Here is a 115,980-nt window from a genome sequence, read left to right as displayed (position 1 = left end):
AGAGAGCTCTAGATGAAATATTCCATACTCCCTCAAAACAATAGTCATATTGGGGGTGGTGGGGGGGGGGGGGGGGGGGGGGGGGGGGGTGAGCACACTTATGTAAAGCGCCTTTCTAAGTACAGTAATTAAAAGTACAGATAAATGTTCTAAAGAAACTTGATTTATCAAACAATCTAAAAGAGTTCAATAAAAATCCTATGGACAAAGGCGCCATGCGTCATCCGCGTCTTTGTACCAGGAGCTGTCACCTTGTCAGATCAAATTCCGACGAACACAAAAGAGCGGCAGCGGCAATATTATCCCGCCATGTCAAAACTCCCCCTAGGCCGGCATTGTGCAGACCTCTGATAAAGATTTACACTCGTTGCAGCCCGCGGTCAGGCCACACTGTACTGAATGGAGCTTTTTATAGCCCGTCTTTATATCAAGTCATGACTGCTATCGGGATCGGTGTCTTCGCCAGCCACCGAAGGACCTTTAGAGAGTCCACAGACAATGGCAGCGAAGGGGAACCTTTACATCCTGAAATAATGCAAAGGTTTCTGCAGCCCCTGGACTCCCCCTCGTCTCTCAGGAATCCTTTTATATATATATTTTTTTAGTTCCGGTACTCCGCAAGAATCGAGCAGCCCTCGTTCCATTTTCTTTAGGTCAACATTAGCCTAGTGAATGAAATTAGTTCACTGGAAATGCATCGGTTTGGGCGTTTTTTTAATCCGCGCTTCGTGCCTCTTGTCCTCTGTGGGCGCCCGTAGAGCGTCGCCCACGTGATTGGCGGTCACATGATCGCTCACGATTAGTCGAGCGAACCGTTTTCGGCGTCGAACTCGTTTTTATAATGATGGAGTCGGTTCTGGAGCAGCACCTGGAAGACACGTACGTCTCCTCTGCGCCATCCGGGTCTTTTTGGCCGCAAGCTAACCTGTGCTAACTTGTCTTTTTTTTTTAAAATTGCAGCATGAAAAGTCCCGGGACGCTCGGCGTCCTCTGCACCGACCAGCAAGGTCTCAGCCTGGGCTGTAAGTCGCGTTTAGTCGGCGGCGGCGGTGTTTTTGTCGGCATCGTTTCGCATCGGTTTGGTTTCTGTTCTCTGCAGGCAGGGGTTCCTTGTCGGACGAGCACGGCGGGGCGGTCTCTGTCCTGTCCAAACAGGCGGCGTCCCTGACCAGGGACCCCACAGACCCCACTCCCACCGTGTGCCTCGAGTCCGATTCGGGGTAAGAAACGTGTCCTCTGCGTTTAATCATCACCATGACAGGGGGCAGGAACCTTCATCAAGGGGACCTCAGTGGCACCCCCGGATTCGTACCTGCAGCCTTCTGAATGGAAAGTGAAGTGATTGTCACAGCACAGCACACGGTGACACAACGAAATGTGTCCTCTGCTTCTTGCTGAGAAGTAGGCAGCCATGACAGGCGCCCGGGGAGCAGTGTGTGGGGACGGTTCCTTCATCAAGGGGACCTCAGTGGTACTTTGGCAGCTCGGGATTCGAACCTGCAACCTTCTGAATGAAAAGTGAAGTGATTGTCACAGCACAGCACACGGTGACACAACAAAATGTGTCCTTTGCTTCATGGTGCGCAGTGGGCAGCCATGACAGGCGCCCGGAGAGCAGTGTGTGGGGACGGTGCTTAGCTCAGTGGCACCTCAGCGGATCGGAAATCGAACTGGCAACATTCTGATTATGGGGGCCGCTTCCTTAACCACTAGGCCACCACTGCCCCACCGCCATTTGTTGTTGTCGAAAAAGTGCCACGAAATAAGGTGCAGTCCCTGAGCAGGAGAGGTATCAATAAATATACAGAAAGTGCTGTGATTGTCATTGTGAAACACTGCAGCACAGCACACGGTGACACGTGTCCTCTGCTTTTAACCATCTAAATCTAATTGTGGGTAACGGCAGAAATTTGTATAATAAAAAAACAACATTATATGAATTGAATATGCAGAACATTCTTTTAATGCCTAATACATTACTTTTCTAGGGTTACCGTATTAAAACAACATTTTGTTAAATGTCTGTGCTTGTGGTTTTAACCCATCACCCAGGGAGCAGTGTGTGGGGACGGTGCTTTTGCACCTTGGCGGATCAGGATTCGAACCGGCAACCTTCTGATTACGGGGCCGCTTCCTTAACAGTATAAAAAGTATAAAAATACAGTATAGAAGCTAGTGTTTATACTGATATAATACAAAATATCAATCTGCACATGGAATAGAAATTGAATTGATTTGGGGCTGGAGATTAAATGTTATTGAAATGCAAGTTATGTAAATTATATTTTTTTAATTTGTTTAATTTGTTCTGTTTCCCCTTTTGCAGAAACATTTTAATACGGACACACGGAACGATCACAGTAGCTGTGCACAAGATGTCATGATCAAGTCCTCTGCTGCTGGTTCTGACATGAATATTTTTACATGAGTGCTGTAAGGTGCAATAAAGCAATCTGAAAAGAAGGGCCCATGCTACTTAGCAAATTATACTTATTTCTTTAGTATCCTGTAAGACATCTTCCAAGCTCGGAATTGTGTGAACGGGTGGAAATCCAACTGAAGAGGAGTTCAGAAACCCTTTTAATTGTTTTTTTTTCACCCTGATTCAGGGTAAAAGAACTGATGGAATCTTGGGGAGTGGAGTAAATGCTCATTTACCAGCCACGGTCAACCCAAATTATTTCAATAAATCACTATTACTATTTTTATTAAAGACATCTAGATGTAGTTGTGGGTATCGGCAGAAAATTATATGAATTGAGAATTATGTATTAAAACAACTATGTTTGATTCTTTTAATGGCTAATATATTACTTTTCTAGGGTAAGCATATTAAAATAACGTTTTGTAGAATGTCTGTGCTTGTGGTTTAATAGTATTCACAGTTATAATATTCTACATGTCCAAATTAATGTATTTGCTGTCTAAATAGCCACGCCCTTTTGGATTTTTTTTTCTTTTTTATTCCTTTGAATTTTATGTCCGAATCTCAACATAAATGAATAAAATGTTCTTTCGAGCGGGTTGTCCTTGTATTATTATTCCCTGCAGTAAGACGTCGCTTCCACTAGAGGGACCGAAACGGCGCAGTCTGTCATCTGTGGGATATGAGGGGCCGTTTAGACAAGATTTCAGACTTTTGTTACACATTCACATACGAAACTGACAAGCATGCATTTATACTACTGAAAACGGCCCGTCGTAGTGGGACGCTTCTCCACCAACGGCCTGATGTGCAGGATGCCCGGGAGAATCTGTTATTTCACGACAGAATGACGGCGGGAGCTTGATAACCTATGAATGTCTGTGCACAAGATGTCACAATCGATGCTTCTGATATGAATATTATTATTTTTATTTTTTGCAACAGAATGATGACGGGATCTTGATAATCCATGAATGTCTGTGCACAAGATGTCATGATCGATGCTTCTGATATGATTATTATTATTTATTTTTTTTTGCAACAGAATAATGACGGCAGATTGATAATCTATAAACGTATATAAAAGTGAAGTACTGCTCCCCCAATGTTTAACCTTGTGAATCGATCATGGCCCGAGTCCACCCGAGTCAGGAATGTCGATAGGTGAACTGTTAGACTATTGATCCTGGCCTGACCCGTGCATGCAGCATCAGATGAACGTTCGGTCCTGGACCCGGAGCGGAACTGTGGAATCTGACTGGGGGGTCCTGGGGGGGGCACCAGCCTGTCCATACCCATCCGTGGAGCGTCATGGCTACGAATATCACCAAAGTCCTGCATATGTTTTTTAAATGATTATCTCCTCCAACACAGTTCTGCATATGGCGTACTGTAGTGAGCCGAACGTTGGATTCGAACGTTCATTTCACTTATTTATAATTCAATCCCCAAAGTGAAAAAATACACCGCAGACACGTTTTGTACGCTGAATGCCTGTTTAAGCTGCTAACAGTGAGCACAACTTGCTCTCTATTGTCTCTTTTATTGCGAAATCGCGGCCCCGGGCCAATCGGAATACGTCGAACGAACCACGTGGTCTAACCCGGAAGCAGCTCGCAAGTAGCGCGTCTGGCCGCCGCAGACGCTCTTGACCGAGCCGTGAAGTTCGGCCGGCGGCGCGCGCGGCGGCGCCCCGTCAATCAAGCGGCGGCGCAGCGCGGCGGACGCTTCAAAACATGGTGCGTTTTTTAATATTCAAATGCATGCAAATTTCAAAGTTGTACGTGATTAACTTTAGCGACAGTGGGACTGTGGGGAGTTTTATATACATGCACGTACTAATGGGCGGTCATAGGCGATTGTGCCTTTTTTTTTTTGTTATGTAATGTTTTAAGTAGGAAAAAGAACGTTGGTCATCAACATTCATATTTGTCTCCATAACAGAATTAGACGAGGTCAGAGGGGTCAATTTAAAAAGTGCAGAAACGAATGAAAGTGTGTGAGAGAGTGACTGTGGCGGATGATGCAGGTGGTGAGTTCTGCGTGGGACAGTGTAGTGAGGAGCGCAGAGCTGGGAGGCACCGGCACGTCCGTCACCACGACCTGCACCGGCCGCTGGTATGTACCGTCTCCACTGGCGCCCCTTAATTCGCCCGTGGCCTCACTTGGGGACTCTTGGGGGGGGGACACGTTTCCGCAGGACTGATTTCCGGGGATTCCTAGGGCCTGCCGTTCCTCAGCAGCTCCTCATGCTGTCGTCAAAATCCCGGTCCGGGGACAGGGGACCGGACGGTAACCTATGACAAGAGCAAATACCAGAGCAGGGCCACCTGCAAAGTCCAAGGGACGCGGCGGACGTCCGCGGTGAAACAGATGTTCCTTTTGCTCAAAGTGCACCGCTGGGGGCGGGATGGGACTTGTGATAAGAGTCAGGAGTCGCACATTCGACTCTTTGTCGCAATTCTATTGATAGTCTGGGAATTCTGTGCAAGACACTTAATCTCAGGGTCCAGATTTAGCTCGGGCCCGGATCAGTTTCATTCACAAAATGGCCCGATTGCATCACCGCCTGACTCACGAGGAAAGAGGCGATTTCTCGCTCTGAGGCGGAAAAAAGACGGATGGCTGCAGCGCGGCACTAACACACACGTGCACAGAAAAGCCAGATCAGGTCCATACCCCCACTCTGTCTCCCTGACCCGGTGACATGATGGGATTCGGGTTGATATTTGACCAGAACCCGGTGAACGTCTCTGGATATGGTTACCTGGCGAGGGGGGCGTGGCCACGGCCTGGGGGGGAGGGGGCTTGGTGAGGCAGGAGGACCGAGGATGGACGTTAAATTCTGTCTGGAGGACCTGGATATTGGGTGATATTGGGACGGCGTGCGTCATCTCCTCTGTTCTGTGAGGTTTGTTTTGTGCTTTTTGCCTGTGTGTTCTTACCCACGATGCCGCTGTGTCCAGATATGAGACCCATAGAGAAATCTGCAGCCCACCGCGCCTGACCTGAGGATGACACCGCGAGAGTAGAGCCGCCGCGTCTTCCCCCCGCCTCTCCAGCGTCACAACCATGCTACCAAAAGAGCACAACAGGTAAAAGACCCCGTGATCATAAGCGAGCATAAACCACGCCGCTTGGCTGCTGATGCATGTCTCTGCTGCGGTCGCACACTCAGACTGTTTCTCCTGTCAGGTTTATAACAGCAATTTGTCTGTTATAATATATCATATATTATATATATATATATAAATGGGGTGGTAGCGGCCTAGCGGGTAACATACTCGCCTATGAACCAGAAGACCCAGGTTCAAATCCCACTTACTACCATCGTGTCCCTGATCAGGACACTTAACCCTGAGTGTCTCCAGGGGGGACTGGATAAGGGCGTCTGGTAAATGCCGTAAATGTAAATGTAATATATTGTCTTCATCTGGACTTTTAAAGAGATGCAAAAAATTTTAACGAAAAATGACAAAAATGCAGCGGGGTTCCCACAGCACACGCGTGCAGTGTACAGTTTAAGGCGCAGGCTCGGGCACGCTGGAAACGAATCTGTAAATTCATAAGCATTCCGCTCTGGAGCGAGCGAGCGGGTGCGCTTGACCGCTGAGTCGCAACTCATTTTTACTGTATTCTAATTTGTCTCAGATATTTTCCCTTTTCTTATTATTTGCAACGTTCTGAAGATCTACATGTAGGGTGGTAGTAGTCTAGCGGGTAACACACTCGCCTATGAACCAGAAGACCCAGGTTCAAATCCCACTTACTACCATCGTGTCCCTGAACAAGACATTTAACCCTGAGTGTCTCCAGGGGGAGACTGTCCCTGTAACTACTGATTGTAAGTCTCTCTGGATAAGGGCGTCTGGTAAATGCTGTAAATGTAAAATGTAAATGATTTATTTGGAGACGGTTGAAGAGTTGGGCGAGAGTAAATTGTTCGTTATTTGTGGAAGGGTCAGGACGGGTCGTTCGTAATCAAAGGTCAAGCAGGGCTACGCAAACCCGAGTTGCGTCTCACTCGGCGTTTCTGCTGAAATCCGGGCGCTGAGCGATGCACTGCGGCGCAGCCTGGAACCTGATCGACCGCAGATATGCGCACGCACGCACACACACACACACACACACACACACACACACACACACACACACACACACACGGGGACAGTCTGTGAAAAGCACACGGAACAGAGCGCTTTCCCTGCAGCACACTGGCTTACTTCATTCCTCTTTAATCCATTAAGCACTTTTTCTGCGCTTTTCTTCACGGTGGCCCTCCATACGTGTCGTCTCAGTGTGAAGGGGGACACTGGGGACACAGGGGGGAAAGGTAGCGTGGAATCGCAGAAGAACGTGGGGAAGAATATCAGAGAAATCACCCTGAGGTGATTTCCTTTTGTCACCACACCCAAACGCTAAAAGTGGAGTTTCTGACCCTCGGGGGCGCCTGGCGTCATTTTTGTCACGATTACTTGAGCCAACGCCCACGTCTGAGACATTTACCCGCCAGGTTCTCGTCGTGGTCGCCTCCCAAAGTCCCAACGCCTTGCAGGTAAACCGGGACCTGGGTATTGCGCCATTAAGCCCCCTTTTCCAGGGAACAGTACGGTACGCCGCGATCCGGGAGCAAATAGGTGGAGATAAAACCACACATGCAGTATGTCTCAATGGGCTAAAAACCCCAGAAACCCACAGTGTCTTCTTGCCATAAAAACCCCCCTTGGCTGGTATTGTTGGAACGCTGGTAGCGTTCTGGCTCTCACGACGTTCCATCGAATCGTCATCCAATACAAGCACGGTTCTAGCAATGGCAAGAACTGAAGTTTTTGCCCGAGATGAGCTCACCCCGTAGGAAAACCAGTCCAGTTTTCTTGTAAGGTTCTCAACCTGCACCCCGTCAGAGAAAAGAGGCTCCGTATCGCAGAGCCAGAGAAACTCCCACTGGCCATATTTGGATATTTTTGCATATCGAAGCATCGTGAATCGCAAAATGCCTGTTCCTTGGCCTGTGTGGGACTTGGCAAGTCGGGAGCTGCTTCCACACCTGAGGAGGGAACTGGTTAGAGCTGGATCCTCCTGATGCCCAAGGACGTGGATTGGATTGGATTTGAATGAACACTTCTCACATTTTTGCATTCCACAGGATCATTACCTGAAAAGTGAAGTTATTGTCACTTGTGATACACAGCAGCACAGCACACGGTGCACACAGTGAAATTTGTCCTCTGCATTTAACCCATCACCCTGAGTGAGCAGTGGGCAGCCATGGCAGGTGCCCGGGGAGCAGTGTGTGGGGACGGTGCTTTGCTCAGTGGCACCTTGGCGGATCGGTATTCGAACCGGCAACCTTCTGATTACGGGGCCGCTTCCTTAACCCACTGAACTCCTGAGATGTTCAGCCTTCGTAAGCAGCACCCTTCCATACCACCGAGCCACTGGCTTTTCGCTTTAAGCCGTAGCGGCGGACATGGTGCTGGCTTACACCAGATTATTGGAGGCATGACCAAGTCAATCTCCTGAATAATTCAGGATTCCTCCCCTGTGCAGGATTATTACCCCGGCGGAGGTTTTCATGTCTGCAGGGCTGAGCTGGTGCTACCGTGGCCCCGCCTACCCCTGAAAAATGTATAAGTGTGGAAATCCTGGAATCCTGGGAGTCACGATGCAGCTATTAACAATTTCTCAAACGGCGGTCACAAGGTGTTTCGGAGCATGGGTACGAATTCAACACATTTTCCAGAGCTGAATGCACATGGTGACACAACGAAACGTGTCCTCTGCATTGAACCATGACCCTTTGGTGGCTCGAGTTTGGAACCCCCAACCCTTCAGCGATGAGTCTGCTGCCTCACTCGGCAGGCCACCACTGATTCACTTGCCAGTCACTCGTTACCCGGTGCAGGTTACTGGCGGGCGTGACTGTACAAAGTAAACAGATCCGGCCGGCATCGGTCGGAAAAACTGGATTCGTTCGGCCCAAGTTGCCCTCCGGATCAAAATTTAACCGCCGTGCGCTTCGGATGGGAGGCAATTAAATTTTTACAAATGATGTCATCAAGCCAAACAAATGCTCCCTGCCAGGGTTGTCACTTTTAATCAATGATTATTGTGCTGAAGTCACCTCTACATTATGACACCAAATGCCTGACAGATGGTCCCCGTCTGACTGTCCGTTTTGAGGTATGGACTCAGCCAGACCTCTGAAGGTGGTGCCTCCATATATCGGACTTGTTATTCTAGCACATTCCACAGATGCTTGATTGGATTGAGATCCGGAGAACTTGGAGGCCAAGACAACGCCTCAAGCCATTCTTGGGTAGTTTTTGCAATGTGGCAGGGCACATTATCCTGCTTAAAGGGGACGCTCAGTGTTTAGGAGGTGTCCAAGTACCCACGGTCTCCCACTGCTTCCATCAGCTTGGCTTCTTCCCGTAGCGCGTCCTCAGAACCAACACTGATCATGAGATGGGTGTAACAGCACTGCTTTATTTTCCAGTGATGGCAAGATGGCCAGAATCACCAAGTTCGAGGAGAAAGAAAACCAAGAAGCCCCCAAGAAAGTGGAAAAGGAAATCCATCAAGTGAAGCCGCCAGATGGGGGCTGGGGTTGGATGGTGGTGCTGCACTGTTTCTTGGTATGTTGCCTTCTAACGTGGTTATAATTAAGTTTACAGTTAGCAAATTAATAGTGCAGTATAAAACATTTTTCTAAATATCTAAATAGGGAGCAGGTCCCGTTCTATGGAGAGCAGCTCACTTTCTAGAGTAGGTTTAGACCGGTCTGTCCAGAAATAATGTTTAGTATACTAAATAAAGTGAAGTTTTAACCCATCACCCTTGGTGAGCAGTGGGCAGCCATGACAGGCACCCGGGGAGCAGTGTGTGGGGACGGTGCTTTGCTCAGTGGCACCTTGGCGTATCGAACCGGCAACCTTCTGATTACGGGGCCGCTTCTGGTCTCTGCTGGTTTCGCTAGTTTCTGGACAGACCTGTTGAATCCAAAAGTGTCTGGAAGTGGTTAGAGGCACCTGATGGCCACCGTGGGCTCTAGTATATTCTCAAGGGAGTTCATTCACATCATCATGAGATCGCAGGTTACCAAAATTATTTTTGCAAAAATTATATTTGTAAAGTCCCCGTAACACATCCAGTAGAACTCTGTATAATTTAAAAAATAAAACATATTTTGATCCAAATTTCATTCAATTCCACAATGAGAATATGAACAAAAACCTACAAAAACCTTTTCATTTAATCAGTTTATTCTTTTAATGCATGTATGTTAAGGAATTGTTGGGGGCATGCTGGCTTGGGGGGCCTTTAAATCTCCCCAATACTTTCTCAGTGCTTTGGGTCTTGTCGTTGGGTATATGTTCTGTCTTTTGTTTGAATGGCAGGTGAACGTGTTGGTGATGGGAACCCTGAAGAGTTTTGGCATCTTCTTTGTGGCCCTGCAGGATGAGTTTGGAGGCTCGTCTGAAAGCATCAGCTGGATTGGCTCCATCATGTCCAGTCTGCGGCTGTCTGGAGGTCAGTCCTCCTCCACTGGTTGATCAATCTCTCTTTCCATCCTTCCATGGACTGTTGGCCATGATGCGTGACCTAAATTCATATTACAATATTACAATTATGTCCTTCTCAGGTCCGTTGGCGTCTGTGGCCTGTGCCAAATTTGGGAACAGGGTAACGTCCATTGTCGGGGCTGTGCTGGTCAGCGCTGGCTTCCTCCTCAGTATCTTTGCCACCAGTGTTGTCTACCTGTATATCAGCATGGGGCTGATTGTTGGTGAGTTGAGGATTTTTTTTTGTTTCATATCAAGTTTGATTTTTGTATATACGCATTATTTTAAATTCTTCAATATTTTTTAGCGGCTGTAAAATGTAATATTCCTCTCTTTGCTCCACACAGGCCTTGGCTTTGCACTCCTGTACCAAGCCACCTCTGTTGTCACGGCAATGTATTTCCAAAAGAGGCTAGCCACGGCGTATTCCATTGGCCGCTCAGGGATGGGTTTGACTTTTGCTCTAGCCCCATTCACTCAACTTCTTCTGGACCAGTACGCTTGGCAAGGTGAACAGCTCACTACCAAAATGGCTATCATCTACATCATAGAAATGTAATGGAAGTGTGCTTTAAAGGAAATCTTCACAGTCATTTATTAAATGAAATGTTAATGGTTGAATTGAAATGGTTAAATCAGGTTGGCAGTGCTCCTATCTCAAGGTAGAACTGTTATATTTTGGCATGTTTTTGAAGTGGAGCCGTAATCCTGGATAATCGATAACTCCTGTTGTTTTTGACCTTGGGCCAATCTCATACCACATAGGAGCTCTGTTGATTTTGGGAGGACTCATGTTGAACCTAGTGGCCTCAGGGATGCTCCTCAGACCAATCAAGGTGAAGCCCTGCACCTCATCACCTGCTTCCTTGTCTGCCACCCAAAACGGCCATCCCGCCACTTTCACAGGACCAGAAAAGGAACCACTAAAGAACTATGTCAATGGGTCCAAACCTGTGGCCAATGGTAATGCCATTACAGACACTCCTCCACCATCCACAAACTGGGACTCCTCAAACCCAGACAGACTTGTTCTGTGGCAGAACCCCTCACAGAACCTTGAGCTGACCAAGCTTGTTCACAGTGGTGTGAACGGACTGGACGTCAACTCCAGCAAGACTGGAGATGGGGCTTCAGAACCGAATGGGAAATCTGCAAAGCTGAATGCCTCCCTGCAGGAGGACACTCCCAGTCACCATCCAACCAAAACCTCCAAAGTTCTGGACCTCTCCCTGCTAAACAACCCCTTCTTCTGCATCTACACCTGGTCGCTGGTGTTCAGCCAGCTGGCCTATTTCATTCCCTACTTCCATCTGTCAGCTCGCGCCAGGAATCTTGGCATCGACGCCATGGATGCCTCATTCATTATCTCTGTGGCTGGTGAGTGTCACAATAAGCATCAATAACATTTTCATTATGCACAGGTTTTGCTACAAATTATGATCTCTAAAAAATATCGCATTTTATATTTCAGCTAATCAGACTATTTATATAGTTTCTTTCATGCTAATTTGCAATACAAATTGCAATAAATTACTTAACAATGCAATAAAATAACTAAATAACAATAGAAACAATTAGATACCATTTTAATAAACATGTAATTAAAAGAAGTGCATGTGTAGTCATTAAATAATTAATGCAACAATAATAATAACTAGAAAGGGAAGTTAAAGGGGATCCGTGAATTGGTTCAGTGTTTTTTCTATATTTGCATGCTGACGCTAATGTAAAAATTGGTGAAAGTGAAGTGATTGTCATTGTGGAACACAGCACAGCACACGGTGACACAACGAAATGTGTCCTCTTGGTGAGCAGTGGGCAGCCATGAAAGGTGCCCGGGGAGCAGTGCTTTGCTCAGTGGTTCGGGAAACCTTCTGATTACGGGTCCATGTCCCCTAGAGCGCAAACGGAGTCCCCCACTACCAGAAATTATACAGTTGAGCCTCAGCCTGGGAGGACCACATCCTTGAGCATGACAGTGGCCACGATGCATCACATGAAATTTGGTGCCATTCGGGACCCATGTTAGCGTCATCAAAAGGGGTGGGGCCTCAATGGATCACATGAAATTTGGTGACATTTGGGATATATTACTTGTCTTGCTTGGAAGACTGAAACTGTGGCCATTGCTGCTCTGAAAAATTGATGTGGTGATATTCTCAAGTGGTGTTGCCTCTTGAGAATGAGAAGAACTCAGATAACAAGATTTTGGCTTTCCAGCCCAAAATAATAAAATAACTTTTACTTGCTTAAAGGTGAAACTTCTTCTATCCTTATAGGATGTATCCTTTAAAAGCATGTTTAATGTGTATAAGGAGAATACAGCAACTTTAAAACCTGTTCTTTGAAATGAATTCAGCCTTAGTTGGCAGGGTTTTAATATTGTAGCGTATCAATACGCTCATGAACAGTAGTTTCCAGGAAGTCTCTTGATTTGTGTGCAGCAGTAAGCCGCGGCCAGGCTGTAAAGGGTGAAAGCTCTCGCAGACCTCAGCTTATTAATTATTTGTGAGCAGCTCAGAATCTGCAGTCTTATGTAATGAACGTTCTTACATAAAAGCTGAACTCTGGCCTACTGGCCAGAACCGCTTGAGTTCAGACGGACCCTATTGATGAGGCCAAGAGATGAGAATCAACCGATCGGCAGGCCCGACGTGAATTTTACACACAAGCCGGACATTCTTATACGACGTCAGCAGTGGGGCAGAAGTGACCTCACCACAAGCCCGTTTGAAGTCATCTCTCTCTCTCTCTCTCTCTCTCTCGTGCCGGTGTGGGCTTGTGCCTCGCGCCCTGAGCCCGAAACGCACCAAGACGCCCAATCAGCTCTGACCCACCACGTCGTCCCACCCCGACTCAAAGGGATCCTTTCAGTTCAGCCCCTGCCTCTAAAACTCCGTCCCCGAGGCAGGCCAGTGTTGCCGTGGGGGGGGAGGCGGTCGCCCGGCAACGGCTTACAGAGTAAAGTTGCTGCCGTGGTGACGGTGGGGAAGGGGGGCTTCCCCGTTTTCGAACGCTTTTTGAAGTGGCTGATATTGTGCGGAGATTCACTGAGGCATCAATGGGAGACAAAAGGGGGGGGGGCCGGGGGCGAGGCAAATGAGCCAAACGAACTCGGCCTCTAATGAGCGGCCAGGGAAACGGGCCGCACAGTTTCTAACCTGCTTTTACCCCCTTTTGATGCCTGGGGCACACGGCATTCTTTCTGTCCCTCGTCCATCAGGATTCTCTCTCCGACGACTTCATACCCACCACCAACATGTAATATAAGCATGGACCAAAAAAACTTGAACTTTAAAAAAAATTGACTTATTTTTTGGCTCGATTGATTTTGAGGACTGAACTTTAAGCCACGCCCACGCTACTGCAAAAAAGGCAGAGCCATTGAAGATAGATTTTAACATTAGCTGGGTTAACTGACGAGAGAAGTGATAATTGTCCAAACTCGGTCCCAACTCAAGCCCAACAGTGACGTCTAGAGAATTCACGCTTTTTGGAAGCTCCAACCTCCCAGGTTCTACTGTTTGTTGAAAGGAGAGATTATTTAAGGACCTTGTCCTTGTTTAACTGCTGCAGGGGGCGTGTGCGCTATGATTGTTTTAAATGCAATGTTGGACTAATTGATTTATTCGTGACTATGGTTCCGCGTCTCGGCCGAAAGCGGGATGTCGCTCTGTAGAGGGGCTGCAGAAGACCCGTTGTGTAGGCCCCCGCAGGAACAGCTGCAGACCTGCTGGGATTAAAAGACACAAACATGCTCAAGGAGGGACAATCCAGGACAAAGCTGCTGTAGAGGACACACAAACAATCCTCAGCTGTTCGTTTTCTGTTGGCCGGCAGGGCCAGATGATCAATTCTTCTTTTGCGTCTTCATCTTGTGTGTCTTGCTATGCATATACATACAGAAGAAGAAACACACAACAATGGGGAAATGCTTCGTCATCAACTTCAGCAGCATCTGATACGGAGTATTGATCAGCCGAAGCCCGGGGGCCACGCATTTCACCACTGGCTTCTCCTGAAATAACTCAAAATCAATGACCCGCCTCCCAGTGCCACTCCAGCAGAGCCTGCGGGGTCGCGGTAACGCCAGGTCGCTCTGCGGTCACCTTCACACGGACTTGGCATGTGCAGCTGATCCTGGGAACCCTGCTCAGAGCTGGAGGGTGACCTTAATATACACACACACACACACACACACACACACACCCTAATGACACATGTAAGTGCGTGCCACTCCATGCCACTTTTCATGCCAGTTCTCAATGGAGCCTCTAGTCTGGTCTTAACCTCTCTGGCATTGTGGTTCCCTGCAGGGAACGTTCAGCTGTTTAGAAAGAGCCTTTATGAAGTTATGCAGACGTGACCGAATATGCAAGTTATCCAGACTTTTATTTAGACAGCTGAATGTAGACAGGTGAATGACACAGTGGTGGCCCAGAAGGCAGACTGGTGACCGGAAGGTCACGGGTTCGAATAGGTGCCACCATAGTATCGTCCCCACATCATTCTCCATTCGTGGCTTCCCAGCACTCACAGTGGCTGATTGGTTCGGTGCTGTGTGCATCGCAGTGACTAAACACAATTTCACAAATTCACTTGCTTACGTGCAGGTCAAAAACTATTTCGGGTTTACCAGAAACATTTCCACCATCAAAATAGCAAAACGGACACAACCATACACGTTACTTGCAGCTTCAGTTTATCACATTGCAGTAGATTGCAAATTAAGGCCACTGAGTTGGATTCTTTCTTATAGCTTTTTCCGACCAGCACATCTTTCTTAATTTCTGAATTTTGACCCATTTGCAATGTGAATAGCTTTAAACTTTGTAAGTTGCTAGGGGATGAATACTAACAACAAGAATTATTTCCCAGTTCTTTCATAATTTGCCCCTTTTCCCCCCTTCGGTTGCGGGTTCAAATCCTGAACAGTCCAAGTTCCACTAGGATTGAAACGATTCAAGAGAGATTTATCGTCAGTACAACATTATACAGTGTATTGAAATACTGTTTAACACAGACACCCCATAGTGCGATTGTAAAAGAAATAAATATATATACACGTAACTATTGTACATTAATTTACTTTTCCCCACCTACCACTTGACATAAAATTTGCCCCTACAACCTCTCCTAAATCCAGACTTAAAAGTCAACTATGCTCTTTAGCTTTCACAGACTTTTAAAGTTTTCCCTCGCTGTGTTTTTATTTTGTCCTCTTCAGCCCTCTCTAACTTTTAAATTTTAAAGGTTTAATCTTATTATTATACTTTTAAGTTTTTTTTTTTTAAGTTAATGACTATTTGTGGCTTCTACAGTCATTGTATATTACTGTATTCTTCTTATGTATTTCTGTGCGTCCTTTTATGCCTGGTGCAGTGGAACTGCTGTTAAAGAGCTTTAGAAATAAAGTTGACATGACTTGACTTAAAAACTAAAACTTAAAACTTAAAGGTCCCCTTGATGAAGGTACCGTCCCCACACACTGCTCCCCAGTGGCTGCCCACTGCTCACCAAGGGTGATGGTTAAATGCAGAGTGTCACCGTGGCCAAAGAAATGACAAAAATAATCACTTTCACATTTCAACAATTTGCAATATAACTCTCCAAAGGAGCATTTCACCAAAGTTCCTGTTAACTAGCTAATAGCGGCTAAGCATAAATGACCTAAAAAACCTGGTTAACGTTAACAGTCCGAAACCACACATCTGTCCCCAGGCATCACCGAGACGGTGGCCCAGCTGGCGTCGGGCTGGCTGACCGACAGGAACCTCCTCAACAAGTACCACTACCACAAGGCCTACCTGATCCTGTGCGGCCTGGTGAACCTGCTCTCCCCGCTGGCTACCTCCTACATCCTGCTCATGGTCTACGCCATCTTCTTCGCCATATTCTGCGGTGGCTACATGGCGCTGCTGCTGCCCGTCCTGGTGGGTGCCTCCCTCACCCTCCGTTACTGCCTAGTCCAGCCCGCCTTTTAAAAAGCTGCAGTTGCCGGGTCGGATTCTAACGGGCTCGAGTCGGGCCTAACTCTTCAGGTCCGTCTCTAGTCCCTATGTGCTGACTGGATGGTGTGAGGACCATGTTAGGGCCGGCCATTTTTTTCGTGCTTTTTGTCCCTCACTCACATTAGCTAATACAGCCTTATTTTCATCTGTAAAAAAATAGATACGGAACTGAAAAGGCCTCTAGAGCCCCTCCCCAAGTGTTTTTCATTTGTGGTTCTAAGCATTAGAGCTGATTTGAAAGGGAACGTGCCGTTTTTTTCTGTCCACGAGGAAGGTGTTTTTGGGCGGCCCTCCGGTGTAACCTTGTCGGTGGTCAGGCCCTGCTTTTCATTACCTTCCAGTGGCCTCATGTCCACGAGAAACAGGCCCATCGCGGCGAAGCCCGCGTTAATAGGAAACAGAACTCACCGTCAGGCCTCTTTCGCAGCCTAGTGTCGGGTACCGTTCCCCGAGCGAGGGTCGCAAAGAGCAAACAGAGCACAGAGCCCTGACCGGGTAGCCTCTGCCCCCCGCCTTACCGCTCCCTCCCTCCCTCCGACAGGTAGATCTGGTGGGCTCGGAGAAGCTGAACAACTCCATGGGCTTCTCCATGTTCTTCGTTGGACTGGGCTGCCTCACAGGCCCTCCCCTGGCAGGTACGTGCGCGGTCTCATTTGCACCTTAGCCGTTTAGTTTCGGGACGTGCGCTATATGAAAGCCGGCTTGCTCGTGCCGCAGGCTGCGGGAAGCTACTTATTAACGTAATTCACCGGTCGCCTTCCTTTACAGCACTCTCCGGAAGCACTGATGGTTTCAGTTGATACTTTACCCTCGGACAAAATTCATCTTTATTTTATTGTAAGCAATTGTGACCTGAATGAATGCATTGAAATAATTAAAGTTAGGGGCACTTTTTAAGGTTATCAAACATCCCCCAACCCCCACAGAAGAGAACTCTTACAAACATCATTATTATTATTGTTGTTGTTATTATAAATATAAGATATATTAAAATACATTGCCGGTCTTCTGACAACCAGTTTGAAAAGAAAATAGTTGCAAAACTATATTACAGTTATGGCATTAAGCAGATGTACACTAACGTACAGTTCCAGATAAGATGACAGTTATTAGTGCAAAAACGAACTGCAATTCCATGTAATCATGACCACTTTGTGCCGAACTTGCACTAGCAAAAGTGCACCCGTCACCCAGTGACAGATTTTTCTTTTGAAATCTGCTTTTAATTTTTTTTTTTGTCCAGGGAATGTACCGCTGCCTGGAGATTACTTTTAAAATGGGGGTGGGGGTTAAGTGGACAAAGGTGCGGGTTTGAGGACAAAACGTACGAACGCGAGTCTCTGTTGTCGAGATTCCTAGAAACGCAACTCCATACGTGTAAAAGCAAGTCGGCGGTGTGGGGGGTGGGGGGGCTGAATTAGCTCTCCGCGGCACACGCAGGCGAACCTGAAGCAGCTTGTCAAGCACGCACTGGGACAGGCTGCTTAACAGGGCTTCATGTATGACGAGTGGTTCCCGGAGGGGCCGTCCGGAAATAGCGTGCGGCCGAGCAACGCCACGGTGACCGGGTACAGAGCATGTGCAGGGCCCACATGCTCGTGACCCCGCGACCTCCGCGTTCTTCACCTTTCGTCATGATGGGAAAACCACAGCACGGCATGAAATCCTTCACCGAGGACATTAAACCCTGCGAATAGATCCACTTTTCCGCAACGTTAGTATCATTTTCCACGTCCATTTCCTATGGATCATAGCATCATGCTGTTTTTCACCCTCCGTTTTAGCCCTATTAACCCTACTCAACACTCAGAAATAAAAAGTCTTCGCTCCAGCGGGTAAATAGCCTCCCTTTAGTGTGTCAAAGGTCGCCTGGCTGGAAAGATGACAGGGCGCCTCTTCTGCAGAAGAGGGGGTATACAGTATCCGGCTTATGGAAGCTGCTCGGAACGTTCTGACGTGGCATTCTGATTGGCTGAGAGGAGCCCTGGGAGGGACCATATCAAATGCATTTCTTTAAATATAATCCGGCCTCATTGTGTTGTATATGGTCACTGTGAGAGCTGGGCAAGAGATGAACTAAATGAAATTTTTTCCAGAAGAGACCTGGCCAAGATTGCTGATAACAAACTGCATCAGATCTTGAAATGCATTCCAGCTCAAAATGAAAACATTTGCAGGTTTGGCCGGACTCGGTTTCTACGGTTTTTACGAAAACACTGATGGAGATTAGACACCGTAATTCGAGAGCAGAAGGTGCAGCAAACACGAAAGCCCCCAGGCTTGAGGCACTTTTAATAAAACTTTAGCCATGAGTGGTCTGTAGAAAAGAACTAATTTATTTACATGTGGCATTATGTGGCATGGGAGCCAGCCTATTATAAATGTGTATTTATTAAATACGTTTATTAGTACATTCAGTCGCTCTGGAACTCACTTCCTCCTGACATAAGGAATGTGCATTCCTGCTTTTTAAATTGTGATTATTTTATTATTCTGTAAAGTGTCCTTAGGTGGATTGCAGGAAGGCCCCCTGAAATAAAATGTATTATTATTATTATTATTATTATATAAAGGTGAGTATATAAATCCAAGCTCCATGATACACAGCATCCAACATCCTGATCGGCTAAATAAGGATTTAACTTACTGTGCATATGAACATACTTCAATTCTTTTTTTAAATGCATTAATTCGACTCTGCGTCTTTGCACCGCAGGGTTCCTGTACGACTACACCCAGACCTACGACTGTTCCTTCTACCTGGCCGGACTCTGCTACCTGCTGTCGTCCATCTCGCTCTTCCTGGAGCCGTTGGCGCGGAGGTGGCAGGCCGGGCGGAGGAGGGTGGAGATGAGGAAGGAGAGCCGCTGCCAGACCAATGGCTGCTTCTGCCCCGACCCTTTAAGAAACGGGGTGGTCTAACGGGGGGGGTCTTACTCCTTCGGACAGTTGGCGCCTCGGAAAGGCCGGTTCTAGCGGGAGGACGAGAACCGCAAGCGGTGACCATGACCCAGGACTGCAAATGGTTCTCCGTATTTTATAACTTTTGATAAATGCCAAATAGACTTTTGTGACACGCTGTACTGTTATTCCCCTTTATTGCCTTGTGAGAGGAGAGTCACCGTAATCACACCTCACACCGCTCCCCAGTCCCGCTCCCGAAGGACTGACCACCATGCGGCCATGTTGATCCACTAGACGGCGCCGCGACGTTCTAGTGGGAGGAATGGGTGGGGCGCTCGGACACAATTGTGTAGTAACGCTCGCTACTCGTGCCGTTTTGCGTGTAACACTACTAACCACTACTGAGCCAAAGATGCCGCAGCCCCTGCCTGCAGGACGCTGCGGATGTTGGGCTGGATTTATCTGGTGCACGCTGCCCCCTAGTGTCACGGCCCGGTGAAAACATGGCCGCCTTCCCTCCTTTACTGGCCACGTGGGAAGGTCGCTGTTGATCAGCCGCTTCCCAAAGTTACAACAGAAGCAATTAATCCGACTTTTTTTTCCCCCTCCTTTTCCGTATCTTACTGTAGCGGTTAAGGAAGCTGCCCCCGTAATCAGAAGGTTGCCGGTTCAAATCCCGATCCGCCAAGGTGCCAATGAGCAAAGCACCGTCCCCACACACTGCTCCCCGGGCGCCTGTCATGGCTGCCCACTGCTCACCAAGGGTGATGGTTAAAAGCAGAGGACACGTTTTGTTGTGTCACCGTGTGCTGCGCTGCAGTGTATCGCAATGACAATCACTTCACTTTCACGATTAGTGTTTTTGTAGGACCCCCCCCCCCCCCCGTACCTGCTTCAGTCTCGTCACCCCCTAACAATTAACACCGCAAGCACAAGTCACTGAAAAAAAATTGCTGGTATTAATTAAGAAGGAGAATTTATTTGCAGTGTGAACATGTAGTAAATTACCGCGTGTAATGTACCAACCACACAACATTACAGGATCATTAGTAGTGTAATTATTACTTGTTGATTTGGAAAACGTTATACTCCCCACCTTCATATTTATATGAATTCATCGTGACTCAGCGTGGACTTACCTTGGAGGAGGGCGGTCCCATACACTTCCCATAAGCATTTATATAAAACACCGGGGTTACCCGATTATCAGCAGTTCCAGCCGCGGCAAAATCTCCCACGTCTCTGTCTCCCGCTTCATAATAAGAAATATCAGGATTCTGATTGCGTCCTGACACCAAATTATAACACCTTGGAGGCGGCACTCGGTCTGGCACGGCGAAGGTGTCTGTAAATACGATATACGAGATCTGATTCATTTCAGCCTGAGCGTGCAAAATCATGAGTATCACGGGCAGTGGCGGCCTAGCAGTTAAGGAAGCGGCCCCGTAATCAGAAGGTTGCCGGTTCGAATCCCGATCCGCCAAGGTGCCACTGAGCAAAAGCACCGTCCCCACACACTGCTCCCCGGGCGCCTGTCATGGCTGCCCACTGCTCACCAAGGGTGATGGGTTAAATACAGAGGACAAATTTCACTGTGTGCACCGTGTACTGTGTAGCACGAGTGACAATCACTTCACTTTCTTCTTATACAGAACGATAAAGCGATTCCCGATGACTGCGCGGTCATAAATCACATCAGCACACCAACATGCAAATGTCCGAATGACCCCTGACCTTCTGCTCGGGACGCGCAACACTGTCACGATAATTTCACTAATACTAATTTTCCTACGTGGGCCAGGACACCGATCACATTCATACATTAAAGTAAGCTCAAGTTGCTCCAGCAACGAAAGGCGCGGTAACTCACCGGCGCTCGAACCCGCACCGGGATCAGATGGGCGAACTACAATGTGAAATTGGGTTTTTTTTTTAGTTTTTGGGTCACTTTGGGCTGTTTTCTTTTTGTTCTTTGGTCACAAATAAAAATAAATAAATAAACAAACAAACAAACACTAGACCCAACGCCACCATGTCTCCTGAGAAGTGCATTTTTAATTCAAATGTCAGGCCAGTGTCAGAGGAGGCAGGTTCCTGTCCTGCAGGAACCCGGCGACGCCCCATCAGTCTCCACTCGACTCGGACGGAAAAAACAAAGAATGAACGTAAACAATGGCATGAAACAAGCGATGCTCCTCTGAGACGCGAATGGCCTCCGACCAACAGCGGCGCGACTGCGACGGGGGCGGGCGTGGCCTGCAGGGAGCGGAGAGGATGGGGGTGTGAATTTAAGGAGCCTCGGGAGGTCCAGAGGAACGCAGGCTGGGGTCTTGAGGTTGTATGTTCAGCTCCTTTTCTCTCTCTCGATAATTTGAGAAAAGAGAAATGTCACTCATAAATACTGGAAATGTCACAGACTCCTTCGAAATGAAAAAGAAAAAGAACCGAAAACCGCGTGAGTCCGGCAGTGTTTTCTCCTCAATTCACCTCCCAAGGAACAAACATACTTCCCTCGAATGAAAGCATTTATTCATATTGAGACAAGAAGTAATTCAACGTCAAAACGGCGCTTCTCGGCTGCGGGGGGGGCGGAGCCGGAACCCCGGCGTCAGTCCTCGAGGGGCGACGGTGGCCGCCGCGCTGCTCCAGACGTCCGCCGAGACGAACAAGGTCATTAAAACGCAGTTTGGTACATTAGTGTTCAAATGGGACAAAAAAAAAAAAAAAGTTACACAACCACAAAACGGGGCATCTGTGCACATGCAGACGTGTCCAACGCGAGTCTCGTGGTCGGGTCCTACGGGAAGTCCTCGTCTCGCCAAGAGCGAAACAACTTGGGGGGGAAAAAAAGAGGTGGGTTAAAGCCGCCAACGCACGACCCCACGTGACTCTGCGATTTAGCCCCGCCCCCCATGCCGCAGGGCTGCGTCGGCGCGCCTGTTTTAAATACGATATACGAAGGTATATCGTTAAAACCGAAACATGGCGTCTAGGCGGAGATTTAACGGTTTTTATAGCAACGGACAACATTGGGAAAATAGAGCTATTTTTGACATTATTATTATTATTATTATTATTATTAAGAAGCTCCCCGCACTATAACCATCACCAGGTAGTCCTCCTCGGTTTTGGCGAGCGTCTTGGCGCCGGCGTCCAGGAACTGCTGGGAGAAGTGGCAGGGCGGGAACGCGTGGAGGACGCCGGCGCCCGCCGGCAGGCTGATGACGCCCGCCGCCTGCTTCTGCTTCAGGTACGACACCAGGTTGCGCAGCGGCCGCTGCGTGGAGGACGGGGGCGGCTCCTCGGCGCCGCCCGGCACGGCCAGCAGGACGACGTAGCCGCCCGGCCCGGCCGCCTTGATGCGGCGCGACACCTCGTCCATCTTGGGCTGGTCCAGGCGCAGGCGCTGGGTGATCCTCAGCTGGGTGACGTGGCGGCCCGTGCTGCCGTCGAGCAGGAGGGACTTGGCCACGCCCATGTCTCCGTCCAGCAGGTGCATGTTGGAGGGGAAGTTGCTGTTCTTCAGCAGCAGGGTGCCCTGCCAGGCCACGCCCAGCTTGGGCGCCGGACCCTCTGCTTTCTCCTTCTTGGCGGCGCCCTTCCCAGCATCCCCCGCTTTGTGCTTGCGCTCTGCCGCCGGCGCCTCCGACTTGAGTCGCTTCTCTGCGGGGCGCGCCGGGGACGAGCGGGCGGGGCGCTCGGGGTCGCTCACACGGCCGCCGGCCGGGCTGCCCTCCACGGAGGCGGGGCGGCGCCGGCGCGAGGCCCACTCGCTGCTGCTGTCCGGGGACACGTCCAGGTGCCGGGCGTCCTCCAGCGCCCGCCTCTTCCGGACGGCGTCCCGCCCCGCCAGCTCCCGCTCCAGGGACCACGCCTCCCGCGGCCGCCTCTCTCGCTGCAGGTGCTCCAGCGGGTCGAACGTGGCCCTCGCCGCCCGCTCCCGCACGGCGGGCGACGCCCACTCGGCCACGGAGTACAGGGCGGCGGCCCGCTCCCTGAAGTGCAGCGGCAGCGGCGGCGGGGTCCTCTCCCGGACCCTGATGGCCTCGGGCGCGGCGTGGTGGAGCAGCGACTCGGCGACGAGGTCGTAGTGCGCCAGGGGGAGGGGCTGCAGGAACGGCTGCTGGTAGCGGTGCTCCGTCTCGGCGAAGTCCACCCGCAGGCGCCGGTCCGGCCCGCCCAGGGGGAAGCCGCGCATGTGGCTGCAGGCGGCCTGGGCGGCGTCCAGACTCTCGTACTGGATGTACGCCCAGGTGTCCCCCTTCCTGTAGTCAATAGTCCTGATGGTCCCGAAGCGGTCAAACTCGCGAGCCAGCGCCGCCAAGGGCACCCAAGGTCCGAGGCCCCCCACCCAGAGGCGCGTGGAGGGCGTGGCTTTGCCGTAGCCTATTTTAATAGGGTTCCGCCCCACCACTTTACCGGCCATGGTGAGCTTGGCCCGGTGGGCCATGTCCAGGTTCTCGAACTTGAGGAACCCGTACGTGCTGCTCTGGCCCCTCGTGGGCCGCTTGATGTCGACCTCCGTGATGGCGCCGAACCTCTCGAAGGCCCTCCGCAGGTCGCTCTCCGTCACCGCGATGTCCAGGTTGCCCAGGAACAGCGTCCGGTTCGCCCGCTGGTCGTCCTCCGGCGAGATCAGGTCCTCCTCGCGTACGAAGGCCGGCCGGAAGAAGGCCAGCTGGGTCTCCCGGTCCAGCGGCAGGGGCAGGGGCAGCGGCAGCGGCGGAGGAGGCGGCGGCGGCGGCGGCGGAGGTGGAGGCGCCGGGAGGCGCCCGAGCGCCAGCTGCTGCAGCCGGTAGTCCCGGTAGCCCGGGCCGCCGGGGGACAGGCGCCGGTGCGCGGCCGGCCCGGGCCCGCCCTCCGCCGGGGAGCGGCTGCGCCGCCGGTGCGCGTACACCGCCTCGATGCGCAGCGGGCGCTCGTGCAGCACCAGGCGGCCGCGCGCGTGCTTGGCGGCGCGCGCGTCCTCGGGCCGGCGGAAGTTGACGAGCGCGACGCGCGCGTCGTTCTCGCGGCTGATCTTGACGCTGACGTCGCCGAAGCGCTTGAACTCGTGGAAGAGGCCGTCCTCCACCTCCTCGTCGCCCAGCTGGGAGCCGAGCTCGCTGATCTTCAGGCTCTTGTACTCGGCCTCCGCCGTGACGTCCCGCTTCTCGCCGGCCAGACTCCGCCTGGCGGCGGACGAGGAGCCGCCGCCGCCCTTGGTCGAACTGTTTCCGTTGTTGGCGCCTCCGGAGGCCGAAAGGGAGGCGATCTTTTTGCCCCGGTCGCGGATCTCGTCGGCGGCCCGAGAGCGCTTCTTCGCGGGCGACCGCTCTTTGCCTTTCATTTTCACCGCCGCGGCGCGTTACGTCGAATTCCCCGCAAATCTCGTATAATCTACTTGCTGGCCGCCATTTTCTCGGAGGAGTGCAGTAGCCACGCCTCTTTTCGCGTCACGGCCGCCCGTGATTGGCTGTTCACGGGTGAGTGGTAGTGGGTGGTAGTAGCCTAGCGGGTAACACACTCGCCTGTGAACCAGAAGACCCAGGTTCAAACCCCACTTACTACCATTGTGTCCCCGAGCAAGACACTTAACCCTGAGTGTATCTAGGGCGGGGACTGTCCCTGTAACTATTGATTGTAAGTCGCTCTTGAAGGGCGTCTGGTAAATACCGTAAATGTAAATGAGACGCGTTGTCGCCATGTTGGCTCTTCTCGCTTCGCCCGAATCGTGGGAGCGGAAAGTCCTTGACTCAAAATGGCGAAGTGAGCTCGTAGTTACTCGCGGTTTAATACTTTAGAACCACAAGTGCAATGCACCGTAGCGTATTTTTAGAAGAAAAAAAGGTAGGAAAGTGCAATGCGAACGTTTCTGTGCCTGTTTCATTTGTTCTTCATGTGTATTTATTTTAACGGCGCAAATTACGCAAATTATCTGCAGTTTAGCAATCAAGACTGCAGATGGCGCCATCGGTCACCAGGCGCCTCGACTGTGCGTATAAACGTCGTACGTTTGAGTGTCGTTTTAACGGGATCGTGAGCGATGCGACATTTTATAGTCCGCGTCCAGTTCGATATCTGAGAACAACGCAACTATTACAAACTTAAATAATTCTATGGCCACTTTAAATTGACCAATAAATAATGAATTCTCTGTTTGTCCTACTCATTTGATGCGTCCAATTCATGCTTAATGCTGACACTTATCAACCTTAGACTAATATGAATTATTGATTAATTTCAATAGCAATAATAGTCGTTCATAGTTTGCCCAAATTTGCAATGCAACGGGTATATATTACTATTAATGGTGTCGTTTTGATTTGTACCACCATAACGTATGATACCGGCATCGAAGGAGTCACATGAATTTTCCAGAAATTCGAGGCGCCCCAATGCTCCACACTGTCAGTGGGTCCGGTGCGTATCTCCTGCCTTCATCGAGACACATTCTCGTTCTCTTCCATTACCACGTTCAATAACTTTATCTCATCCACTTAATCTGGGGGCCGCGTTGCTGGAGCGAGCCCCGCTGTCTCCGAAGGCCCAGCTGGAATTCCGAATTGTGGGTGTGGAAGCCGTTCCTGACGGGCCGGAGCGCTCTCCCCTCGATTGGAACCACATGTTGGCTCGCGGACAGGCGCAGCCGAGGCCCGAGACTGGCAGCTAATGTGTTCCAGCGTTGCTGTCGTGCCGAACACACAAAGAAATACTGGCCTGCGGCGCCCGGCCTGCTCTGAGCCACTTTGAAAAACCAGGCCCGTTGTTGCTGTTGCATCTTCAGCATTATCTAAATCGAGCTGGATCTTTTTGGAAGGCTGGCTGGCAGAACTGGCACTCAGACATCGCTTCCAGATGGCGCCCCGCGCCCCGGCATCGCAACTTCTGGAGCACCAGTAACTGCGGCCTGTAAGAACGTATTAACATCACGGGGAAAGCGCTGCGCGTTTTAGGGCGCTTCGAGCCAGCGAGCCTCAAAGCTACTGCATTACATGGCAACAAGATGTTTACATCGTCCAGGAATCTGTTTAATGGGGGAGAACAGTGCACTTTAATGGGGATTTAGATGCCGAACGACGCCTTCTATAACAAGACGCCACACCGCGTTTACTCCAGGCGCTTTTGCTCCTTGGTGGCTGGGATGGCGTCGTGATACTGTCCCGAGTTCTGCCATTTAGCAGTTAGCTCGTTGTTGGCCCATTCGGACAAGACGGCGGCACGGCATCGTCAGTCCTCATCCGTCTGCGGTCACGGCGTTCTTCACGAATGGCCCTGCCACCGGCCACTGACACACAAGCAACGGTGACCGGGTGACAGCGTTGTGTTGTACCCTTGGTCTGCGTGACACGCGTCCAAGAGTTCTTCAGACAGCGTCCAGGCACTCACTAATGGCAAAAGTATGCAACGCTCTGGGGTTCAAGCAATGGGCTGCAAACATTGTTCAATATTCAATATTCTGTTATCAGCCCAAGCAAATAAGGGTCGAGATTTCCACGAACACATCAATAAAAAGCCATTATATGAGTGATTATATACTGCGCGTTGACCAGTCTGTAATTACAGCCAAGACGAAACAGGGGGCAGCAGAGAGTTGCCAGATTGGGCGGTTTCCCATCCGATTCGGGGGTCTCACGTTCTACTCTGGCGGCGGACCAAAATAGACCTGTTATGAGTTCAGTAAAGCATTTTTAAAAAAATAAAAAAAGTATTATTTCAGCTCATCTGAAACCCAAGAATGCACATGTGCAAAGAAACGTGACCGTACAAAGAACAAATCAACAAATGCAAGTTAAAAGGTGGATTTTGAAACACGCCCACCACTTCCACCGTACTTACCAGCAAGGAGCCACCAGAGAAAAGAGACGGTGGCCAGGATAAGTTGTTAGGATGCTTTCAAGTTAGAAATGACGGTTGACACAAGCTGCCATTGCTCTCCATGTTATTATCACTTGCATGATTATTTGCTTTAGCAAATGCTTTGATGTATTCATATTGAAGTGTTCTGACTTTTATCTCTGCATATTTGTGGCTGTTTATTTGGTGTTTTCAGTCTGGCTGCTGCTGAAGGGTCTTTTGTTTTTTATTAAACAAGATAAGACAAATGTTTTTTTTATTCTGTTCTATTCTAATGCCATTCATAGCTCTACTAAATAAAAAGTAGTATCATATTTTGTGTGGTTTCCGGTGCATTTTGGGGTGGTAGTAGCCTAGCGGGTAACACACTCGCCTATGAACCAGAAGACCCAGGTTCAAACCCCACTTACTACCATCGTGTCCCTGAGCAAGACACTTAACCCTGAGTGTCTCCAGGGGGGGGGACTGTCCCTGTAACTACTGATTGTAAGTCGCCCTGGATAAGGGGCGTCTGATAAATGCTGTAAATGTAATGTAAATTTTGCCATTGTTGAAGCATTTATTTAGTTGGAAACAACCTGCTGTATCTGGCAACACCACAACAGAGACACTCCGGCATTAGGCGCATTAATTAAAAAAACAAAGCATTTATTAAAAAACGGAAAATATTTGTTTATGGCCGGTATGTTAATTAACACGCTTTTTCTCTGATTCGTTGGCACTGTTGATCACGCTTCAAAATGATTCCTGAAAAAGAATCAGCGTCTCCCCGGAAACGAGAGCTCTGCCGGTTCCGCTCGCCGTTTGCTTATTGCCTGCACTCGCACGAGGGGAACAAAAGTGTAAAGCCGGCGAGCCCAGTGAGCCGGCCGGGGTGGTGTGGAACGTGCGATACACACAATAACGTACATTTTACACGAGTATAGATGTGGAAAAGCGTCCGTGGGAGGGGGGGGGGTGCTGCGCGCGTCCAGCCCAGCCAGTTTGAGGGCCGGCCCCGCGGTCATGTCGGCCATGACAGCAGGCCGCCAGGCTCCTTGGCCTTCATCCTCAGCGTCACCAGGCCTGAAGGCTTGTATTCAGACTCGGGCCCCGGCTCGAAGGAGTGGGTCCCCAGGCCCCCGGGAAAGCCGTGCAGCGAGTAGAGGCCGTTGATGCCCGGGTGGTGGTGGTGCGGGTGGCTGGGGGACGCCGGCATGCCCATGAAGCTGGGCAGGTTGGCGTGGGAGTGGGAGTAGGGGGACATGCAGGAGGTCGGCATGTTGTCGGGGCCCAGGACGCAGCCCCCGGCGGCGGCCCCGCCCGCTCCTGAGCCGGCGCCGCCCGTCCACAGGTTGCTCTGCATCTGAGTGGAAGGTGAGGGAACCAGTAACCTGGTTTAATATAACTATCACGAATTATATATGTGTGTGTAAAACTGTCTAAAAAGACCATGCAGACATGTTGCAGTGCTGTAAAGATATTTGTTTGAGTTGTAAAATTATTCTTTTTTTTTGTCTGTGAGAACCATCATAGCCAATCAACTAAGGCTGCTGTGAGAATGATTCAGCCAATAATATTACTTTTCTGCCGATGTTTTATATAGTTGAAACTGGCTGTAATGTAGCTGTGGAAATGATTTGTTGTCTGTGGACGAAACAAATTTTCATTTGCGCTGTGTGTCACGTGTCTGTAACTGTAAATGGTTTGTATTAACACGTATTTAACTGCTCGTACAATGGTGTGACGGCTAGTTGTGGTTTTATTTATGACCAGTGTCTGCCTGATTCTAACCTTTGACCCACAGCGGAATCCCTCGGGCACATTAACCGCGGCAACCGTGGATGCAACATGGATGTAAAGTGAGAGTGCTGCTCCGTGTACCTGGTAGGTATCGGAGCGAGGGAGGAGGGAGATATCGTATGTGGCGGCGAAATGGTTGCGCACCTCCTGTATCTTCCCGTAGCGCTCGCGCTTCCTCCACTTGGCCCGTCGGTTCTGGAACCAGACCTGCGGAGCGGGCAGGAAGAGGAGCGCGGTTCACATCACACAGGAGGCCTGTCTACAGAGCGACCATCACTGTCCATCACGCGCGCAACACCACAGAACCCAAACTTTTCATTTAGCGTAGAAAGTCCACGTAAGAGCACCCTTTAGCCTAAACCATTTATAAACAGGAGCGTTTTTAGCTTGAAGGCTTGAAGATTTTTTTTTAATATCTCGTTTTGAATAGTTCATTATATCACAACAGACAGGACAGAATCCAAGAGAGTGAAATGCTGTCATCGCGGCTAATATATGGAAGTTTACTGCCCACCCTGATGTGTAATATTTCAGAGACGCGAGTCTATTTTTCACGTTTTGTAAAAGAGACATTAATTGACATCACTTGACGTGTAGTGTAGAAACGTCATCATTTTGAGGAATAATTCCGGTGTGGAAGGGCGAGGTCGGCCCACCTGAACCCGAGCTTCGGTCAGCTCCGTCCTGAGGGCCAGCTGCTCCCGGGCGTAGACGTCAGGGTAGTGCGTCTTCTGGAAGACCTTCTCCAGCTCCTCCAGCTGGAACGTGCTGAAGGTGGTCCGGTTGCGCCGCTTCTTGTTTTTGCCCGACAGGTCGATGGAGTCGGCGATGGAGTCTCCCGGCAGGCCGCCGGGCGGCTCCTTCAGCTTGCCGCAGCACTCCGAGTTCAGCACAGCGTAGGCCAGCGGCTTGGAGAGGGACTTCTGCCCCCCTGAGAAGAAAAATCGTCACCAGTCAGCCAGACATCTACGTCTACATCTACATGAAGGTTCCCGTGTGTAACAACAGAGTGCTTTTCAGTTGGTGTCGACACGACGAAGCCGACATGAAGCCGAGAGATGCAGAAGGCCGACTTTCTTACCCTGAAAAATATTTATCTGGTCCAGATGAAGGGACTAACAGTGCAGATCTTACAACGTCACTCAAATCGACTCCGTAACGAACCGAAACGAGATGAAATATTCCATTTCTGACCAGCAGCTGATGTTCGTTACGCGGGACAACATAAATCATCATGAACGGCATGGAAATTGGACCATAACTCCGTCAAAAGACACGTGTCAGCAAAATCGGTTTTAATAATCTGCATGACATCGAAATTGGTATTTTGTTACTGGATCAAAATGAAAGTTTAAATGGGGATAATAATGTAAAATTGTAACAATGCCGCAGAGCCACGTTGTAATTCATGATTGTTTTAAATTTAACAGACAATTGGTGGAAATGTAATAAATGTTAATCTTGAGTCTGAATTATAGATGATTTATGCATTTTTATACTGATAATAACGGAGTTAATAATCTGTCGTTGTAATAATGCTTTTGTTGTAACTGGAGCAGAGATCTTGGGGGGGGGGGGCACCAGGTTAAACGAGGCTGAACTTTCTCATGCCGAGTTCTGGTCCGGGGACGTGGTCCCTCGTCACCACAGACATAACGTCCCCACTGCGACCCGTTCCGCACAAATAACAGCACCAGACGGTTTGCAAGTTGGCCCTGTAATTCATCTGAATGTAATTTACAATTTTTACATCTTTAGTGTAAATTAAATTGTAATTTAACAATAAAATGGCAGTATTTATACATACGTATATATATATATATAAACACACACAATTATATATTAGTGTGTGTGTGTGTGTGTGTGTGTGTGTCACTCAAAACCACAAATAACTACAAGGTTTAAAATGTGAAAAGACTGACATGCCATTTTGGCACCGAGGTTTTTATTCGTTTTAAATAACTGAACGTGAATTTTTTTCCATTGTTACACCTCCATGCTTTTAATAGTAATTCTGTAAAAACCTTTTCAACCCCCCTGAATTTCCCTGTTTCCACACCGTGCCAGCCAGAATTCAATTTTAACTGACCGACAGGCCTTCACATCTGGACGTGACCTTTCGCCTCCATTTTTGGGGGGATATGAGACAAATCCTCAGTATTCCAAACACCTTTGAAATAAGAAATGTTGAGTTCCTGAAAGTCTCCAGTTCCCCAGATTCTGGTCCACGTCCCACCGTCCACCGATAGACAAAACAGGAAGTGGACTGGGCCACATCACCGGGGTCCCACACTCCCCATCAGAGTGGGACAAGGACGGGGACACAGCGGCGAAAGGAATCGTCCCCTTCACTGCTGTCCTCCGGAAATATGAAATAAATGCCAGTTCTGATGCCGGCTCGGATTGTGAGAACATTCTAGAACCCCGATCTACAGAACCATCTCTGCTTCATCTCGACTTTTTTTTTTTTAAAACTTGAGCGCTTAAAATCACGGAGACTCGCAAATTTCCGCACAATTACAGCTATTCGTTAAAATAAGGAGCAGCGGCCAGAATGTAGATTTATTTCTCCCGAAAGTCACTTCTATTTAAAAAAAAAGAAGAAAAAAAAAACGAATTTAATGCGGCTCGGACGGTCCTCCACGTCACCGAATTTACCGCCTTCAAAGAATAAAAATCCCGCCATTTATTCAGTTTTTTTTTTTTATTATTATTATACGAAAATGAAAATATTTTTTTTTCTTATTATGATGTGTGATGTATGGTGGTGGTGATGATGATGGTGGCGGTTTAACGCGTCTCCACTCACCTTCAGCAGGACCGTAAAAGTCGCCTTTCCCGCCCTTCTGCTCCTGATGGACGCCCTCCGCGTATTTGCCGCCTTTCCCGGGCGACAGGCGGGAACCGTGACCGGCGGCGGCGGCGGCGGCGGGAAAGCGCCCGAGCTCCGGCGGCCCGAAGAAGCCGAGCCGCGGCTGCGGGGCCGGCGCGCCTTTGCGCAGCTCGTCGCAGGGGAAGAAGGAGCCGGACGGCGGCCCGGGCTCCAGGCCCGCGGGGCTCCGCGGCGGCGGGCTCCGGCTCGGGGGGCAGAAGGACAGGCAGCCGTCCGCCTCCATCGCGCCGCGGCGGCGGAAACGCTTGTGCGGCGGCGGAGCGCGGACGCGGGCGTTGGGTCTCGGGTGGGCGGGGCTTGCGGGAGCGGACGGGGACCTGTCACGATCAAGCGCGAAAAGTGTCATTTTAATTACGCCACGTCGACCGACCGCGACACTGGTGCCAAAAACTGCAAAACATGTAAAACGTCATATTAATACATTTTTGAAATCTAACAGCATTGCTAATATTTCAAACGTGTGAAAAAAGAGCAAATGCAACAATTTTTCTTCCTGTTAAACTGCAAATCCAAAAGATAAAAGACATAGTTTCGTTTATATAATCTATTTATTTATGAATAAAAAAGTCACGTTATGCCCCACGTGTCTGTGAAAGAGTCGGATATATATATACATATATTTTATATATAAAAATATATATATTTTTTAAGTCCACGTAGACCATAATACAATTAAAGTAATTTTAAAAACGAAAAAGAGTAAATGCCTAAATAGCTTTTTAAAAAATATCTTTAAACCAATATATTATTTCGATATTATTCATGTCGTTAAAATTACTGTTGATGTGTCCTGTACTGAGTCAATTATCAATTTTGTTTTTTGCCTTTTTTTCTTCATTTTAGTTGAAGATGTTGATCCAGATTACTTTGCATTTGAAAATAAAACAATGTCATAAAATCAAAAATCAATAATGTTGCAAATTATTTTCAACCTACAATATAATTGTATGTAATTCTAATACAAATAAAAAAATATGCAAAGAAATGTGGACCTACATTTTATACATTTACTTGTAAGTTACGTCTTTTCTCTTTAAACACAGGGACGTAGAGCAGCACTCGGACTGCGCCCCGTTGTCCCCTCCTGCGCTGGCGGGGTGTGCCTGAAAGCCACGACTTTTACGGTAACTAGAACCTGTTGATATTTACACGCCAGCACCAATCTCTGCGCGCCATCTTTAAACACGAAGGCCTCCGAGACGCTTGGAAGATGTCTCCTGGTCCTCTGCGTGGAGCCAAGCTGACTGACGGGGGGAGTAAACAGCAGCAGGCAGGGCCTGGCTCTCTCTGAGCCCCGCTCACGGCTTCCTGGTGGAGAACCCCTCCTGCCAGGCCTCGTTTTTCTTGTCTTTGCGTTTTCGCGTGGGTTTCGCTCGTATTGATGTGTGGCAGCATTTATTGGAGGATGGATAAAAGACGAGACGACGGTGGCTCGTCCTTCGCTCCCAAGCTCACATGCAGTGGACAGAGTCTTCTCTCCCGTTTCAGGAATGATGGACGCTGTTCATGCGCATGGTCCAATTTTAAAGGTGTTTTTATTACAATCTACAGAGATGAACACAGGAAAGCAGAAAGTGGCTGCATGCTGGAGAGGAACTAACTACCCGCCCAGCCATTTTGTTTCACTGCTCCAGTGGTTCAGAGGATGCTTTTATGAACAGTTTAAAGTGGGAGGAGCCTGTAGGCACGATTGGCAACTCTCGCACACCCTATAATTTAAACCCCTTCCTGTCAGTACGTCACATACACAAATTAGCCAGAAAAACTGCCAAAAATGTCAATAATTGTTTCAGCTAACAGGGTTTTTGTTCCTGACGCGCTCAATCTGGCAACGCGGCTTCCTGCAATCACCTCCGTTTTCCTCGTAATTGTGATGGATCGCGCCGCTGGACTCTGTTATGACCACCAGGCCCTCGTCCGCTACCAATCACACAAATACATTACCAGTCAGAGGTCTGGACGGCCCTGCTCTGTGGCGGCTATGGGCACTACGATGGGGCCATTTTGGCTCCAAATGGCAAGAGACATGTTGAGAAATTGTTGTAGTATGTGAAGTGAAGTATGTTTGATGAATCTGTTCAGCGTTGCCGCGTGGTGAGATGCTCATTAACGTGAGTAACCGTCCCCGTTCTCCAACTTTTTGTTTATTACTTGACCTCACGTGTGTTATTTCGCAGTCCAGTATCTGCAAGGTCCATGAACGAGGGGGTGCATCCAAAATGTGGAATTGTATTGTAGATGATTGGCGTTCGTATGAAACAATTCTGACCGAATCGTACACCGGCGAACCTCCTCAGTGCGTTCGAACTGTGGGGACGATGCACGAACAGCCGCGTTTATTTAGAATGTTGTTTTCGTGCAGCATAAGAACGTTTCGTCAGGTCGCGGGACGGGGTTAACACCCATGACAAGCACTTCCATGTTGGCCCTCAGCTACGGCGCTTCCTTGAAACCAGAACCCCAGCTGAGTAATACATTCCAGAGCCGAACACGGGGGAGCGCAGCCAGATCTTGGGGTGGGGGGGCTGGGGGGGGTGGTTTCAGGTACCGGCCCGTGGACTACGAGAGGAGCCCGAGCGGTTCTCCGTCGAGGGGACCTCGCAGCGCGGGGCAGAGACGGGCTCTAACGCGGCCACCCTGTTTCCTGGACCCGGGGCCCTGAACCTGTCCCTGGCTTGACCCCCGGACAGGAAATCAGTCCAGTCTGCCTCGTGCCACAGCCTGGCTCCGGGGCTCCGGGCACAGACGGCCTGGATGAAGGGACGCCGTGGCCCCAGGCCGTGGGACGGGGGCAGTTTCGCAGCCTCCGAAAGACGAGCGCACGCCCTGAGCTGACCGGCTGTGAGTTGTGTTGTAGCAAAAATAAAGGAACGCGGTTCGAAGCGGAGGCCGCGCCTCTCCGTATCCGCCATCTCTGGCAACTTATTTTGGTCACACGACCACCTGCTGCTGAATGACGGAGTTTTTCGCATCTAGAACTAACAAAGACCAAAAACGTGTTCATAGCGCACACACTGCAATTAAAATGCTTTAAAATGGCATTAAAATGCACAAGCATGCAACAGATTGTTCACACACAATTAAAAGCAATGGGAAAAAAATGTATGAAAAAATGAAAATCGGAATTTAATTTCTGATTTTTTTCCAATTTATTCCGTAACCCGTAATAAATTGCCGAAACAATCACCCCGCAGTTTTTCTGACATTAGTTGTTCCAAGGAACAGAGTGAAGTTGAAGGCGGGTGTGAACCATATAAGGGTAAATAAAGACTTGCAGGTGCGTAATGTGGTATAAAGAGCAAGACGCATTTATAAAAGCTGAGCCGAGACCCTGATCTGGTCCCCGTCCCATGACGTTTCCTTCGTGTAGGCTTCAGATTTGAGTGTTGCGCGGGACAAGCGGAGCGTCCCACATTTGACTACTTGGGTGATCTTGCCGCTGGACGGGGACAGGAGGAGTGCGAGGGAGAGCAGGGCGGACAGGGAGATCTCTGTGGTGTTTTTTTTTTTTTTTTTTTGTCTTCCTTAAGGACCCCTCGACCATGTGTGGGTCCCTTTGTCCCCGCCGCTCGCGAAGGAGCAGCAGCCCAACCTGAGGTTTGGATTAGAATGGGCGGAGGAGAGGGAGGGGCCTTAATTGAATTACGGGGCATGAATGCGGAGAGACGATCCCAGATGAGCTGCGCCGGTCTCCCCTTTAAAGACCTCTCGCTCACAGAGCGCTCCTCTGTCCGGCGGCGCGGTGGACGTCCGGGGAAATGACTGACAGCTGCTGACCCCGGGGTCGTCAGGCGGCACAGAGGCAGTCTGGGAAACGGGGGGGTTTGTTTCGGAAAGCGGTGGGGGGGGCACCTAGAGGAAAGTGGGGCGACTGTCCTCCCGGTGACCCCGAGGGAAGTCGCACGAAGCGTTGGAGCAAAGCCACGAATCCGAAAAAATAAAACAGCACATTTACACGCCAGTTTATGACACGGCAGGGACGAGGACACGAGCGCGTCTCAGTTAAACAACGGAATTCTTGAATTCTTGGAAACCAACGTAGGAGGGAGATTCGCGCCGAAGTCTGGACGCCCTGCTCGGTGGCGGGTACAGAGCCTGAGCTCGAGGCCATTCTGAAGAATCCAGTGCAAGAAGCATATTTAGCCTTTGTTGCATGAGGAGAAGGTGAAGGAGGTTCGATGAACCAGCTTTTGTTCGCTATCGTCATCACCAGAAGCCGCGTGATGAGATGCTCATTGACGTGAGTGGATGATAAGAAAGGACTGTTGGAAACCGTCCCCGTTGTCCAACTTAAGGTGGTGGAGAGAAGACACAAGTGCGAAAAGCTGCCGTCACAGCAAAAGCTCCCTGATTTGGAGACACGCAGATCTTCAATGTTCTGCCGTATTTTTTATTGGTTATTACATAAACTCGTGTGTGTTCTATTATGTGAAAATGCAAGATCCATATTAACGGATCAAATTAACGGTGGCTGATCAAATGAACAATTCGTTAAAAAATTACATTCAATAAAACAAATTTACGAGCAGCAAATCGTACAGACTGGACGTTTGCGACCCGACCCGACTCTAGCGGCAATTTAACTACTGTGAGGTCTGGATTTACAGTCTCTGTACAATATCTGGCTCATGGGGCACGTGATGAAGCCATCCACAATGAGCACGTAGCCTGTGTGACAGCTGTCAATCATCCATTTTTGACCGCTAATGCAAACGCCACAAAAGGTCGCGTTCTGGTGGGAAGAAATGATTGCACTCCAACAAGAAGGTCGGTTCGATGCTCTTATTCAGGACACAGGAAACCTTTACAACCAAACCGTGCATCGGCTTGGAAAACGGTGCCCAGTGAGGAAAGAGGGATGAGAAAGCCCAGGGGTCATCCCCGAGAAGGCCCCAAATCCGGTAACCAGATCAACGTTGTTTACCAGCACCCGAGCCGCTGGACATGGACAGTAGGCCTGCGTCGAGGGAACGTAGCGTGTTGAAGAGTGTCCTTGGAATCAGGGGCAGCCTGGTGGACCCTCGTCTGCAGGAATCCACCAACAGGCACGTCAGTGAAGACATCTGGACGTGAGCTAAAAATAAATGACCCCCCTCAAGGTGTTTACGGTGGACGGGGAAGCGGTGGCGGAGAGTCCCTGTGACCTGTGTCCCCGATGACCAGCTCGCCGAAGGTCTTCGGGATGGATGCACGGCCACGGGACTTTCATTATCCGGGGCCCAAGGACGGGAGCGTCAGAGTCCCACGTCTTCCCCGGTCCAAGCCACTGATCTCGGTGTCAAAGCCGCCGCCTGCGGTAAAGCTGAACGCCGGTTACGACATTTTGCACGCTCGACTGGAACGGATCTGCTCTCCTGATGCACCGCCAGCCAAACGTTTGGACACACCTATTGGTTTCTGGCTCTTTCTGCTCATGCATGGGGAAAGCTGGTAAACAACGTGAAACGTTTCGCACTCGAGGCCCTTCGATGACAGCGCTTCACACTCTTGGCTCCTCTCGACCGGTCCTGAAGGAGTTCCTGTGTCGAGAACTTGTTGCAGCTTTCCCTTCGCTCACACTAATGCTCACATGTCATGAAGCGGCTTGTGATGACAGGGACGTGCAGAGCCGGCATGAAGGTAAAGACAGGCCACTCTGAAGCGCGTCCATGAAACCAGCGTCCATCACTGAAATGAAATGGAGATGGCAGGGCGGGGTTTTCATCAGGCTAGTAATTCATTAAAGGATATGAGACCTGTTCAGAATGTATTAGTACATTTATGAGGGTTCCTGTGTGTGGGATGAGACGCTTTTTCAAATTTCCATTCATGACGTGACAAAGAAATGGACGACGTCGTCCGGACAAAAACGGGGCAGATCAGGTCAACTCGTTTCTTTTAATTAAATATCATAAAACAAAAAATATATATATATAATAATTTCTGGCACGACGACAGCGGACAGAGAGACCAGAGCCTTCCTCTCCGTCCCGGAAAACAGAACCAGAACCTTCCGTCCCATCCCGGAAAAAAAAGATCCAGAATCTTCCATCCCGTCCCGGAAAACAGAACCAGAACCTTCCGTCCCGTCCCGGAAATAAAGAACCAGAACCTTCCCCCCCGTCCCGGAAAAAAGATCCAGAACCTTCCGTACCGTCACGGAAAAAAGAACGAGTCCTGAAAAAGATTTCAAATCCGCGTAAAAAATCATAAAAAAAAAATGAAAAAGTAAAAGTAGTTTTGGTTTTATATTTTCATAAATATGAACGTTATATGGCAATTCATTTGAATATATATTTAATTTAATGGGCAAATACATTTTCATTTAAAACTGAAATAATGTCAAGGTAATAAAAAAAACAAACCAACAGGATAAAATTAGTTTTCTTAAAATCGAATAACAGGACAAAAGACGCTGGATCTATTTTTTTCTAGAACGCCTGAACCAATAAAATAAATCGTAACAATTTCAAATTGGATTATGTTTAAATTACTCGGGTTATGGGATAATTATAATTTTTAAGAAACATTATATTAATTTAATCTAACACAGACCTGCAGCCCATGATATTTTCTAGCAACATTTAGTGTTGAATCTATTAAACAAGAGTCTGATTATCGGCCCTTTTTCGGCCCTTATCGGTCTGGAAAATATTCCCGGTAATTAATGGCAGGGCTGCGCGTACTGGGCATGCGTCGTGGTGGATGGAGCAGGTAGAGCTTCTCTAATGCATAAACCATTTACATCTTAGGAACATGTTTTTAAAAAAATTAAGAAGATGGATCCAGAAAATTCAATTTAAATGAATGCAGCGTCTCATCAAGTTGCGGCAATCATTTGGTCGAAATTTTCGTTTTCGTTCTTCAAATGTTCTGCTTGAAATGGAACGTTTGAACAACTGACTGTTCCTAATACAGTCCTAATTGAGTCAGAGAAAGAGAGAGAAAAAAAAAAGAAAGGACAGACATTGCAAATTGTCCCTAGCAGTTTTCCGCATTGACAAGATCTGGAGTATAAATGGAAAATATGGTGAAATAAGTGGCCTTTTAAAGTCTTTTCCCAGAGGCAGGGAATTGTGTCGTCTAACTGAAAAAGAAAACCAGCGTTGCAGATGGCATCTGGTTAAATGGAGAAAAGTCAGAATAGCACCAGTGGAAATGGACAACGGTGGGATTTTAGACAGCGCGAGAGAGAGAGCGAGACGGCAGAACCCGGGATGCCCGGGTCCGGGGGTCCCGTGGCCCGTGGAAGCAGATGGATGCAAGGCAGCTGTATAAGCTCAGTGTTAACAGGAGCTACGGGGCTCATCCTGCCTCGGATGCCTCTGGGCCCTGGACATTCCGCGAACCTTTCTATCTGCTGCCAATAACCCGGCCTGCCAGCTCTTCATCATAAGCACCCTGCCTCTCTCCCTGCCTGCTTCCATCCCCCCCGGGCGCCTCTTTTCATCTCCCTCCACGTACACCTTCCTCCGGCCCGGGCTCCTCGCGAACAGGAGCGGGCAAGCGGGTCCCTCCGACCACAGGCTCGGGGAAGGCCCACCTCGCGAGCCGATCCCTATCACGGGCTGGAAGGGGGAAGCCTCCTCGCCGACGGTCCCAGCCCCCCCCGCCGCCCCCAGATGAACCGGAGGAATGCGTGTTCCAGCGGCGGGACCCGGGCTTGGCTGGAAAGTGGTCGAGGCTGCGTGACTGAGGTCGGGAACCGGATCAGACACACTGGCTTCTCCTCACCAGAGGAACATTGCTTCCACGTTGTCGCGAGTCAATCCCCAATCCGAAAGGCAGCGGCCCCTCTCTCTCCCTCGCCAAGGACCGAATCAAACGTAAACTGAAGCAAGGCCGAGGAATGGGAAGCAGATGCAAATGGCCGTCGGCGGAGAGCGCGGGCCTCGCCGCGGCCTGGCCGAAAGCTCGGGAGGCTCCAGACCTTCCGAGCTGATAGCGGCCCCCGTTCCTCGCGGACCCTTTGACATTATAGGCATGAAATGAGCAGATGTCGAGGATCCACCGCTCGGTGTTTGTTGGATTTTGAGGGGATTATGGCGAGGTAAGGGGGTGCCTAGCAGCGCACCGGAGGCTAACAGGCGTGGCCGAGGGCAGAAAATCTCGTTTGTGCACTTCCGAGTGCGGGGTTCCGTTACGGAACCGTCCAGGGGTTCCACCTCTGGCCTCCACCTGAACAAGTCCAGGACGTGTCGCCTGGAACGCCGATGATTTGGTGGAGGAACTTGTCCTCCAGCCCACGGTGTCCTGGGGCATTTCAGTCCAATTACTGTGTCCACTCTAAATCCAGCGCGAGAGGAAAGGAAAACAGGACGGGAAACCGGATACGGAGATGAAGGCCAGAGCGCAGAGACCCCCGGCTTTCGGGTCCCAGACTACTGTATCGATTGCCCGGGATCCGGAATGTTCCGGCAAGGCGAGGTGCGGCGGCGAAGCGGCCGGTCCCGGACGGTCCGGCGGCGGCGCTCCGGCTGTGAACCCGCCCCCCGGACGGCCCGGTCTTCCACCGCCTGACCCGGCCCCGGGCGGAGAAGCCCCCCCGCTCCAGGCGTCCCTTCCCCCCGCGCTTTCAAGAGCTCCCTGTGTCACCAGACTGATTAAAACAAACACGGCCCATATTTTGGTATCTAATCCAATTCCACTCTTTGTCTTCAAGGCGGCCCCGGAGCGCGCGGAGTATTGGGTGTCCTGGGATTCCGCCTCCCCCCTCCCTCTGTGACGGCTCTTGGATTTCAAACACTCTGGGACATCCCATATGGCGGGCAGAGAGTAAATAGAGTTATAACAACTTTCGTGCAGTTGCTTCAATGCGGTATACGCCGAGTAGTGCAATAGTGACGGCGGAGCTTTGCACCAGTGCATGTCTTTTTTGGCCATGTTGCAAGTGTGTAAGAGCGTGTGTGTGTGTGTGTGCGTGCGTGTGTGTGTGTGGGGTGGCCCAGGATTGGTATGAGGATCAGAGGATGAAAGTGAAGGCGCTCAGGAGGTGGTGCGGGACACCGGAGGGGGAGGGGGCGCAGGGCAGGGCCGTGTTTGTTGTTTCATTAATAAGGGCATGTCGGCCTCGCCGGGTCAGGCCTTTCTTTCCAGCACCCGGGCGTGTTTACAAGCGCTACCAGGACACAGGCCCGGTCCGGGCTCAGAGTCTGGAATTAGTCCTCGTTGGTACCCGGGGCCACAGTTGGGACAAACCTGGCCTTCTGATTGGCTGAGAGGTATCATGGATGTGACATTGTAAGATGTCAATGAATCTGAAGCTGCTCGGTAAGGAGATTTGTCAGGGCCTTTCACACCAGAGGAACCACATCTCAGATCCTACAGACGCTGGTGGACGTTCACCTTTTTTGGAACTCGGGTGGATTTGTAGATTTAAACCACGTTCTACACCCACCACACACGGCAAACACAAAGCTCCGATCGCCACGTCCTCCATTTTCCAGGTGCTGAAGGAGGACCTAGCGAGCCCCATCTCAGTGACCACAGCAGGGCATTCCTTCTCACGTAATATAGATAATGTGCACAATGCACAGCACTGTGTATTCCGCACATGGGCTATAACCATGAATAATTGAACTAAATGTTGTAATTAATGCTGAATTGTGATATGGTTATATGTTGTGTGTGTGTGATATATATGTATATATACATATATATATATACACACACACACACACACACAAACACACACACACACACACACAGACACACACATATACATATATAGTTTTATCTAAACGTTTCAACTATCATTTTGTGAGCTTACCCCTGATATCATGCAGCCCCACTGGGAATGCGCTGAGAGTTTAGGTGGAGACGGCAGCCCATGCATCAATTATATGCTCATAATGCCTTATAGCAGGGACAGAAATATAGAGGTGGCGTTGCTAGATGCTCTCAGCTTCCCGGCGTTTTTTTTTTTTTCTCGGCTGGTGAGTCTGGTTTGACTTACCGAAGGCACCGAGGGCGACGCACGACTACTGGACAAATCAGTCCTTGTGCAAATCTGATTTTATTGCTGAAAGTAAACGTGTCAGCTTCACTCTGTCTTCCTAATGGCGTTCCGCTCCATCCACGCGGGCCAATCATAACAGGTACAAGGCATCTTCTCAGGGGTGGCTGGGACATCTGTCTGTAGCACCACCTAGTGGCAGAAGAACATCTCTGTGTGCTGCTTCAGCGTGGCTTTCGTGAAGAGACAGCGAGACCCATTCGGACCCTGGTCTCCGTTTTCGGGCTTTCCTTTAATGAAGGTGTTAGGGCTCGTCGGTTGGCCTGCAGCTCGCCACAACTGCAACTGTTCCTGCACCTCATTGGTCAGGTGGGGGATCCCGCTGGTGGAGCTCAGATGCACGTGGGCCAGGTTCAGATAACAAACAAAGAAAACAGCAAGGAGCTCTGCAGGAGACACTGAAATGGCTCCGAAAAAAAAAAACTAAAAAGTCAAATGATGTATAACTTGTCAAACGCTCCCCATCAAGGAAAAAAACTCAAAGCAGCAATGATTCAGAAGCACGCCGCCATAATGGAGCTGGTGATGGATGGCCCATTAGCCCGGCCCGCTTTGAGCAACCATCCATTCCTCCGTACCGAGGAGGGCCGGGCCCGGGAGTTATTATTACACGCGACTTCAATGAACGAGAGGAGAGCGCTGGGTCCCAGATATACGGCCATAATCGCTCCCTCTAATGGCCCTGACTTCTTAAGTAAAGGGGCTGCTGGGGACTTTATGAACCCCAGGACGGTATATCAACGTCCAGGAGCACGGGGGTTCTTTATGGCCCGTCCACGCCGCTCTATGGCCAAACTGGAGTTGTTTACGGTCCTACCTGTGCAATGTGCCCACTGGCGGATCCTAATGTGAAAAAGATGGAGTCTCCCTTACAGTCCAGCACAGACTGTAAACCGGTAGCTGTCTGCTGACCCCTCACCTCTGGGCTGGAAAGGCACATGAGCGCAGTGTGACTGTGTTCAACCCGAGGACCATGCAGCACGATAAGCTGGTGTGGATATTCCTGCGCGATCACAGCAGTTATAACTGAGAAAACCCCACTTTCAAGCGGCACGGCTCGTGAAGGAACAGCAAGGAACAGCACTCAGTATACTCACATACAGTACATTCGTTAATAACCTATGTTTTCATGTCTTTAAGTGATGAAGTTATCTTTAGTAAAGTTTCAAATGCATCTTTAAAATGACTATTTTCACCAGTTGATCCATGTTACACTATAAATCTAAGATGCCTCTGTTTCACCACTGTGTGAGCAGTTGTCCCTACCCTGTTTGGCTCTGACATGGACTAACTGGATTTTGGTCTTAAGTTTTTGACCGAAACAGGTATTTTCCTTGCTGTCTTCGGCTGCTCGTCGTCCACCCTGTCTTTTCCTCCGGCTGCCGGGGACAATAGTTGCCAAAAGACTAATTTTGGGGGAGTGGAAGTCACCTTCTCATCCATCCAGTGACAGATGGCTGACTGAAATAATCACATAATCTTATACAAACGGAAAATATCAGGTTCATGGGGTTCAAATCTATAAAAAAATCTTGCTTAGAAAGTTAAAGTGATTGATTTTGTTACTGTGATGCACAGCACATGGTGACACAATGACACATGTGTCCTCTGTGTCACACGTGACCCATCACCCTTAGCGAGCGGTGGGCAGGCACTTCCAACTTTGTTCCAACATCTGCCAACTGATGGTTCCTCTGGAGACAAAAGCCTAATAACTTCTAAAAAGACAAGATCTCTGACAGTCAGTAGCTGGGCAACTTAAGCCAGAAGGCATGATTGTCCAATAAGGGGTTTAGGAAAGGAGCATTTCTATTGGCCAGTCCCGACCCTCGTCTTAAGCCGTCTAGCAGGCTCAGAAAACGCTGTTTTGTGTACATTCAGATAAGGGACAGATTGAGTTCAGAGGACAGCAGAATTACAGGGTCTTGAGTGAAATGCAGGGCTTGTTTTTCTTCCACTTCCTCAAAAACACTGACCGTGTCATTTAATGCAGATATCAGTAATCGCTACAAGTCCACGGTGCTCAGCCATCATGGCGGCTCTAAGCCGGGACTGAGGAGAGAGTGGACAGGTCCACAGTGCCATATGTTTTTCTGATCTCCTTCTGTTGACTAACCAATGCTACCTGCAGTGTTGCCAGGTTGGGCCTAGTTTTGAAAAAAAATGTTTTGGGCAGGCAAACAAGCCAACATTATCATTAATAAGTATGTGGCAGTTGTCTTGGAAGCCATGGTAATTATGGACTGAAGACATTTTTTATTTTCGTGCATTTTGGTGGTTTTTGAATGTTTGTTGGGTTTATATTTTCAGTTCACGAATAATTTACTCTTCCTGTTCTGAATGACAGCGGGAAATGCATGGAAAGGACGGACAGCTCCTGCTCCTCCTCGGCCTTGTCACGGTTGGAGGGCAGGGGAGTGATGGCGGTGAAACGTCTTTATCTCCGCCGGCAGATCGATGCGGGAGATTTGTTGGGCAGAGAGGCGGGGACGGAGAAGTGATAAGTGTTGCCTGGGCCAGACCCGGCTCGTTTGTCACTGTGAGAGTCTATGTGTGTGTGTGTGTGTGTGTGTGTGTGTGTGTGCTATTTGTATTTATCAGGATGTCCCCAGGTTCCATGGCTGGATGCATCTTTATTACACATGGTTATTTGCGCTCAGAAGCAGGGACGGCCTACTGTCAAAGCTGAAACTCCCAGCATGCCTTTGGACAAGCCTGAGAAATTTTAACTGTGCACTCCAGCAGGCTGCAATAACTAAAACGGCGCCACATCTTTTAAGGGCCTGAACTATTAAGGTTTATTACAGGGTAACAGAACCGTCTTGGGATGCATAGCGATGAACAGCGATTGGTTCGGTGTGCACAAAGCGTCTTGCCACCCTGCTGAGGACGTTTAGGTTCCTCGCTGGATTCTATGAGGACAGAGCAGCAGTTTTTGCTGGCAAGAAAACGGCCCCTCCCACTGCAGCAGCCGAGACGGGGGTGAAATCTCAGAACAGAAAGGATGGCTAGGTTTCACTCTAAAAATGTCACTGCACCACAGGCCAGAGGTTTGGACCCAGCATAATGTGCTGCTCTTTTCAACACACAAGACAAATGTAAGCGTCTGAAGTTGTTGTAGGAGTTGCACTGTAGGTGTAACGTAATGTAAGCTTCATCAGAATCGCTTCTCACAGCAATATAATCCAACTTTATTTAAAAAGCACTTTAAAACAAACCAACACAGGACCAAAGTGCAGTACAGTGAATAAGTTAGGAAAATAAAAAACAAAAACTAAATAAAATGCATGATAAATAATATCATAAAACAGAATAAAATTGGTAAAAGTGACTAAAATAAGAGTAAAAACAAGCTAAATCCAAACATCTCTCTAGAGGCAGATAGTTCCAAACCTTGGGACAGAAAAATCAGGTCCGCATCGCCTCATTGCATCCCTTTTTAAAACTGGTTTAATGCAGCGAACATCAACGTGTTAAACGCACATCTGACATGTCTTTTCCAGCCAACTTTTTACTATCAGACATACACTGCAGCTGTTGTTTGTCTAATGTGTTTTTTTTTTTCTCATTCCAGAATTTACAAAAAATATATTAGTTTGCTCTTTTAAACTAAGCTGTTTAATTTATACCTATGTGTAATTTTTTACTTTACTGAAATGCTACTGCTAACAGGTTGATTTGGTTTATTCACATTATGGCAATACCAAACCAGGTGGGGCAGATTACTTCAATTTAAAAAAACAATGAGTACATTTTTTTATTAAACAATGGTGGGCCGAAACATCTGGCCTGTTGGGTCTATGGGAAACCGTACCTTGACATTATGTTTTTAAATGTGTTGAAGCCGTATGGTTTTAAATCATAAAAAAAAAATCCCACATTAACGCAATTTTGTGTCAGTGTTCGCCAGCGTAGGACCCACACAGGCCCAGGAGAACTGGAACTGTGCAGCAGCGGACGGTGCAACTAGAGGGCAGTACAGTGACACACATGCAACAGAACCTCCATCTCACAAAATGCAGCTGAGAAAGTGGTTTTTCGATGCAATGCTTTTCTTTTTTCTTTAAAACGACAACCAACCAAGGCTAGCCCACGTTACATTTGGTTTAGCTGTGTGTCTTTGGGATCTGTCATTTCTGTAACATGACAGTTTGTGTGACTGTAGTACCAGAATGAAAAGGACCACGACCTCTGCCGTACCCTCCCGACCTTACCTGAGATGGGTGCTGTTGTCTAGAAGCACACAGAAAAGCGAAAAGAGTTCGGCTGTGAAATGACGGGCATTTTCAGACATTTTGAGTATGCCAAATGTATTTATGTTCGATGTATTTATATTGCCAGCATTAAATTATTTTGGGCTGTTTCAGGTCAAATCAGTGCGACCCACATACAAATGTACAAGTTGTACAGTGATAAAAAATCAAGTAGCAAATACACAAATATAATGTAGCACAGTAACAGCAGGGTACAGTAGAGTAATAAGGTATGCAGCATCCTAATGTCTGGGATTATTGATTATCTGGTCGGTTGGGAACTGGCTTTTTTACCCCGAACCCAGGCCGACGAGCCTCCTGACGGCTAGAAAGAGGTTATCTGTGCGAAAAGCGCTGCTGCCAATCCGACCGGTGAAAAGCGCAGATGCGGCACGTCTTCAGCCCGGCGGTTACATAAGCAGCACGCTCCATCCGACATGGCCATCTGCTGAACAATCACACCTCCCACTGCTGGTACTACAGGCTTAACCCTCAGCCCCATCACCACGATCATGTATTAATGTGGATTACGGCAGAGGGACATGCAGTTCTCATGTGGCCTACGTGGGTAGAACATGATGAGTGTCGCAGAACATGCAGTTTCTCACAGGCCTGATCGGTTCGGATGTTGTCTGAATTGTTTTTATAGTGTAATATAGGATTATATAGGAATGTTTAGGATTTTATAGTGTAACACATTTGATGGTGTCTTGAACTGATCACGACATTTTGACAACGTGGCTTGTTCACCACTCAGTTTATTACCACATCTTAAATCTGATCTGTGGAAAAAAACGAATCCCTGTCAATCCAATTAAAAATTCCCACTTAATCTAGCATCTAGGGGGGTTGGTGAAAAAAAATCTTGTTCCAGATTTTCCAGTTACTGTTAGTCTGCAGGAGAGACAGATTCCATTCTATTAAAAAGACTGCTGAAAATATGCATGCTGGTGCTGGTAGTGGGCATGGTCACATTTGTGTACAAGGGGTACTAGGAGTGTAGAGAAAGGAGGGAAATGGAGGAAAAAGGGGGTGTGAGAACTGTCAATCGTGCATACAGGCTCCTCCCCTTTTAAAATTTGTTTATAAAAACATCATATCTTATAGGTGTAATGACACACCCACAAGAGGTCTGGGTGGGTCGTTAGTCCCACTTCTATTTTCTATCTGGTTATTTCTTTAAATCCTAAAACCATAAATGAGCAAACCTTCTCATACTCATGATGGTTGTACACTTATGCATTCAGGGTTACCGTTCAAATTCGTTATGTCATTGGTTAAAACATGCATATATGAAAAATGTATTAAAACACATGAAGTTTCATAAGCATCAACTCTCCAGGATCCATGTACAAATGATTAAACCAGCAAGCATATTTCAGAGCAGCAGTCAGTGTTCTGTCATCTGATGGTCTGAAGTCAGAAGCAGGAATGAGTCAGGGGTCTGAGGCCTTAATCCACACTAACGTGACACAAAAAAAATGATCTTCTCACAGACCATTAACCACTTATTAATCTTTCATACATCAAGTCATATTTTGCTCCGTGTGATGGAAACAGACCCCTCTGAGACCACCAGACAACATCCTCAGGCGCTGCTGTAAAACCAGGAGCATCGTTTCTCTTCCTCCGGCTCTGTGCACAGCCGGACCTTCTGCTGTAAATTTCCTTTGATTGGAAGCCCTCGGAAACCTTGCTCAGTGCTCCATCACTTCCACAGTGCTTCACACATCCATCAAAAACCCAGAGGCACATATCTTCACAAGGCATGGATCAGAATAACAACGACCTGGTTACTGTCACAGGCCGAGGTGATGTGCTGGATGCGGAAAAGAAGGTTCTGTGTGAGGGTAAAAGTCAGGCATTTGAGCCGTTTCTAGTGGTTAGAATGGAGGAGAACTGGTAAGCCAACAATAAGGTCTTTAGGTGACCTTGGCCACCATGTTTCCTGATGGCAATGTCTCATGTCCAATCGAGCGTCTGTGGGATGTCTGGAAGAACATGGCTGATCCATGGTGGCACCATCTGGTTATGTGTAAGCGGACACCACAGGAAGCCTTCAGAGATCTTGTGGATTCCACACTGTGAGCTGTTTTGTGGTATTAGGCGGGTTAGATTTTTTATTTATTGGTTTTACCAAAGGGAATAATGCACGTTGGTTCCACATGATTCATTTGATTTAGGCTGTCCAAATTCTTTAGCATTAGTTCAAACCATGAATATTAAAGTTCAGCTTGACACGAAAATGTCACTTTGTTAGATTATTATTCTGACATGATCAAATAATCTTCTTTTAACTGTGATGTGTTTTGTTGGAGACATAAAACAATTAAGACAAATCCATGTGATTAATTGAAGTTAATTTAATGTGAAAACCTTCCTTTTGCCACAGCCTCTATTTAATAAAACCTGTGTCTACAGCTGACCCACAACGTCCAGTCCCTGCCGGATTTCCCAACAATGCATTCTTGCAAATGCTGCTAATACGATTGGGTTCTCATCAGCAGATCAGCAGGGGTCATGAGCATTCTTCTGCTCGCGACAGAAAATGGCCTTCACCACTGGCAAATCCATACAGGAGAATTCCTGCGCCACCGTGTGCTGATAATCCTCCCGCTGGATCAGTGAGGACTGGAATTTGTTCCGATCGGCAGCAGTGTTTAGACGGGGTGTCTCAGCAAGCCTGTTAACCTCGCTCTGGTTGTCCAAGAGCAGCAGCGGACTGGGATTTTATCAAAACATCAGTTACTTTTGATCATATGAGGAGAAATTGACTTATTTGACTTATATGATCCATGAAAAAAATATGCCTGTAGTTTAGCAAGAATCTCTGTGGTTGTAAATGACAAGTTTCATCATTTGTAATTTATCCACATTTAAAACGTTTATACCCCCTATTAAACAATCGCTTGGGCAATATTTTCACAAACACGTCATCTGCCCATCCACTACATGATAGAATATAAATGCAGAAGCTATTAAAACAATAGCGTGCTAATATGTTTATATTAAAAATATTATATTTAGATCATATTATATTAAATATTTAGCATGTTAAAATAAATGAATGGCATTAACACAGCTCTGTTTTGCTTATTGTACGCTCGTGTCAACTTTTGAGGGTGGGCGTGTCTGCCGTGCAGGGAGCACAGGAGTGGCAACTTTACCACCTAACCTACAATAAACCCATCATATTCACATTTACATGACATTTACATCTACAGCATTTACCAGACGCCCTAATCCAGAGCGCCTTATAATCAGTAGTGTCAAGGACAGTCCCTACTGGAGACACTGTCTTGCCCACTAGGCTCTAATCACCACATTCGGGAAATTGGCATTTGATTGGCACTTGGCATTGGTATTTGATTGGCACTTGAAAAATTCTAAATTGATGAACAAGTCCATGGCCTGTCTCAGTAATGGTTTTAAATATTATTAGCATGCGTTTATGTAAAGAACCATGATTCGTCGTGATTAATTGAGATTTTTTCATTGCAAAATGTGTCCTGTTTATTTTATTGGGTGGTAGTAGCCTAGTGAGTAACACACTCGCCTATGAACCAGAAGACCCAGGTTCAAATCCTGCTTACTACCATTGTGTCCCTGAGCAAGACACTTAACCCTAAGTTGCTCCAGGGGGACTGTCCCTGTAACTACTGATTGTAAGTCGCTCTGGATAAGGGCGTCTGATAAATGCTGTAAATGTAAATGTAAATGTATTGGGACAGTCAAATTGCATATTATTGTCACTCAGACTATACAACAGTGATACTAGCTAAACTTTGCATTTCTACAGGTTCATTGTGCAAACACAATAAAAAGGGAAAAACAAAACATATAATAACACAATATATATATATATATAATATAATAGACAATATATAAGCACAATATACATATATGTACACTGTTGAAATGCTCAGTCATGGGAAACATTGCAATATTGCATGAAATTAGCGGCATTATAGAAAATCAGTATTCATGCTGATGAGATGACAGTTTTATTGGCACATTCACAGCTTTATTGAACCATAAATCAGTTGTGAGTGTCAGTCTGCAAGCTTTCGCATTTTTGCAGCAGGTTTTACCATAATCTGCGCAGTGCTGCACAGTGAAGATCAGTTTTGGTTTATTGAATAAACCTCAATACATCAGTACTGATGCTGTTAATGTATCACTTTAGGAAGTAGAGTGTTTTTCAGTGCTTTATTCCGCCGAGGCCTGATGCTCATTGTTTTTCTTGGTGACGCCGGGTGTCTATTCTGTCCTTGGCCGCATTAAATGGTCTGACAGGATGAATGTGGCTTCATGTCTCATATTTATGTCTGTTTACCCTATGTTGAGGTGGCTTGGGGGAAATAATGCCTCTTTCTTTGCCTCGGGAACATCAAACAATGACAAAGTTGTCACATGTCCCTGTCTCCATTTGCCACGGACTTTGGGGCGGAGCGCGGGGGAAATCTGAGCAGACGGACAACAGTGGACCTGGGCGACAGGGAAGGACCAGCATGTCTTTGAAGCAGCGCCCGGGTGGGATGCGAGAGTAAATAGTGGAGGGCTGGGTGGCGTGTAGCTCCGGGCCCCCTGGGTGGGAAAATCTGCTCCCACACACAGCTGCGCCGGGCGGCGGCTCACCTTGTAGCCCCGCCCCCGGCAGATGTGACCAGAGCGCAGAATAAATACCGCTGAGAGGATTAGAGGGGCTCGTTTGAGAATTAGGAGGAAGTGCTTGGACACGGCACACGTTCTGACGCCACATTTCCCTTTAACACCTTGACCAGTGGGCCCGAGACACGATCAACGCAGCTCCGGATGATGTACCACTAAGAGAGACGTGGATGTTCCGCTCTGAAAATAGTCCTCGGCTGAGTCACCCATCAGCCCCGCCCCTGGGCGGCACAACACGGCCCCCAGCGACGCTGAGCATCCTCGGCCCTGGATCACGAGGCGTTTGGATGAGCTCAGAGCGCTCCCAGCTCGCCTCCTGCCTCTCATGTGACTCACCTTGTAAGGGCCGACTGCTGGGATCTGTTGCTATGGCAACCGCAGATCATATGACCGTTGCTCGCTGCAAGGTTTCCATTTCTGGCTCCTCTGGCTGCGTCCTGGTGCCGCGAATGAATGGAGGGATGATCTGAGCATCGGGCCCACAGGAAATTACACACAGAGATGCTCAAAGGATTCAAACTCACAATGGAGCCACGGTTCAATGGGGCTGGAAATACGGCAATATCATCAGCACCACCATCCCATCCCATAAAGTAGGGGTGCTAGTAGCCTAGCGGGTAACACACTCACCTATGAACCAGAAGACTGAGGTTCAAACTACACTTATTACCATTGTGTCCCTGAGCAAGACACTTAACCCCGAGTGTCTCGGGGGGGGGACTGTAAATGCTGTAAATGTAAATGTAAAATGTAAATAAAGTGACCACTTTATTTCTGCTGCCACGCTGTGGGACACGCACTTGTCTTTTTTATGGATTAAATCTTAGTTATTAAACAAAAACCCAAAGACTGTACACACAGAAGGGAGGATCCATGGACATTATTAATTATGAAAGGGGTGTGTGTGTGTGTGTGTGGGGGGGGGGGGGGGGGGGGGGGGGGGATTGCTTGGAGACACCAACTTATGTGCCCCCACAGACCCACTCGGGGTTATCCACGCAGAATGATTGACAGCCTTCGACTTATGTGATATGTAACCGCGCGTCAGCCCGGGGCGGGGTACGAGCCGGTCATTTCGGAGGGAGGGAGGGACGGAGGGAGGGGAGGGAGGGAGCGACGTTCCTGCGTCACCGTTACGCGGCGCGCAGGTTGGCACGCGTCGCGCGCGGAGGGAAGCGCACCAAATCACGCACGGATATTCCTCACGCGTCCGAGTCCGTCGGGTGAGATATTCACGCGTCTGAGCGCATTTCGTGAGCGCGACATTTTACTAACATTTTAATAAAGCCGCGCATCGCGTGTCGTGCCGCGATTGCAGGGCCATCGTCACTGTCACGCTGTCGGGACGTGGCGCGTGTCAGCAGACGCGACGTTTTTTCTTTCTTTCTTTCTTTCTTTCTTTCTGTTTATATGCATATATTAATAAACGGTGAAACGCAGCACTCTCGCCACGGGTGACTCTCCGCGCCGATCTGTCGCCAGGTGTCCCTTCGCGGCGTGACCTTGAAGACGCGCGCTGTCCACGTCCAATTTTTTTTTTCCTTTGTGGCGGAATAATACGTCATCGGAGCGCGTAACGGGTCGCTTGTGAGACGAGTTCCATTCATGCTCCAGCACCGGCGCGATTTACGGCCGCCGACGGCAGCAGAGACGCCTGGAAATAAATTCTGCGCGACGCAACTGGAATAAAAGGAGGAGGAGGAGGAGGAAGAGGAGGAGAGGTTCAGCAGTGAGTTGTGCAGCTCAGTTTTTTTTTTAAATCTCAAATTTCTTTAATGTGGAGACTGGCACTGTCAGATAAAGCTGGGTGCCTTGATGGCCAGGATAAAACCTCTTCCGAAATGGCACTGTCTGGATCGTAATTTCAGGATCCTCAATGCCACAGTGTCCAGCAATACTCCACTCCTGCATACACACGGCCACGCGTGGCGATGCATTGCACCTTCGAGGGCCTCTTCGCACCTTTTGGCTTGAGTGAATTTGGCATGTGGCCCTGGATTGACAGTGGGTGCCATGCTGGAGTGTACCATGGTGCAGACTCTTGCCGCTCGATTCTTGGTGCACGGGCTTTGCCGTCGTGTAGTATAACGGATATAACGAGTAGCTGTGTGGCAGATGCGAAGCTTGGCAACACGCAAACTGAAGGTCGAGCCCTGTGAAGTCAGTTGCCTGGACCTTAGACCACAATGCTGGTCTAATTTGGCCAGTTCAGAGAAGAACTGACGATTTCCTAAACACCGAACTGGCACTTTTCAACTGGGCTCAATCGTTTCCGCATAATGATCTTGGATTATTGATGAAATGCTGCCGATGGCGATGTGTAGCAGTGCATTTCTCTCACGCATGCCACATACCTGTTCTGCTTTTTAAAGGAATGTGAAACTGCGTGTGAATTGGCCGATGCAGGCGGTTCCATGGCTTGTGAGTGAACGTGGGAGGAATAGCTGAGCATGTGTAGGGACCCAGAACGTTCCCGCTCCGGCCCAACACCCGCTGTGCTTGGATGTAATAAAGCGAACCTGACCACAGGCCCCGTCACCTGACGAGGAGCACGTGCTTTACTGCATATCTGCTGCTGGCTCACTAGCACCCACGTTGCAGACAGAGTCATTCATTTCAGCTGCTAAGTCCGGAATTTGGCGTGAAGTTGTGTTAATTGTGTCGACTTGAAAAACCACAACTCTAAACTCTGGCCTCTGATTGACAGGAGGAAAGCAGCCCAGTCTGAGCTGTTTTTGTGACCGCCATCATGCCGAAGCACCTCAAAGTGACCCAGCCAGAGCACAGTAAGGAGCATGTCACGGAGTCCGTGGCCGACCTGCTGGCCCTGGAGGCCCCCATGGACTATAAAAGCAGTCAGATGAGTATGAACATGGGCGGGGGGGGGCGCGGCGCCCATTGGAAAGCAGCCGGACAACTTCCCCGAACTCGAGGACGGGCGTCCCGCGTGGAACAGCAAGCTGCAGTACATCCTGGCCCAGGTGGGCTTCTCTGTGGGCCTGGGCAATGTGTGGCGCTTCCCCTACCTGTGCCAGAAAAATGGTGGAGGTGAGTCTCATCTGGTGTGTCTGATCGTTTCGTCCATACCTGGCTCGTAATGTGTGCTTAATTTATTTACTGTACGCTCGCCGTACGTACGGTCTTGTGAATGAAATCAGTTGAGAAGAACCTCAGACGCTGGTGGATGATCTTCGTAATCTTTTCAACAGGCATGTTTTTGATTGATAGGTTGCATGAAGGTCTCACCAATGTGGAAATATGAACTCCCAGAAGACCATGTCACTTAAATCACCATGGTAACAGGTCACCTCTTCTCACGTGTTGTTTCTCAGGTCATTTTAAGGCCAAACATGGCAAGACAGAAACACGTACGCATGGGTTCTGCCCAGATAAATCTACCGTCACTTGCTAACGGGCCGAAGGTGTGTTAACCTGCAATTCCGACACGAGGAAGCCATTTTTCACTGGTTAATTTCGGTCCTGTCACCAACCGTGTAGCTTAAGGATTAATGGGAACAAAGGGGCAGCAACAGCCTGCCGAATTTTCACATCCTGACGAGCTACATACAGGATTTATTTCTGGCAGACACCATTAATGCCTGATATTAGCATATTATTCCTGCCACTGGGCGGGCCATAGGTAGCATCAAGTCAACATTTTCATATTGATCATTCATCTGTCAGGATGCCAGTTATGCCGTAAAAGGATCATGCTGATTGTCTTCATCATCTGCTCACAGTCTAAGGACATTACAATAATAATTTATCTCAATAAGAATGGATTTTTAACTCATATTGTGAGCTGGTTAACATTTTTAAAATTGCATATTTACATGCACAAAATGGCACATCTTTTGCAGGTCTTTTCTGGAGTTCCTTTTCATTCACTGAGCTACTGAGTGGGTGGGAATAGAAACCCGTAGCCATACTACGTCCGGGTAAAGCAGGTTTTGGATTCTGATCTGGAATTGTTACGTATGGAAGAAGCATGGGCTTCCCCACCGGACCAGAGCACCGTCAAGACAGCAGGTCTCGTGAGGGAGAACAACTGGCGCACAAGCGATAGGGTCGCTTCATGCCTTGGGGAGTGAAGACTAGGTCATCTGTCAAGAATAATTACACACCAACAAAGAGGGTAGTCCTTGTTCCTGAGTCATGAAGACCTGCCTGATGTGACAATGTGTGGGAAGGGTGTAAAATCTGCATGGAACCAGCATGTCGGTTTTGTAGAAGCCTGTCTATCGTAGCACCAGGCCTCTCCTCTCATTGAACCTCCTCCTCCCAGACAACAAAGGCTCTGCATATAAATCCTGGCCTCCATTATTATTCTGACATCTGTTTTTTTTTTTATACTACAGCAATCGGCTTAATGCACTATTACATTTATAGCCCTCGCCCAACAACCAAATAGTGCGTCGCTGTGTTTTTGATGTACACATCAAACGCTTTGTGGGTGGTGCGATGGCAGGAAGTGTTGTGACGCATGGTGACACAGTCTTGTCTCGATTAGTTCCTAGCCAGTGCACTTCCAGCTCACAGTGTGCATTCGTGTAGCGTTGAAGATCCCAGTAAACGGAATCGTAATCGAATGTCCCTTTCGTCACAGGTGCGTACCTGGTCCCGTACTTCATCCTCCTCCTGCTGATCGGCATCCCGCTCTTCTTCCTGGAGCTAGCGGTGGGCCAGAGAATCCGCCGAGGGAGCATCGGAGTGTGGAACTACGTCTACCCGCAGCTAGGGGGCATCGGCGTGTCGAGTTTAATAGTGAGTTGACGTAGCGCCAGAGCGTCGGGTCTTTGGGGTCCAGGCAGTGTGTGTCTGATGAGTAGATCTACCCTGTGAGCCGAGTCATGACCTTTTCAACCATCTAGTTGCACCATCACTCATACTGAACTACAACAGGGTTGAAGGTTGGGTTCTGAATGTCAAATCAGATTTATTGGCTCATATCCTGGATGTGGCTCCAAACAATGATGTGAATCAACTGAAAGACAGGAACCACTTGGCGCTGGCAAGGCTTTCATCTTGTTCTCCATGTTAGACCTGTCGTGGTCATGGTCTCGTCACCCGTTCTTCACAACTCATCATCTTATGTCCTCGCCCCAGTTCTTGTAAAAGCTGGTAGCTGGCAACCAAATGCAAGTTTTGGGGTTTGTCCTGGAATCTAGCTAAAGATTTTTTATGGTTTTCAAAGGAGCTTTAGCATACTGCATCTAAAAGAGTACAAAAAGCAAATTACCTTTTCCCACCACAGTCCACTTTTTTTGAACCTCAACACCTAGCGTGCAAACTGCAGACAACAATGTGTGTTTGTTAGCAAAGTCAAAGTGAAGTGATTGTCACTTGTGATACACAGCAGCACAGCACATGGTGCACACAGTGAAATTTGTCCTCTGCATTTAACCCATCACCCTTAGTGAGCAGTGGGCGGCCATGACAGACGACGGTGTGAGGGGACGGTGCTTTGCTGAGTGGCACCTCAGTGGCACCTTGGCAGATCAGGGGCAGATCGGGGCAGACGTTTTAGCATTAGCATTGTCCCCTTGCACTGTTCCACAGATTTAGGAGTGAAATTCTCTCAGCAGAGTCGGCAAGGGCTATTTTAATTCAGACCAAAGCAGGAGTTTTTGCGTTAAGCTGCTATAAATACCCTGCAGGGAGGGCTTTTTAATAATTCAGGTTCCTGCACGGCAGCCGCTGTGTGACAGGGCCACATCTCAGAGAGAGCACCGGCAAAGGGGGCGGCCTGCTGCGTTGCTCTGATTCGCCACGCCTAAGTTCATGTCCCGCACTTGTGGGATGGAGGTGGGAGGTACACAGTGAATGAGCCCACACAGAAACCTTTGGTAGGATCTCCTGGGTAATGTTGTGTCATTTTGCGAACGATCAAAAGAACGAATCTTTTAAAGGGACGTTCCGAACCGAATCACTTGAGAAAGTAATACGCTCGTTTCACAGTTCAGGTGAGCTGTCAGTCGCTGGAGGGAGGGAGGGAGGGACTCATTGCCGACGCCTGAATGTAGTTCATGTCCCACACTTGTGGGATGGAGGTGGGAGGTACACAGTGAATTGCACTAGGCAGTAGTGACGGAGGGAGAGAGGGGCTAAAGATTCAAGTTTTTCACTTCTCATGTGCATAGCTATACGCAGTGAAATGTATCCTGAACCCCTCTCTCTCTGTGCATCGTTAAAGTAATAGTAATAAAAGATCAAATAATCCAAACGAGAAGTGACGAGGCAGTGAGACAGGATGGCAGCGGTATGGTGGGTGAGGGAAGGATCGAGGAGCTTGATATTGATATTGAAGAAGATGACCATAGGCAGACCGGGTAAGGTTATTGATATGAGACTGAAAAGAAAAGCGTAATGTCGAGGATGACACCCTGGCTCTTAACCTGCTGAGAGGGGGAGTTATCAATAACAGTTATCAATATCAATTGAAATACCAATACCTATAAGCAGGATTTCAGGAAATTTGAGTAACAAAATGTAGATGAGTAAGGATAAGATGGTTGGATAATGTTCTCAAACAATGAGAATGGTGACTAATTTCAAATTTCACTGTGTGCACCGTGTGCTGTGCTGCTGTGTATCACATGTGACAATCACTTCACTTTAAATAAAACTGAACGCCCAGGGTAATCCAGTGCTGATTAGACGAGGATAGACTGCCCTTGCTGGGCCTAGGTTCCTCTCAAGATTTCTTCCTTTTTTAGGGAATTTTTCCTTGCCACTGTGGGTGCCTTGAGCACCGTTCTCTTGTTAAGTGCTTTTCGACAATGTGCATCGTAAAAAGTGCTGATGGAAATAAGAACACTTTCCCCTGCTATTCCCCTGTGCTATAGAAACTGAAATGGCAGGCGACTTAATTCAAAGTGTGTGTCTGTTGCCGGCAGCAGCATTGTAGCCAGTGTAACTATGAGGGTAAAGATGAATGGTAAAGGTGAATGTGCTGGCCACAGAGAGGGTCATGAATTGGCTTTCACATTGTCTTTCTCCACTCACTGCTCAATACAGGCAACATTTTTCCTGTCATGTCCCAGTCACGTGATCAATAGTGAACTTGACTCCCATCCCATGGGAATCGTGTGACGCCACAGGATGCACTGAAAAACTGTCAGCCTCCAATCGTCAGCAGGGCGCTGATGCTACTCTCGCGTATTTGGACATGTTTGGGCTTGTGTTGTTTTTGTGCTATCTAGGAAACGTAAAAGCATTACGTTCCTATTGCAATTTGACATTTTTTTTAATCATGTAAAGATTCATACCGATGTTCTTATGCATTGAAACATGAATGTCTTAATATGCTCACTTGATATGTTATTAACACAAAAACCGGGGCAAAAATCCCACTTATCACCTCAGTTATATTGGCTGATGTTAACAATGCATGACTTAACTATTCATTTTTAACTTCGCAGGTTTGCGCTTTTGTGGGTCTTTACTACAACGTCATCATTGGTTGGAGCATCTTCTATTTTTTCCAGTCTTTTCAGTACCCCTTGCCCTGGAGTGACTGCCCAATCAGAAGGAACGGCTCCCAAGCCTGTGAGTGGAATGGACTGTGCGCTAACTTCGGCTTGATTCTTTGAAATGCATGCAGACCTCATTTTGCTTTGCCTATGTACACAGAAGGGGGGTTAATTTCCCAGCATGCTTAGTAAAATGCACGTAAAAGCTGAAATTCCAATCGCACAAACGGATTAGTTTTGAGTTGTGAAGTGATAACGTGGCGTGGACCTAGTCGGGTCAGTTCTCAATTTCTATCATTTTTTGTCGAACCTAGGTCAGGTTGGGTCGGATTGGCTCGCGGTCAGCAAACGTCCGGGCTATAGTACCTGTCCTTTCCGAATGATTCGCTGCTTGTAAATTTGTTTCGGTTATCGGTCCAAATTATTTTGCAAGTGGTTTTATTACATGTCATTTTTTTTATTAAATATTCATTTGATTTGCAATTCTCAAACACAGTTGTCAGGTGATGCATTTTAGTTATCGCGAGAGAGATGCAAAAATGGATGCTGAGGAGGTGAAACAGAGGCTAGTCGTATGTATTAAATCCCGCTAATTTTGCTGCACATTTTCTTTCCCTTCTAAGCCTAGTGCTCATAGCGAAAGCCGAGCTTTTCCAAAGCTGTACTTGTCGGGTCGGAATCTGTCGGACTCTGACGCGGCACTTTTGTGCCCCGGTAGTTGTGGAGCCTGAGTGCGAGAAGAGTTCAGCGACGACGTACTTCTGGTACAGGGAAACCCTCAACATCACCAGCACCATCGCAGACAGTGGGGGACTGAACTGGAGGATGACTCTGTCGCTGCTGGCCGCGTGGATCATTGTGGGCTTGGCCGTGCTCAAGGGCATCCAGTCTTCGGGGAAGGTAAGGAAACTTCGATCATGGGGTCATGCATTTTTGGGTTTGCCAGAATGCTGGAATTTCACCCTCTTAAAGGGATGGTCTTACAAAAAAAAAGGAAACGATCCCGTTTGCACTCAATGTGACCATGGTAACGCTTGTCTTCTGTCACATGGCACCAGGTGATGTACTTCAGCTCCCTCTTCCCTTACGTGGTGCTCATCTGCTTCATGGTGCGAGGGCTGATGCTTAAAGGGGCCGTGGACGGAATTGCGCACATGTTTACACCAAAGGTGAGCAAGCGTTGTGGATGTTATGCAATTGCTGATCTGCACTTGCATAAAAAAAATTGCACCCACGCACCCAACATCGAGGCTCACAAAGCCACCCACATATGCATGCAAATGCACGGAACCCGACAAATTCCGCAGCCCTGTACAATATCGAATTGCCACAGGATGAAATGTGCATTGTTGGTGCAGTGACTCATGACTTTTATTCTCGCATTCGGTAGGCCGAGGGCTGCATTGCAGTGTATGCAAACTGTAGTGAGTCAGTGCTGTAGGGATTCAACTCTTTCGAGCGGCCTGACTCGTCTCCCTTCCTCCTGCCAAGGAGGAAATGTGTCTCTTGTCTCCCCCTGGTGGCTGGTTCTGTAAATCGCTGTCTTTACTCAACCAGAGGGACCCATCTGAATTTGTTCATTTCTCTCTGGCTTGCAACTTAGCTGGAGAAGATGCTGGAGCCCCAGGTGTGGAGGGAGGCGGCCACACAGGTGTTCTTCGCCCTGGGTCTGGGCTTCGGTGGGGTGATCGCTTTCTCCAGCTACAACAAGCGCGACAACAACTGCCACTTCGACGCCGTACTGGTTTCCGTCATCAACTTCCTCACCTCTGTGCTGGCCACGCTGGTGGTGTTTGCCGTTTTGGGCTTCAAGGCTAACATCATGAATGAGAAATGCGTGGTCGAGTGAGTGAGCTGAATTTCAGTTGCTCCTCCCGTGTGTCTTTTCACAATGTGCCTTAATACAACATGTACAGAAAACCTATTTTAAAATCAATAAGCCTTATACATTTAAATATAATTATAGCCTTAGTAAGTCACTTAGTAAGGTACCTAAGAAAAGTGAATTTGGGGCAATATTCATTCATCATACACACACACACACACACACACACACACACACACACAAAAGAAAAGAACAAAAAATGTCCTGAAGCTGGTCCAGAGGACACATTTTTTTGTGTATCACAATGAGAGTCACTTCACTTTCCCTGACTTCAGGAACGGAGAGAAGATTCTAGGCCTCCTCAACTCAGGCGTTCTGAGTCACGACCTGATCCCCCCGCATGTCAACTTCTCCTACCTCACCTCGGAGGACTATGCGGAAATGTATGGCGTCATCAAGACAGTCCGCGGTGACAGCTTTGACCAGCTGGACCTGGAACCGTGTGTGTTGGAGGACGAGCTCAACAAAGTAAAGACTTGAGAGCGGACGTCTATGGGACTGGTGTCTCGTCCTGGTTTGACCTGTTTTCGTTTGAATCTGCAGGCAGTACAAGGCACTGGTCTGGCATTCATCGCCTTTACGGAGGCAATGATTTATTTCCCTGCTTCCCCGTTCTGGTCGGTTATGTTCTTCTTCATGCTCATTAACCTGGGACTGGGCAGCATGATTGGCACCATGACTGGCATCACCACGCCGGTGCTGGACACCTTCAAGGTGCGCAAGGAGATTCTGACAGGTGAGCAGCTTTCTTTCCGCAGCAACACAGTGTCACCGTCGGCGCTCGGCATGACCTCCTTTCCCATGACCCCTCAGGCGGCTGCTGCGTTGTGGCCTTTCTCTGTGGCCTTCTTTTTGTCCAGCGATCTGGGAACTACTTTGTCACCATGTTTGACGACTATTCTGCCGGACTGCCTCTCACTATTGTAGTCATACTGGAGAACATCTCGGTGGCCTGGATCTACGGCACCAAGAGGTAAAAGTGCCATTTGTTTGTCCGCGTATGATGAACTCAGGACAACATTGATGTCAACCGTTCAAAACGAGGTGACGAAGTATGTGTGATGAGTGTGTCATATGTTCAGGTTCATGCAGGACCTTGAGGACATGTTAGGATTCCGACCGTGTACCATCTACTTCTACCTGTGGAAGTATGTGTCGCCGATATGTCTTATTGTGCTGATTGTCGCCTCCGTCATTGAGATGGCCGTCAGTCCCCCTGGATACAACGCCTGGGTCCAAGAACTGGTCAGTCGGTTCATTTACAACTGGTAACAGATTTGGGAGATTTTTGACGATTTTTGGCAATTCATGCACAACCAAATTACAATGAATGTTGTGTATAAATTTTTAAAAAAGTAGAGGTCCTCTATTATACAAATGTCACTTTGTGAGATTATTTAACATCAATATAAGTTCCCCCAGTCTGTCTATGGCCCTGCAGTGGCTAGAAATGGTGATAGGTGTAAAGACCAATATAAGCAATTGCCTTTGGCATTAATAAAGTTTTTTGGATAATAGGGGACCTTTAAGGGAAATACCATGTGTCTGTCTGCGAAATGTAATCAGTAAATGCTCTTATTCTTAATTAGTCATTGGTTTAAGATTGATGGCTACCTTCAAAAATAACTTGATTGATTTATAATTACTCTAACCTGTGATTTGCAACATGAGTGCGTACATACCTGTACATGCAACCAAGAAGCTTCAGAAAAAAGAAATCATGACATGATTGCTGAATATTTCCACTCCTCTCTGGAAATTTGTGTCACACTCCTTCTTTTACCTTTTCTCAGGCAACCGAGCGCTTCCAGAGCTACCCTCCGTGGGCGCTGGCCATGTGCTTTGCCCTCATCATCATAGCCATGCTTCCTCTGCCTGTGGTCTTCATCGCCCGGAAGTTCAACCTCCTGCCCGACGGCTCCAACAAGCTTTCCGTTTCCTACAAGAAGAGCATGATGAAGGACATCTCCAACCTGGAGGATGAAACGCGCTTCATTCTGAGTAAGAACCCCAGCGAGGCGCCATCCCCCATGCCCACCCACCGCGCCTACCTTGGGCCCGGGAGCTCGTCCCCTATAGAGCTGACCACCACCTCCATCTCCAGCCTGGGTTACGGCACCAGCAGTCAGACAAGCGCTGGGCCCAAGACTGACTTATGATCGCTGCTCCACCTCCTCTTAAACACACACACACACACACACACATATCAACATGCTCTGTACATACTTAAAGCCTGCGAGGAAAGAGTTAAGGTGTCCTGCACTGCTGCAACTCTTCATGCTGCACAGACAGAGTAGGGCAGGACTCATTATGTCGATCGTAAAGCCATCGCAGTTCCCACTGCAGGACAGAAGAGCTTCTCTTCTGCAGCGGAGCTTTCTTCTGTTGCCTTACCAAATTGGCACACTAGTGTGGGCCTTAGGTACGGAATTATTACCGGGTGACAAAATACGTTCCCAGATCCAAAAAGAAAAAGCACAAAAGACCAAAAACTATCGAAAAATAGAAAATCGGATGACAAACGATGACGGAATTTTAAAGTATTACTTTTTTAAAAATGGTCTGATGGTAGTCAGCAGTATCACCAAACCCTGCAGTGTCCAGTAGTTCTCCAAATCTCAGTAGTCAGGCTTTCAGGCACTTAGACCAAATTTCAGATAAATGCATGAAACATTTGTAGTCGGGGGTGTAAAACTACACCTCCAATAATCATCGTTGTGTTGCCTAGATCTCGATAATTACAACCCGTAGGACAACAATCTGTATATAGGTAGATGTTGTGTGCAGCAGTGCGCTCTGAAGAAAGTCTGAGAAAAGATATGATTCGGCCATTCGCTATTCGATGGCGATGGACGTTCGTTTTAAAACTGCCACATTACGTTCTCATTTCTGTGTGCAATAAGAAATGTTTGTGCTGTGCGATCTGTGACCTTTTGAACAGGGTGTCATCGGTAGGTGTAGATTTCTTTGTGCTGTAGGTGTACTAAATGTCCCGTGCTTCTCTCTTATCGTCATTTTAAGGCCTTAAGTCATGCTTTGTTCGCCACAGAACGGGCGGCCCCAGCGGAGCGTTGCTCTCTTTTTTTTTTGGAATTAAAAATAGGCGCGGCTCGGCGCAGGGGACGGGCTGTCGGGAGCCAGACGGGCTGCCGCGTGCTAATGAATCCCCCAGGACAGGTTCAGGGGCTTTACAAATTGGGACACACACTCCTCTATCACAGAGCATCGAGCGTTGAAACACAATCAGGAACCGACACTGCCGCAGTACCCGACTTTGGCCACAGGGGGTCGTCATTGGCATGCTTGTGTGTTGTGGCCCAACCCCGTGTGGCTGCACGAGGACGACACTGGACAGCCAGCACAGCGGAGATCCGCGCTGGTGACCCCCTCACGCCGTAGCAGTTTTTTTTTTTTTTTATTGTCGCGCTCCATCACTTTATCGCACTTTATTTTGCCAAAGGCGCGGACCCAGGGGAACACACAAGCAGTGGGGTTAGTGGGCGGGCTCTCACATTAACATCCCACATAGTCCAGGCAAACAGTCGCCGTCGGCAAACACTTTGGTGCCCGTGCCATGCGGTAGCCGAGTAAACACGAAGCACAAGGACCTGCCAAGCCAGCATTTTCATTGGCCAGAGCTCGTCTTAGCTCTTTCGCTTGGACAAAAGCACCAAATTGCAAGCACACTGTTTTAGGCACAATGAGCTTTTGATTGACCTTAAAAACCGCAGCAGCAGGTGCAACCCGTAACTGTTCAGCACAAAACCTTTTCAATTAATTGGGTCAAGAGTGGCAAATTGGCCTTTTTTTTTACATGACTGAATTGATTTTGCGAAAACGCTGAACCTTTTAACCCCGCCCTTTTAAAAGCGATTTAGCCACCATAAAGGAAGCTGTAGGATCTGAAACCTGTAGCTCAATGGCTTATTCATGAGCGGACCGTATAGATGCTTTTACTCACACTGATGGGTCATGTAATGGCCCTCAGATGAACACCATCCTTCTCCTGGTTCATTAGGGCCAGGGTTCGAAGCATTGTCCCGCGTGGGATAAAACGCAAGAACAGTCCCGTTCATTCAGCGCTGCAGTGAGAGCAGAGTGATGTTGGTTTTATTTTTATAGTAATGCTACAGGTGACCTGGTGTCTATATAAATATATATATATACACACAACGAGGCTGTATATATCGATGTATATCATGGTAAATTATATTAAAAATGATCCATGGAAGCAGCAGGCCTTCCAGTGTATATCCCTGTACAGTATTGTTTTTTTTTTGTATGTTGTGTGTCAGTGTAGCTGCCGTATGTTAAGTGGGAGGATTTTTCATGTTCATGTATGCAAAGTTTTATTTCGACTGTCTTTGGCTGTGCGTGTGTGTGTGTGTTTGTGTGTCTGTGTAAATCTTCCAGTGTTGTGTGTTCTCTTTCGCAGTTTTTTTTTTTTTCGTTCTCATGATGTATGGACACAGAACCGTTATGCATTAATAATAATGTTGCCCAGGTACGGATCTGCAAAGCAGCAGCTAGGGCTGGGCCATATCTCAGGATACAATGACATGAATCGGATGAACTGACTGGTGTTGAAAGAACACCAACAGCTGGATCGCATACAATTCATAAATAATAATGTCTTAACAGCTATATATAGCAAAAGAGAGTTATTTAAAGCCATTTTACCTTGTTTGCACATTGACAAGCAGCGCCATCTAGTGGTGCTTCCTTAATGATATGTTTTATTTACAGCTATTCTATTCCACAAACCATTACCATTATTATGTTTATAGATGCATGAGAAAAGGCAAAGAAAATCATTTTTTTACCACGAATATATTCAGATTTAGGAGAATATTGCCCGGCCCTTGCAGCATGCAACATTCCTGTATTCTGGGGGCTGCAATGGTGTAGTTGCTTCTGTCAGAAATGTACTGTGTACTGTATGTAGCTGAACTACCCCCGAAGGGGGCCGTGGGAAGATAATAACTGACCGACATCTTGTTTTACAGACGATCACTTCGTTTTGTGCAGTGCGTTGTCTGCAATATTGAGATGATTGTTGTAATTGTTGCGGCCTTTGTGCGTAAAGAGGAAAAGTAAAGAGGATCGCAGCTCGCGGCACTGTTTCTGTGGTGACCTTACGTAATGTGAATGTAAATGCACTTTTCTGTGATCCCCACGGTATCAGAAAAAAAAAAAAAAAGGTTTGTGTATAAACCCTGTAGACCTGACATCGCTTCTCGTGACACTCTGCCATGTTAAAGACTCAACACTTGCACTGTTACTGTCGGTAGAAGCAATATTTTGATATTTCGACATGGGAATCTGCTCACTGTGTGGGGGGGGGCGGAGACTCGCCAGGAGGCTGGGGGAGGGGCGGGGCCTTCAGACTGCCACACCCGCCCTGCAGCAGCGGGAAAAAAAGCACATTTGTACACTCGTCATTACCTTCAATGTCACGCACACGCCGACGTTTTAGAGCTCAGTCATTGGTATATTGTGTGGTGTTTCATATTTGTGTTAAAGGTTAAGAAAACGTCACCAGTAACAAATAAAAAGTTCTTACTCCACTCCGTCTCGCTGCTTGCTGCCATTCAGGTTGACTTGTGTAGGAAGTGTTGATTGCAGACCACCGGGAGGGGGGTGGTTGAAGGGCACCGAAGGCCCGTCTCTCCTCGTCATGCACACAATGTCTCCGGTGTACTGAGTCATCCTCCCACGGCGCGAGTAGTGGCTCCTTTCACCGCCGACAGGTTCTCATGCAGAGGAGCTGAATAGAGACGGCGGCATGAAGGGGAGCGTAAAATAAAATAGCGATAAAAAGAGATGTCTGACAGGCGCGCCTGACACTCGGAAAGGGCAATCAGCATCCTCGCCGACGTTCTTCAGATCAAAGCACCAAAAATGGAGCTGCAGTGCTTACCGTAGTTGAATGAGAGGAGACGTGAGACCTATAGAGCCCCAAGCCAGCCATCGGATGGGAAACCAGGCAGAAGACCAGACACGCAGGGCATACGGTGGCCTTGAGCCAGGACCACCGGTCACCACGGGTGGTTGGAACCAATTAGTCGCTACAGATCAATCCATGAACGAATGGTTCTCCGACAAGAATTGGGAATAAGCTGTCACTCGCCCCCAAACAGACGGGCCATGCATCATGTTCATTCCCGATTATTTCAGGATTTTCATCGGCGATGGTGTAAAAAAGTACAAAAGATGTCATTCCTGTTGCAATTTTTGTAGGCATAATAAAAACAATGGGAACTTGAATGTTTCTGAATAAAACATCACTATTCTGGGTGGTGTACTTTAAACCAGTCAACAGCCATCTGCACAAGTAATCAGACTAGTTAAATTGAACTTGTTGTTACCAATGCTAGTTCACTAGTGAAACTTGCAGGAAGTTGCAAGGAAATTCCTGGGATCTGGTGGACGGTTGAGGTTGCAGCATCTGTTGCCGCTACGCATTACAAATTCAAAATTAAAAATCCGACAATCCAATTTTTGTTCCATGCCCAATGCTGTTATTCATCCAGGAAAATGGTGGCCCTCGCCTGTAGCTTTTAGTCCACTCTGCACACGGCTTTAAAGCCCACCACAAATTGAATAAAATCGCTTTGAGGACGCCCCATCACGGACCATTTCGCTCCAAATGGACGCGGCGCTTCAGCAAGGCCACGTCTGGCATCCATTATTGTCACACGGACCAATTTATGTCCCGACGGCCGCGTGAAACCAATATCTCAGCACCGACACAAATTACTCCCGCAGAGTCAGGCAGCGTCAAAAAGCCGGTGGAAAAAAGGCCGATTATTGCCTGCTGTTGACAAGGATGCGTCTCGGCTGTCCTGCAAACACTGCAAACATCGCACTTATTTAGTATGTATGCTATATGGTCAGTTGCCCTGGCAAAAAAATTATTATTGGCCTCACGGCTGTTTTTTGGATGGAATTTGTGTCTGGCCTACAGTGTGATTCGGTAGGGTGGTAGCGGCCAACGGGTAACACAGTCGCCTACAAACCAGAAGACCCGGGTTCAAACCCCACTTACTACCATCGTGTCCCTGAGCAAGACACTTAACCCTGAGTGTCTCCAGGGGGGGGACTGTCCCTGTAACTACTGATTGTAATAAGGACGTCTGGTAAATGCCGTAAATGTAATATGTAAGATTCAGAAACTATGGGTATGGGGCTGATCCTCTTTCATCCACGCGTGCTTTGTTATTTCCGTTGAGGATGTGTGTGTGTGTGTGTGTGTGTGTGAACCGTGTCTTATTTATCTCGGATCAAGCGAGCAGCTTGGTTCCGACAATGCAGGAAGTGCGAGACACTTTTGACTTGGCTGGCCGTGTGCACCTTGAGCCCGCGTCACACGTCTCCGTTTCCTCTATATATTCTTAGGATGCTCTGTTTTTTACGTCCTGTAAACACCTCAGGACCCGCAGATGGGCTGAAAAGGGGAGGACGTCCCTTCCGGATGTTTATCTGGTCAGCTTCCCCTGTTCCCAGGAGCCCAACACCTGATTTAGCTCTTCTCCCTTCTCTCACCCATCCTCTGCCGCCCCTGGAACCCGCAGGTCACATGCCGTCGGCCGTGCTCGGTCCCTTTCCCCCCCACCCCGCTTGGCAGGTTTCTGAGAAAGCGGGTTTAACGCGGCCGTTTGACATCGAGGGCCTTATCTCGCCTGATGCCAATATCAACATCGGCTTCTTCCCGACGATGGAGGGGAAATGCTCTTAGCGGCAGAAGCCATCGGCGAAGGCTTTCAGCGCCGGCTTCCTGCTCGGCCGCATTAAGGGCTGTTAGCGGCGGGGCTAATGAGCCGGCTGCGCTGTCCATCAAGGGGAGGCCGAACGGACGCCGCATTTGTTTTTTCCTGTGGAGCGGAGGGGCCTGGGTGTGACTTTTCCTCTGTGCGAGTGTGGAAAAGAGCAACTCTGGCTATTGTTTCCCACGAGCCCAGGGGATTCGCGGGGACCGCGTTGATCCAGGGAAACGGGACGCGTCCCAGTACACGTACCGACAGCGGTTTCCTCAGGCCTGCATGTTCCCTCGTTTCTCTGAACCAGACCTCTCCGGCCTTTCAGCATTTACATTCTGTTTGTTCCTCTATCGTTGACTATCAGTCCCGTTAAGATTTGTCCAAGAAAGCGTCCATGCTTTCAATTTTAAAGTTTTTGGATAACAATAAAACCCAATAATATTCAGAAATTTTTTTTCAAGCCTACTGCCTAATGAGGCCACATATACTACCGAATAGGGTGATTCTCTGGAAAATGAAACCTAAATGCTAAAAGAAAATCTTTAATATTTGCACTTTTACTTCTCCTAATATTTAAGGTGAGTACTCAGATAATGTGGAACATCATTTAATTCAAATGTATTTATAAAACTGAAGGTTTTGCAGACATTTTAATCCGGGTTTCCTCTCTCGATGTGAATGTTTTACTAATTTCAATGAAATTCAAGACAAATTGTTATTATCGTAACCCAGACATTCAGAGTTCAGTTTATATTGAAAAGTGCATCAGGCTTAATTTTAACATAATACAATGCACCGCAGTTTAACTCACAGTGTAGTACCTCATATGTTAAACTTATCATATGTTAAACTTAATCTAATCTAAATCTAGATTTTTTTATAGTTGCAAATAATGACATTACATAAACGTTGTTTTATTGTTTTGTCTGAGTGATTACAGAGTTTCATTGTGGAAGTTGGTTTTAACAAATGAGACCAGTTTTCTAACTGCTTGTATGGCTTTTATCATAGCTTTATATTGAAGTACCCACGTAGAGAATCGTCCAATATTGGTTTGCCGTTTATTATTTAACCATGATCAAATATTCAAAATCAAACACGTTGATATTATCTAAAGCATGAATTCGTAAAAGTGAAAGCATGATTCATAAATGGTGAAGAGCCGGACAACGATCTTCTTACCACCATTAACGATTCACATTAGACCTCAAACCACGATAATTAGAGGTACAACATGAGCCGCGCACACACATATAGGCCTCCGACCACAATTAAGGAGACCAATTAAATTCCAAGGCAAAGACTTCCTTCCAACCACTGAGGTATGGAAGCGATGATTGCAGATTCCAGCAACAAAAAAAACCCTGTAAACCCATTTTAGAAAATTGGACTCCACTTTGTTTGACGTCAAAGCACCTTCTGGATTTTATCTTAGGAAGGATGGCTGATTTCAGCCAAGAAAAAGTGGGCCAACCAGGAAATACAATGAACTCGGGTCCAATCGGTGATTGTGACACCCAGCACCCGTCCATTTCAGATCACTGTCACCGGCGTGCTAGTATGGAGACCATTACAACAAACCACGTGATCACCATCCATCAACTCTTCCATCCAGACCACACACTCCTCACCAGCAAACGTCTGGTCTTGCTGTGTGCTGAGTAGAACCAGAGGACCAGAGAACCTTGATTGTGAAGGATGTATGGAGCGTATAATAGTTCACTGTTCGACATAGAATGACGGTCAATGGATTTTAGCCACACTAGAACAGTGTAAGGTGTTGTAGATGCCACCTTCAAGCAAAATCCAGGCACATTTCCTACTCAGCCAAGTGTCACCCAAGGGGGACTGTCCCTGTCACTGTAACTGACTGTAAGTCGCTCTGGATAAATGCATCGGCTAAATAACACTAATGCAAATGCAAGCTCGGTTTCCTGTAGGTCAACTTTCCCATAAAACTCTATTGACACAATATATTCAAAAAACTATTTATAATCTGTGTAATTCAAAAAATTCTTATTTAAAAAAAGTATGACCTGCAATACCCTGTTAAACCCGGCTGGATTCACCGTGCGTGTGTGCACACGTGTGATGCTTCTTTACTGACGACTGCATAGGCGACGACTGGAGGCTCGCCGCCCCGCTCACCATCACAAACGTGTGAGACTTTCTCAGATTCCTCAGCGCGGAGAGCAACGCGACTCTGTACTGATCCATCATTTCGCACAGACGGCGTCAGGAAATGAAATTTCGAATGACATTAAAATGATATCTGACGCAAATAGATGTCATAAATTCTGTATGGAGCCTCTGAAAATAATTGCCCTTTTTTCCCATTATTCTTGTCCCCTGCAAAATGTTAACACTCTCATAGCTTAACAGATTTTAATTTTATATATATTCATAACATGTATATGTTAAGAAAAATATTATATGTAAGAATCCTCTCTGATTAAAGCACAGTGCGATGGGATTTTTTGTATTTTAATGAAACACAGACATTAATTCTGGTGCACTTCGGCCCAAACAGGAAGTAGATTTGGTGCCCTCTGCAGCCTCTGCCAGGCTCCTTTCATCCCCATCAGCTCCATATTAGGACATCTTTTGTCCTCGCCATCGTGGGCTGCATTCTGGGTCTGCGAAGTCAGTGTCGAGGTGAGGCTGTAGTACAAGAGGGATTAACAGCATTTTTTTTTTGTGAAGGACATGAAGGGAGAATTAATAACCAGCAACAGCGGACTGTCTCTCGCTCTCCCTCCCTCTCTCGTTTCCCAGTCCTCCGTGAAGCAGTCATGACCGCTTGATCCGGGCTGCCTGCTAAAAGTCTGTGTAATTGGCAGGCTGTGGCAGATGACGAGAAAGCGGCGAGGTGTCTGAGTGCATTATCTCGGCCCTGATGGGAATGCGATGCCGCGTTTTAAAGGGCAAGTCTCTCTCACTCTCTCTCTCTCCGTTCCCTCTGTTCTACAGCCTTCTGTTTCACTTTCCATCCAGCAGGAAGAAAGAATCTCAAGATGGTGTCACTGTCCCCCACCAAAATCCCAGAGGGCTTTTGCTTCAATAAAACATATTAAACGATTGCTAGAACTGAGCCAGTTGCTTCATCTTTTTTGTTTCTTTGTAAATGTCTTCATGGCCTTGCCCCACAGTACAGTATCTGATCTGCTCCAGTCGTATGCTCCTCCACGTGCTCTCAGGCCAGCAGATCGTTCGTTCTTCGTTGTCCCTGAGACGAGGAGGAAACTCTGGGGTGACCGAGTTTTTTCAGTCGCTGCCCCAAGACTTTGAACGTCAGGCAGGCCAACTCAATTCCTACTTTCAAAACACATTATATTCTGCTTGGCTTTTAAATCCATCTAAGATGTTGGATTTTTGGTTTTATTGTGGTTGTTATTATTTTATTTCTCTGTCTCTGTTTTTGGTCTGTGTACGGCGCTTCGGTTTAAAGTGCTTTATAAATAAATTTGAACTTTTTTGCTCTGTGATGATTGAGAACATCCATCCATTACTCAGAAAGGTAAACCTTCTGCATGAAACTCTCCGTTTCTGGATTGATTAGGCTTTTTTGTGGTAGGAACAGTGCTAATAATATAAAAAAAAAAAACGAATTGAGATCTTCTCTTCTCTGAAGACACCGGGCCAACCGGGCATTTGGGCCTTTTGAAGAACTGCTCTCACGCAGTCAGCTCATATCGTCTGCCTTCTCACCTCGCACTCTCAGCCGATGGCAAAGGGCACCGATTCTTTTCTCTAATGGAGAGAGACAATCGTAATAAGGCCCTGTCAATCTCGACATGCGCCGCACCCAGCCGCCAACCCGGCCCACTCAGACCCCGGCTGCCGGCAATTCGCCGCAATTACAACTGCGAACGTCCATTCTTTCTGGGCCCCGGTGATAAGGATGAGGCCGTGTGTGTTAAACGGCCCGTAATGGCCAATTATTCTCCCCCCCCGTGCTTGAATCAGCAAGCCGTTAAAACAGCAGAATCCGTGTCCTTTTTTTTACGCCCAGTATCAGAGGGACGCTTGCACTGGTCGGCACGCCGTGTCCTGTAGCTGGACATTGTGAGCCCGTGTTGCCATGGCAACCCCTTTTGTAACACGCCTGCATTTTTTCCCCCCCTACTTTGTGACGGAAGTGGAGCAGATTTCGGGCGGGTGCATCTCTGATGCATGAACAACCGTTTACTCTGGATCACAAAAAAAATTCTCTTTTCCTGACGTCTGGTTCGGCATTTTTCAGTGATTTTCAGGAAAGATTTCAGCACGCGGTCATTACCCACCTTCATTGTTAATGAAATGCAAAATTATTTGTTCATTGCAAATAATGATAATTATTCATCTTTTTAGCCATTCAACTTTGTGCTAATCTTTAGACTTCTTCGTGACTCCCCCTTTAAACAGATTTTTTTGCACTTTGGAAGGGTTTGTCATAAACCACATTTTATTTAAGTGTCTTTGACTGTTAAAAATCATTTCAGCCAATCAGAAGAGATTTTGCGGTGCGTACTTGTATTTGGCGTCCTGCGGATCTGCAGGTGTGACCACGTCTCACTGAACTCCGGCCGTAGAGCTCCGTTTATCGAGGGGGTTAGAAAACCAACCCGGTGGAGTACGACCTGGCTGGGCGAACAGATGAGCAGTTCTCCATGGCAACGCTATTCAATATTACCATGACAACCTTTCGTGGGGTAAAAAGGCAACACGCGAAGACAACAAAAATGAAAGAGCCAGAGAATGTATGATAGAATGGTAATTATAACCGGTTGTGGGGTAGAAAAGATTCATGCTGCAAGCATTTAAAGATGAATCAGCCAGTGAGGCATAAATCTGTCACACAACACTCCACCCAGAGTGGATCTCCATCCCTGTGGAACTCCAGGCATTTAAAGAAAATCACCTTTAATTGACCCACAAATTGTTCCATTCAGAATTTCAACATAAACAGTGTTAACACTCGAAATTCTATTGAGTAGCATGCATAGTAACAGATAAATGTAGACAGCACATTTTGTCATTGTGATACACAGCACATCACACAGTGACACAACAGAATGTGTCCTCTGCTTTTAACCATCACCCTTGGTAAGCAGTGGGCAGCCATGACAGGCGCCCGGGGAGCAGTGTGTGGGGACGGTGCTTTGCTCAGTGGCTCCTCAGTGGCACCTTGGCGGATTGGGATTCGAACCGGCAACCTTCTTATTATGGGGCCGCCAGGTTAAGAGAGATCATCTTCCATTTAGGCCACCTTGTTAATTCTACATTGGCTCTCACCACAGGCTTGAAAGTCTTCATGGTTCTTTCATTCGACTCTATTGAAGAAACTCGTGGTCTTATTTGATGTTTTAAAAGCGTAAAATAAATATATAATGTATCAATGTTGTTCAATGAGACTTTTTTTATACCATTAAAGAAATATGTAGATTCTGTCTTTCTTTGATGATGTGTCACATGATTCCATCCGCAAGGTGGAAATGAGGTGACGTGACTCCTATAAATGGCCAAAATGGATGCCTCCCGCTGCTCAGTCATTACTCGGCCAATGACTCAACCTTAACTAGTAAGACTGTTCCTTGTTTTCTTGACTTCTCCTGTTGTCCAGTTTCGTCCCCTCTGCGGAAACACTAGCGATGACCCATGTCCTCCACATCATGGTGCCCAGGGCCCATGTGACTGCCCTTCTCCTGGCCAAGGCCGCCGCTTGGAATTCTGGGCCCCGTGACGGAATATGGCGCCCATGTGTTATTATAACAATTAATAGCCCATTCTGACGTGTCCCTGTCGACAGACTCCGCATCCACCCCGGGACAAAATGAAGCGTCCGCTATACGCGTGCATTTCTTTGACACAAAGACATTGATTTCCTATAAACAAGGGGTCAAAGGTCTTTGTCGGCCCGGTTTGTGCAATGCAGGGGGAAGGGCGCAGAAACTGCAGGAGACGCGAGACCTTTCGGCCGAGAGAGGTTCGTCATGCTAATTAACGAGACGGCCCGGCCTCGGCGTGGTAAATATTACAGCAGCTGTTACAGCCCCAAGCCGACTTAAGAGCCGACTTCCCCCCTTCGTCTTTGTCGCGGCGATATGAAAAATAAATGACCCACCGGTTATATTTAACAGTGTCATATTATCGATCGGCAAATGCTCCCGAGCCTTGAGGGGCTCATCAGCGGACTGGAGACGGAGAAAGTCGAGCAGGGCTGTGTTTTCATTTTATCAGCCGTCTTCACAGGAGGCGCATGTTCTTCATGGGAGATAAATAATAAAAAAAGAAATGCGAGTGTGTGTGTGTGTGTGTGTGTGTGTGTGTGTGTGTGAGTGAGCTCATCCCCTCCCCAATCTCCATGGTGATGCATGTGCAGCTTGCACACGAAATCCCAAAAACGGGCGGCTATCGGCGCCGCAGGAGTTGTAGATGCCAACAAAAGAGACGGGGGCCACCAGGGCGGGTCACCACGGGGGTTCTTTTTATTTGTTACTCCTGCGCTGGAACACATGCCTACATAATACGAGGGTTCAACACAAGACAGCGCACAGGGCACAGGTCAACCCATCATGACACGACCTCCCTGTCCCCATCCATCCCTCCCCGGCCCGGTCAGAGCCCGGTCTCAGAGGGGACGCGGAGAAAATAAGAAAAGGGATCTCCGTCAGGCGCTACATAACGTGCCCGTGCTCGTATTTTACGCACTTCGCAAGCAGAACGGGGCGTGGCGGGCCGGGCCCCTTAAAACAAAAATTTTAAATGCAGGAATCAGCACCACAGGCAGCTCCGGTTATTGACCAGGGACGCTGCCACCGACAGTCCTGGGGAGGGTGAGGGCCTTGAATCCGTAATGAAACATAAGGCAACTATGGCGACTACGCGGGAAAGAGCTTCTCCCAATTTCACAACAGGCACCACTGGAGACACTTGGTGACAATCAAGAAATATAATAATAGCAATAATAATAATAATAATAATAATTTTAACTTTTGGTCCCATTTCCCCCAGTGATTTTGTAGGACACAAAATCCTAGGACACCACTCTTGTGGGGATATAACTTTCATCTTATTTCTTAAACTGTTGACTGTATACACACACACACACACACACACACACACACACAGCAGTTTGTTTACTGTTGGAAAGCAGGTTCGAGTCTCTATACATGTACGCGTACATGTATATATACATGTGTATATTCATCTAAACTAAGCTACAGGGTGTGGAGGCCTGGATCTACGTCACAATCACAATTATTTTTTACAAACGTTCCAGCTGCACGGCACGTCGTGCAGTTTTAACTGGTCTGCACGTGTTTCAAACACTAACACTGCTCACAAATGCATGAAAGCGAAAGTTCCTGCATGTTGAAAATATTGCTGTGCGGACGGGGGGGGGGGTTTGCAAAACGGACAGCGGTGTTAAGGACGACGTCGGAGGAGTCACTCGGGTGGTTAACACATGCAAAACATGCAGGACGCTGAGGGAGACGGACAAGATGTGGACGTGGCTACGGCACTCCTCCGGCCGCAAGCGACGAGGAAGGAGGTGCCCCCGTCCCCCTCCCGTCTGGCACCCGCGATGCCGCCTTCCTGCCCAGACAAGGACGTCTGTCGTCAAGTGAGGGTGGTCATTTCTGCCTTGGTGTAGTTGGGGGCGTCTTTACAGATCTCTGTTAAAAACAAAACACATATAATGGGTTAACATATAATGCCACGAAATAACTATTATCTCGTTCAACAAAGGAAGGTTTCCGGTGGATGGATGTGTTGTTACAATATGTTTGGACGATAGAAGCGGAATTCCTGTATGTGGTCAAATTATGGCACAGAAGAGGCCTTTATTTGCCGATTAATACTGTTCTGCAATGTTGTTCCATTTTGCAGTTCTTTTCCAAATCCCTGGTTAGATGCACTTCAGGCCGAAACAACACTGCCAGGTCCCAGCTCTGACTGAGCAGGTCCCCTGGAGGCCGAATGCTCCCGGGAATCGGGGAGTTAGGGGGTGGGAGTTCCAACTGGGAACCCATTAGTGGCAATTAAGCTGAAATGCCACCGAGGGACTAACATCCTGCGAAGCATCATCACATCAAAAGCATGTCATGGCGTAGGAAAGTGGCTGTCAGAGAGGGACAAAGTCTCTCACCACATGAAGACATAGAATATTGCATACTTTCCTGATCAAATATCAGAATGTCCAGGTCTAACATCGTTTGCTCTTCCTGATACGCTTCTGTACATCATTAACTCACGTCACGTGCTCATGAAAGGAGTGGCCGTTCATCAGTGGTGGCTATGGATTTCGAAATGCATGCACATTATGAAATGCACGCTTTCTGTACAGTTGTACAAGTCTGCAGCTGGGTTGTAAAGGTCCTGAAGACAGACCGTGGGGGGGATGTCAGCACCACAGACAGCTCCTAGATGACGGAGAAACGGTAAATCAGACGCACTGGCACATCGATGCAGCATGACTCAGCTTCACGCCGTATTGTAACCGCTCGTGCCCAATTCTGTCCTCAAAAATGCAGTCAGCTTCAATGGACGGATGCCAGGCTACTTTAATTTAGGGTCCAATCCACACCAGTAGAGGCTAACAGTGATGTAGCTGTGACCAAGGTGGAAATTGATGTTCCTATAACTGCTCTCTCTGAAGTATTTTTCGTTCTACTCTTTCAGCTTTTTTTTCACAATATTAAGGTTGTCCCTATAAAAATATATTTTTTGGATGAAATCAATGAACACAAAGGCTACAGTCATATTACCAAGCTGAATTCAAACAGATTCTTTTTTTTTTTTTCATTTAATCTGATGATTTCATCATTGTGTGGATCTTTTTAATCACATTTGAGACCCTACACCGTCAGATATGTGTCCGGACATGGCCATGCAACATGAGTGATAACAGTCAGATTGGAATTCAAGGGCGCATTGTCGTCGTCCCCCAGCACTACAGAAGCAAAATGCATCAATCTTTCATGCAACAGGTCACTTGCAGTAATCAACGTCCGCAAGCAAAATCCAATTCCAACTGAATAGAACTGAAGGGAACTTGAATTACTGCTAGACAATTACCAAGCCAACCCGAAATGATCAAAACCTGGCCACAGCCCATAAGCCGGGACTCAGCTGCACCGTCTTCTAATTGATTGTCTCCACGGCGGCAGGGGACATTAGCCAAGCCGTCCACACGAACAGGAGTCAGCCGTTGAATGGCGAGCGTGTGAATGGACTCTTTTTAAGTGATGCAATTCAGCCACGTGGACGTTCAATAAGAACAAAGACCACCGTCGAAAACGCTTAGTTGGTTTCCTCTTATCCGCTAACTGACATGGAGTGTTAATTCATTTCAGACTAAAGAATTGGTTTCCAAAAACAGCACTTTACTACACACCTCCTGTCTGGAGTTGAACAGGCACGGAGGCCAATAAACCTGCTAATGGGCCACATCAAGCGAGGTTTAAGTAATAAACTTTCAGGTCCTTCCACCTCTAATTCCAACCACTATGCTAATAATTTCATGGTCTTCTGCTCTTCAGTGCCCCCACAACTAAATACAGATACAACATGCGTCGCTATATCCCTCTCCCAGCCCGGAGGCTGTGTGTGAACGAATACGCCACCATATGTCATTTGGGTGACGGGCAGCTAATTGTTCATGAGGCCACAGCGTAGATCATGACAGATGGCGGTTACACACGGAATACCATTTGCACAACGTCAAATAAATATGTCAGCGGCAATAAAATAAATTAGGGATTTATATAGAAGATAAGTGGATTATATAAATAAACACAACACAAAAGGCATGTGGTAGTAGCCTAGTGGCTACTGATCCAGAAGACCACTAAGTCCCAGGTTCAAATCCCACTTACTACCATTGTGTCCCTGAGCAAGACACTTAACCCTGAGTGTCTCCAGGGGGTGACTGTCCCTGTAACTACTGGTTGTAAGTCACTCTGGATAAGGGCGTCTGATAAATGGTATAAATGATGCTGTAGATGAGGAGAGATTTAACATAACATTTCTGTTGTAAATCTATATTATTATCAAGTTTAACCAATAAGGGTCATGGGGCGGGGCCACATTGGTGAAATCTGGCTTCCTTCTATGCTGGATGTACATTTAGAGGTTCACATTGAAATGAACAGAATCAGAGAGGAAAGAGTGGAGGAGGGATGATAAAGGGATGGTCAATGTGGTTGAATTGGGTTCGCTGTTGTTTAATAGGTATGAATGATGGAAATGAAAGGGAGGATGGAGGGATAAAATAAGTGAAAGTGAAGTGATTGTGATACACAGAAGCACAGCACACGGTGCACACAGGGAAATTTGTCCTCAACATTTAACCATCACCCTCGGTGAGCAGTGGGCAGCCATGACAGGCACCCGGGGAGCAGTGTGTGGGGACGGTGCTTTTGCTCAGTGGCACCTTGGCGGATCAGGATTCGAACCGGCAACCTTCTGATTACGGGGCCACTTCCTTAACCGCTAGAACCACCACTGCCCCCAGAAGTGAAGGACTAAAGGGTTTATAAAGGTTTCTTTCTTATGGATATATCTTACATTCCTTATTAAATTATATTTCACATTTGCAAATTCAGACAGCTTGCTTTTCTTGCTACTTGTACCTGTTCGAATGGGAGAGTCTGCTGAGCAGGAGAAGTCGCCGGAGGTCAGCAGGAAGCAAGCAGACTCCTTCTTGGACTTCTCACGAGCACGGGAATGCCGAAGGGTCCACTTCTCGCTGGGAGATAGCGGCTGGGTCAAGCTGCACCCCTCTTCTTCCGACAGGGTCACGTTTGCGTCACCATTCTGCTTTGAGTCTGGAGACAGTGCCAAAGTCAGTGAATATTTCACTTAGTGGTCACTTAATAGTGCAGCCCATTTGAGTTTTCCTAATAATGCTGATTACACGTGACTTTCTCATTAAATTGTTCTATTTATTATGGAAAATCAAACATATTGGGACAAGGATTCTTCTGTCTTACCTGAGCGGCTCCGTCCCACATTTTCCTCTCCGGCCAGGGGACAGGTGTCGCTCTGCGTGCTCTCCCGTGCTGAATTACTGTCCGATTTCCCATATGAGGCAGAGTCCATCAAGGCATCCGGGTTTGGGTTGTGCTTCTTCTTCTTCTTTGGAAGCTTCTGTTTAGCCATGGCCAGAGAGTAGTACATCCCAAAATTGTTCACAATGACCGGAACAGGCATAGCGATGGTCAGCACCCCGGCCAGAGCACAGAGAGCCCCCACCATCATGCCCAACCATGTCTGGGGGTACATGTCCCCATAGCCGAGCGTGGTCATGGTCACCACCGCCCACCAGAAGCTAATGGGAATGTTCTTGAAGTGGGTGTGGCTACTGCCACTGGGATCGTCCGGGCTGGCCCCGATGCGCTCCGCATAGTAGATCATGGTGGCGAAGATGAGAACTCCGAGGGCAAGGAAGATGATGAGGAGGCAGAACTCGTTGACACTCGCCCGCAGGGTGTGTCCAAGCACCCGGAGGCCCACAAAGTGGCGGGTCAACTTGAAGATACGCAGGATCCGGACAAAGCGCACCACCCGGAGGAAGCCCAACACGTCTGTGGCTGCCTTGGAGGACAGGCCGCTCAGCGCCATCTCCAGGTAGAAAGGCAGGATAGCAACAAAGTCAATGATGTTCAACATGTTCCTGACGAAGAGCAGCTTGTCTGGGCAGCAGATAACTCGCACAAGGAACTCGAAGGTGAACCACAACACGCAGACGCCCTCCACCAGAGTCAACACAGGCTTGGTGACGACTTCCACAGTGACATCAACTCTGGTGATGTTCCCCAGCATCACCATGTTAGTGCGGTTCTGTAGGACGTTGAAGGCCTCGTGTGTCTCCAGGCAGAAGGTAGTGATGGAGACCAGGATGAAGAAGAGCGAAACAAATGCAATGATCTAAAATAACAAAGTAAAAAAAAAGATCATACAATCAATTTCAACTCATCTGCATACAATGATTGAAAGATTAAAACCAAAAAAATAAACGCATTTATAAAACTTTGCATAGACCTAAAAGTGAACGTTCAATATAAAGACAAATATGACATCAGATTACGCAGGGCGTGAACACCTAGCTCAAACTGTACGAATAAACAAAAGAAAAAGCTCACGATTTATGTGCGCACACTGTACAGTCCAACGCAACCCGACTGCTCAAATTACATGTACTGTATGTACTAATGTCAAAGTTTATGTACTACGCAGCTCCTCGTCCAGGCAACGGTCATCTCGAAACTCGACTATTGTAACTCTCTCCTGGCTGGAGCCTCTGCTGTCACCATAAAACCACTCCAGATGGTCCAAAACGTGGCGGCCCGCCTCATCTTCACCCAGCCGAAACACACCCACGTCCCGCCTCTCCTCGCCTCTCACCACCGGCTCCCGGTAGCTGCTCGCATCAAGTTCAAATACTTCATGCGGCCTACAGGGCTGTAAATGGAAGTGCACCCTCTTACACCAACACACTACTAGCTAGTTACACTTCGGCACGCTCTCTCAGATCTGCAAACAAAATGAGACGGAAATCCCCTCTTCACGGGGTCTCCGGTCCCAATTCGACTCTGTTCTCTGTCCTCTCCTCCTCGTCCCTGGCTGGTGGGACAACTTGTCCTGCTCCATTCGACTAGCCGAGACTACCACCACCTTTAAGAAGCAGTTGAAAACCCACTTGTTCAAAAAGTATTTCAGACGAGTCTAACACTTACACACACACACACACACACACACACAATAAAAAATTCGTCCAGCACTTAATTCCCTGCATGTTCTATTCCTGACAAGTTGGGCCTTATCAGGGCTCTTAGTTTTGTAAACTCAAAATCTATAGAAACCGAACGAGAATTGCTGGTGTCATCCTCTTGTAAGTCGCTTTGGATAAAAGCATCTGCCAAGTAACGTAACGTAACATAAAAGTAAAGTAAAGTACAGTAAAGTAACGTTTTTGCTCACCCTCTTCACCCAACGGTCGCAGATTTTTCTCTGTAAAGAGATTGAACGCATGGGTCAGAGTTTGCGTGAATAAGCGCACGTTTTGTCGTAAAGCTTTTTTCTATAGATCGCAACCCCAGCTCTTGACACGGCAAACCATGTTTGTTAATTTTGTTGACGAGTTACCTTAAAGGAATAATTAGAAAAGATTCGATAAAAAACAGTAACACTGGAGAAAACTGAGAACTTTTTCTTATTTCTTTTCAAATTTTTCTTATTTCTTTATAAAAAAAATGAACAGATGAAACCTGTTGCTGACCTTGTGGTTATGTGCGGGTTAGACCCATAATGAGAATCATCTACACCAGCTCTCCGAATGCACGGCTAAATAACGCCAAGCCGTCATCGCGCGTGGAGAGTGCTGCACCACCGCGGCTGAAGACATGATGAAGTCTCTAATTGCGCGCTGGGGAGTTCGGCGCTTGCTGTCGTGGAAACGGATCACGTTGCGCGGGCCGCGCCGAGCCGCTAACCTTGTTTGCATGCAGCTACTTACTTCTGATAACGTGATTATTGTTATTTAAGCGTAAGTGGACTCTGGCACTGGCCATAAGGGCTATAAGGGGCGTCCGCAGGACGGGCTCGGTAGGAAAGCGGCGAGGGAGGGGGGGCAGGACTGGAGAGGAGAGGCAGATGAAATGTGACCATGACAACCATGCTGGCTTTCCTCCATGGAGAAGAAGACAGACAACCTGCAGGCTTAAACAGTGAGGCTCTCCACGGAGCTGATGAGGTTTACAGCGCTTTCGTTTAAATTAAGGACGTCTGTGGTTTAATTAACACAAATCCTCAGCTTCTAATTAAAGACAGTACGCATACGGTAACCCCAAATGATGGTGCAGGTCTGTGGGTAATAGAGCAAAACGTTTCACCAGTTATTAAAGAGCTTATTCCTGATGAGGACGTCTAAAAGTAAGGTTGTTTTTATAGCATGGAGCAAGTGAGCAGTATAATGATTCAATATTCTAACAGTAGACTCATTTATTCATTCAATTCAATTCTAGATGTAATAAAGCTATTTAAGAACCAACGACGGTATTTGGAATCACGTGATCACATATCACAGATAAAAACCCTTATTTATTCGTATGTCTATGAATTATTGCCATTCACTTTCACATGAGAAAGCACAACAAGATTAAAGATTATTTTGAGTTGGTCAGTTGGTCAAGGCAATTTATTGACTGTACGTCTAGATATTTTCATACAAAAATGAATTTACTCAATATGTAAATATTTCATGGTGAGATTTCCTTCTTTAAACACCCAGACTGAATGCAGCGGAGGACAGAAAATCTGTACAAGGCCACTTGGTGTTTGCTTTGCGACACATAATAGAACCATCCATCAATACACTATTTACCATGCCAGAAATATAATATCTCCTCATCGGCTCCACCTCTCTCCGCAGCTGTACAAATATACGTTCCGGCGGCGTCTCAGGAGTCTCTGCAAACACGACCTGATGCTACCGAACTTCTGTATTGTCAAGTCCATCCATTCTGCTCATAATCCCGGTGAAATGTGGCCAATTACCCAGCAGGCAATGCAATAAGCCTGCATGGTACTAATTCGGCATCTTCCAAGCAGGCTTTGCCATGAAAAATGCTTTTCCTTTTTCGGGGCTATTAAGCAGGTCTTGAAGGAAAAACGACATTAGTCTCTGTTCCTGAGAGCACACCGGCTAAATATTCCCATTTACTAAATTTAGCTGCCGAATGTCTGAAATCTGGTCACCCTGGAACTCATCAATTCAGGCTCCCTGGTTCTGCTATGTGGGATCGGAAGACCCTTTATTATTAAAACTGTAACGTGGCACGGTTTCATATGGTCTTAATTCCGTAACAGGGTGTTTCGCAGCCTCTGGTATTTTATTTTATATCTCCTGCCTTTTGGTTGAACATTATTATTAGGATGACGTGCTCCGGTCAGAGCTTTTCGTACTTTACCGGAGGAAAGTTTCTCCTGCCACGCTGGGTTTGGGGAAAAGTGAATAAATTGGGTTTCAACATACAGGATATTGCCCATTTAGGAGCAGATGAGATCGGCAGCGAAGGAGGGGGGTGTTTTTAATTGAGTTAAGACTCAGTTTTACCACTAATCGTGGTAAAACTAATTTTTCAGAATAAAAGTAAAAAGAACTGTTGCAACCCTGTTCCGTATCCGGTCACAACGCAGAGTGCTGGGTAGAGACGGGGTCCAAGGACAACAAGTTGCACCCCAATTACTGCAAAGACGCAGCCGTAAGCAATTTAGGACGTGGGCTAAATTGATTCATGTTAATTACCCGGGTGGGCACGAGAGGTGGGTGGTCGGTAAATATTTCTCTGCATATATATCAGCAGCAATAGGAGGGTTTCTGCCAAATTGAAGGGTAATCTGATTGGAATTTGGCCTGTTTGAAATTCAAATGCACGGTCAATGCGGCAGCGGCTCATTTGCAGGCAGAAACAACACACAAAAACAAGGCTAGTATAAATTCTAATTAAAACAGGGGATTAATTGTGTGGGTTTTTTTTTCATATCCCACAATCCACCACAAACAGACCCGGTGATATTCACTTAAACAAACAGAGCAATGTAAGTTGCCAGTTCAGATTCGTTTTTACAGCCAGCCAGAGCATTCGAGAGTGAAGAATCCTAGACTACATGATGCAATAAGTTAGATATTAGATATAGATTCATTCCTACAGTTTGTGGAAAGAGAATGCAAGTGATGCAATTCAGGAAAATCAACTCATTCAGTGTATAAGCATCGTTGTAAAATCTTGGCCGTGGCGGTCGGCCCTGCAGTTGGCTCCGAATTTATGCGTTATTCCTGAACAAATCCCAGTCTTTGGCATGAAACCACGTACATTGTAACTGTGTTGTACTCAGACTGTGTTGTACTCTGTTCAGAGACAACCATGGGTCTTATAACACCCAACGTCCAGTTGTCAGGGACCCTGTGTCAGAGAGTGGAGGGTGTGTGGGGGGGTGTCAGAAACACTGAACGATAAACCGGCCAAATTCCGTGAGACTTCAGGTTAGACAGCGCTCGGTGATTGGTTGTCTGTCATCATGGGTGAAGCCTGCGTTCCACAAGCGGGGGATCTGTCAGAGGGGAAGGCATGATCCATCAGATCTCCTTCTTCACATTGACATGTCGGTCATCAATCATGAAAGATACTACCATTATCTGATAAACCTTCATACGATTTGCAGTTTACATTTCCAGTGGTAGTATAACTGCATAAAATTAAGGTTTTAGACCAATTCAGTATTTACTTCTCATTGCCACAAAAATGATACTATTAAGATGATTTAATAATTTGAGTGCATAATATTCAGTATGTGACCTGGCATTTAAATAATTGATAGAAATCCCAGACATGACAAGATACTCACCTATTTAAATTAAATTTTATAAGTTGTTCACAGTCAAAATGTCACTTGACATTCGTTGCTTAGGAACATTAGGAACATTAGAATCAGATTTCATCCTATTTCATCCTTGAAGAAACATAAAAATTCAACAGTACTCATGCGTTAACCTATTAATTTATTCATATAGTGGGTGAGATTGTATAGGAAAACGAATATGTACACAGCAACGTGAATTTGGACGCCTGTTTGATGAATGAAACGCTACCCAGTGCCTCCTGTCCACGTGGGTGTAGTGAGCCGCTGCTCTCCGCATTTAAAACCTGTCGCCACGCGCTGACAGCATACAGTCTAGCGCGCCTTTTCACTCAAACGTGATCACTCCATCCACAGGTCCATACCAACAGTGCAGAGAACATCATTTTAAGAGGATAACCAGTCCCTGCGACACTCACCTCAGCACCGGCAAAGGTCAGCAGAGACCTTCCAGAGCCTGCTGGGGTGTCCCCAGCCACTCAGTGACGCCCTGTGATCCACAGATCTGATTAGAACAGTATAATAATATAATGAATGTCAAACGCCCTGAGACGTTGAGGGGTGTTTGAGTCAGACCTCTTCATCCGAAGTTGTACAATGCACAGTTCTACACACCAACCAAAAACAGGAGCATATTTTCATTTTTTTTTTTTTTACTCGAAGGAAGAGCACATGAGGAGATTGAGGTTGAAGTTGCATGATGGATGACCTCCTCCCGTTCCGAAGGGTGGATAGAAAACAGATACATCAACAAAGCCAGCCTGGGGCTAATGCTATTTACAGGAGCGGCCAGGTCCAGCTGCTGTCCTAATGCATGGCCTCAGAGTCAGAGAGCGTTCTTCTCCTTCCATCTGCAAGTTCATTTAATATGCACCATAACGTTGGGAAATGGCATAACTAATTACCAGGAATGCCACAAGTAAAAATCAACCGTTTAGTACCATCATCTTTTTAAATCGTAATATCAATTATCTGAGTCAAAGATTATTCTGCAAGGCAAACAAATGATCAATATGCAATATTGTAAGCATGCTGAGACTGGCACAACTATAACTAATGTCACAAGAAACGTCTGGCCAGCTAAATTACCGACAAGCCTGTTCTTCTTCTCCACTTTCATATCTGGTAAATGGCCAATGCGCACAAGCCAAATAATCGTGGGACAATATCTGTTGTGGTGGCTCCACAATGGTGGTTGCCACTGGCACGGTCATTCAGACATTTGCGATGTGTGAACGTAGAATAGCAGTGCGTTGTGATGCACCAAAATGCCTTTTTTATCCGCACGGTGCATTGATTCAGCGTCATCATTGTCTAATGTTCAGTACATGCAGGTTTCTTAGACCAGTGCCACACAGGGTGACTTGTAGTATATCTATATGACCGAAAGAAGGCCAGTGCGATTACGGTCCGTGGTCAAAACTTTCTCTGCACCATGTAAACACACAGCACGCCAGCACAGTACAATCCAGATTGCAAAATGACTGAATCACAGGGCTGGAAGATCTGTGGATGGCGCTGCTTCACCCTCATTAAGCTCCATGTCTGTGGCCAGGAGGATGTGTGAATGGCACTAATGGGATTTCCTTTTTGTCCTGGTAATGACGTGAGAGTGAATTCCAATTCAATCCATGACAGAGAATCTCTTCCTGAATGGGACGTGGTGTATGAATCGCTGCTGAATTAATCATTACTTGTTTTTCGGATTTTCTCAGTATAAATAGTTCAAAGCCAAATTGAGACCCTAAAGACAAAATGGGCAAATATTTTTTTGGAACATAATAAAGAATTTAATTGACCTGCACGACTCAATGGGCCCTATTTGGATGATCTAACGAGAAAAATATAATGGGTGTGTCCATGTGCATTTTTCTATTTAAACCTCCTCCTGTCGGTACATCGTGTCAATATTCCAGGAGGAGGTGAGGGAGGCACAGACGTTTGACACCATGAAGCAAAACCTGTTTAATAGATTAAAAGTTGAAATAGAAAAGAAAGATGGACTTGAAAAAGGACGCACTCCCACAGGACACGACAGGGAATAACACGGCAGTACAGCAACCCGATGGAGAACAGAAACAAACAGGGAAGCTTTAACATGTACACACAGGAGAAAACAATCAGCAATCATGGGAAGCTCCCCTTCCGAGCTGGATCCTGACGTCCTTCCACAAAAACCTCATCACCGGGGCGCCCAGCAACAGTCTGAGATACAAGTGAGAAACGGAGGCATTTGGATACAGGTTCATTATAATGGTGTCCTCGCCTGAGCCTAATAGGGGGCACCCGTGGGTGATCAGGACTCAGCACGGAATGTGAAAATGGTGCCAGCTGGCGAGCCCAGTGGCACCCAGGTAGAGAGCAGCATCCATCTCCTCCACTTCTCCTCCACATCCCTCCATTTTCTGTGTGGTGTCTTCTTTTAATTGCATTTGTTTCTGACAACATCAGAACTCATAAAATTTTGGTCATTTTCCACGCATGCTCATGTTGCGATGCAATCCAGATTAATAAAACCCTCAAAGGGCATGGACGCACATGGTAATCATCTTACCCTCTGGAGTGGAGAAGAGCTCTCGTTCTTCCTTGGTTGCTTTGTTTTAAAATTACATTAAAATAGATTATAGATTCGCATAATCAAATAAAATGCTTCACCCACACAGAAACTCCTCAACCTGCCTCCTCTCCCCCCGCCGGAAAACTCGATGGAGGCCGCTAATAAAAATCCACAGCTCAGTTATGTCGGTAAGGAGCAGGCACCGTCACTATTTGGTTTATCTAAATGCCAAATGGTTTATCCCAGTCCTAAACAGACAGGTGATCTGCGCAAAATCCTTCACAAGGCACATCAGGAACGGCGCAGCCTCTTTAGAAGGGCAGGACATTTCATAAGAGTTTTCTCTGGCTTGCTTTTACATTTATATTAATTTATCGGATTTACAATCAGGAGTTAGGGGGACAGTCCCCCCTGGAGACACTCAGGGTTAAGTGTCCTGCTCAGGGACACAATGGTAGTAAGCGGGGCTTGAACCTGTGACTTTGTGGTCTTCTGGTTCATAGGCGAGCGGGCTACTACCGGTGCATGAGCTGCTGTGGGTGGGTCCACGACCTTCTGCCAGCCATTTGTTTATTGAGTCAAGGTCTCCGCGTCCAAGATTATTGCCGAGTGTAATTTACTTTAAACACTGTCACACAAACCCGGAGCCGTCGCCAGCGGGCCTCCGACTCTTTCCACTGTGTACAGCTACACGGGCCACAGCACGCACCATCAATTACGGCGCAGCGCATGTGCAGCTTGCTTTTATTTCCATGCCGCGGGAACCCGGCGGAAAGCAGATCTACCGCGCACACGCGTGCTGTTTGTGCGTTCGCGCGCGCCAGGCTTTGTGCCGAATGACGTCGGCCGGACCACGGGGGCTGAAGCGGATAGAAACCGGGCACCTGGGCCAGAAACAGTAAAAGCCGATCGGTGTGGTCCTGTCACGCAGGAAATAAAAAGTGTCCAGCGGCACCCCGGCAGCCGACCACATCCACCCCCGGCTCAGCACAGCCTGCTCCCTGACCTGAGCAGTCGTCTGCAACCAACATGGTCGACCTTTCTGACCCCAAAAACATCATCGGCGGGCGGGGGGAGTAGTTAATAATGAGCCATTCACAACTTCTGCTTAAATTGTTTTTGATTGATCAGTGTCAACCTTCTGATTACGGGGCCACTGCCTTACATTTACATTTACCACATTTACCAGACGCCCTTATCCAGAGCGACTTACAATCAGTAGTTACAGGGACAGCCCCCCCCTGGAGACACTCAGGGTTAAGTGTCCTGCTCAGGGACACGTAGTAAGTGGGATTTGAACCTGGGCCTTCTGGTTCATAGACGAGTGTCTTACCCACTAGGTTACTACCACCCTTAACCACACAAAATGTCTGTATTAGTATTGAAATTAATTCATTAAAAACAGTTCATTAAACACACATTAATTGTAAAAAGTAATTAATACGCTGCGATTTCCAGTGATTTCATTCATCCACAAGCCCCAAGAGCCAATCAGCAAGTAGAATCTTGCATGCTAATGAATGGTAATAGGTAGCGTTTAGCTACTATACTACTAGATTACATTAGCATCTTTGGAAAAATTAGGCATGCAGAACTGATTCTTGTTAAACTTTACAGCTAATTATTATCACTTTGTAAATAAATGTTTCAACGCTGCAAATAATGACAATTCCCCTGTACTGTTAGCTGTTAACATTAGCCAAGTTATTATATAGGAAACATTTAAAAGTAAACAATCAACTGCTTTTCAATGCATTATGGGCAGTGTTGCATCCAGTCAGTCAGGTATTTTGTAGGCGTGACACTTTGGACAAAATGATACATATATTTGATGACCATATAAAATGAAAGCATTTTGATCTGTCTGTAGGATGTGAAGTTCTTAATAATTGTAGTTATTTAACAAAAACTAAATGACTGAATACACATAAGCAGTTGGTGCCAAAAAGGCACTTCTGACTAGAAAAATCTCTAAAATATCAATATTGTTCGCTATACATGCTGTCCTCCTATGCGTTTTTAAATGTTTTTTAAAATGTGTGTGTGCGTCATACACAATGTAAGATGGACTTTTCTCTTCTGTAAAGTTAGTTGGAACAAGGAGGAGAGCAGCCAATAGAAGTGAGCAAGAAAGGATGTCAATACCATTCAACAACCCAAATTTTTGGCACAGAATGAAGTTGTGTCGGCATCTTTCCAGAAAAAATTAAATGAACCCACTGGTTCTTCAGAGTCTCGCGTGACATAACAAAAAAAATACTTTGTATTGTGCATTGAAAGTGAAAGTGAAGTGATTGTCACACCGCAGCACAGCACACAGTGCACACAGTGAAATTTGTCCTCTGCATTTAACCCATCACCCTGAGTGAGCAGTGGGCAGCCATGACAGGTGCCCGGGGAGCAGTGTGTGGGGACGGTGCTTTGCTCAGTGGCACCTCAGTGGTACCTTGGCAAATCGGGATTTGAACCAGCAACCTTCTGATTTTGGAGCCACTTCCTTAACCACTAGGCCACCACTGGCCCACCATTGTATTGTTACATCCAATCACCGAGCAACTGCAATGCTTCGCACATTTGGATGCCATGACGGTCGTGGAGAAAATGTTTTAGGGGAGCAGTGGGAAATCCTCTGGGCAGAAAAAGCATGAAAAACGGGAGGTAACCTTTCCGCTTATGACATCATAAGGGGACAAATTCCAGATCCAATCGTCTGAGCTTCCTGCATCTGCAGGATCATAGACAATGTATTATTATGTTATATAATCTCAAAAAGGGAAATGTTCATAATAGGGGACTTATAAAGTGATTTAGTAATGTTAAAGTTTGAAACACCATATTATAACAACATTTCCTAAAAACCTCCAATTTACATTCTCATTTTCAGGTATTTGAACAGTCAGGAGCCAAAAAACATTGAATTATATTGATTAGTGGTTGCATTAGTTATGGCAAATCAGGAAAGGAAATGGCCCCGTAATCAGAAGGTTGCCAGTTCAAATCCCGAGCTGCCAATGTGCCACTGAGGTGCCACTGAGCAAAACACCGTCCCCACACACTGCTCCCCGGGCGCCTGTCATGGCTGCCCACTGCTCACCGAGGGTGATGGGTTAGAAGCAGAGGACACATTTCGTTGTGTCACCGTGTGCTGTGCTTGCTGTGTATCTCATCATTTTCATGAACATTATGGAAAGGGCAGATTGTTAGGCTTCAACTAACCATTGTGTTTGGCTCCGGGGTGCACAATCCTTCAGAAAGATTCAAACGGATTCTCACCCTCAGCACACCAGCGGAGGCGACTGTCAAACATGCCGGCCCGCTAAAGAGCTGAAAATCCTTTTATCAAACGACTTGTGGTAATTTTGAAAATGGGGGAGCCTGGTGTCTGGAGTAGTTCACGTGGATCCAGGCAGCACTATTCCACTGTTTGATAAAGCTGGCAGCTGCACACACACTTAGAAAACCTTGGAGCTTCAGACGGTGCTGCCGGTGCTGCTCATTTGTTGCGCACTAATAACGCTAATAATGGCACAAGTCACTGGTACGTCTTTAAGGACCGAAGCCCGAGGGTGTGGTGAAATGTGCAGCCCTGGCAAGCTGGCACTGTTGGCGGTGGCCGGCAGTCTGGCTCTGGCTCACACTCTTATTTACTCTCATCCAGGCACAATCTGGACACGGCCGGAGTTTAGGACACTTATTACGGCCAGCAGAGCGGTCCACGTTGGACTCTTATAGGGCCTCTAAAATGAAGACTCCACGACGTCCTCTGTCTCCTTTAATTACGGGTAAGGACAGAACACTAATACACTCCAGCATTTCCGAACACGTCTGGACCCCAGACATCTGCACACATTCACCCCACTTGTTACACACGTTTTATGTAACATTTGTTCATATTTGGAATATTTGCATATTTGAGGTCAACAGCGGTCGCACATGCGTTTCACTGCATATCAGACCGCGTGTGACCGTGTAAGTGACAAATAATGTTTGAATTTTGGATTTAAGCCGGCGGGGAGACAGATGCCCAAAGGCACGATGGGGCTCAGCTGTGCCTCGCACGTAATACGCAGAATATGATGCATTCGTAGAATTCACTGCCAGTGCGTATTTCGAGTTTAACTGGACTTTGTTAATGCGCATAAACATGTTGGAACGATGCAGGGTTGGTTTTGGCTGAACAACGGGACGTTATAACGCACAGCGACTGTCCTGCGGAGCGTTGCGCACCTGTTGCGTTCTCCACGCAACACTTACCCTGGCCGCTCGGGACGAGTACGGATCTTCGAAAAGCGCCCATATCTTTGGTTGGCAGACTTCGAAGCAGCCTTTGGCGCGATCGGGGCAGTCCTCGATGCCGAAGCGCCGGGGAAGCTCCCGGTCGTCGTCCGCCTCGTCCGGGTCCGGCGGCTCGAAGATGTCCAGCGCTTCCTCCGCGTCGCGGTGCTGCCGGTAGGTCATCCAGCAGCAGGGCTCCACGTCGGTCTCGTCGATGCCCCAGAAAGCCAGCTCCTCCTCGAACAGCGGGCCGCACACGTCCGCAGGGCAGTGCAGCTTGCCGGTGCGGTAGTAGTTCAGCACGTAGGCGAAGATGCCCGGGTGTCTGTCGAAGAAGAACTCGCCGGGGACGCCCGCCTCGACGCCCGAGGGCGTCTGGGCGTCGGGGTCCGCCAGCCAGGCCAGCCGGGTGCCCGGCAGAGTCCTCAGGGTGCTCTTGTAGGTCTCGTGGCGCGTTCCGCCGACGTTGATGACGACCTTGTCCGCGTCTTCGCCCCTCGCCATCTCCTCCTTCAGACATGATTTAGACGGAGGTTTGTTGCCCGACTTGCGGCCGCGGTAAGACGACACGCACACCGAGCTGATCATCCCCGTTACGCGCTCCGCCGTGCGCCCGGAACCGCATGGACGTGCACCCGAACCACCTGTTGTCGCGGACGCCGACGGTCCCACACGCCCAGGCGCGCCGAGCTGCCGCGCGTCGCCGCCGCCGCCGCCGCTTATCTCATCCCCGGGCGCGCGTAATTACGCGTCGGCGACACCCGCGGCACCTCGGAGAGGAACGTGGCTCCGGAGCAGGAGATCTGTCGCTGACCCCCGCCTCGCCACCACAGCCAGGCGACACGGCCCAGGGGGGGGGCTGGTCCGAGGTTAACTCCTTACTCGCCGCCTTCCTGCTGCGTTTTTTATCGCGCCTGGGTTTCTAGATTAAATCCGCGATGAATTCGCACACGGTGTTCTTTTGTTGTGTTTCTAAAGTGAAATACTTTTAAAAGTACACGTAAGAACCTTAATATTCCACCATCGTTAAATTAAAAGTTTGTTCACGTTATTATTTTCGTGTCTTGAAATGAATATGAATTACGAATTATGAATTATGCCACTTCTACGTCTATTTGACGCTAATCTGGATCGTATGCGTGAAATAAATGTCACTACTGATGAAAGTCAATAGCCTCTCGGTGACGATGGTGAGGATGATGATGATGATGGTGCGTGAAATGGGGCTATACCGCCATCTAGCGGGATCTCTGATGCACCTCACGTTAAAAGTGTAAGATAGGATGATCCCACAAGTGGGGGAAATAGAGAGGAAAGGATGCTGGTCACTCCCTTCTTCCCAAGGTCAACTCCACCCAGTCCTGAGGTTACAGAGTATATTACGAGGATGAAATGACTAAGAATTATGCATTCATATCCCACTAGAGCCATCGAGAAATAGCAATCATTAAAGAAATATTGAATCATCTTTTTATTCTACAATCTCAACATTTCTGAAACACCTCCAGAGTAGAACATGAAGGAGGTACATGCCCTCTACTGCAAACGTGGAACTGACATTGTGGGATTCCTGGATGTCTTACTCCTGTTCTTAGCAGAAAATGCTTCTAACCTTATTGCAAGTGTAAGGTACATTTCTTCATGCAATGTGGACCTGCGTTAAAATTATACCAGAATATGGTGTAGAGTTTCCATGGTCTCCATGTGGTGTGATGTGCCAAGTACATGAGGTTGCTTCAATTATGTGTCGTTCTGCCACTGGAGAAGGTGGTCAGACAATTTATCCAGGATATGGTCATAAATACTTGGAGGTATTATTAGCTTTTATTTTATTTTAGTATGTTTTTTTTTTTTTTATCTTTTTTTATTTTCTCCAGGATACGGTCATAAAAAGTCAGAGGTATTATTAGCTTTTTTTTATTATATTATGCATTATGCAACATCTTGGATGAGGTTTGTTTGTTTGGTATGTGTTTTTCATTTTTAATGTGATACTGAAAAATGAAATATTGCGATTCATTCATTTGCATATCCATTTATGAGTCTAGTGACTATTTACATTTTTTTTGTCTTGAAAACACCTGTTCAATGGTTGGCCCTTGAGATTCAGACAATGCCCGGGCTCCAAAGCTTCCTGAAGGCATTCCTCCCCGGGACGGTTTGGAGGTGGTAGTAGCCTAGTGGGTAACACACTCGCCTATGAACCAGAAGGCCCAGGTTCAAATCCCGCTTACTACCATTGTGTCCCTGAGCAAGACACTTATCCCTAAATTGCTCCAGGGGGGACTGTCCCCTGTAACTATTCATTGTAAGTCGCTCTGGATAAGGGCGTCTGATAAATGCCGTAAATGTAAATGAGATGACAGGATTACAGATTTTCAGTGGTGTCACGACCCCTCCTGCGGTCTCGACGCCCAGAGAAAGTGGAGCCACATCCATGCACATTGTCAGATGTTTCTCCCACCAAAGTGGCAGCTTGCACAGTTACATAAGACAATAACCTTTATTGTCATTGTACATGTACAGTAAGATAACATTTGAACTGTTGCACTTAATCAGATCTCTGCTAAAGGAGAAGTTCTGACTCCTGTGGATTCTTCTGGAGCAACCGACAAGCACAACGTCGTGGATTTGGACTTGTGCATTTTGGTGTCTCACAAGGCTCGAATGTTCAGCTCCTCATAGTGTCTGAGATGTTTCCAGAACGTCTCGAACTCTCGTTGCCGTGACATCAGCGTTCAGAAGCTGCTGAAGCGAATGTGAACTTTCTGGAGGCCGACAGTTATAGAAGCCGACGGCAGCGCTGTTCACGTTAAACAGCATAGTAACACATGAAAACGAAGGAAAAGACACAGTAGAATATGAAAATGGGAAAGAATTGTCCAGAGAGAACATAATTTTTTTATTTTATTTTTAGTTATATTTTACAGTAAAGATAAAGCGAACTACAGAGAACAACACAATTATAGGACATATAAAACAGTACAGACAGTCACAGATTAATTATAGTAGATTTACTAACAGCATTTACAGAAATTATTGATTCTATTTAATAAATGACCTTTTACAGGATACCCATAAGGCATGACTTACAGTGATATTAAAATCAATATTACTGTAGTTTGAGTAAGCGATACTGGGGGAAACAACGCAGGTATATATTGTGATGTGATCTATCTCCATCTATCACTCGTTTGTTCCCAGGTCCAATGAGAAGGGAATTCCAGAACTGGAACTAATAAAGTTATGTCCGCCTACTAGTCGAGACGTAGTACGCTTAAGAAATGAGGGCAATTTAATACAGAGTACTAGAGTAGAGTAGAGTACATGCCAGTTGTACTCTTTTTAGCCGTTAAATAAAGGAACTTGCATGCGCCATTCCCATTTGTTCCACATTTGTTACTTTGAATTCGGGATCAGACATCAAACCAGTCGCACTGTACATTCCCCTCCAGTCGTGTAGCCAGCATTTGGCACCATATTAAATAATCAACAGACAGACTACATTCAATGATGATAAAAACAGTTCTAATAATAATAAGTAAAAAAAAACATTTCAAATGTGTTTCCAAGCACATAATAAAAGCATCTAGCAGCTACGAATGGTCAGTACAGTGTGGACTTTCAGTTAGTCAATTTTCTAAAAATTACATGCCTCAAATGCAAAAATCATAATAATTACTCCAAGAATATATATTTTCTGATGAAGTCGGCTGTCTTCCATGCACATTAATATCTGTGGTGTATAAAAAGAAATAGTAAGATACACCTGTATCTCTTTCTAGGCTGATGCAGAGCATTAGTACCCATTAGTACCTGTAATAATTAGGCTTGAATGGGCCATTCTTATTCAGCCCCATGTACTTGGCCTGTTCGTCTGTCAGCTCCGTCAAGTGGGCATCGAAGTTAAGCAGATGCAAGCTGGCCACATACTCATCTGTGGGGAACAAGGGGCTTTGTCTCACTGCTGCAGGAAAGAAACAAATGCGGCAGAAATTCTTACCCATCTTTTTGGGCAGCAGGTAGACATCTTGCTTATATCGTCCCTCGGGAGCGTTGTACAGTTCTATCAAGGCCAGCGCCTTAAGAAGGTACAGCAAATATGGTCAATGCATGCAAAATAGTACTTTTTACATCGGTAAACATATTTATGCGTCTCAACAAAACATTTATGTAGTGTAAGAATGACGCTACCTGCGTCGTTGCTGTGATGGACAACACAAATGAAGGCACTGTAGAACAACTGAGGTTCAATAGCCGACCCTGACAAAAAGGAAAAATCAATATAAATAATAAAAACGTCAAATTTTTGTATAAAGACTTGCTTTGAGAAGAAATTGAGAAGTGTGGGCGACTGAGGTACTTCGACGTACTTCAGCAAGCAGGACTATCCTCTTGCCGTCAGGCCAGATGATGTGGTCCACCTGAGAGCGGACTCTCTCCCATGTGAGCTCAGGGGTGCGCAAGCTGGCCTGGGGACGAGGAACACACACGCCGAGTATTGTACTGTACACTGCACCTTGGAACTGCACTCACACTGTGCTGCTGTTTCATTATTATTATCATGATCATACTATCATATTATTACTATTAATATTATTAGTATCATATCATTTTATAAACTGTATATACTGTATATCCTAAATATACTCGTACACTGATATATTATCATATTTGCTGCGTCTGGTTTGTATTATGGGTCGGTGCACAATGTCCATTAGCACTTTGTCTTTTTTGCAATCTCGTCTCTATATATGTATATAACTTTGACACTTATGGAATATAACTGGACTTTCCTTTTTTTTACATTTCATTTGTATTTAAGAACGCAATGTGCAGCTTTCTTTTAATGATCTTTTGTCATGTGACATGTGACTGTAATGAGTGTGACAAGACTGTTTCTGCAGGGTGGTGGTAGACTAGTGGGTAACACACTCGCCTATAACCAGAAGACCCAGGTTCAAACCCCACTTACTACCATCATGACTACCATCATGTCCCTGAGCAGGACACTTAACCCTGAGTGTCTCCAGGGGGGGGACTGTTCCTGTCACTACTGATTGTAAGTCGCTCTGGATAAGGGCGTCTGGTAAATGCTGTGTAAATGCTGTGTTTCTCTGCTAATACAGTCACCCTGTATCCCACTGGATACTGGACTGTTCCAAATGAACTGTTTGCGATCGACTGGGTTGCTGAAGTGCTTTAAATGAGCTGACCTTTAATGACAAACAACAATTAGCTTTGGGTAAATGATGGTGAACACTCATTTGAATATTTGGCACTTAAAATGTGCTTTTGTGTTACAAGCAATTCTCCATTCAGTTCATTAGTTGATCAAACCATATTTTGAACATAACAGGACATGTAATTTTGGGATGTATTTACATTATTGTGCTAAAACAAGAACATGACAATTCTACATAGAACTGGAATTCTATTTATAGCCACTGCCCACATATGCAAATGAGCTACCGGGCCAGAAATAACACTGGAGTGCAATAATCCTGAACAGCCGCTTCCAGCTCTTACGCTTAACTCACATCACACCCCCTCCGTCAGGACGGCACAAATACACGCTCACCACATCAATCTCGGTGTTGGAGTGGCCCATGTTGCAGACAATGCAGCCATTCTTCATGTTGTCCAGCTGCTCTCTGGTAACCACGTTTTTATTGCCTGTGCACGGAATAACAATGGAGTCGCATTTAAATTCAGAAAGCGCCTCGTCGTGCCTTAAAACAACACGGGAGATCCAGCAACCAAAAGGAACGTCCACACCATTAAATATTGCGTGGACGTTATATTACGTATAATATATACATTCCACGTATATGAAAAAATAATGTAAAATAATGCTAAACAGTTTAGTTTAATAGCTGTTACAATTTAACATGATCAAAAATGTGTGTTTTCATTTCGAGAATATCTACAGAACAGAATATTAGAGTGATACTTCATGTTTTTAAATTAATTTCTTTTTAATACTGTAATAACATCAAATGCCCAGCCCCCCAAATGTGGGTCTGTACACAGAGACTGGGGTGTCATCGAGTCCTTCGGGGTGCGCAGCGCTACCTGTGCAGGTTATGACCATGTCAACTTGCCGTATGACCTCATTCAGCTTCATCACCCGGAATCCATCCATGCTGTTATTAAAAAAAAAACCTGAGGCATGAGTGTGTTGTGCTGGCGCGGGGGACGAGCGATGACTCGGGGACGGGGGACGAGTATCTCACCATGCCTGCAGAGCGCAGATCGGATCGATCTCGGTGACGTACACTACGGCTCCGAGGGCTTTCAGAGCCGTGCAGCAGCCCTTCCCCACCTGCAGGACAAATGACACACTCTCACCACGGCTGCCATGGCAACAGGGGTCACAGTGTCCTTCAGATTAAAAGCCTCCCAGGAGAATTAATATAACAAGATACCTTATGCAGTGCAATTATTTTCAACAAAATAATCCTTTACACACCTCACCGTAACCACAGACCACAACTTGCTTCCCACCGAACATGATGTCGGTGGTCCTCTTCAGACTGCGGAGTTGTAATAAATTGACGTTCCATCATTCCTGTGGCACACCGCACATGGATATATATACAGACGCTCCTTACCCGTCCAAGATGGACTCTCGGCAGCAGTAGAGGTTGTCGAACTTCTGCTTGGTGACCGAGTCATTGACATTCATTGCTGGGACACACAGCTTCCCAGCCTTGGACAACTGGTACAGCCTAGAAAACAAATTCTGCATTAGGGAGTGCCTGACACACTACAGCTTTGGTAAAAGGCATCGTTCCGGAATGGGCCGGTCGGCACTGGAAGTAGTAACAAGGTCGCATCAAAATTTTGATGGCATATTTTATACTGTGTATAATACTCCCAAAAGGGATTTAATCCTTTTGACCCATTTTCATTTGATAGTTTCCTTACACGTTTTTTTGCCACAGAGTGCTTGAATTTACATAATTTGTGGACCTGATCATATTAGTGAAATGAAAATGGTATATAAAACAACCTCATTCCATGTGTCTTTGGACGCATATGCAATAACTGTTGTGCAATATGACACCTCTTTACTTTTTTTGCTCAATCATCATTTTACGTTATATTCCACTTATCTTTGTTGAATTGTGCATCTGCTTGTTTGCCCTGAATGTGAACTCGCTGTACTTGTACAGGCATCTATAGGCATCTATCTGTCTAAAACAATTTGCTGGTTCCAGAAAGCCCTACCGCTTTATAAAAACACACTAAACTCAGATTACCTGTGGACTCCAGTGACGCTCTCTTCTACGATGCCCCGGGCCTTCTTAAACACGCTGGGATACTTCTTATAGATCCAGTGGGTGAGGTCACCACCATCATCCAAAATCTAGGGCGCGGGGTCAGACAGAAAAAATTATGAATGCAAGAACGAAGAGACCTCAGTTGCGTATGTGATGTTTGTAAGGTTAAAGCGAAAGCAGAACCATGTTGGGCTGCCAGCCCTCCATGTTGACACAGCGGTCGATGCACCACCAGAAGTCATCCTCGGATTCCCCCTTCCATGCAAAAACCGCCACACCTAGAACAAAACCAATGAAAAAAAAAACACAGTCACTTAAACCATTAGCCATGAAAATATTTAAATTTAATTAAAATTAAATGTACTTTTTAGCCCCGCCCATTCCCATGTGTTTCATTAACAATGAACACTCACTCTCTTACCTACACCCAAGAAATGAAAAAGATAGTTTACAATATTGTAAGAAGGCGTGGTTACACCAGGGACTGTACTCTACAAACATAGAACAAGCTTCCTGACGGTGATGCAGACACTTAGAAGAGGTTGCAACACGAAGGACTAAGCAGACGGACGTCTGTTCATTCCAGCCTGTGCAGGGGCTTCCTACCCAGCTCCGCCAGCGCAGCCGCCACCTCGTTCTGAGTGGAGTAGATGTTGCACGCAGTCCAGCGACACTGAGCGCCCAAGGCCACCAGCGTCTCAACTAGGACCTGAGACAAAATAATCAAAATAGACAAACGCTATGAGGGTGCACGTTCATCAACAGAAGGTTTATGACCAAAGGACCACTGCCAACCACCTCTGAAATAGGCGGGGCCTATTCTCATGGCAGCTGCGGTGTTTTATTTACACCGAAGTTGAAGTTGATTTTTATTGTCATTTCCGCTACATACATGTTAGGCGGTACATAGTGAAACAAAATGATGTTTCTCCGGAACCTGGTGCTACATGTGACAATTAAACAACTTTGCATAGTGACATGTATGTGCACGCGTGCAACAATGACAAACTGGGCTACAAGCGACACAGGCAGAGCAAGAATAAAATTTAACTAAAACATGTAGACAACAATGATACAGACCTCGCTAAACTAGTGAAGACAGCGCTCCACTAGTGTCCACACGGTCCTGTGTCAGTTTTAGGTGGTAGTGGGGCTACTGGTGGTAGGCTGCTACTACTGGTTGGTAGTAGCCTAGTGGGTAACACACTCGCCTATGAACCAGAAGACCCGGGTTCAAATCCCACTTACTATGACTGTGTCCCTGAGCAAGACACTTAACCCTAAATTGCTCCAGGGGGGGACTGTGCCTGTAACTCTGTAAATACTAATTGTAAGTCGCTCTGGATAAGGGCGTCTGATATATACTCTAAATGTAAATGTTTTAGGGAATTACTTTCATGGCAGTATTACAAGACGTAGCATAAGAAATTATTGCCTTCTACTTGTTGGTGTGTAATTATTTCTGACAGCAAGAAGATTTTTTTTAAACTATTTTTAAAATGGGAGGAGCTTGATTGACAGCTCTCACACATCCTACTTCCTATTTACCAGACGCCCTTATCCAGAGCGACTTGCAATCAGTAGTGACAGGGACAGTGCCTCCCTGGTGACATTCAGGGTTAAGTGTCTTGCTCAGGGACACAATGGTAGTAAGTGGGGTTTGAGCCTCCCCTTCTCTCTACGTCTCATTTAGCGGCAGGAAATTTCGTCTCAGACTGGGCGTGTCTACTACGGAAAAGCAGTGAAACCTTACGGCAGTCTGAGCAGTGATGTGGGTGCAGCCCACCACCTTGGCCCCTGCGAGGGGCTTCTCGCTCTGCGCCCTCTTCCTCAGGGACATCAGCGCTGACATGTCTGATGGCGGGAACACAAAATTCAGTCATCACGTATCAATCCAACGGAACACACATCTAAGATACTGGAGCGACTCCAACATCATCATCATCATCATCATCTCAACACCAAAGGAACAAAAGATCTTTTATAAGTGCAGCATCCATCTTTCCACAAGACGAACACACAAAAAAAAAAAACCTGGGACATTTATCACCCATCTAATAAAGGTGTCTCCGTTTAACAGACGCTTCGGCCGGCAAGATCCGGCAGAATCTTGCGGTTCTAAGAATAAACCACGGCTCTCTGGATGGAGAGTTTGTCTGGGTTTATCTGTGAGTGGAACTGGCAGCAGGCAGCGCAGCGTGGAGGGGGCCGAGAAGAGGGACGAGCCTGCACCTTACCAGCCTGATGGATCCCTCGCAGCCTGAACGCCCCCGACAATGCATCTAAGCTGAACAATTCTACTTAGCGCCATGCGTGGGGTCCAGGCCTGTATTGTGGGGTTAAGGCGTTCTCAGGATTTACATAAAACAAGAAGGAAACATGATATTTAATGATAAAAAGTAAAAGTGTAGTGATTGTCACATGTGATACACAGCAGCACAGCACACAGTGCACACAGTGAAATTTGTCCTCTGCATTTAACCCATCACCCTGAGTGAGCGGTGGGCAGCCATGACAGGCGCCCGGGGAGCAGTGTGTGGGGACGGTGCTTTGCTCAGTGGCACCTTGGCGGATCGGGATTTGAACCTGCAACCTTCTGATTACGGGACCACTTCCTTAACCGCTAGGCCACCACTGCCCCACTGATGTCTGTCTTGACAGATTTTAAACTCTTCTTCAGGATACCTGCTGCTTTTGTTCTTGTTGTGTCTCTTTGACTCAAGGGAAGCATTAAGTGACGGAAAGAATCTAAAACCACATCTGGTGTTTGATGGAGCCGTTTCTTGTAGGGCCAGTGAGCAGAAAAATAAAATGTGATTAGCCAATAAAAACCTCGGATTTCACCAGACTGTCCCTTTAAGGTGGGTAAGGGGCTGCAATGCACCTTGTTCGGCAATGTCAATCTCACGGCGGCCAAACTCAGCCTGCTTGATGTTCTTCACGCAGAAGTCGCTGTTGCCCTTGGAGTTGACCTGGCCCTTCTCCCGCGGAGACGTCTCGTCGTCAGAGCTGTCCGTGTATGAGGCCGCTGTGGATTCAGCACAGAGACTGTGAGACTGGCGTCTCAGCCATCGGATGATTGACGGACGACTCCGTCTCACCTGAGCTGTAGCTGTCAGTGGAGGACTGGGAAATGGACCGGGACAGAGAGCGGCGTCCGGTTTTCGTGGGGAACCGGCTGAACTCCTGCTTCTCCTCTGGCTTGGCAAATTGGATCTGCCAGAGGAATGGAACGTGGTCACGTTGTATTACTTACATCACCGTTATCGAATAACATGGTGTCTTACAACTCAGAATTTTGGACAATCAAATTTAGATTCCAGACTCCAATAGTCAGACATGACATTTAAAATATAGCTTGAAACAGTACTTACAGTTACACACATCATATCACATCATACAAAACCTTCCTGCAATGTACCTATATGAACAATATATTTTTTTTGTATCGAGTATTTACTTATCCTAACCCATACGTTATATCAGTTGCATTTTTTTAATTCTAACATAAACACATTTTTTTACATTATAGAACAAAACACGTGAAAAATAATAAGACTATGATGTGTTATTGAAGTAGATTTTCTGAGCAACGTCAGAATGGAAATTGTGGGCGTACGATAATCTTTCTGAAAATACGATCATTTTAAAATGCTGGTACGATACGTCATCATTTCTGGCAACACTGGTCGTGTCCTTTGATCGCGGGAGATGCGGAATGCGGTGCATCACTCCGCATCTTAGTAAAAATGGAACGACTGCATTTTGAAAAAGTAGTGATTTTTGACATTGAAATGTACTGGAGTAAAAGTAAAAAGTGTAAATACAAGTAAATTACATTTACTTCGTTACTCTCCACCACTGTGGTAGTGTATATTCTACTGATTTCCAGCTTACTATACTCCACTGCGGCACCATTCAGAACAATAAAATCTCCTGATTTCAGCCCAGAATGGAGGTTACGATGCTCCATATCAGAAGCAAAGTGTGTAAACGGAGCATGCAGAGCATCCTCCCATTTTCATCAGAGCACAGCAGAACTTTTCCTGCCTCTCATCTGGAGCCCCATTCATGTTGGAAAGACACGTTTCAGCAGTTTAAATATTGTGTTTACTGTCATACATACTAAACGCTCATTTTCTTGTTATATCCAAATGCTGATTGAGTTTATTCGTTTTGCATTAGTCAGAAACAATGCTGTTCATGGATCATTAAGGGATGTTCCGTCGTGGTCTGGTTTTATGTCTCCTCTCAACACAACAAGATGCTCCGCTGATGAGATGGTTCACTACTCGAAGGTCAGGAGGTTAAATATCCCCGCATGGTGCATTATTCATACTTTCACTTTTTAACCATCACACTACCAAAAGGTAGTTTTTTATATCTCTGTCTTTTGGTCTAAGACCATGCCAATAAAAAAAAATATTAAAAGACAATCATATACTGTTTAGATTCATTAGATACAAATATTCTTACTATCATTTTTATCAAACATATATCGAGATAACAACAGAAATACTGAGGTATTCAGGGCTATTGAAATGGGATTGAGAACATTGAAATTCTAAAATATTTTAAATATGATTTTAAATATATGTTTAATAATAATAGTAATGTTACATACATTGCATTTTAGACATAAAAAAATACATATTGCACTATAAAATGTTTATGAATTATTATTACGACTATTTTGTCATTAATTTAAAAATAAAATTAATCTCTGCCACAGGTAGAAGTGGGAATTTTCATATCCGCATACGCCAGTGATGACACCGACCTGTTCCCTAATTAACCCTAAAGCCTCGCCGCTTCATGGCGCCATGCCTGGTTACTGGTTCATGAGGGGACCGGAGAATGCATTTCTCTTTCGTTTTTCTGCACGAATAAGCAGCCGCGTCCGTGCCCTCTGACCCCTAGTTAACCAGGACCCGCTGAGCTTGGCTCGTTTCACTAATAAAAAAGGAATCAGAGCGGCCTTAAGCCTGTTTCCATGAACCGAGAGAAACCCACAGCATCCAGCGCAGCTCCGTCCTGAGTCCCGGCTAAAAATATTCCCTCCCTGCCCCCACCCCGGTCTCCACACAGCACCTCCGAGAGCCGGCCAGGCCTGAGCCATGGGTGTTCCTGCCTCATTGGATAAGAGAGGGAGAAACCTTCAGCCACTAAACCACTTATTCTCCCACTGGTGGCAGACACGGAGCGACTACCTGTGATGCCAGGCCTGGAAAAAACAGCAGACCAGGTGAAAATATGTAAATATTCCCAGACAGAGAGCCGAATTGCTGCAAAGGGTGTTTTACTAAAAAACCTTCTACATTCCATTTGATCAAAATGGTCCCAGAAATCCCCCGCGAAAAATCCCCACTCATAAGAAGGTCTTAGGCCTTGACTCTGTTCCTTACGGGAAGCCCACCGGCCTCAGGATTAGAACAGACCTAAGAAAACCCTCAAGGAATGAGGCAGGGATTTGCATTTTTAAAAAATATATATATATTATCTATACAATCACACACACAATATATGGTATATATATAGTTTATACAATAACGGTATATATATATATATTCATTCCAATGTATATGCAAGAGTACGAGTAACAGGTAGATGACTGATGGGATAAAAGGTCAAAGTGGAAACCTCCGCTGCGCTCTGGCCCGGAGCGGGGACGGCGCAGCCAAAGCCGCGCGTCATGACTAATCCTGAAAAGTCAAGGAAGTGCCACACTTCTCGGTTTGTTGCTACTGCCGTGTTACCGAAATGACTTTGACCGTGGGTCACACAGGGCTGATCTCACACCAAAGCCCACTGGGCTGAGAAATGCACAATCTGGCACCGCGGCAAGCATACGGCGCAAACCCTAACGGCCGCCCACGCGCAACGAATGATGCAGGCTGCGCAGAATTCTGAAGGCGGAACACGTGTTGCCACCTTCGGCTCACTGGGGTCATGGGAATCGTAACAAGCCTCGAATCAGAGAGGAACACAATCACATGGGGCCACTTAAAAGATGCAAATGCACACACACACACACACGTCATCGAACTATGGAAGGAAACCGACGTTCCCAGGGGGACTCCCGGCACTAAGAGAACATGGAAACTCCACCCAGACATATAAATCTACGCGAGCTTGCAGAGGCCGCTCGGATTTTTTTCCCCCTCGATTGGAATAACCACATATGAGATGACGCAAGTGATGTCATGAAAATTTAAGAACAAATGAGAGAGAATTTATGGGAGGACTGGCACCCTTGGGAATCAATAACTCACTCGCCTCTGGTCAGTGGGGGTCCGACACTGACCACTGATGCATGATGACCTCATGTGGCTCATAAACCCGTAACCACTCACCTTTACACCTACTAAGTGAAAGTGCAGTGATTGTCATTGTGAAACACTGCAGCACAGCACACCGTGACAAAGTGAAATGTGTCCTCTGCATTTAAACCATCACCCTTGGTGAGCAGTGGGCGGCCATGACAGGTGCACCGCTGCCCCTTCTAAAGTGGCTGCAAAGGTCATGCACCGTTTTCATCATAAGGATCCTCAAATCATGACCAGGGTCATGAAAATTTTTATCATATATAAACTATGCAGCCCATGTTCAAAAGAGAAAAGAGTCGCTTCTCATTTGTCTGCAGTTCGTAGAGAGAAATGAGCTTGAAGAACAATTTACGGTTACGCCTCCCATGGTGAATTGTGTAACCTGGACTTATTGAAGGCGGGAACGGTGTGTGTGGGAACGGGACGGGGGAGGTTTGTGCTTCCATTAACCTGTGAAGTCCTGTGTGTAAACATAGCAGTGAACTAGGTAAGAAGTAGCTACAACTAGGTAGTAGCCTAGTGTGTAACACACTCGCCTATGAACCAGAAGTCCCAGGTTCAAACCCCACTTACTACCATTGTGTCCCTGAGCAGGACACTTAACCCTGAGTGTCTCCAGGGGGGGACTGTCCCTGTAACTCGCTGTAAGTCGCTCTGGATAAGGGCGTCTGGTAAATGCTGTAAATGTAAATGTAAGTCCTGAACAAGCTGCTAATTCAGTTTCAAGTCTAAAATGGCGCAAGCTTCATTCCCCCTGGGGAGAAAGTGCACGACCCAGAATGTTCTGAGATAATCTGCGGGCGAAAATGTCATCTGGGAAGAAGTTAATGAAATCACACTCAGAATTTAATCCGCCATGAATGCTCAAATCTTATAGATGCTTATGGCCAAATCCCAGTTTATCTGAAATTACTGAAAAAGACAACTGAATATATTTAGAATTCAGAAATGCATAAAATAGGAACCCAAACCTCTAGACATGCCTACGTTCAGGAGACATTTACAAGATACTGAGATCCTCGTTAATAGAAACATGGCTGAGAGAAGCCAAAGAGTGTCAAAAGTTCACTGCTATGTTTGCAACATAACCATGGCATGCAAACATATAGTATTGTATAGTATAGTATAGTGTATGGTATGGCATGGTATGGCAGCCAAGAGTGTGAATACTGTCTTCATAGCAAATGTATAGTATAGTATAGTATAGTATAGTATAGTATACTATATGGTATGGTAAAACGTTCACTGCTATGTTTACTATGTAACCACAGTATAGTACAGTACAGTGTATTATAGTATAGTAGTTGCACAGTACATTGTACAGTACAGTGTAGTAAATTGGGGTATAGTATAATATACTATATATGGTAATGTGTTCTTTTTGTGCCTTTTTCTCATACAGAATAAAGTCCTGATCACCTGAGGGATACAAAAATATATTTCTTTCGACCTCCTTCACATATTTGAAAAGGCAGCCACATGCAGACATAAATGATGAATCAGCGAGGAAATAGTGTTGAGAATTAAACCATAAAGACGAACTTTGTTTTATTAGTCGGCGACAGTCCTACCTTCTTGACAGATTTGTGCGTGGGGACCGCAGTGAAGGCGGCGGGCGGGTCTCCCACGCTCATCTCCACGCTCATCGCCGAGTATTTCTCCGCCACGTTCTCGCTCTCCTTCACCTCTTTGGTGGCCTGCTTCATCTCCAACTTCCCGTCCCCGATCGGCTCGGACATCGCGACTGGGTCGCGGCGGGATCGCGGGCGTCCGACGACCTGAGAGCTCCGTCCTTCAAGCCCGCAGCAGGGACATGCGAACGGCCGCTGAGGAATACGTGGATAATGTGTAAAAAAAAAAAAGAAAAAAGATCAGGTCGGACGGTGTTTGTGTGGATGTGACGTCCGCGGACAGCCGAGCGCTCAGCTGTCGTCCTCACTGCGCACGAAACGTCCAGCAGCGGCAGCGCTACCTGGACATGTGGGCGGGAAGTGGGCGGGGAGTGGGCGGGGCCTACGCGAACACGAGCCAATCGCTGTTTTTCAACAGTCAACTATTACTCACGCTGCATATCTATTACACATTGCTACATTTATTTAAAATTCTACATATAAACTCTTATATATGAAATAAGACACTATATATATATATATATATATATATATATATACACACACACACACACACACACACACACACACCACACACACACACACACACAGTACAGGCCAAAAGTTTGGACACACCTTCCCATTCAACGTGTTTTCTTTATTTTCATTAATATTTACATAAGTACATTCTCACTGAAGGCCTCAAAACCATGAATGAACACATGTGGAGTTATGTACTTAACAAAAAGTGGAGACCTGGCCTCCAGTCACCGGACCTGAACCCAATCCAGATGGTTTCGTGCTAAACACCTCTGGGAACTCACCTCTATGTGTATGTATGTATATGTGTGTCTTGTTTCTTTCTTATTAACCTTCTATCTGTCTGCTTTGGTTCTTTAAAAAATAATAATAATATGGGGCAGTGTGAGACTTTAGCCACTTGCTTACTCTTACCAAGTGACCGGTGAATATTACTGGTGAATTAAATGTTACTGAGCCATCAGGCTGGGGGGCATAGGAAGTATTTTGTTCCCCGTGACCCCAGGATTCAGCTCAGTGTGACCTGCAGGTATCTCAGCTTTACGGCCTCGCAGCATAAGGAGGTCAAGGTGGCCATTTTAAGGAAAAGAAACCACTTTGCAGACAGATGTCTACAATTCAGTTGAAACGGAGAGTATACAACTATATATAATCTGCAAAAGATTGTCTCATTCCTTTGCAAAATAAAGCTTTGAATAAAATGCAATCTCTGACTGCTTTCTCCTGCCATAAAGTCCTGTGCATGGAACCAGGATGCACCATGGCGAGTTGGCAGAGCGATGGTACAAAGGACAAAAATGTTCCCCCAACTCTAGTTTGAATTAAAATAGCTTTTAAAGTGTACATAATATTGCTAATATCTACTCAGTTGTTTTCCCTCATGTTCAGTTGCAGTCGGTGATGTGCAGACACATACACATGAACCTGATGGTTACCTCACATCTACAGAGATGAATTTTGAAAAACAAGAATGTTCCTTGGGAATCGACTCTTATTTCCAGGGTTCATATCCAGTTCATTAGTACAATGCACAATACAACACACACACACACACACACACACACACACACACACAAACAACATCAGTGAAAATATCATATTTACAGAGAGGGCAGCTTTGAACAAGTCACATTTAACAAATCATAAAAACTAAGGGTCCAAAGAAAATAAAACCAAGACGTACACGTGGTAATAACTTTTAAAAATCCCGACAGTCCCATCTTGTTCCAATCCTGTCTTCCTCCTCTACAGAACAGACAGATGTCCCAGCTTTGTCTGCTTTGTTGAAGCAGCCCCCCTCCACCAATCAGACGCACAGACGCTCAGCCCGCTGCTTCACCAGATCTGGAAGACGGTGATATGTGTGTGTCGGGGGAGGGGATAGTCGGATATGGACAGTGGCTACAGGGACCAGGGCGGCCAGGGGGACGGCAGTGCTGGTGTCTGGGCGGGGGGGGGGGTTTGGTCAGGTGTGGTGACACGATGCCGCCGCTATGAAACGCGGATCATCTGGGCCACGGTCTCGTCTGCGGCCTGCGCCTGTTCCTGCTGCTCCTACAGTCAAATAATACAACAGTTTCAGATCATCTCTTCATAAGTTCCCTTTCACTGATCACCCACATTAACATGCAGATATGGAATCTTCATTCAACGTTTACTTCCTCTTGTACAAAATATGAATGTTACATGAGCAACCTTTACACCATGTCAAGACATTTTAATCAATCTTTACAAACAAGGTGCATGATGGGAAAATATAAGAAACAAAAGTTCCAAGGAGAGCATGAAAAGTGAATTGTGCGGCTCAGCTCTTTTGCACCCCCCACAAAAAGTTCTAATAATAATAATCCAGAACCTACAAAACGTTGTTGCCTCTGCTGAGCCATTTATTTCATGTGTTAGTTTTGAAAATGAAGCGGACGTTTCATTTTTACAGGCCTGCAAAATAGTGAATATAAATAGCATCATCGCCATAAATAGAAAAGCAGAAGAAAGAGGCAAAAGCAGCAGTACATCAAGACTAAGAGTTGCTGCCCGGTAAAGACCTTTGAGAAGAATTCAAGCCACCCCAGCATGACGGCTGCCTTCATAATAAAAAAAAGCATAAAACAAGGCAAGCCGGAGAACAGTGGCGTGAACAAAAACACACGGGTTTATATAGAAAATTATGCAAATATTTTAATTCATTTACATAAAAGATACCAAAAAGAAAGAAAAAGGGGGGTGGGTGTTCTTTCAGCATTTACAACCGGCAGGAGTCTCGCACAGCTCATGGCTAAAACTATATAACAACAGGACCCTGGTTTAGGTCAATAGCAGCGAAAGAAGATGTGGCACGATGGCGTCCGACACCTCCTGACCTTCAGAAACATTTACAAGACACACAGCAGCACCAGAAGGCCTGGTTAGAGGGAGCGTTGCTGAGCAGGCGGAGCCACCGATAGGCCGGCCTGACGTATCCACTGGGAGCAGAGGTCCAGGGCCACGTGGGAATCTTCCTTCTTCACAATGCAAGTCTGCTGCTGCTGCTGCTGGTTTCTCACCTGCATGGCCGCCAGAGCCATCTCCTCTTTCTCTTTGGGTGAGAAGAAGCGGCCGCCGTCCCCTCGCTTGCGCTGCATGGCGTGCCGGTGGCGTGACTCGTGGAGGTATTTCTGCCCAAAAGCAAAGAACGAGTCACCAACGGTCATACGCGGAGGAGTTCAGGTTCAACGCTTTGGTCGGCCTCCCACCCCCCACCTTGCGCTCTTTGGGAATCTTGCCCTCAGCTTCCAGCTTGGCGCGGGCCTGCCGCCTCTTGAGAATGCGGTGGTACTGCTTGGCGTTCACGTACAGAGGCTCCTCTTCTAGCATCTCGGCCCCTGGCAAGGGGATTCTCTGGATGGTGGGTACAGGTCCCACCGCCCAGGTACCATCTGAGCACAACAAGGAAGAGTGGATTTCATTAGGACTCAAGCATTCAAGCAATGTCACATTAAAAAAAAAAAAAAATTCTGGATTAATTTTTTTTATTTTTATTTATTAATCGAACACCCTACAACCCCAAAAAAGCCTCTGTGCAAGAAGGTGAATCGCAGTCGGTACCACTTCTAAACTAGCAAAATGATGTTTAGTGTGTATAAACGTCCATGCCAGCCCCACCTCTGGTGAGTTTGAAAGGAGAGATAAAAAGATGCTCAAGATACCTCGCTCGGGGGTCTTACCATGACCATTCCACCAGGACTGACCATGTTGCCTGAGACAGGCAGAGTGACTGTCACCGTGCCCTGGCTATTGGTGGTAGAGGTGCTGGCGCCCCCTGCCTGCACAATCTGAGTGCCAGCCAAGGTTCCAGCTGGGATAGTGATCATCCCTGTGTTCAAAAAAAAAAACACAATTATTTTAATTTCTTTATAATTCCTAATTTATCCATAATACTTTTCATTAAAAGGTCCCCGATCATGAAAATGTGACTTTGTGAGATTATTTAACATTAATACGAGTTCCCCTAGTCTGCTAGGGTCCTGCAGTGGCTAGAAATGGCGACAGGTGTAAAGAGTGCTTTGGTCATTCTGCTTCACCTTTCAGAGAGCGGCAACTCAGACGGTCGGATCTGGAATTTGTCCCTTATGATGTCATAAGGGGGAAAGGTTACCTCCCGTTTCTCATCCTTTTCCACCCAGAGAATTTCCTACCTAAAACATTCTCCATTGACCGTCATGGCTTCAAAAGTTTACGTGGGTTAATTAGATTTTTCTTGAAAAAAGCAGACACTACTTCCTGTCTGGCCCAACATCCCTCAAGTTCTGTAGGCTGCTCTCCATCTCATTACCATTTAAGCTACAGACACCCGAAAAGGCGCGCCCTGGGAAATCCTCATTGTGGGACTGGATCAAAGTGGCTGTAATTCTGCACCAAGACCGATATAAAAGCAAAAAATGATACATACCTTGTTGCAGCACTGTACCATCTGCATTAACCGGCTGGTAAACGATGGTCTGGCCTTCCGCCGTCTGAGCTACTTGTTGTCCCTGCACGGTGATCTGCTGTCCCTACAGAAGTTTTTTACATTAGTGATGAGAGTGAAATAATGAGCATCACACCGAGGTACCGAGGCTGTTAGAAGAGCCCGACCTGGTTCTGCCCGGCGGTGATGGCCGTCTGGGGCTGCTGGATGATGATCTGCTGAGCCTGGCCCTGCTGACCCTGCAGCTGAAGGGTCTGACCACCCTGCAGCTGAATCTGCCCAGGCTGCACCAGCTGGATCTACGCAGAAGGGAACGAGACTTGACACAAGAGACAGAAAGCAACCACGGTGCAACATCGAGGAGTAAAAACACAGGCGTGGCCTTCAAACATTTCAAGCAATGTTACTATTAACCTGCCACATCAACTAAATGCAGGCTTATTTCATATTTCTACAAAAGAATTTCCATGACTTTTCAATGACTAAATATGTAAATACATGAAAAGAAAAGAAAAAAAATTACAGGAGTCAAATTTCCAGCAAATTGCAAAGCTAAACTTAGGACAACATAAACGACAGTGTTCCTTCCTCTACGTTCGCGCAGCCTGAGTGAAATGGACACGCATCAAGTTCGGGCATAGATAATCAGCAGTAATGTACATGGTTTTAAAAGGAGACACATGGAAGCGACACACGCAGCACAACGTGACGTGGTTCACTACGTAAAGGCAGCAAAGATAATACAGACCTGTGCTAGTTTTATACATAGAAAAGTAACTTTGCTACAGGAACTATATGCTTTATGTTATGCATTCCTGTATCAATCAGATTTCACTTGCTTTTCCAGAACTTTATATGTGTATTTCGTATTCTACAACTTTTCACGGCCTGGAAAATTCTCTTTTCAAATTCCATGACTTTTCTAGGAACCTTTCTGTAGGTACCCTGTAAATGTCACTCTTAGGCTGTGAGATGGCCTCTTAATATGACAAAGGCAGCTTTTGTGGGAGGATACGTTACATAAGAAAACCCTTCTTAGATTTGGTCTGGCCAGCCTGAGCTACAGTAATACTGCTGCTTGGGAGATGCACCTCACCTGCTGCAGGCCCTGGGCCCCAGACACCGGGACCTGCATGATGGTCTGGCCCTGGCCCCCGGACATGGCCTGCACCATGATGGGTTGCCCCGAGGATGTGATGAGCTGTCCTCCGCTCACCTGCACCATCAGAGGTTGCCCTTGGACCTGGCAGGAAAACAGACAGAAGCCATTAGCCTGGTTGAATATTTAAGACGTTATGTTAAATGCAAAAAAAAAAAAAAAGACGACTACATTCAGCAGCGATGGGAAATGGGATGATATAACAGAAGAAGAAAAAAAAAAAAACACAGCCTGCTGCTCGACCATGTTCAGCATAGCCAACAGACAGCACACACAGCAGCCAACCAAACGCCATATAGCTGCACAAACAGCGTATTCCTAATAGCTCTCAATATTTAAGGTCCACCACAAGGAGAGCAAAGAGCCGCGGATCCAGCAACAGTCGTGCCTAAAGCGAAGGGCTTGGTCCGTCGCTGTAGACATGCAGCACGGTGACAAGACGTCTGAAGCATGCTGGGCAACAATGGCATGCATGCAGGACAGATTGCACACAACTACCTGGAGGGTTTGCACTTGCTGGCCTGCCGCCGTGGCGACAGGCGTCTCAGTCTGCAGCTGCACAGTGGTCACTGTGCCCTGCGCCTGAAGACAACGGCACGTTACCAGGTTGGCGCCCACTTGCGGGGCCATTCACTTCCAGTTCACAGCAGCAGTTCAAGAACCAGAAGGCCCACACTTTGCACAGATTTTTTTCTCACCCCCTTTATGTTTCAACATGGTGCCATCTGCAGCGTGTACGCTGAAGAAAGCACCAGAACAAAACACACGTGTACGATAAAAGACTACTGCACTGGACTGCCTAGGCTACGGATCATAAAACCAACCTAGAATACTGCAAAAGCAGCATTAAATGACACAAAAATGTTAATTAATATTATGATAGTGACAATGGCAAGATTTTTGGTACAAATTCCTCTTGGCTTTGAAGAAAAAAAAAAAAAAAAAAAAAACACTTTTACGCTAAAACCCTCTCTGGTTCTGTTCGAATGTCGCTACGTAAACAAAGGTGAGCCGGAAGTCCCGCCCTCCCACCTGCTGCTGGATCTGCCCATTGGCCGTCTGGACCACGATCTGCTCCCCGCTGCTGGTGGCGGCGAACTGCTCCATGATGCCCCTTCCTTCCAGTCACAACAAAAGGCCTCCCTTACCTGTGGTTGGAGGGTGAACAAGGCGGGTGTTAAACATCACCAAGACACGAGAAATGAAACAGTGCAGGCAACTAGCTGAGTGTTATCACGGCTACCTCATCCACTCGCAGTGGGTTTGGTTTGCCTTGAAAATTTAGCATTAAAAAAAGCTAAAGACAGGGACACGTATTAAAGTTAAGTAACCAGAATTTTGAACAATGAACACTTGGCTCGGTTGAAAGGCTAATGCTAGCGCATGTCCGAGGTTGCCAGGTGCATGATTGTTTAAGCAAACCAAAAAAAAAAAAAACACACACACATAGCCAGGCCGAAGTAATCAAATATGTTTTCAACTGCCCCTACCATTTATTGCAGCACAATTAAATAAGAAGGTTGTTGCTTTTAAACCCATTCTGAAGAAAATGCCAGAATTCTTTTTAATTCAAAACTACCCAATCTGGCAACACAGAATAATTCGGGTCAATGTGCAATTATTTGCTTTTATTGAAAAGAGTCGGACGTGCGCATGAATAAAATGTCGATAAAACGGTTCTGCAATCGGCGTTCTATGAGAATTGCGGCGATCCAACGCGAATGACGACCTGGTTTGCTTTCGGCGCTTTGAAATTGGAGCTCAGTGTTCAGCCAACGAGCCAGACGTAACAAACAGCCATTTCCAGTTTTACTGCTAGTTTATTTACTGTGCTGGTTTATTTAACTGCTGGAATCCCGACCACATAGATTGTTACGTCGCCATAGCTGGTTGGCGAGCTCGGGGGTAAAAATGCGCGACTATATACGTTTTGTTTGGGGATTTTTTTTTTAAACAGCGAACCGTCGTCGCCACCCAAACAATAGCTGAACGCGCCGCGTCTTCTGTTGCAGTTTCCCTAAACCAGCCGCTCGTAAACGGCGCGTTGTCGCTCCGATTCCTGCATTTATCCGAATTACTCATTTGGTTGGCCAGCGACAAACCAATCCGCGCTGTCAGCCCGCCATCCCCTCCCGAGCCGCGCACCCTTTTACCGTTCCTCCGCTGTCCGGTTCCCCTCTGATTGGTTCCAGTGCAGCTCTCCAAAACCCAATCACCACAGTGTGCGGACAAAATGGCGCTAACGAGGGCCGCGGCCGACAAAGGGGGCCGGCGCTGAGCACGTGACCGGCCGGCCGAGCCGAGCCGACGGCCGCCGAGGCGCGCCGACGGCGCTTCGGTTTTAATCGCTGAATGCATCTTATGCGATGGACAATAATAAGCCTTGGGCAAGGGACAGAAGAGCATCAGAGTCAATACAAACTGTACTAAACTATGTTCAGGCACACGGTGGACGCACTAGACAATGTTACATGCACTTCTATCGAGGTATTATTGCAAAATTGCGCTTATGGTTAAACAAACCAATATACAGCACGTGACTGTTATAATACAGTTTACATTTACATTTACAAACATTTATCAGACGCCATTATCCAGAGCGACTTAAAATCAGTAGTTACAGGGACAGTCCCCCCCTGGAGCAACTTAGGGTTAAGTGGTCTTGCTCAGGGACACAATGGTAGTAAGTGGGAATTTGAACCTGGGTCTTCTGGTTCATAGGTGCGTATGTTAGCCACTAGGCTACTACCACCCTATTGAAGTCTATGAAGAATTACATCGAAACCTCAGTTAATTTAATATATTAAAATTGAAACAACTAAGATAATTGTATGGTGGTGCTAATCATTGCATAATCAGTAGTCACTCAACTCGTATCAGCCTGGTTTACCCTGTACTGCTAAATTGAGTTTGTCTTTCTGTGTGTCAGCTCTGTCTTCTGTCCTGGACAGGTGGGGACAGGTGGAGTCCACTGGACATCCAAGAAATCTGTGACCATGGTCTAGGAGGGCATCTTCTTAAAGGTGGATCTCTCGTGTCAATTGTCATTTCACATTCTCCATTTCAATGACGTTTGCACTATGACAACTTTGTTCAAATGATCTTGCCTCATGTATTACACAAATTTACCATGTCTGCTGTAGGGCCTGTCAAAGCCCATTGAGACAAACTGTATGTGATTATGGGCTAAATAAGAAATTTTGTTAGCCCTGTACTGGAAATGAAACCAGGTGTTGTTTTTTTTTGTACAAAGCAGCAGTAATAATTCATTTAATTTTCCAGAATAGAATTTGTAGTCAGTCGATGTCATGCATTTCATTGAAATGATCATCCAGGATGCGTGATAGCTTCTTCCCACAAGCCATCAGGCTCTTGAACACACTACCTGCGCTCATACTTCCCCCCACACACACTAGCACTGTGGACTAACTCTGTTGCACCTCTGCACTTTACACCTCATTGCTGCAGTTATGCACATGCTGATACACGGACTACCTCTTCATTTTGCACTGAAACCAAGAATAAGAAAAATGTCGAGATTTTCAAACTGTACGCCAACCAGTCGGTAAACATGTATATATCACTGGTCACTTTTTAAACACTTCATTTTTAGCTAAAATGTATATTTTGTGTCCTATTTATTTATATATTTTATTCCATGTGCTGTCTATTTTTTATGTTGCACTGTGTAAACTGGAGCCACGTCTTCTCGTCTCTCTGTATATCTGTACAATATATAGAAGAGATGACAATCAAGTTTACTTTGACTTTGACTTTGACGGCGTTTTCTTTTTTTTTGGACACGCGGTGGCGCAAAATGAACGGAGCGACGCGCTTGCGCGACAGAGCGATCATTAATTTAAACAAATAATCAAAACACAACGCGCTTGTCGTTAAAATATCAGTAAACCGTCAACGCGTTTAATAAATACACATGTGTTAAATTCCTGGCCTGTGACATAATTCCGTTTTTTAAAGAAAATTACCGGAAGCCGGAAGTGAAGTCCGACAGCTTGTTGTCATGTGGACACGTGGGTCTCCGCAGGTTCACTCATTTGTAGGACGCCGTGTTTCGCTGTTCCGATTCCGTCAGAATCCATCGGCCGCCACGGATGTCGTTGCCCACCAGAGTGATCCACTGCCTGGCGTCCAAGCTCGGTGGTTTCCCCGGCTGGAGTTACAGGCCGGCCAGCCGTGACGCCAGGCGGTGGAGTCAAAGGCACGGAGACTCAGACCCGGGAGGCCTGGACTTGGAAGGCGTGGAGGACAAGATCGAGGCCATCGTGGGGTCAGTTTAGATATGATGGAGATCAGCTGTGCGGGTCGGAGATACACACACACACACACACACACACATTCATAACAAAAATACAGGCTTGGAATCCTCCTTCTCATTCAATGTGTTTTCTTATTTTCATGACCATTT

At 47.0% G+C, this 115,980-nt stretch overlaps 9 protein-coding genes across 14 annotated transcripts in view; 4 read left to right on the top strand and 5 right to left on the bottom strand.

Annotated features, from left to right (window-relative positions):
* Positions 1-734: 734 nt before the first annotated feature.
* Positions 735-2,472, top strand: lamtor5 (late endosomal/lysosomal adaptor, MAPK and MTOR activator 5). Its single transcript, XM_028994285.1, has 4 exons — positions 735-879; positions 961-1,022; positions 1,100-1,220; positions 2,327-2,472. The coding sequence occupies exons 1-4, from the start codon at positions 842-844 to the stop codon at positions 2,382-2,384; spliced, it is 279 nt and encodes a 92-aa protein (XP_028850118.1). The 5' UTR covers positions 735-841; the 3' UTR covers positions 2,385-2,472.
* A 1,592-nt stretch (positions 2,473-4,064) lies between these two features.
* slc16a4 (solute carrier family 16 member 4) lies at positions 4,065-19,617 on the top strand. Of its 4 annotated transcripts, XM_028994038.1 has the most exons (11): positions 4,090-4,164; positions 4,455-4,543; positions 5,392-5,520; positions 8,925-9,063; positions 9,826-9,958; positions 10,071-10,214; positions 10,338-10,499; positions 10,756-11,367; positions 15,712-15,923; positions 16,543-16,636; positions 18,718-19,617. In XM_028994038.1, exons 3-11 carry the CDS (start codon positions 5,498-5,500, stop codon positions 18,921-18,923), a joined length of 1,725 nt encoding a protein of 574 aa, XP_028849871.1. In that variant the 5' UTR covers positions 4,090-4,164; positions 4,455-4,543; positions 5,392-5,497; the 3' UTR covers positions 18,924-19,617. The 4 variants fall into 4 exon arrangements, with proteins under 4 accessions (XP_028849874.1, XP_028849871.1, XP_028849873.1 ...); XM_028994041.1 differs by lacking the exon at positions 4,455-4,543 and having other exon boundaries at positions 4,065-4,164; XM_028994040.1 differs by lacking the exon at positions 4,090-4,164 and having other exon boundaries at positions 4,370-4,543.
* Positions 19,618-21,417: 1,800 nt separating this feature from the next.
* Positions 21,418-24,611, bottom strand: rbm15 (RNA binding motif protein 15). The gene has a single exon (XM_028994842.1). It carries the CDS (start codon positions 24,232-24,234, stop codon positions 21,985-21,987), a length of 2,250 nt encoding a protein of 749 aa, XP_028850675.1. The 5' UTR covers positions 24,235-24,611; the 3' UTR covers positions 21,418-21,984.
* Positions 24,612-27,368: 2,757 nt separating this feature from the next.
* Positions 27,369-31,647, bottom strand: alx3 (ALX homeobox 3). 2 transcript variants are annotated; one of them, XM_028994311.1, is made up of 4 exons: positions 31,333-31,647; positions 29,180-29,454; positions 28,605-28,730; positions 27,369-28,086 (listed from the first exon to the last, which is right to left on the bottom strand). In XM_028994311.1, the coding sequence occupies exons 1-4, from the start codon at positions 31,637-31,639 to the stop codon at positions 27,745-27,747; spliced, it is 1,050 nt and encodes a 349-aa protein (XP_028850144.1). In that variant the 5' UTR covers positions 31,640-31,647; the 3' UTR covers positions 27,369-27,744. The 2 variants fall into 2 exon arrangements, with proteins under 2 accessions (XP_028850144.1, XP_028850145.1); XM_028994312.1 differs by having other exon boundaries at positions 28,668-28,730.
* A 19,838-nt stretch (positions 31,648-51,485) lies between these two features.
* Positions 51,486-65,258, top strand: slc6a17 (solute carrier family 6 member 17). The gene is given in 13 exon segments (XM_028993848.1): positions 51,486-52,063; positions 53,042-53,214; positions 53,216-53,382; positions 54,941-55,098; positions 57,756-57,882; positions 58,525-58,706; positions 58,865-58,975; positions 59,410-59,651; positions 59,967-60,159; positions 60,235-60,427; positions 60,505-60,664; positions 60,774-60,936; positions 61,485-65,258. Coding segments are annotated over 12 exon segments (2,193 nt in total). The 5' UTR covers positions 51,486-52,063; positions 53,042-53,083; the 3' UTR covers positions 61,851-65,258.
* An 8,482-nt stretch (positions 65,259-73,740) lies between these two features.
* On the bottom strand, positions 73,741-91,520 carry kcnc4 (potassium voltage-gated channel, Shaw-related subfamily, member 4). The gene is made up of 4 exons (XM_028993202.1): positions 90,667-91,520; positions 78,428-79,364; positions 78,068-78,262; positions 73,741-75,109 (listed from the first exon to the last, which is right to left on the bottom strand). Exons 1-4 carry the CDS (start codon positions 91,273-91,275, stop codon positions 75,054-75,056), a joined length of 1,797 nt encoding a protein of 598 aa, XP_028849035.1. The 5' UTR covers positions 91,276-91,520; the 3' UTR covers positions 73,741-75,053.
* A 2,048-nt stretch (positions 91,521-93,568) lies between these two features.
* Positions 93,569-106,177, bottom strand: LOC114798031 (adenosylhomocysteinase-like 1). Of its 2 annotated transcripts, XM_028993392.1 has the most exons (17): positions 105,871-106,177; positions 101,075-101,189; positions 100,858-101,001; positions 99,727-99,827; positions 98,580-98,682; positions 98,157-98,251; positions 97,953-98,059; positions 97,302-97,418; positions 97,160-97,223; positions 96,924-97,012; positions 96,763-96,833; positions 96,269-96,363; positions 95,061-95,159; positions 94,882-94,950; positions 94,691-94,769; positions 94,504-94,624; positions 93,569-94,423 (listed from the first exon to the last, which is right to left on the bottom strand). In XM_028993392.1, exons 1-17 carry the CDS (start codon positions 106,036-106,038, stop codon positions 94,417-94,419), a joined length of 1,644 nt encoding a protein of 547 aa, XP_028849225.1. In that variant the 5' UTR covers positions 106,039-106,177; the 3' UTR covers positions 93,569-94,416. The 2 variants fall into 2 exon arrangements, with proteins under 2 accessions (XP_028849225.1, XP_028849224.1); XM_028993391.1 differs by having other exon boundaries at positions 93,569-94,624.
* A 481-nt stretch (positions 106,178-106,658) lies between these two features.
* Positions 106,659-113,810, bottom strand: LOC114798188 (nuclear transcription factor Y subunit alpha). The gene is given in 11 exon segments (XM_074933648.1): positions 106,659-108,003; positions 108,993-109,103; positions 109,189-109,347; positions 109,350-109,364; positions 109,635-109,801; positions 110,378-110,480; positions 110,563-110,694; positions 111,492-111,638; positions 112,050-112,136; positions 112,587-112,702; positions 113,708-113,810. Coding segments are annotated over 10 exon segments (1,059 nt in total). The 5' UTR covers positions 112,662-112,702; positions 113,708-113,810; the 3' UTR covers positions 106,659-107,940.
* Positions 113,811-115,558: 1,748 nt separating this feature from the next.
* Positions 115,559-115,980, top strand: part of LOC114798730 (neugrin) — a 2,643-nt gene continuing 2,221 nt past the window's right edge. The window contains 1 exon segment of the mRNA XM_074933654.1: positions 115,559-115,842. Within this exon segment, the coding sequence (XP_074789755.1) occupies positions 115,667-115,842 (176 nt within the window). The 5' untranslated portion in view covers positions 115,559-115,666.

Source organism: Denticeps clupeoides, chromosome 10, assembly GCF_900700375.1.
Source record: "Denticeps clupeoides chromosome 10, fDenClu1.1, whole genome shotgun sequence".
Classification (NCBI taxonomy): domain Eukaryota; kingdom Metazoa; phylum Chordata; class Actinopteri; order Clupeiformes; family Denticipitidae; genus Denticeps; species Denticeps clupeoides.
Note: the sequence above shows the minus strand (reverse complement) of the source record. Positions and strands in the feature narration are given on the sequence as shown.

Bases quoted from the DNA above. Each gene is read 5' to 3' on its own strand.
- alx3 (XM_028994311.1), bottom strand. From the start codon at position 31,639: ATGGAGGCGGACGGCTGCCTGTCCTTCTGCCCCCCGAGCCGGAGCCCG. The intron at 29,455-31,332 runs GTGAGTGGAGAC...TTTTCTTCTCAG, and splicing joins CTTTTACGGTCCTGCTGAAG to GGGGGCAGAAGTCCCTCTCC. The intron at 28,731-29,179 runs GTGGGCCGACCT...CCCGCTCCGCAG, and splicing joins TGACCGAAGCTCGGGTTCAG to GTCTGGTTCCAGAACCGACG.
- kcnc4 (XM_028993202.1), bottom strand. From the start codon at position 91,275: ATGATCAGCTCGGTGTGCGTGTCGTCTTACCGCGGCCGCAAGTCGGGC. The intron at 78,263-78,427 runs GTAAGACAGAAG...CACTGTCTCCAG, and splicing joins TGTGGGACGGAGCCGCTCAG to ACTCAAAGCAGAATGGTGAC. The intron at 75,110-78,067 runs GTACAAGTAGCA...TGTTTTTAACAG, and splicing joins AGACTCTCCCATTCGAACAG to AGATCTGTAAAGACGCCCCC.
- rbm15 (XM_028994842.1), bottom strand. From the start codon at position 24,234: ATGAAAGGCAAAGAGCGGTCGCCCGCGAAGAAGCGCTCTCGGGCCGCC.
- LOC114798031 (XM_028993391.1), bottom strand. From the start codon at position 106,038: ATGTCCGAGCCGATCGGGGACGGGAAGTTGGAGATGAAGCAGGCCACC. The intron at 97,013-97,159 runs GTGTGTAAAGGA...TTTGTCCTGCAG, and splicing joins TGGTCTGTGGTTACGGTGAG to GTGGGGAAGGGCTGCTGCAC. The intron at 95,160-96,268 runs GTGAGCGTGTAT...CCTCGTCCCCAG, and splicing joins CCAACACCGAGATTGATGTG to GCCAGCTTGCGCACCCCTGA.
- lamtor5 (XM_028994285.1), top strand. From the start codon at position 842: ATGATGGAGTCGGTTCTGGAGCAGCACCTGGAAGACAC. The intron at 880-960 runs GTACGTCTCCTC...TTAAAATTGCAG, and splicing joins GAGCAGCACCTGGAAGACAC to CATGAAAAGTCCCGGGACGC. The intron at 1,221-2,326 runs GTAAGAAACGTG...CCCCTTTTGCAG, and splicing joins TGCCTCGAGTCCGATTCGGG to AAACATTTTAATACGGACAC.
- slc16a4 (XM_028994041.1), top strand. From the start codon at position 5,498: ATGCTACCAAAAGAGCACAACAG. The intron at 10,500-10,755 runs GTGAACAGCTCA...CATACCACATAG, and splicing joins GGACCAGTACGCTTGGCAAG to GAGCTCTGTTGATTTTGGGA. The intron at 15,924-16,542 runs GTGGGTGCCTCC...TCCCTCCGACAG, and splicing joins CGCTGCTGCTGCCCGTCCTG to GTAGATCTGGTGGGCTCGGA.